At 41.9% G+C, this 144179-nt stretch overlaps 4 protein-coding genes across 10 annotated transcripts in view; all 4 read left to right on the forward strand.

Moving 5' to 3' along the window:
• LOC308283279 (pyrroline-5-carboxylate reductase 2-like) overlaps window positions 1–10644 on the forward strand; it is a 12047-nt gene extending 1403 nt beyond the window's left edge. For 2 of the 5 annotated variants that reach the window (XM_080723678.1, XM_080723680.1), the window contains 5 exons: window positions 264–443; window positions 1987–2208; window positions 8106–8198; window positions 9161–9324; window positions 9600–10644. In XM_080723678.1, the coding sequence (XP_080579804.1) occupies window positions 264–443; window positions 1987–2208; window positions 8106–8198; window positions 9161–9324; window positions 9600–9771 (831 nt within the window). In that variant the 3' untranslated portion in view covers window positions 9772–10644. Of the gene's footprint in view, window positions 1–263; window positions 444–1986; window positions 2209–8105; window positions 8199–8583; window positions 9325–9599 lie in introns of those variants that run through there. The other 3 variants (XM_080723681.1, XM_080723679.1, XM_080723682.1) reach the window with 3 other exon arrangements.
• Window positions 10645–29713: 19069 nt separating this feature from the next.
• Window positions 29714–31019, forward strand: LOC308283285 (transcription factor MafK-like; the record flags this gene model as incomplete). Its single annotated transcript, XM_080723689.1, has 2 exons — window positions 29714–29749; window positions 29948–31019. 2 exons carry the CDS (start codon window positions 29714–29716, stop codon window positions 30392–30394), a joined length of 483 nt encoding a protein of 160 aa, XP_080579815.1. The 3' UTR covers window positions 30395–31019.
• A 15824-nt stretch (window positions 31020–46843) lies between these two features.
• LOC308283278 (ethanolamine-phosphate cytidylyltransferase-like) lies at window positions 46844–85110 on the forward strand. 3 transcript variants are annotated; one of them, XM_080723675.1, is made up of 13 exons: window positions 46847–47224; window positions 64019–64107; window positions 70493–70654; window positions 72896–72962; window positions 73671–73755; window positions 74473–74514; window positions 77564–77696; window positions 79705–79787; window positions 79908–79985; window positions 80653–80718; window positions 80830–80895; window positions 81490–81578; window positions 82445–85110. In XM_080723675.1, exons 1-13 carry the CDS (start codon window positions 47088–47090, stop codon window positions 82557–82559), a joined length of 1212 nt encoding a protein of 403 aa, XP_080579801.1. In that variant the 5' UTR covers window positions 46847–47087; the 3' UTR covers window positions 82560–85110. The 3 variants fall into 3 exon arrangements, with proteins under 3 accessions (XP_080579802.1, XP_080579801.1, XP_080579803.1); XM_080723677.1 differs by lacking the exon at window positions 46847–47224 and adding an exon at window positions 57033–57079; XM_080723676.1 differs by lacking the exon at window positions 79705–79787 and having other exon boundaries at window positions 46844–47224; window positions 77564–77671.
• Window positions 85111–87488: 2378 nt separating this feature from the next.
• Window positions 87489–107715, forward strand: LOC308282976 (guanine nucleotide-binding protein G(o) subunit alpha-like; the record flags this gene model as incomplete). Its single annotated transcript, XM_080723363.1, has 9 exons — window positions 87489–87618; window positions 88233–88324; window positions 89273–89365; window positions 91550–91710; window positions 97471–97599; window positions 101853–101994; window positions 102628–102699; window positions 106244–106331; window positions 107516–107715. 9 exons carry the CDS (start codon window positions 87489–87491, stop codon window positions 107713–107715), a joined length of 1107 nt encoding a protein of 368 aa, XP_080579489.1.
• Between the last annotated feature and the right edge of the window lie 36464 nt (window positions 107716–144179).

The following is a 144179-nucleotide window of genomic DNA, read 5'->3' on the forward strand; positions in this document are numbered from 1 at the left end:
GACAAGCACTTTACTTATCCCAATTGCTATTGAATTATTGATTCACCATAATATTTCATAAATAATGTTTAAGGAGGTGTGTGTGTGTGTGTGTGTGTGTGTGTGTGTGTGTGTGTGTGTGTGTGTGTGTGTGTGTGTGTGTGTGTGTGTGTGTGTGTGTGTGTGTGTGTGTGCAAAATTGTATTGGCGCATGTTTGGCTCAGTTTTTGTCCACTGAAGATAAATTAACATAACAACAATTAACATTAAATTACTTCATACAGAAACTGGGTGTCAGCCTCACCACAAGCAACAAGGAGACGGTTTCCAAAAGTGACATTCTCTTCTTGGCCGTGAAGCCCCACATCATTCCTTTTGTCCTGGATGAGATCGGACCAGACATTGAAGATCGTCACCTCATTGTGTCCTGTGCTGCGGGAGTCACCATCAGCTCCATAGAAAAGGTTAGTCCAGTGTTTCTCCCACAGTTTCATGTCAAGGACACCCACATTGATCTGGAGGCTGCAGCCTCTTCTGTTTTCTTTTTCTTTCTTTTTTTTCGTTTTCTTTTTTTGACTGATTCTGAATAGCTGAAGTGTAAAATTGGGTTAAAATAATAACTGGATGGTGGGTGGTGTGAGATTATAAAATCCTACATTTATATTGATAACCACACAAACTCACAACACAATGCATTGTGACACACTTTGAGAGCGTGCACCATAGAGATTCAATGTAGAGGGAGAACTGGATGGGGCCGGGGAAATATACTGTGTGTGTAGACCCCTGGGGGGACTGCAGGAGAAAACATTGCGACACTTAACAAGCTTGTAGAATTTCACAATTTGACATACAGCAACGTATATCGGGTTCAGGTGGTTAACTTGAGTGAACTATTGTATAACACCCCAAAAAGTATATAGGGTTCAAGTGGTTAACTTAAGTGAGCTATTGTATAACACCTAACGTCTAATTTTAGCTGTGCCTTATGCAGAGTGATCACAAGCTGTAACATGAAATAACAGTCTGACGTTCCTCTCTATATCCCCTCTGACATGGAAGGCAGGAACACTCTGTGCTTTTAAGATGGCTGTCTGCTTTTGATTAACCTCGCCTACCAGGCTTTCTGGGGGAAAGCCTGGTGTTTGTTCAGGCCGTTTGGTTTCCGCCTAGAGCGCGGAAACCACTAGAAGAAGCTTTGATTTGGTCCCCCCCGTTTGTTTCCCCAATCCCTATTAAAATGCTCGAGTAGCCTAGTGTATCTTGCCAGTTGCTAAAAGTTGGACTAAAAAATGCATATACCAAACTAATTTTTCAAAAGCAAAACTACTCCGCATCAAGGAGTGTATTAGGTAGGCCCTAAAAGTGTGTCCTTGAGCGCAGGGGAATATTTTGGGTTAAAACTGAATCCGGTTTGATCTTTCCGGCAAATTGTAGTCCTTTGAGTACTACAACATGACGTTTTGTGGTTTCCGCTCCAGACCGGTTACAAACCCGAAAAGTGAAGTGATCCCAGACTAGCTTTTGATTGATTGACTGAATACTTTATTAACAGTTTGCAAAAAGGTACAGGGGTACAATTATACAAATGGTGCTAAACGAATCATACAAAAAGCCCTGAGCCCCTTTTATTGCCATATTGTTGTTCTCTCATAGTTCCCAAATAGTTGTGCCAAACTATGATTGTTTGCACATAAAATATAATGTGATCTCAGCAGCGGTATTTAGCATCCATATTCTGAGAAGGTTCAATGCAATGCCTAGGGAGAGGAGTGAAAAAGTGGAAAGCGGGAGCAGCAAAGTTGAGACATTTCATTTGTGTCGCTGCCACTGTGCAGCGACAAAGTGTCAGGCATCAATTTGTATCTTCATGTCACTGGCTTCCATTGAAAAAGACTTGCAGCCTTGTAGCACTTCATCGCTGCTAATGTGAACTCCAGCCATCTTCGACTGCAATTCCAAGGCTGCTACTGATGCTGTGCATTCATTGTCACCCCCTCCGTGCAGAAGTTGGAACAGTACCGCTCAGCTCCAAAGGTGATGCGTTGCATGACCAACACCCCGGTGGTGGTGCGAGAAGGAGCCACGGTGTACGCCACAGGCACCCATGCTGAGGTGGAGGATGGCAAACTGCTGGAGCAACTGATGGCCAGTGTGGGCTACTGCACCGAGGTGGAGGAGGACCTGATCGATGCTGTTACTGGCTTGAGTGGCAGTGGTCCAGCCTACGTGAGTCAATGCACCCATTAAAACCTGAAGTGATGCGCTGTGAGCTTGTATATCTGCTCAAATCTAAAATGACACGGATGCTTTCCCGGTTTTAATGGGTTCAAGTATTATGAAAAATAATATGCACTCACATACCTGGCCTTTTCAATGATTTGAGGTGTTGCACAGCTGTTCTGCTAAATAAAATGCATAATGCAGGTCTTATTACTACTGCAGTGATGTTAATAGGTTTTTAATGTAATGAGTCCCGGGACCCAAGACGGGTCTTTCGGATGAGTCCCAGGGATATTTTATGGGTCCCACAAAAATTCAACGCATCATGTCATTTTTGACAAAGTGCAGCATTTAACTTGAATTGGTTATTATATGGTTATGTTCATGTTACGTAGAAATGTGTCTGAAAGAAATTAACCACAATTCCAAATCTTACAATTTTAATACTTCCAAATAGTCATGTGATGGTTTGATTTTCTTTTATACCTAACCGGTAATATCGGATGTTGACCACTTGGGGGCGTAGATAGAAGCTTTTACCGAGTCTTCATAATCAACAGCCAGTCAGCCACCTGTTATTTTATATACATCGATAATATATGGATCTTCTAAGTGAGATCATGATGTCTCCTGTTTGTACTGTTACTGCTTCTATGGAATGGGGGAAATGCCGTGCTTGTGTTTGCTCTACTGTACAGAGAACCAGTGGACTGGGTCAAAAGGGATTGCTTGTAGATCGGCTACTTTTGTTTTGAACGGTTGATCATAGAGGGACGTGCCGCCCCTCTATGGATGCGGGAGTGCAAGGCACAGGCGGCCGCGGTGGTCCGCGGCCCCGGCGGACCACCAAATGGACGGCGCCGCCACGAAAACACTATATCAATCAAACAGTTAGGCAGCCTAGGCTACATACATACTGTCTCCGATAGCATACATGCTAGGCTAGCTTGCTTCCTCCGTGTTGTAGTTGAGCCAATAAAGGTTATTTGACCACGTTCACCACAACGTTAATCGTCACTATTGTTGTAAAGACGCAATGAAGACCTGTGTGGCTTCTAACACGTTGTCCAATGTCCACCACATCTATAAACAATAGCGCGTGTATCCAGTTGTTATTGAATGAAGAGGACAGAGGGAGAGGAGGCGGGTCGCTGTGTGAGCAGTGAGCATGTCATGTTTCTGCGCCATACACGTTCTGTGGGGGAACACTTTTTGGTGTATCACCTAACACGCTGTGCCACTATGGTCAGAGAGCGGCCCGGTGCTACGCTAAAACTCAGGCACCCATTGAATTCTGTGACCATCCACGGATACACAATGGCGTTCAAAATAGAGATGCAATTTATGGCTCTTTGAAGTGAGCCAGAGCCATGGCTCTGGCTCACTTAAAAGAGCCGTTCAAAAGACTGGCTCATTTGGCTCTTTTGGCTCAATGCATATTTAAAATATTTTCGTTGAAACATGAATCCACAAGGTGGCATGGTCTGGCACCACATTCCTCTGCTGACAGTTGAGATCACAATTTTGTATTTACCCTTTTTATAAAACATGTGTGTGTAAATTAAGCTACCTTGACTAATGTTATTCATGCAACACCTTAAAAAAACCAAGCAGGCAACAATGAACTCGCTCCTCCCTAGCGGTGTATAGCCAGGATTTACCAACTGGCTAGGCCTGGCACAATGTGAGCTTGTACATCGGCTATTTTAAAATAGCAAACATTTAAATATTTACAGGGACATAATACAGTCATTTGTCATGGAAGTGGACTTCCCAAGCAATATGGAGACGTTTTAATTATAGAAATCGCTTAATAATTGTCTAAGCCATGATAAAATCAAACTGTAGTGTCTTAATTTGCTTCCTAGATAGCTGCACATTGCCGCGCCGCACCGCGCAACGCGGCGCCGGCGTCGCCGCACCGCGTCGCGAGCCAATTCAGCCAAATGAACGGCTCCCTACTCCGCGAACCGGATCCCATCGTTCACTTCAAAGAGCCGTTCAAAAGATTCGATTCGTTCGCGAATGTTGCATCTCTAGTTCAAAACACACTGTCGTTAGTTCTATCGTCTGTTTTAAGACTTTCTACGCGGATTTCATTTGTGTTAACATAGCGTTAAGTAGCATGCCTTCACCCATGAACAATGGTGGCGTCTGGACTTTTTAAAATAATTTTTTTTTCGCAACGTGGTAAATTATTTTAACGTGGACTCCAATGGAGGCGATGCGTCCGTGGGACCCAAGGACACTGACGTGAATGCGTCTTTAGGCAACGTGAATGCGTCAGAGACGCGTGACGCGCACGTAATGACATCACTGCTACTGGTAATGCCTTAACCTGTTTTATATCCTATTTACCTTTTATTACCAGTAAGACTCCCTAATCGGGAGATAAGCGACCGTTGGTCGCTTATCTCCACAAATAGGCCAAAAGTTTGTTTTACCAATTATTACACTCTATGTGAACATTTACATCAACAAATCCCAAGTACTATGCAGAACGACCCATTTCAAGTTTTTAATGTACAACAATATTTAGAAAATAGGTCTACAAGCTCACAATGCTACGCATTGTCCTCGTCCCTTATATTCCCATAGGTTATATGGAGATCTCAGTGTTTGTCAGTCCTTGTTCATTTATGCCCATATATGGACATCTCTATATCTACTGTAACAGTCCTTGTCCCTTTATGCCCTGAGATCTCTTAACTGTAAGTCCTTGTCCCTTTTATGCCCATATATGGATATTCCTGATGTCATCAGTATATGAACATATATGGGCTTTCTGATATGCCCATATATGGAGATCTCTTAACTGTAAGCCCTTGTCCCTTTTATGCCCATATATGGATATCCCTGATGTCATCCGTATATGCCCATATATGGGCTTTCTAATATGCCCATATATGGAGATCTCTGTATCTCCATATATGGGTATAAAAGGATACTTCAGGTCTGACATCAGGTTTGTTTATATTGGGTTGCTAGGTTTGACATCACAAACTCCATGGGCCATCTGACCTAGAAATCTATATTTGGGCATAGATGACTCATCGTGACCTCATCATGATTTCAATCGCTATAAAAGGACTCTCAGTGACATACACTCTCCACAGATAAAGCAGTCAACCAGCCTACCAGTCAACCCATTCTTTGATTACTTTGTACAACTAGATTAACTTTTCAATGGCATCCCCACTGGAATTGACCGAAATGTACGACAGACAATGCCGGTCTTATACCAGGAAAGAAGCATTTCTTCGACTCAGACCTTATCGCCAGGGTTGGCTTATAGCAGCTGTCGGTAGATAATGCCGGTCTTATATAAGGGTCATTTGTGTACGGTGTGATTTGCCATGGTTACTCATTGAAGTTGAATCTCCATATATGGAGATAACCTACGCATCACACTAAGTCTGACCTCACCAGCCCATATTTGGGCATGAGCAACTTATGTCTCCATATCAGACCTGCCAACCTGTACGCATTTTGCGTAGTAAGCACGCATTTTTAGTCTCTGTACGCAGGTACGCAAACTCCTCTAACGGCTACGCATTATCGGGGGATGGTAACACAACACATTCTGCGTTGTATTCGGTTGTGTTGTGGCTTAAAGTGAGGCAAAACATTTTTCTCCCTGCCATGTAGTTCCTCCCAGGCACCACATGAATGGTGTGTGAATGGGGCGCATGGCGCTGGGGAGCACTAGAACGGAAGCGATGCTCGTTTTGTCGTTAGAAGAAGAATTTAACCGATTGGAGGACGGAGTCTGTTTGTTTTGGTCATAGAGTTATAAGAAGGTTTTGGTTTAGTTCAGCATGCACGCATCTCACAGCGACGCCGACGAGTTATCGATCGGATACATAACGGCGATATTAATCAGATTAATGTAAAAGAAGATGATACGGAGAAGGGCCGTGGTGTCGTGCGAGTCGATGCACAGCGACTGTTCCCCCCCTCAGTGCTGCCAACGATCTAACAGGTAATAATAAAGTTTTAAAACCCTCCTCTGAGGTGAATTCACATGTCATAGCAGCCACGATGGTGAGAATTGGTGAAATCTTGTACTATGCCTAACCTAAACCTATCTTGCGACGCTGGTGAAACAAAACGAGCGGCTGCGCTCAGCCTGGAGCTGTTGTGTATGAAGTCCGTGTTATACTTCGTCATACGACGGTGTTGCAGCGAGCAACCAGTCGGAAAAGTCAAAACGTGTGACCCAGTTCTTTCTTAGTACAATGAACTGAAGCATACATTGGCCACGATTGGATAAAATACTGGGCTGCCTGTTCCACTTTAACTCGAGTATGAATGAATGAATTAGGCCGATGTGTATTGTCAAAAACATTAACAGTGAACAAATTATTTATCACCTGTGAATCTATGAAGACATTAATGGTCTATCAACAATGAGTAGCCTGCAGCCTATATGAATGAATATACAGACTAGGCTGTATGTGATCTATACACAATGTAGGCCTATATATTAATTAATGGATGGAATAGAAACCTACATGAGTTGTATACTTTCAACTTCTTGAAAATCATGCACAGAAATGTGGATTTATTTAGGCTGCTCAATTAACAAAGACACATGTTTATGTAAATAGCCTACTTGACAATGAAAAGCTATTTTGCAATTTGAATAACATGATTACATTGATGTATGTTCATTCATAAAGTCACTGGTGATAGACTGTTTTGCTAGTCTATTGTTAACTAACTCTGAGCAAGGGCAGTTAGTATATTTTATTAAAGATTTGTCAACAGAATTGCCAATGCAACATTATTGTATTGCCTGGTAATACTAGCCTACTTTTTCTCAGGACCAAATGGCATTGTTATTTAAAAGGTTGTTCTAACATCTTGCCTCCTCCTATTAGTGTAAGTCAAGACATGCAATGTGCTACATTTCTGGTGTGAAATTTTGTTAACATAACTGTCAAGGTCCTACCCAAAAAGGTGCATGGAACCCCCCAAAATATACGCTGTTTTGTGAGGGAAAACAACAAAAATTGCACCGCGGGCGCTGCGGGGGCGCTGCGGGCGCCGCGCGGGCACTTCGTGCCCGCGCATGAGTACTCAAAAAAATTTGCCAGGGTTGGCAGGTCTGCCATATATGGAGATATGATGACATCACACAGTCCTCAGCCGATGATGTGGCGTGATGTCATACAATACACAAACGAGCCCAGATATGAGCAGGGCAAAGGTGTGACGTGTGACGTGTGACCGACCGACCGACGGACGGCCGGTGGAGGTTTTGATACTAAACTGCGACCTTACGGTCGCAATTACTTGTTGTTGCATAGTCTGGAGTTTGCTGCACCAACATTTCACTTCTCATAAACGTGTGTGTGTGAGTGAGACGTGTGTGTGTCGTGAGATAGTGGTCTATATTGTCTAGGGCTGTCACGATATGACATTTTACATGATGATTAATTGTCATTCAAATAATTGGCGATTAACGATTTAATTGTGTTTTTGTCGTTGACAATTACATTTCTGTTTGGCTTTTATGCTTTAAAGTTGCACATGGCAGATATGACACATAACCTAAATATACAGATATACATATACAAGAAATTACTGACATATTTGACAACTTTATACTTTAAAAAGAACATTGATAGTGGAAATAGCCGATCTACAAGCTCACAACGCGTCGCGAGCTTGTAGATCTGCTATTTCCACTATTTCTGTAAATGTATGAAAACGTATGAACATTTTTCAACATTCACGATTATGACGATTATGACAAAATATTTGCGATTATGTCAAATAGTTGCGATTAGACGATTATGTAATAATTGTGACAGCCCTAATATTGTCATTCTAGTGTTTTTCTGGAGGGTTTTACATTCCTTGTTTGTGTTTGTATTTTTTATGGTCATGTACTGTAGGCTTTCATGGCAGTAGAGGCTCTCGCAGACGGTGGTGTGAAAATGGGCCTGCCCAGGAGATTGGCTGTGAGGCTTGGAGCCCAGGCACTGCTGGTGAGAGCGTTGTCATTAAGTATGTCATTATACAGCGCATTATCCGTGGCCCAGGTGCAAGACGAGCAGAAACATCACAAAAGAAAATAGAGTCTGCACACTACTAGTGATGCTGAAAAAGCTCTGTTGTATTTTTATTGCGCCGTCAACATTTCGATCAATTAGATCTTCATCAGGACATATACAGCTTTCTCTCAAAAAAAACTTGAATATTGTGTAAAAAATCAAACCTCGGTTCGAAGTGGAGCGGTGAATTTGAGCAGCTGTACCCTATGTGAGTGAGTGAGTGAGTGTAAACTGTGCCTGTGAGTGAGTGGTGAGTGTGCCTGGCCTGCACAAAACAGCGCCCCTCCTTTAACTAGTGTTTTGTGTGTGGCCACTCAAGGTATTGCCAGACTACGGACACGGCCAGCCAGCCACCCAGCCACCCAGCCACCCACAGACATACCTGTTCATTGGGAGCGCTTTCACCGCTCCAAAAAAAACTTTGAAAGCAGCAGATGCTATAGCATCCCAAATCATCACTGACTGCAAAAATGTCACACTGGACTTCAAGCAACTCTGACTTCAGATAATGTACCCTGAGGAACACTGTTACAGTCGAAACGTTGGTTGTCTAAATACATTATTTGCATCGTGGCTTAAGAGCTGTGACCTCTCTTTTTTAGACCTTGTAAACCAAAATGGCACAGGGTGGATACGGAAAATAACTTAAATATACAAAAAATTAATGACAGTGACCGGTAGCAATAATCACAAATAAATAATGTATATTGGCCAAAACGGGCCATTTATTTGATAATTGTATATTTTCCAAAATGTTCTACAATAGCGGAAATAGTCGATCCACTAGCTCACAATACATTCACAACAATGTTTTATCTTTCAACATAAATGTAGGAGTTATGTAGCAATTGTGACAGGCCTAGTTCTGACATGACTCCTTGTCTTTGGTCTGTAAGGGAGCAGCTCGGATGCTGCTGGACTCGGATCAGCACCCTGGTCAGCTGAAGGACAATGTGTGTTCACCAGGGGGTGCCACCATCCACGCCTTGCATGTCATGGAGAGCGGTGGCTTCCGCAGCCTTCTGATCAACGCTGTAGAGGCCTCCTGCATTAGGACTAGGTAGGCTCACAAGTTTTATCTGCCCAAAATATCTGCACAAATGATGTCTTATTTTTATTTTGTCTAAAAGGAGTTCAATTATTATATTATGCCACTTAATACACATTTCTATTCACATACCTTATTCAGGCAGCAAGTGGAGCTATACTCAAAGAAATGTATACTGGAATTCTTTTCACTTTCACTGGTAACTGGCAGTTGACTGTTGTGATGAATTGACGAAACCACTGTAAATGACTGAATGCTTTGTGTCCTTCTCCTCGACCTTTGAAAAGGGAACTTCAGTTCTTGGCTGATCAAGAGAAGATCTCAGCGGCTGCCATAAAGAAGACCACTCTGGACCAGGTGCTGCAGCAGCCAGGAGTGACCGTGGCAGATGTGGGGGTCCGCTCCAGTGGGATCAGCCTGTTCAACAGTAACAAGCCAACAAGGACCAAGAAGAACTGAGCATGTCTTCTATCAGTCACTAGGGTTGGGATCCAGAACTGGATCCATTATTGAGGAACCTGAATCGGTTCCATCACGTTTGGAACCGTTTTCCCGGAAATGGTTTTATCACACTATTAGACGCAGATTATGTGGACTTCACGTCTGCTCTTCAATTACAATACTGTTGTTTCTCCAACGTTTCAATTTCAGAAGGATCACCATAAATCTGAGAGTGTACAAATGGAACCAAATGGTTCGATTTGATTCCATTTGTACACTCTTGAGTTACAGACCTGTAAGGGCCCATTTGGAACCCCATAGCAATCGGACATTGAAGACAGAATCATTAACCCATTTATGTCTGACCTAAGTTTTCTGAAAACCATCAAATATTATTCCAAAAATTACAAAAACTAATATGTTGCTACATACTCTACATGTACTACAAAAATGTGTTCCCGGCCTGAAAAGGAACCGGAATCCTTAAAATGCTAAAGGATCTCAACCCTATCAGTCACTGATGGAGGCCAGCAACCTCACAACTCCTGACTTGTCACGCATCAGTGAAAATGCATTTTATTTCCAGGGATTAACTACTAAATGCAGATCACAGTAGTGCTGCTCACTTCAGGATGTCGATACCTGGTAGCAGGAAAACCTTTTTATACAGCTAAGTGTCCTGCCCTCTGTCAGGTTAACATAGAGCTACACTGTCTCTCTTCTTGTAGGTAGGCTACTTATCAACAAATGTTCTCATACTGTACATCACTTTATTTCTGAATTCATAGGTTTTATAAAACAATGTCTCTGTTCCTACGTTCACGGTGAAAGGCAACTGTGATGTTTGCATCAAGGTGAATACCTTGGCACTGTTTCTCGGTGGCGTTCTGTTCACTCCCACTTTCTCTGCAACCTCTGAGAATGTTTTATAATACAAACAATTGAATATTTAAGTCTGTAAACAAACTGTGCTGTACAATAGCATATTTTATAAAGCTCCATAACTGTGAAGATGTGCTGAGTGATTACTTTTTTAAACTGTAGGCCTACTACACAAGATGACAGTACAAAGTGAGTGCAGAGTAGTAGAGCCACTACATGCTGTGTGTGCTCTGTGGATGTTTATTTATTAGATTAGTGGGGACTGGGTAATATTAAGTCTGTAAACAAACTGTACTATGGCTCCAGAACTGTGAAGATGTGCTGACTGCTGAGTGATGACTTTGTGAAAGACAAGTGTGCCTATACACAATACATTGCACTGCACACAGCACAGCCCAGCCCCACATGCAATGTGTGCTATCTGAGGCATACAACTACAATACATGCTATTATTATAACCTACTTTAGATTGCCACATTTATTTTAGACATGTTTTATTTACTTCCGAGGGGGGGTCCATCGTGAATGAAGGCACGTGACCAAACATCATGACGTCTGGTCTGGTGGTGGCAGAAGGGAAAGGAATCAACAAGGAGAGGACGAGCGTGCTTGTTTGTTTCTACTCGTTAGATAGAAATGACAGCTTTTGGGTGCTGTTGACGTCTGTTCGCCTGCCAAGCTGGCTGCCGCTGTGACTGACACAAGGGCTCGCCGATAAGAACTAAACACACAGCTCAAGTTGCGGGAGGTGAGTGAGCCGCGCTCCAAAAGGCACCGAACGTGGTGTTTTCTTGTTGCTTGCCTTGTTTGTGCTGAGTGTGCACGCGTTCGCCGCTGACGGAGCGAGGCGAGACGTCGCTCTGCTGGTGGCGAGCTACTGTTTTTACTGTCTCTGCTTGTGTGTCGCACGAGGGTTGTCGCTTGTCTAAAAAAATATAACAGTTAATACAAGCTAATTAACAGCCATAGCCCATAGCCTATCTGTTCTCTTTAGACTAGAGACACCTTCGTAGGCTACTTCGTGGCGACGAGTCGCGACATCATTTCTCTTTTAATGTATGGCGAGACATACATTACAAGATATATTTTTTTTAATGTAGCCTATACAGCAACTATGTGCGTAATTACTATGTCAGTCATTCAGTTGTGTCTATATGCATGACATACTGTTTCACAATTAGACCGTTACCCCCTCCCTCCCAGTTATCTGACTGTCACTGTACAGATATAGTAAATAATAGCAGAGCTACAAGCTCACAGCGCGTCGCGACGCACAGCTGTTGCGAGCTTGTAGGTCTGCTGCTTTTTCGCCACGCTGGAAACGTACACTAGCAGCGAGAAGCTGAGCACGGGGATTTCCTTGCTTGTTTTGTGGGCGGGGGTGTTTGTGTTTTGTGTCACTTTTTTTCGCGACCAAGGCAGCTTTTTGTGTCATTGTGTGGTGATTGTTGGAAGACGGGGTGTGGAATGTCCACGGTGGGAATGTCCAGGCTGACTCCAGTCCAGACTATTATACGCGTGCATTGACATAAGTTCTTGGTTCTTCTCGCGTCCGTTGTCTTGGTCCTCTCGCCGTCTGTTGTCAACTAAATGCACTTGTTCTGTTCTTCAAACCTGCTGCTTCATCACCCCGCCGTGCGTGCGTAGTGTGCGTGTATAGTAGAGAGAGAGAGAGCAAGGAAAGCAGCAGAGAGAGAGAGAGAGAGTGCCCTGCAAGCAGCGCTGTAGCGACAGATCAGGTTGGTTTCATCATTCTGATTACATTTTAATCAAGGATAAAAACAAAATATATGCATGATCCATTTTATGCAGCATTTATTACTGTATGAAATTGTTTTTGTGACCGTTTTTTTTTAAGAAATGCATGCAATGGTTTTATTTATTGAAGGCAAGGACGTGGTGTAGAAATGACGGTTTCGGCTGCAGTGTCTGCTGTGGAATTTGGTTCACCTGAAGTGAGAATTCATTTAGCCACTGCTGTAACAATGCCAAAGCCAACGCGATACCCCTATAGCAGCCGGCGGTACATCACGTTACTGCTTGGTCATTTTCATTTATTATTATAAACTGCGTTTTAGCATCACACCAAACATAAGTGTGGAGGGGATTTTATTTATTTATTTGTATTTATTTATTTTAACAATGCTGAATCATCACAATCTATTTAGACGTTTATTTAGAATCCACCCGAAGCATGGATGGATATATGGCACCACCACACCGACACTGACTGGACAAAAGGTCTGTTCGGTGAATAAAGATCGATGTGTTATCACAGAGCCGCTGCCTGTCACCGAGAAGATAGATTGTAATCGTGTTGATTTATAGTCATCAAGAAGCCACGGAGCATCAAGTGATGGCCATCGCATCATCACGCATTCATAGCGTGATCTACATCTCCAGGCAGCAGAGGGAGAACGTCTTCTTGTGCGTTTTTATTGCGGCGTTGTCACGTTGTATATCAACAGATAGTCCCCCTAATGTACTCGCAGCATAAATGCTTAGTTGTCAGACAGCAAATGATGTCAACTCTATTAAGAGGGGGAAAATGCACGCTAAGCAGTGTGTGCACTTATATAGTGATAATGGAGTCCTACCATGAATGCCGTTAAATTAGGTCACATATTATTTTTAAAGCATGAGATGAATGAGAAGTTCAAAGGCACAAAGGATATGAAAAATGACACTTCATGAAAAGAGGTGTATTTGAGCAGGGTCTAATGGAATCTGGTATTTATTTATTTCAGCCTAGGTATAAATAATTGGCTCAATACTGTAACACCGTTGCTTGTAATATTATACAGCACATCACTGCACTCATCTTCATATATCTTGGTTGGTTGAGCCAGACATTGCCTTGCACTGAATAGCCAGGCTCAAATTGGTAGCCTATTAGGCTGGGAGCTTGTGCCAGGCAGGCAGGCAGGCAGGCAATGAATTATCCATGTAGAATCTGTGGAATTCAAAAGTCACCTTGGGAAACTGTTGAGTGAAAAGCCCACGGTAAACAGACCCAAGTTACCAATTCTTGCTCGGATATTCAACTCATTGCATCATCTCTGTTCAAGCAACGGGGGCAACCGAAGTGTGTTTTAGACAGACGGACCAGACCAGTCCAGCTCTACATTACAGAGTGTACAGATGTAACCAAATGGACCCGTACGGGTCCATTTGGTTACATCTGTACACTCTGTAATGTACTCGGCAGTGTCTGGATGAAAGTAATGCACTCAAGAGTTAAATTAACTGAAGGTTTTTTTTTTGCCTGTGCAGGATGCCCAGCGTTGCAATAAAGCAGTAATGCCTGTTTGTGGCCCTCCCCTGCAGGTAACGAGAACAGATGAGGGCCCCGTGTAGGAGAGCACAGTGGGGGGCGGTGGCAGGCATGCGGCGTGGGGGCACGGAGACAGAGGGAGTGGAGATCAGCTCTGAGATTTATGGGCACGCGGCGCTGAGGTAGCCCGAGATAAAATAAGGCTAGATGCCGTAGAGGTGATTCAGTATCGGTGCTCAGAATGGGCAGGCAGGCGGGCGGGCGGCGGAGGCAGGGGTGGAAAAACGGAAAGCGTGTGAGGTTGATGAAACACCAGGCAACACACACACACACAGACGGCAGAGCGTGGTATACCATACACCGTGGCCACCAATACCTCTGTATGGCCAAATATGCATCTGGTCTGCCTTGGGAGTAGTTATGCCTATTGAGCACAATTAATAGGTCCCATGAAAGGAAAACAAGTGTGGTGTTTGTGCACAAAACTGCTGCTTAAGCTGCACAGGGAAATGGGGAAGGCCTGGAGGAAAGGGAGGAAAAGATCAATATAGGTTCTTTTTTTTCTCCTTTCTTTTTTCCCATTGAGGAGGGGATGTTGGTGATGAAACCCCTTGCAAGGGCAGTGCGGATTATGATTGCGCAACATTGCAATATGCCTGCCTCACTTCTGAAAGTAATACTTTCATCCAGACACTGTGCAAGGACGATGCGTGTTGAATTTCTGATCGGACTTTGAAAAAAGGTGCGGTATAGGCATCTTTGGAGAAATTAGTACAAGCTAGAGATGTACAAATACCATTTTCTTCTTTCCGCTACCGATTCCGATACCCATAACTTGTGTATTGGTCGATACTGAATTCTGATCTGATACTAGTGTGTAATAAATAAAAAAATCTAGGACAGTGGTTCTCAAAATTGGGTCCAGGGACCCTTGAGGGGATTCCAAATTGACCCTCACAGGTCTGTAACTCTGAGAGTGTACACATGGAACCCAATGGACCCGGTCCATTTGCACACATGGGGACCCTTGAAATTAAAAGGTTTGAGAACCACTGACCTAGGAATAAATACACATTTTAAAATATATAAAAGAGTGCAACATCAACGGAAGCATTCAAAATACAAAATAATTGATTACTGTGAATGACATATCATCATGTGATAAATTATGTGGTATGGGAATAGCACAGACTGCTATACTCACCGATACCAGCATTTTAGGCTGTATCGGCAGGTTTTCCGATATGGTTATCGATATCGGAACAACTCTAGAAATTAGCTACCGTTGCTGCATTCATCAATGTTGTCTGGATACAATCAGCTATAATCACACTTATCTTACTAGCTCCAGGGAGATTACTAGATGTATGATGATGTTAAGATAATATAGCAAAATACTAGGATATAGCAAAATAACACTATTTGGTGAAAATAGAGTAAGCTGGAGGTCAGTCTTCAGATGTTTACAATCTTTCCGCTCACTCATGTACACTACACTACAGTATGCTCACTCTGTTTTAGATATTGTCTTTCCTATACGACTGTTCTATTGTTTGTATTTGTATTTCTTTTTTGTTTGGTAGTTTTCATGAACATACTGTTGTTGACAGACAACAACGGAATAGGACATTTTGGAGGATGCTGGCTTTTCAGCAAAGAGCACCTCAACCACTTCAACCTGTGTCCCTTGATTGGCCAAGAGACAGGCTACTGCGGACAGGAGGGCCCAAATACAGAGGCAAGGAATTACACAGTGCCTGTATTTTCTCTCACACCATTTTAATTACTGATAGCTCTAGTCTAATACTTAAGTCCCCTCCTCTTTCCTTCTACATGGAACTTCTTTGCTGAATATAGCAAATTGAATCTACAAGCTCAGCATGCCATGCAACCCATTGTGAGATGGTAGATCTTCCATTTTTTACAGAATGTTTGCCTATTATGACATGCCCTAAATAGCTACGCTAGCAGGGCTCACGTGGTTAAGATGAGCCTGGTGTATTGATTATTCGTGTCACATTTCCCCATAATTCATATTAACTATCAGCCTAAACAGAACAAGGCTACATAGGAAAGCAGTTCACTGATTTAGATGTAACCTACTTGTAACCTACTTATTAAGCTTTGCTTGACGCAAGAGCCACATTAATGTTAGACTGTCACTGATGATAGACGTGTGCAAGCTTAGCGCTTACTACACACGTAAATGCTAAGCCAAAACGAAAGCTAAATTTAAAGAGTTGGATTCAGCAGGGACCTCAGTTGATATGTAGGTTGGCAACTTGGCATTTCATGGAGTCCTTTTTTTTTATAAACCCAAGAGGCAAACATTTGACCAGTGTCAAAAGTGATTTCTCATGCTGAGGATAGGCCTATATCTCAAACTACAGAGTAAAGACTTCAAACTTCAGTAAGATACCGGTAGAACAGAAATGTTTGCCCTATCCAGTAGTGGCTGATATTTCAGAGTTTCCCTTTTTTATTTTTCTTGGTCTGTGACATTTTTAGAGGTCATGGACCGCTGAGTAAGTGTAAATAGGTGAGGAAATGAAAAGAGAGCAGATATGCTCTTGTAAAAAGGACTTCTCTCAGTGGCATGCGACATGGTTATTTGGGTTAAGGTACTGTATGTAAAGTCTATATCTATAGCTATATTCAATTCAACCTTTAATCATTTTCTCAGGAATACATTGAGCAGTGGACCCTCAACAAGCAGACTCTCTATACATATTGCTAGATAAAGGCATCCTCCTCAACCTTGGGGGTGGGGGGAAGTACTGTTCAGTAAAGTAAACGGCTGGATTTGGCATTGATGTCGTAAAGTTGTATGTACGGTATACTTGGTATTACTGGCTATTCATCACAGATATACACTGCAATTTAATAAATCCTGCCCTGATTCATAATAATATTAGTAAGTATAGCTTAGAAATGGTTTGAGAATGATAGATAATGTTTGATGAACATATCCAGAATAACATAAAAAAGAAGAAAGACAATATGGCTTAACCTTTTGTATTTAAATATCTGAAATTGCTCCAGGCTACGCCATGTGCTTCAACACTCTGCATTGTACCTTGTAGGTCAATCAATGAAATAAGCATTTATTTATTCATTTATTTTGAAATATATTCTTTTTATACTTTATTTTGAGATAGGAAACCAAGGGCAGAGAGAGGAGAAAACAAGATTCAAGGCAAGATGGGAGTTGGATTCGAACTTGCGTCCTTGCGTGCGCACGAGGAGCATATGGTCTGTGTGCGCGCTAACCAGGCTGAGCCACCAGGCACACTGCAATAGGCATTTATGCATGCACGTGGTGTAGTGAAGCTCATGGATATTTTGCCAGTGTGTGTGGGTTGCTTGCAACCCTTGGTCCCTCTGCCAGCGCAAGGCTGATATATCCAGAGATATTCTGCTCCGTTTTAATCAAGTCCTGCAGCCAGATGCAGTGGAAATATTCTCCTATTCTCTAGTTTATATCTACACAGTAAAATCATCAGTGACACTGACTAGTGTACACATGTAACCAAACGGACCTAGGGGTCCAGTTGGTTAAAATCTGTACATTTTAAGGATACGTGAACACTGAGGACTATAGCAGAGTGTAACTGTGCTTGGAGATTGCCTTGTGCCATTGTCAGTTCATTAAAGGTAGGGTTAGTGGTGTTTCTTTGTTAAAATAAGTGTTACATTGCTCTATTCCGATAGTAATCATTGCTATAGAGTGATGTTCAGTAACAGGTCCCTCTAGCTCTTTAAACAAAAAATACATTTTCAGTTCTTGATAACAATTTTATCCAATCAGGGAAGCAAACTCATACAGGAGGATACAGGATAAACAAGTGAAATGGGAAGTAATGAGACAAAGAAGTAGGCAGAACAAATTGGAAGAGCATAAAATTTACACTGATAAATGGGTAGTCTCTCCTGATTGGCTGAAATTGGCAACCCATCTGAAAATGAATTTTCAGTTTTTAAAGAGCTGTTCAAATGCTATGTAATGGTCACTATTATAATATAAAGCTTTAACCATTTAATCGTTTGTTTTGTTTTTTAACCAGAAATTACCCTACCTTTAAGTAGTTGCTCCTTGATGGTGATGAATCTCTCTCTCTTTCTTTGAATCCCTTCCCTTAAACCTGGATGTAGGACAAATGCCTGCACATGTACCCAATGAGGCCAGTTTGAAATGGTCGCTCGTATCAGTTTTTTAAATTATTTATTTGGCGCTAATGGAATATTAATAATACAATTTTATGTTTTAAGTTGTGTGCAAATGCATAGGTACGCAGGACACTTTATGCAAGCTGAAAGCTGCAGAAAGACGAGCCTTCTGCACCGTGCACTGTTTGACTAAATTCAGTTATTGATATATTTATTAATGCAGTACAGTGGTGAGCAAAACCTTGCTCGTACAGTAGTAACTATTCTAAGGCATCCTTCTCAAAAAATGTTGATGAGGTAGCAGCTGTAATGCAGGTTGTAATCTGTAATGATGAGGGCAAGGCACGTCAAAACATTGTGTCACAGATCAGGAAACAACCCTTTAATGCTGTATTAAAACTCTTTAATTAATTAAAAAGAGAATCATTTCCCTCTTTGTTATCACTTTATGTTTTGCCTAAAACTTGTTCTGTTGGATGGACATTTTGTTTTAGGTTTGAGTGGTCTTAAATGGATGCTTTTGACCCAAATGTCAGCCATACTTTGAGTGAACTGCATATTAAGCACTACTGTTGCACAGCATGCCAGTGGATTGCATTACATTTGATTGACTTATTTTCAGAACCGGTATCGATATCAAAACACATCCCATGTCATACTCTTTCTTCAACTTGCAAAGAGTGGACTATATTACTACACAAACTTCAACCTGTGCAGAAATGCAGGCGGATCAATGTGAGAAAATCCTGCTCCTCATGACTCTAGATATTTAATATGCTTGGCTTTCAGCAGCAGTTTTGATGTTTATGCATGTAGAGTTTGCAAGCTTAAACGTATGAATTTAATCTCCTAATAAGAGATGAGTGAGTATAGCCTGCAATGTAGTGTAGTATTCAGCCCAAACTATTTTTACTTGACATTTGATGCAGTCACAAAAAAGGCTAATGTGTAATTTTAAATATTTGATATTATACAATGTAGTCTTTTATTTTTGTCTTCCAGTAAACAAGGCTTGAGATAGACAAAATCAGGACTGTGTGCATAGTGAGATGTCAGTGATGGTGGTTGAGCGTGCCTACTTTTCTACAGGGATTGCACATTTTATGTCAGTTTCCTAAAACATGCCTGGTGTACTAAGGTAAAAAAAGAAAAAGAAAACAAATGGCTGCACTGTAAAATACAGTTTAGAGAGTAGCAGGCTGCCAAAACAATAATGAGCTACATTTAGAAAGTGAGATTGTAGGTTTAAGTTTCTTTGGTTTTTACTTTTTTCCGTACCCTTTCTTATGGCAGGTGGTAATCTCCCAAGACATTTATTTTAAAAAGAAAGGTTTTGGCTCAATAAAATGGGCAGATGGTGCTGGTAATACATACTTTTCACAGTTTCTTTTTTGTTGTTTAGTTTACCTCAAGGAAATTATGTATTTTATTGAAAAAAGTCATAGAAGGGGCGCCCGCTGGCCTACTGGTCCAGGCGCATACCACTTAGGCATTGCCACATAGGCATGGATGCCTGGTGGCGTCGCCGGTTCGATTCCCGATCCGGACAACCTTTGCCGCGTGTCAGTCGCCATCTCTTCCCCATTTCCTGTCAGTCTACTGTCCTATCAATAAAGACATAAAAGCCCCAAAACAAATCTTAAAAAAAAGAAGAAAAAAGTCATAAACGTCCTGGAATGCCACTTTGATCCTTCAATGCGTTATCATTTATCTATCCCTCACAAGTTCATGCAGATTTTTGTTTTGTTGTGTTACTTCAGTAATCAGTCCATCACCTTGCATTGAACTAGTAATCTAATGTAAGATGCCAACATCCACTCATTCCCTCCCAAGGGACGTGGTAGAACTGCCATAGATCAACATTAAAGTGCCTTTATTCCAGCATTCAGTTCTTGCGAGAGACAGACACTTTTTTTCTGCACATGTTTGTCTTTTCATCTTTGCCCTGAACCCTTGAGTTTTGTTTTCTATGAACCCGATTGCCCCTATGCATTTGGACATTCAGCAAAAATAGCATCTACAAGTTCACAATGCATTTTGTTGCAACGTTTTGTGAGCTTGTAGATTGGCTGTTTTTGGCAAAGGTATTTTGTTATAGAGGGGGAACAAAGAAGAGGATAAAATATAGGCCCCTGGGGGACCCCAGTCCGATAAGTATTGGGTTTAAGTGTGGCCAAAGGTGTTGGCTTAGTATTTCCCCACTATTAACAGTGCATCACATTTCCCTTTGAAAAAGCTGCTGAATGCCTTCTCTTCTATCTCGTTTTGTCACTCTTATTTCACGCTCTGAATACTTGGTAGTTAATAGCCTCCCTCCTCTCTGTCTCTCTCACCCTCACTTACCCTCTCTCTCCCTCTCTCTAAGTCTCTCTCTCTCTCCCTCCCTCTCTCTGTGTGTCTCTATCTATCTATCTCTCTGTCTCCTTCCTTCCATTGCCTTGTCTGTACATAATAGTTCACACCCAACTTTTCCCGAGCTATCAGAGGAGTCCGATTTTTAATTTGCAGTTAAATGGCGCCTGACACATGTAGCTTGCTTGATAATTGACTTCACTCAGCTGAAGGGAGAGCTGATTAGATCTGAATATCTAGGCGATCCTTTTCCTGCTCAGAACGGGGAGGGAGGGATTCAAACTATTGGCTCTCATCAAGCATGAAATGTTGATCACAGCTTTTTCCTATGCATGGGTGGGTGTTGGCTGCGTTCGGCATTTCAGCCGTGTTGGCAGTGAGTGCGGTACAGTAGGTATAGGTTAACAATTGTTTAATTTAAAAACGGTGGGTTATGAGAGTAGTGTTAACCTCTCAATCCCCAATAGTACGTACGATGATGAGAATGTGTCCAAAGCGTTTGCCAAGGTTAACGTGGTCCATAAGAGAGTAGCGTTTTGAACATGTGCCCCATCATGGTGATGAGCGTGTAACTGCAGCTCTGAAAAAGAACTGCCCAGCCCTCTTCCACCTGTTGTGTCCTCAAGGTCACTCATTTTGCAAAGAGAGCAAGAGCTGAGATGATAACAGAATAAGATGATAACCTGCCCTAAATGATAGTTCAGGACTTCACGTCACTTCCCAAAACCTGCAGTCTCAGCCAGGGACGTGCAGAGAATGTTAGAGAGGCTGAGGCAGGGGCTGACATTTCTAAAAGGGCCTTTTGGTGGAAATATCGAAAATAGCAGACCTCCAAGCTTGGAGGTCTGCTATTTTCGGTGCTCGATACCACACTGAAACAAGCATAATCAAGTCAATAATGTGGCGTAATGGCATGGATTTCTACATAGAGAGCGCAATTCTTTCAACATAAGATGCTGCATTCAAGTTCAGGAGAGTTTAGAGAAGGCAACTCTCTTGAATGCTGCCTTCAGTCAGGTATGGCATGGAAAGAGGGCATTTGCATTTCTTTCACCATAGTAAAAACTGCATTCATGGTCTGGAGAGGGCACTTTTTAGAGATGGATAAAAGGGAAGGGGCTCAAGCCCCCTTTGATGTCTATGTGTGCACGTGCCTGGTGTCAGCTTCATTGTAGGCCAAGAGGAGGAGGAGACCATGCAAAGACACCCAACTGCATACTGCTGTGGCTCTGCTTTCTAGACATGAATGTAACGAAGCAACTGTTTGCTTCATCGAACTGAATTGTTATTGCATGTGAGTGTGTGTGTGTGTGTGTGTGTGTGCGTGCATGCGTGAGTGAGCGAGTGTGAGCGTGCAACCTGCTAAAAAGGCGCTTTCATCAGCATGCACCTCCACAGCCCAGTTTATCCACTTCATTAGGAACCTGTCGATGCCAAGAGATGGGCCGCTTCCTTTCAGGAATTGGCAGTGACAAGTTAAATTTGCATGGGGGGGCTTGTGCGTGTGTGTGTGTGTTGTGTGTGCATGCATTTGTGTTTATCTAGGAATAATGTGCAGTTCCTAATTCTATTGCCCGATTTAAACTGTATGTGTTCACTCTCATGCCTCAGTAAAGTATAAAACGTAAAAATATACGTGGTCCTCTCTCATGCATCAGTGAAGTCCACATGCCGTGTTTAGTATTCAGATAAGAGGCGCTGCTGTAATCTAGATTCCGAAGCGGGGTTGCTGGGGGTTTTTGTTTGCTCTTATGGCCCTGATAATCTTGTTACACTGCTGTCAAGTGGAGCTGCTGGCTCTCCCACCAGCCCCCCCATCCCAACCCCCCACCCCCCACACACACACACACCACCGCCATTTTGAGACGGCCGATGATGGAGGAGCCTTGCATGTATCCTTGAAGAATTACCTCCTGAGCATCTTTATTCAACTCACCCAGCCTGCTCACCCCACCCCACCCCACCCCACCCCAGCCCTGGTCTCCTACCCCCACCTTGGGCTGGTGAATGACAATGATAAATATTCATCAGGGGACACGGTGTGTGGAGCCATGGCTCCCCCTGAACAAAGGCTCCCCAGGCTAATGGTGTCCATCCCTGGCAGACCCCCCCCCCCCCCCGGAGAGAGAGAGAGAGCCCGGCTGCAAGAGGGGATGAGATCGTTAAGGCGCGACGCGGCACTCGAGTCTTGTCATATCTCCCCTGTTTAAATTCACCTATAGGCCTATCCCACCTTCGCCCACCCACCCACCCACCTTCGCTTATCTCCCGATTAGGGATTCTTACTGGTTTGAGGTAATCGCAATTATTTTTGCCTAATCGTCATAATGGCTTCCATGTTGAGAAATGTTACTATAGTTTCAAACACTTTGAAAAAGTAGTGGAAATAGCAGATCGTTGTGAGCTTGTCGATCGGCTATTTCCACTATCCATGTTCTTTTTTTAAGTATAAAGTTGTCAAATATGTCAGTCATTTCTTTGTATATTTAGGTTATGTGTCGTATCTACCATGTGCAACTTAAAAGCCTAAAAGCCGAACAGAAATGCAATTGTCAACGACAAAAACACAATTAAATCGTTAATCGCAATTATTTGAGTGAGAATTAATCGTCATGTAAAATGTCATAATCGTGACAGCCCTACCTATAGGCCTATCCCACCTTCGCCCACCCACCCTCTTGTGGTCATGTAGAGACAAACCCGGACAACGTTTGAAGGTTGGCTGGGTCGCTTCTCGGCGTGTTAGTTCAACTTCACAACTTCCTAATTGGCGGCTTGGTCGTGCGGTCCTTGCTGAGATCATTTTTTTTTCCTCCGCTCTCAACCCGTTCTTCTCAAGCTCCTCTAAATGTGTCGAGAGAGCATTTTCGCAAGGCCGTTCTCTCTCTCTCTCTCTCTCTCTCTCTCTCTCTCTCACTCTCTCTCCCTCTGTTGTTCTTTCTCTCACTCTCTCCCTCTGAGTGACCACACTCAGCGTTTTCTCGTTTTTTTTCTGTTTCCTGGGTGGTGGGTGTGATGTCTCTTCTCCTCCATGAGCAATCAGCGCTGATTTGTCAGCGTTCTTCCAGGCAATTCATAAAAAGTCAGCGTGTGCGTACAAAAGACATGCATGCCGCCCACACACACACACACACACACACACACACACACACACACACACACACACACACACACACACACACACACACACACTCACTACACAGACACATCTATACCACCCCTGTGTTGCCGATTTTTCACCCCACCGCACCCCACCCTACTTTGGCACATACAAAAGAGCATAACATTATTTAGGGGGAGGTGATACGTTTGTGCGCTGCGCGAGGAGGAGGACATTTGTGGTGCCCATGTGCACCGTCCTCTATTGTGAATGTTAAGAAGGTGAACTTGTCGAATGCAAGGGCACTGCTCTGGCTGCTCCAATCAAAAGCATCGCGGCGAGGCTCTCTCTAAAGGCTTTAACCTACACCATCAATTGCTTCTTCTTCTTCTTCCTCTCCTCAGCAACAGAGATGGAGACATAAGCTGAAATTAAAGCCCCCCCCCCCCCCCCTCCCGCCCTTCCACGTGCGCGTCTGTGTGGCGGTCGTCGTGTGCATTCATTGCAGGGACGTGCAAAGAATGTTAGAGAGGCAGGGGCTGAAAATATTGAAAATAGCAGACCTCCAAGCTCACAACGCGACGGAGGTCGGCTATTTTCGGTACTTGATTGATACCACACTAAACTAAGCATGAAAAAGTCAATACTAGAGAGGTGGCGTACAGCATGAATTTCTACACCGAGAGGGCAATTCTTTCAACATAAGACAGTAAAGACACTGCATTCAAGTTCAGGAGAGTTTAGACAAGGCAGTTCTCTTGAATGCTGCCTTAAGGTATGGCATGGAAAGGGGGGCATTTGCATTTCTTTCACCATAGTAAAAACGGCATTCATGGCCTGGAGAGGGCACTTTTTACAGACCGGGTAAAAGGGCAGGGGCTCGAGCCCCCTTTGACGTCTACAGTATGTGTGCCCATGCCTGATTCATTGCGTATGCGTGTGCGCATCTCTCTTGTCTCCGTGACGTATGATATGTCTGGACGGAACTCGCGAGGAGGAGAGGAGAGCAGCTGCGTGTTGGACCGTGTCTGCGTCTCACACGCTGCCAACATGGCAGTGCCATGCCCCGTCACTGGGAGGCTGCACATGTTGCTGGCTGGCAGCAGCCATGCCCTGCGCTGGAGGCAGGTTGTTGCTATCTGGGAGTCAGTCAGCCTTCCCCCCCCCCCCCGGCCCGACCCACCACACAGTGTCATATCGTCGTTGTCGGGTGAAAACCTTGTATGTCCAAAAAACCATTTGTTTTGCATTTAACATTTAAAAAATTATTTAAACTAGTGAAAACAGCCGATCTACAAGCACACAACGCCTGTGTGCTTGTAGATCTGCTGTTTTCACTACTTTTGTGCCTTGTATGATGAAGCAGGGCTTTACTTTGTGAAAGAACGGACAAATTTGAAGCTTGGGAGATACGAGGTTTCCACCCGGCAACGACGATATCATGGTGAGCTGTTGGCTGGCCTGGGTCAGGGCCATCCTTACTATAGCATGGTACACAGCTGTGGTGGGGCAGAGTATTAGCCCTCTCCCATATATACAACCGCGGTGCAGCGCGCCCCTTCAGGTCTGTTCCCAAGATCCTCTCTTTTTTTTAACCACTTTAATCCTGGCGTCCCTATTTTGGGCATGTCACGTTGACAAAAATCATAATTTTTTTTATGTTTATAGATTTTTCTAACTTTGCAAATAGCATACCTCCAAGCTCAAAACGCCCGTAACACCTTGTGAGCTTGTAGATTTTCATAATTTCCTATTCTACTTTATTGATTTTTTTCCCCCTCCTTCAAATGGGGCTTAAACAATTTTGAGTTTCTCGTGAAAATCACTGGCTCTGTATGAAATGTGCAAGCGCGGTAGTCTTTCTCGCCGCTCTCTCATGCCCGGTGGCTATTAGCGCTTTCCCCAGTCTATTTATCCATTAACCGAGCATCATCAGGCAGAGACCATTATCCCATTATGTTCTGCATCTGTGGTACAAATCCTTACTGGAAATGAGTCACCGGCAGCGGCTGGTGAAAGGAGGAAGGTGCTACTATCAGACAGTAAAGCTATTCATAGCGAAGCCCCGGCGGGCGGGGATGAATATACCACTTTTTTTTTAAAAAGAAACAAATTCTCAGCAGGAACGTGAAAAGGCTTTTAAAGACGGCGGTCCGCGACGCGAAGGATTTCAATGGCGGGTCGGCGGGGGGAGGGCCATTTGACCGGGGTGGGGAGGGAAGCATCTGGAATGCAGCTCACAAATCTGACCCCTGTGTCGCCGCTTCCAGCCTGTGTGATCGTGTCGTATTCAGGTCATTTTTAACAAGCGTCTGTCTCTCTCCGTTTGGCTCAGGTGACCGCTCCCCCCCCCCCCCCCCCCCCACCTGTAGCACCTCCTTTGTTGCTATGGCGATGTCCCGGTCATCTTTGGCTGCATGCGCTTCAGAGCAGCTCCTCGTCTTTTAATACGCTGGTTCTAACCTCAGTAAAACTATGCCTAAACCTAACCCTAACCTCAGTAAAACTATGCCTAAACCTAACCCTAAAACCTAAGTTACCCTAACTAAATTCGGACTAATGAGATGTAGGACTAATGAGATTTCGGACTTATGGGCAGTCCCCGGTTCTCTTGACCAGTGGTTCTCAACCTGTGGGGTCGGGACCCCCAAGGGGGGGGGGAGCAAATTATTTTGGGGGGTCCCCAGATGATTAACTTAAGTTAATGTGCAACAATGTTTTCTCACTCAACAGTTAACAAACCGACATAAAGTTTAAGTGTATCTAGGGTATTTGCACATTTCTAAAGTGACAATTGAAGGACTTTTAGTACCTCTGAGTCTGAATTGACAAATTAAACCTTGGCCAAATTGTCTAATATTAGAGGCAGAAATTGTGAAAATAGCCGATCGTTGTGAGCATGTAGATCTGCTATTTTCACAATAGAACGGTGTTATACAAAATGTTATGCCTCAACTCTTTGTGCTCGTCAGGGTGTGAGGGGGCAGTTAAAATATGATTATTTTGGGGGTCGCGGCCTGAAAAGGTTGGGAAGTGGGAACCACTGCTCTTGACATTGGGTCCTGCGGTCCATTTCCTACTATTCTGTAAGTACCCAGGGGTTTACACAAATGGAACCAAATGGACAACTTGCACCCGCCTTAGAGTTAAATAAACGCTGAGGGTTTTACAGTGTAGATCGGGGACCCAGAGATAAATGTGGTATCAAATGGGCTCCCGATGATTAATGCGTATCAAGGGGTCCTTGAAATTTAAAAGGTTGAGAATCTCTGAACATTATACCGCACACATTATGTGTCCATAATATATATATATGGTCAATGTGTTTTTGCTTTGTGAGCATAATTTACTGTAGCGATGCGGAACGGTATATACTGTACACATGGACTCTGATAGTAGCTCTGTTTATTAGGAGGACACACACACACACACACACACACACACACACACACACACACACACACACACACACACACACACACACACACACACACACACACACACACACACACTCAAAGTTGTAAAAGCCCACATGCGTTTGTTTATGTTCCACACACACACACACACACACACACACACACACACACACACACACACACACACACACACACACACACACACACACACACACACACACACACACACACACACTCTGCCGGGCACAAATCAGCTTAGGGAGGCATTGTGTTGGCTTGGCTGGCTGTGGTGGGCGGCTGACACAGCATTTACAGTGTGTAGAGAGTAATACACCCACATCCACCACTGCTTGCGAGTGTGTTTGTATACGTGCACGTTTGCACACTACTGTGTGTGTGTGTGTGTGTGTGTGTGTGTGTGTGTGTGTGAGTGTGTTGTTTGTTTGTGCTTTTTCTGTTGGAACTGTCTTTTTTTCACAGTCGCACCAGCATTTCTTGCTCACGTTGTTTTCATATTGTATTTATTTTACAGATATTTATGTATTCAACTGCAGCACAGGCGGCGGTGCAATTATATTCTGTCCCTTTTCATTGCTTCATGGGGTTCTAATCACAAATTGGCTCGCTAATTGGGGTACAAAATTACAACCAAGCCATATTGTTTACCCTTTTTGACGACGTTGGTAATTTGGTATTGATGACAAATTATGCAGCCGATGTAACTTCTGATTTTTAACCGCTTTCGACCGTGGGCATGTCAAACATTTCTAAATAGCAAGAGGTGAGCTTATACTGTTAGATCTGCAATTGTTTTTACTTCAATTTGGCGCCAGATTTAGGGCCGCCACAATTATTACATAATCGTCTTATCACAATTATTTGACATAATCACAATTATTTGGTGATAATCATAATAATCGTGTTGAATTCTTATAATATATTAAAATAAATTGGAAAATCTGGAAATAGCAGATCTACAAGCTCACAATGCGACGTGTTGTGAGCTTGTAGTTCCGCTATTTCCACTATCAATGTTCTTTTTAAAGTGTAAAGTTGTCAAATATGTCAGTCACTACTTTGTATATTTAGGTTATTATGTGTCATATCTCTCGTGTGCTTCAAAGCCTACAAGCCAAACAGAAATGTCCACAACAAAAACACAATTATATGGTTAATCGCAATTATTTGAGTGACAATTAATCGTCATGTAAAATGTCATAATCGTGACAGCCCTAGCCATATTAACATATTTAGTCAGGGGACCCCCATGATGGATGGAGCCCTTTCGAGGACCCCATCTTCGAACCACTGTCAAAAGTTATCCCAGGTCATCTGCAGTGGCTGGCTGCCTCCAGAGGCTGTCCTGAGTGGAAGTGTCTCTCCTTGGGAGTTTTGTTTTCCAAGAAATCACTGTGAACCGCTGCCAAGCGGCTAAATGCCACCCTTCTTTCCATTCACAGAAGCCAGCGGGCTGTGCCATCTCCGATGTCTCTGTTGAAAAAACAGTAGGTCCCAGTCTGATGGCTGAAGGCAGGGCAGGGCACCGCATCTTTGAAAGCCCTTCTCTCGTGTAGGGATGGGACGATACGAATAGGGCTGTCACAATTATTACATAATCGTCTAATCGTGATTATTTGACATTATCGCAATTATTTTGTCATAATCGTCATAATCGTGAATGTTGAAAAATGTCAGAAATAGTGGAAATAGCAGATCTACAAGCTCACAACGCGTCGCATTGCGACGCGTTGTGGGCTTGTAGATCGGCTATTACTTGTAGATCGGCTATTTCCACTATAAGTAGTAAGTTGTCAAAATGTATATTTAGGTTATGTGTCATATCTACCATATGCAACTTCAAAGCCTAAAAGCCAAACAGAAATGTAATTATCAACGACAAATACACAATTAAATCGTTAATCGCCAATTATTTGAGTGACAATTAATCGTCATGTAAAATGTCATATCGTGACAGCCCTACATACGAAAATGTCATATCACGATTATTGTGACAAAAGAAATCGCGATTTACAATATTACGCGATAATCAAGATCCATTATCCTGGGGCGGAACATTTGCCCAAAAATAGCCGATCTACAAGCTCACAACAGCTTGTAGATCGGCTATTTTTAGAGAGTGAAAAAATGACTGTATCAAGTACGTATATTATAAGTACGTTTTACCAATAGAGGGTTTAAGTGGTACCGGATATGCAGCTCTGCAAATAGAGGGTGAATTGATCCCAGTGCATGACGGAGGACGATATCACAATATATTAAAAGTGTTTTTTTATCACGATAAACGATAATATCGCTTATCGTCCCATCCCTACTCTTGTGTGATCCAAGTCAACCTGTTTTCGAGGCGCTATGTGTGTGTGTGTGTTTGTGTGTGTGTGTGCGTGTGCGTGTGCGCGCGCGCGCCACACACAGTTTTGTTCTTTTCCACCGATCTGATGCAGCATTTTAATTTATTCTTAATTACAATTGACAAGAATCTGAAGTCATTGACCTACTTGGTGCGCTAGGGCCAGAAGGAACGCTTTCTTGTCAATTTGTTTAATTGTGTCCTAGAGGCCGCCTTCTAAATCCTAACCTAGGTTTTCTGAAAAACCAGCAACATCTATAATAACACAGACGGAGCCTTTCCAGGTCTAAATGGTCTCATCACAGTGAAATGTGTGTAAAGCATGTTGTTGTACAGCAGTATTGACGAGTGTTACCGTCCACAGACCCACCAGCAGTGCAGTTGGAAGCGGCTCCCGGGGCATGACTACCACAAATAAGGGAAACAAAGCCTTGAAGGTAAAGGCACCCTCATTGACACTCTTTTAACAACATTGACCCTGTCTGCAATTTAAAATGATATCCATGAATTCAACACTCCATGGGGTGAGTAATCAATAGGAAAAATAAATAATTTTAGGTGTGAACTATCTATCCCTTTAACACTTAGTGTGTGCTCATGTGTGTTTGCGTGCGTGCGTGCGGTCCGTGGTGCAGGTGAAGAGGGAGCCGGGGGAGAATGGCACCAGTCTGACGGACGATGAGCTGGTGACCATGTCGGTGCGGGAGCTCAACCAGCACCTGCGGGGCCTGACCAAGGAGGAGATCCTGCAGCTGAAGCAGCGGCGCCGCACGCTCAAGAACCGCGGCTACGCCGCCAGCTGCCGCGTGAAGCGCGTCACGCAGAAGGAGGAGCTGGAGCGGCAGAAGGCGCTGCTGCAGCAGGAGGTGGACAAGCTGGCCACGGAGAACGCCAGCATGAAGGTGGAGCTGGACGCGCTGCACTCCAAGTACGAGGCCCTGCAGAGCTTCGCCAGGACTGTGGCCCGCGGCCCCGTCAACGCGGCGGCGGCCCGGGGCCCCGTGGCGTCCGTCATAGGGCCCTTCATCCCGGGCAAGGTGGGCGGCACCAGCGTCATCACCATCGTCAAGTCCAAGTCGTAGTACGAGAGCGGGAGCGCGGAACGGCCACGCGTCGAGCTATATACGCCGAAAGCCCGATTCCATGCTTCTTGCGGACCGTGCGCCGCGGTGGGTTCGGCGAATAGCTGCGGCACCTGTCCCCCGAGGCCTTGTAAACACTCCGTTCTTTGATCCTCTCCGAGCGCAATGACTATGAAGCGACTTGGCGTTCGCGGGGAGCCTGGTGCACGCCGTCTGCACAGCACAGACCGCAAGAAGCAGGAATCGGTCTTAAAGACGGACTTATACTTAGTTGTGCACAGTGTCGCGCACCAAATCTGCTACTTCTGGTGCGCGACACTGGTGCACAACTAAGTATATCAAAGAGTCAGTGCATCACAACGGAGCACAGGATAAAACATTTTTCATGCAGCTCTGTTTCTACTCTTGAGGTGTTACCATTCACTCTAAGCAATTGGTCTGCAGCAGTGGAGGTGTGCAAGTCATCGTAAACGTACAACACACATGGGCTTTTATATTTAATTTTTGTAGCTTTTTCTAAGATTGAAGAAAGATGACACAAGTCCTGCCAGATTGTTGATGCCTAATCCTTAACGCAATTTGGTTAAGGATTCTTTATTTAATTCCTTCTCAATGTCAAACTCCTTGATTGGCACTACAAGTGTTTACTATACATGTACGCAGTGTGTAGTATTTATGCATTTATGGTTGGCATTTGAAATCTTTTTTTTTTTTGGTCATTTGATCCAAACGCTGAATTTGTACACTGAGTGACAATTGACCACCAGCTAGCAGTCCTGTTATAATAATGTCGCTGTTGGGCCGAAAACATGCATCTCCATTGTTGATCTTTTTCCACAAATGAATGCCCTATTTTATACTGAAGCATATTATGTCAGTGTCACACAAAAGTAGCAAAAATTGGCAATCTGTAAGCTAGCTGAGCTTGTAGATCCGCAATTCCAAGGAATCATTTTGATAATTTCTTAACATTGGTTATAATGGAGTTCCCTAAATGGAGTCGTCTGGCTGAAATTGGTTAAGTCAAGTGTGTCTGTGGTTTTCAAATATTTAACCAATGAAAATTATTAACAGCTTGTGACTAAATAATAGCTACATTGGATACACTTTAAGACAGTCGCCCCCCTTTCCTGAAAAGTGACACTTTTGCAAATGCAAGGTTTCTGCCCGAAAGCGACAATCTGTTAACCGATTCTACAGCAAATTCAATACAACCAGCCCTGTGCTTGTTATTATGCACTGACTCTAAATATGACAAGTAACGAATGGTCTCAAACTCTCGATGTTGATGATACTGAGGTCTTTAAAACTGAGGAACCTAAAACTAGTCAATTACCAGACCAATTTGTACATTTTTGTCGCTTGTCTGTTAACTACACAAACATGAAATAATGCTCCCAAGTCCAGCATTAATTTCTGTTTATGCATCTGTGACAGACTTTAATGAACTTGTCATTATCAAATATGACTAGTAGATGCAATAATAATACGTATGCACTGAAAATACAAAGAGGTCTTTCATATTTATGGAAAAGTGGAAATATTTCAAGATGGTGGTGTTCTGGAGCCGAGTGCCATTCCAATATGACAAGATTCTTCTCCAAATCTCTGAGAACCTGAATGTTATTACAGTAATATCCTCCTCTTTTGTGGGGATAGTGTAATCTGCAAACATAATTTTACTCATAGAGAAAAATATGTTCATGTTGTTTTGTTTATATATATATATATATACAGTATATATACTATATAACACCCTCAAAAACTGTTTGGCAATGTGTGTTTCTTTGATCTTCTCTCTTGTATCTAATATCAGATCTAAACTAATATCAGATTGTACTGTACCGGTACAGAGATATGACCAAACACACATTTCCAAACTTTTTTTGTTTGAGGGGTTTATATATATGATCTTTTTTTTTAGTAATGATTGTATGTTGACAGGTCAGTCAAATATTTCCAAAAGAGAATTTACAGAAGCTTTACAGTTTTAATTGTTAAGGTGTGTATCTTAGAAATCTTTGTCTAATGTTGAGTTATTGGTTTTTATTATCGCATAGATTTCCTTCCATTGTTTATAGAAATATAGAAAAAGAAAACAGGAAAAAAAAAAACGTGATATCTTTTTTGCAATTGTACCGAAAGTGGCTTACTATTGAAGTCTGATAGTTTTTTTCTAGTGACTAGGCGCGTACTGTGGGGTAGAGCGCGTGATGTGACGTGTAAGTGACAAGTTGGCAGTGTCGTTCACTGTATAGATGTCAATGCTGTGCTATTTAAACCAATCTGTAGAGCTAATCTAGGTGGTGTAAACAAGGTCAATTGTCTTTGTTCGTATTGGCATTTGTGATATCCTCCTGCTTCCTATGTGTTAGTTATACGAAATCATTTTTTGCCATTAAAACTATTTAGCGTTTCAGATCATCATCCAAGACAGAATTGTATGAAACGACAAGGGTTGGGACCCGGAAATTCGTAAGAACCGGATGCAATATTGAGAAACCGGAATCCAGTTCCGTCACATTTGGAAAACGTTTTGAAACCGGTTTTAGAGCTCTTTGTCTTTATGTCTGCTAAAATATTACAATACCAGTGGCTCTCAAACATTAAACATCTCAAGGACCATCATAACTCTGAGAGAATACAAATGTTGGTTTCATTTGTAAGAGGCGCCGCTTGACACTGCAGTTATATTTGCCGCTCTGTGGATGAGTCTATAGGAATTGCTAGAAGAGAATTATTAAGTATCAGGAATCGTTCCAAGCCTAATGGATCCCAACCCTAGAAACGACATTCGGGTACAGTGCAGTAAGCTGACTTTTCTTGTAATGTCAGGCTATATGTGTATTGTTGTAGCCTACAACTGTTATCTGTTAGCAGAGCACTCTGCACTGGGTTCCCTCTAAGACCCTTTCCAAAATGCACAGTGCAGTATGTCTCAAGATGGTGTCAAGTTTTCATTTTAACCAGTAAGGCTTATTGCTTATAATTGTTGGGTTTGTGTTATTTATTTATTTTAATTCTAGGGGAAGACAATTTTAACAAAATCATTTGTTTTAAGTTATTTACGTGTAGAGTACAAAATTGTTCTACTTAATAATTGGCCATAATTCAGAATCAAGAAATTGGTGGCTGTGAGTTTTTATTTGACTGTTACTTTTTCTTCTTTTTTCTACTGTTATACTTTTAGTCACAGTGTTAAAACCTTTATTGGGGAATCTGTGGAATTTCCAACGGATATGACTCTTAATTCAGATCAAATGAATCAACCTTTTGTGTTTGTGAGTGGATGCAGTTTATACAAAACAACTCTAAGAAAGTAGCTGAAAGGTGCAGCATTACATGTGTACCGCTTGTCTTCAGACCGAGTGTCAGGGTCGTATGCACTATAAGCTCCCACTTGTTTTGCTCAGGACAAAATGGGTCGCTTTCTGACAACAAACAAAACGATTAGAAGCATGTCAGTAGGGACGGCAGCTTTTGTTCACTTTATTCAGTTATTTCCGTTGATCTTTTTGAGTGCGTCATAAAAGGGCTTCGATTCACCCTCGGAAAGAAACACTGGAACGACCACAAATAATTACAATCAGTGGTGGCTGCCAGCAATGCTTTTTCTGAGCCAAGTGTCACATCTTTCTGCTGACCCTCTTAAGAAAAGGAAGGGTGTAACTGTCAAACGTTTTAACACCTCAAGGTGAAAGTCGTTATGTAATTACATCAACACCGTACAGCTCATCCAAATATTTCTCTCCCACCTGTCCACACAATGCAAGGATTTATTTTTTAAGACAGGGAGATGGTTTATGTTTAAGATCAAAAGTGTTTTTAGTTTTTTTCTTTTTTTTGTCTTCTGCAACTGTTCTCTCTGTCTCTCTCAAAGGTACACATGGGTTCAACTGATACTACTGTATGTGTGTGTGGACTGTGGAAGCATCTTTAAGGCCAATTTATGCTTTGAGCGTCACAACGTGTCGAACGACATGTTGCACTGCATGTCTCACAACTGTCTGCGACTTGCCGACAGCGTTGCCAGAACATGTAAATGCGGAAGTGAATGTGCTCTCTGGCATCTCCGTACTTATGGAGCTTGCTTCGTCTTCGTAAACCAAACGCAGCATTTTATGAAGCGTCAGGTATGCAACACTCGGTCTCTGTCTATTCCCGGTGTTTGAGGTTTGGTTTATAGGCATAGTTCCTGTGAGGTTAGGGTTAAGGCTAGGGTTAGGCATAGTGTTTGTGAGGTTAAGGTTAGGTTTAGGCATAGTTTCTGTGAGGTTAGGGTTAAATAAGGTTAGGGCCGTTAGGCAAAGTGCTTGTGAGGTTAAGGTTAGGTTTAGGCATAGTGTTTGTGTTAAAGGTTAGGGTTTATGAAGAGGGGCTCCCATGCAACACTGGCTGCGGATGTCCTCCGCAACACATTTTTGATGCAAAGCATAAATTGGCCTTTAATTTCTCAGCCTGCTTAGCTATTTACACTGACTGGTTAACTGTGGAAAAACAATGTATCTGTATATCTGGCTCTTCTTGACATAGCCCAGTGTTGATGTTGCCGTCCTTATTGCCGTGGCAGTCTTGTGGAGTGAATCTTTCTGTAAAGTGTCTTTAAAGGTGTTCAAGTGGCACCATCAGCAAAATCTCTCAATCTCCACTAGAGATCATTCTCACACACATACACGCGCGCGCGCGCACACACACACACACACACACACACACACACACACACACACACACACACACACACACACACACACACACACACACACACACACACACACACACACACACAAACACACACACAGGTGTATAGTATGTAGCTGCAGTAGGTAATAATGACCATTGTGGAAAAAGTGACCCTTAATATGCAACTCAGTGGAAACGTGAGAACGGTTCAGTGTAGGAGTAATCTATATTGTCAAAGTGACTCTATGGTCTGTTATTTAATAATGATAATTGCTCCGGTGTTGTTTTGTAATTTTCTCGTAACAATCGTGTTTTTCTTTAGTCCCTCGTATTTTACAAACCCCCAAATAGAGAAGCCCAGAAGTTTTTTTTATTTTTTCTCTCAATTTCTTTCCCTGTGTGGCTAATTTGAACATCCATGTTCACAACATTGGTAATTTCTGTCTGAAAGGACTCAACATACATGCCATTAAGTTGTTACACACACCATAAAGGAGTAGTTAACCTAAAAAAGGTGCTTATTTTCCATCAATTACACAGCCCTTGAAGCCCTGGAATTCATGGATATGTTTTTTACCATTCCTGAGCCAATCATTTAATGACCAATGGAGTCATTGAATTATTGGCTCTGGAATGCAGCAAAAACAAAAGAAAATCCATGAATTTAAGTCTTCCTGGGGTGTGTAATTGATAGAAAAGAAGTAATTTTTGGGGTGACTTATCATTTTTTACTCCTTTAAACCTAATGGTAATTTAGTCACTCGCCATCTGAAGTGATGATGTCCAAGCTGAAAACACAGGCTTGTAATTTCGTTTAGGCTTGTATTAGATTATTATCTGGTATTTAATTATTAGCTATATTACCCTATATAGATTTTTAGATAGGACTTTGTGGTCCTATAGAGTTAATGCTGTATTATAGTCTGTTAGGCCATAGGGCAGTGGTGAGGTTGAGTTTTGGTGCATTGAGTGATGAGGGGGCTACAGTCGTTTTCCAACACAAGGGCCACTTGCAATAGCTTCTTTTTTTAACCTGTGTCTTTCGGAATATCGGGGTTCCTCGGCTGCTATAGCAGTCAATGTTGTATGTCGAAACGACATCCATTGCATTAGCTGATGTTTCATTGTGTGAATATTACATGTTGGAAAATTGATCTTATCAACACTGTTATTTGTTCTGCAGACTTGACTCCTTTTTGTCTCTTCATTTTTGAGCGGTGGTCACAACGCTCCTATACGTGGCCGTGTGTGTGGGTCTGTCTGTCTGTCTGTCTGTCTGTCTGTCTGTATGCGTGTCTGTCTGTATGGTGTATGTAGCCTGTATGTAGTACCTTTTGTGACCACACATGTTAAGGGAGGGGCGCTGTTGTTCAGGCCAGGCCAGGCCAGACACCCACCCACCCACACACACACACACACACACACACACACACACACACACACACACACACACACACACACACAATATATATATATTTGTTTTGCTGTTGCGCAGCCTCCACGACCACCGCTCAGTTCACACGGGTGTGATTTTTTTTGATCAGTGTCTCTTTTGTTATTGTTTAACCCATTCAGAACGGGTACATTATATTGTGTATCATTATTTTATGCTTTAACTATTGAAAAATAGCAGATATACAAGCTCACGGTGCCGCACTGCGAGCTTGTAGATCTGCTATTTTTGAGAAATCATGAAAATTAGAAATTTGACCCGATTCTATAAGTGTCTTTTGAATACTTCTAAGATGTTTTGAAAAACCTATGTTTCTATGTCAGCAATCTGGCCAGCCATCGTCAAAGAAAAGTTCTTTTTCACTTAACTGGAGCTCAGTTAGTTTGTTCTTGAGAGACTACTATGTCAGTGGTTCTCAAACCTTTTCATGTGAAGGACCCCCAAAATGATATGTATCCCCATCTCAAAATATTTAGTTCCAGGGACCACCCAGAAGCAAAATTTGAGTTACAAACATTCGCTTTGAAAATACATATATTCAAAGAATGCACACATTTTCACAACTTTTTCCAAAAATAGCAGATCTACAAGCTCGCAGCGCGCCACTCGGTGCCGCGCTGTGAGCTTGTATATCTGCTATTTTTCACTGGTTAAAGCATTCAATAATTCTAGGCCTAAATGGGTCAAAGGCAATGCATTAGAGAGAGGATAAGTAAAACGGCACTTGTGTGGCAGTTGAATTGACTAGCTCTAAAGACATGCAGTACTGTAGGCTTTTTTCATGGAAGGATGCTTGGTAAAGCGCTGACTGCAGCTTTTTTTGTTTTGTTTTCTCTTTACTCCATGGAGTGGGTCTGTGCTGCGAGGGTATACAAATCTGATTATAAATGAAGTAAAAACAAAGTTATCATTTTTTGTTATTTTTCTGTATGGGTTGTAATAAAATATTGCAGTACTTTGTATGAAAACAGACAATAGTTAATTGTAACTATTTATAAATTTAATTATTGTACTTTTTTGCAATCTGTAGATAAGTCCTATGTATGAATACAGTAACAGCTGTGGGTTTAACCGTGATTCTCTGAGGTGTCTAAGTTATTGATGTATATATTGTATGTTTGTTGATACAGCTTACTTTATTTTCTATAAGACCAATAAACATGTTTTGAAAAGGACCGCAATAAGCTCTTTGCTGTCTTTGGATGCTTTTAAGCACTGTTTAAATTGGGTTTTTGTCATATTCTGTGCCGTCATTGACCCAGTTTGATACTTGTAAAAATAAACTGGCGGGGAAGGCTTTTTGCCATCCAGGGTGGGTTTTTAGGAGACGGCGATCATTTAGATGGCACGATTTCTTTTTCTGTGATCCAAAAAAAGCCGTCGGGCGACCCACTTTGGCTAACCTCAGTGGACGTATTTTGGGCCCCGACACGAGTAAAACATTAGAGTCATGAAGGATGTCTAGGTGTGCCTGTCCTAGATTGGTGGAGAGTAGTGAGTTAGTCATCTCCGGTCCCTCCGGGGTTCCGAGCCCCCTCTGTCTCAACACACCTCATCAAACATCACCCACCTCAGGAATGTTTCTACCCCAGCACACATTCAAAACACATCTCATGAGAGCGCACTGGAAGAGACAAAGAGACAGATGGTTTAAGACAAACAACATCTTACCTCTCTGTCCTACTGGGCTCGTGCATTGCAGATACAGACCAGTTCTCCAGAACCGTATAACTGCCTGTATTCCACTTGGGTCTACCCTTCTTCTTTTGTTGTCTGCTGGCCAGCAGGCCCAGCACATCATCGCTCCCTGTGAAGATGCTCCTACAGGTCTTCGTCTGACCTGTGATGGTGCTTTGCCTCCTCGGATGCTTGCCCCAGACGACTGGATGGCCTCTGAAGAGTTGATTAATTTGGCGACTTAGGTTAAGGTGAGCTGGTGGGCAATCTAGGACAGCATTCTTCATCTTCACCCACTTCTGCAGCAGGTGCCTGCCCCAGTTCTCAGACCATGAGCCCACTGCACAATTAATGTTGCCATCCCCATCAGCCAAGGGCCAGCCTTTCATTTGCCATGCCTACTCTGCCAAACGCCTGGCACGGTGCTCCACTCTGCAAATGTCACAGTGGCAGAGGGCATGTCTATTTATGTGAGGTGCACGAGGATATTGCATTGAGTCTGAGATATATTCCTCTGTTCCACTTAAGCTCTGTTTGAATGCCTCATTCCCTCTACCCTGCTATTGTGCATACAAAGCAGATGGCATATTAGCTAATGCAAATGTTTGCAGTATACCAGCCATCATATTCATACTGATGGCAGACACGATGACATCTTGGTTGCAAAGTTGATGTTTATTGATAACATTTTGTACCAGCATGTGGGACAACGAAGATAATATTGTAGTTAATCATCCAAGATACATTTCTGCTATTGAGCAGTTTAGCTTTGGATGCCAGCTCTGCAATATGTGGAGATGGGCTTCCCTCTGCTGGAAAGTACCTGTAAAGACATCTACCATGGTCACTTGTGATTTAACAGGGTTTTTCCACAAGATGACGCACAATGTGACAGAATGAAAGCTATAGGAATCCCCTATCACCAAATTCTTAGCCACTGTATGAAGAGTTTCCTGTAACAAAGTTCATAGTTTATAGTTTGGATGGCAGCATGCGGGGGGCCTTGGGTAACTCCCAGGGGCCCTAAGCGGCCGCATTGTTTGCATGTAGGGCGGACCAGCACTGATTCCAGATATGTAGAGTGCGTAGTGCATAAACCTGTTTATTAATGGCAATGGAATGGTACAGTAGCCTATACAGTATAACATGCAGTACATGAACATGCACAACATGCACCCATGTCACATGTGGCATATACAGTAGCCTACAATACAGCACAGCACTACGTTAAAATCCTAGACAAAATCCTGCCATGGGCACTGAATTGCTCACTACCCTATATGCTGTGATGGCAGTCCTGGTGTGCCACAGAATGCTTTGATAATATTTGGAATTGACAATATCCTTATAGGCTACAATTATTTTATAGTCAGAATGAAAGAGAGAGGGAATGTGCTGTGCTTGGCTTTTTCAGAGCACAACTCCATCGTAAGCTGAATTGGGCTATATCTACCTGGATCACCTGCAGTAGACTCTGACACTCTGCTACACACTGTATAGCTGAATGTTGGAAAGATGAGATACATTGACATATAGGAGGATGAATGCCGGGATGAGAAAGGGGATGCTGCAGCTAAGTTCTGAAATAATAAATGTTTTATTAAAGGACCACTTAACGTTCACCCATTTTCAAACTATCTTCATTATAACTGGTCTTCACAGCTTATTGGCACCTTTTCTGACTATTCGCTTTGTGTCTCAGAGGAGGCTATGGGCAGTTCCAGAAGCCTTCCTTCCAATGAAATCATCAGTAGGCAGGTTTGGTAATTTCAAACCAGATTAGTTTTCAACAATGGCCTCTACTAGCATGGTCTTCTTCTTCTGTTGTGTATCATCGTCCTTATTGATTAGTTGGCGACATTTTATTTCACAAGATTTCTTGTTACTTAGGGCAGTGGTTCTCAACCTGTGGGTCGGGACCCCCAGGGGGGTCCCCAAATTATTTTTGGGGGTCCCAAGATGATTAACTTAATGTGCAACATTGCTTTCTCCCTCAACACAGAAAACAAACCAACATAAAGTTTAAGTGTATAGAGGGTATCTGCACATTTCTAAAGTGACAATTTAAGGACTTTTTAATACCTCTAAAATGACAAATTAAACATTGGCCAAATTGTCAAACAAATTGTCAAACATAGAGGCAGAAATTGTGAAAATAGCCGATTTACATGCTCGTTTGCGAGGCGTTGTGAGCATGTAGATCTGCTATTTTCACAATAGAACCACTACACCAACGTCACACCCAAGATGGTAACTTTCCAGGAAGAGAAAGGTTGTAGTTTCTTTCTATTATCTTGGAATCCCCCTATATATGTTGTCATTGCTAGGTAAAGGTTTCTGAACTGTCTAGCCCACTAGTGCCATTTTATGAAGAGCATTAGAGAGGACCAATTATATGAAATGAAGGTTTAAAATAGATTAAGTACTCCTTTAAGTTAAGTTTAATTTAGCAAATTTAAAAATGTATGTTTATAGCTTTTGGTATTTCAAATGTCTACATGAAACCTATACATTCAGAACTTAAGATAATGCAACACATATCCTACCGACTCATTTATCCCAAGACTCAATAGATAGTAATAGATATGTTAATTCTGCAAAGATGGAGTGGAAATACAAAATTAAATAAAATACTTAATTTGTTCAACAGTTGTTTACATAGCATTTTGAAGAGAAAGGGAAAGGGATTGTACCTCAAATATCACACATGATCAGAATAGAATCTAAGATCATTACCCTACTTTGAGAATAACCCTTTGAAGTTCACACCAAGAAAGAAGCTGTCAAAAAATCATTTCTTTGCATTTTCTAGTCCCTTTAGGCATTAATAACAACAATCAATTGTTTTTTTTTTACAATATACCCCCCAGTTATTAAAATATAAGCCTCTACCAAATGGTAGACATGTCGTTAATGTTAAAGGTGCATTTAATAGGGTAACATTTTTAACTGATAGCTATAGAAATGAAACTTCTCCAGTTGATTACTTACATTAAAACAAACAAAAGTTTTCTGAAACTTTATTTTTAAATATGCAAAGGATGCATTATATGCGCAAAAATGCCTAATTTTCATGTATTTTGGGGACATATATCTGAAGATTGGATAATGGCAAATTAAAAAATATTGTTTCATTTTCAGGACACATTAGTGACAAAACAAATATCAGATGATGAACTTTAGATAATATGTTGAACTTTGATAATTAGGGTTGAATAGGTGAACAGGTGTACTGTGTATGTTGATTGGACACACTCTTTTACCACTGACAGATATCTCAACCGTTTGGTAGAGCATATTTTTTAAACAAGAATAAAATCTTACTTTTAGAACTATTTCAGCATATATTATAATGCCAAAACATTCAATGTATCATAATAACAACAATGAATGAGTAGAAGTTGTAATTATTCATAGTAAATAGTATGTTTTAATACTTTAGTTTTACTTGCACTACCTTTACCATCACCGGACACATCTACCGTTTGGTAAAGCATGTTTTCAAAAAGATATTTGACCATTATTAGATTTATTTTTATTGCATTTTGTTACATATGCATGTTCAGTAACATCTCTGAGATGATAATATGTAAAAAGAATCCTCCTAGCTTTGAAATTCCTGCAGGAGAGAGCCAAGCTGTCAGGAGTGTTTTTCTTGTGTCAGATTTCCTCTGTGTCACATGACTTGGAAAGCATGGTGTGTGAAGTCACTGCACCCTCAGGTGGATATTATTGGCCATCAAACACCTCAACCTAATGGTAAAGATGGCTGAATGAGGTTGAGTTAATTTCAGCATTGTTTTCAATGAGAAATAGGGACTTAAAATGTGCTCTACCATTTGGTTGAGAGAACCATCAAAGGGATAAGGATAAGATAAGATGATAATAAGATTTTGGTATGCAGCCAGGTTCAGGCCTGGCTCAGGGAAGAGGACGCCCCTGCCACATGCATAGTCCACCATGGGCACCATGGTCGTTGTGACAGGCCCAAGGCCCAGCAGAAAGACCTTTCCTCTATATGAAATAAAGATATGTTATGATATATGATGTGATAAGATAAGATGTGATATTTGATATTTGATAAGATACGATACGAAAGTAGGGCTGTCACGATTAGAAATTTAAGCTGACGATTAAATGTCACACTATTGCGATTAGCGATTTAATTGTGTTTTTGGAATTGAACAATTGGAACATATATGAATAAAAAACTACTTTTCTGTTTGCCTTTTAGGCTTCGTAATCAAAAATTGCACAGGGATGATATGTGAAATAACTGAAATGTACAAAGACGTTACTGACAAAGAAAAAGGTAAAAATAGCAGAAATAGCTGATCTACAAGCTTACAAGGCATCACTTGTAAGCTTGTAGACCAGCTATTTCCGCTTTATTATGTACGTAATTTGTTCAACATGGAAACAATTATGACACAAATAATTGCGATTATCTCAAATAATTGCGATTAGATGATTGCATAATTGTAACAGGCCTAATGATAAGATAGGAGGCTTGAGAAGAGGCTCATTTGATGAATTGAGTACTGGACCCTAATGGAAACAAGTCATAGGCTTTCTTGGAAAAAACATTTAGCAGTCCTTGTATTGTGCTGTGCTTCCTGTACCTGTCTCTACAAACTATTAATTAAGTATTCAATCAATGGAAAACAGAGGGTCTATGTATTCGTTCCAGGTTCAATCCCAGCTCCCCCTGAGTTATATTGGAAGTGTCCTTGAGCAAGCCACTGAACCCCTAACTAACAGCTCCTGATGAGCAGGTTGGTGCATGGTATCCTCCACTGTCAGTGTGTGAATGGAGGCACTATATCTTAAATAGCTTTTGATCATGTTTGAGTCTATGACTTCTATTTTATTTCATACCGTATGTTTCTATTTATGTATGCACTGTGACTACATGTATGTGGTTGCACATGCTTGTTTCTATGTTGTGTTTCTATCAAATATATATCATATCTTATCTCAAGAATTAAATAATGTCATTTTAAGGCAGAAACAACCTTTCTGTAAGCAGGTACTGTAGGAGCTGCAATCACCTTTTGGCAGGAGTGCTGCTTTTTATGGCATATGGCCTTTTGCAGTTAAGCTTTCTGATAAATTGATCTGATTGGGCTATAATGTTTGAAATACAATCCCTGAGATTGAAACCTGAGAATGAAACCAAGCCATTCTGAAGCAGAAAATACAGTACCTTCCAGTCACCTTGCAGGTAGGAGCTGCAATCACTTTCTGGCAGATTAGATTAGATTTCTATGGCCTTTTACAGGTATAACCACTGGTGTATTCGTCTTATTTGGCTATAATGTTTGAAATATAACCCTCAAGAATGTAATCATGTAATTTTGAGGTAGAAACAAGCATTCAGTCTGCAGGTATAGGAGCTGCAATCACTTTTTATAATATGGCCTTACAGTTATGTCAGGCCACAGTTAAATTGATCTGATTGGGCTATAATGTTTGAAATTACAACCCCCCTAGAATAAAACCAAGCCATTCTGATGCAGACAATATGTAGACATTTTTTTGAGCGGTGGTAAACCGCTCCATAGAGTGGCTGTGCGTGTGTCTGTAGCCACCTTTTCCTCAGCGTGTTGCCATAGCAGCCACCTTTTCCTCAGCGTTTTGCCATAGCAATGTGTGTGTGTGTAGCCTGTATTACATCACTAATTACACCCTAGATCTATCCTAGTCTGAAGACGTTATGCATGCACAACCACCGCTCACTACTTTTTTCTTTCTTTTTTTTTTCTTTATGGCATATATGACCTTTTAGGTATAACCACTGGTATGGTGTGATTTGGCTCTACTGTTTGGAATACCCTCAAGAATGAAATCATGTCATTTTGAGTCAGAAACAAGCTTTCAGTTAACAGGTATGGAGCTGCAATCAGTTCTTGGCGTGAGGAAAACTGCTTTTTAGCTGTATGGCTGTAATGTTTAAATATAATCACAAAGAATTATGATTCCAATGCCAAAGTGGAAGGAGTTGCAATCACCTTTTGGCAGGAAATCTTATATCTCAAGAATAAAATCATGTCATTTTGAGAGTCGGATAATGTATGTTTTGCTAAAGCTAAACTAAAAAGGTAGCTAACTTATATCCCTTTGCATGTGTTTATTTTGTTATCATCCTGTACATGCTGTAGGCTAGTAGGCTTTAGGCATAATTGAAGATGTAAATATATAATATAGCTATATTTACTATATGTTGACTAGACCAGAGCACTTCTCATGCTGAGATAAGAATCAGGGAGAAGAAGTGGCATGCTCTGGTCTGGTCAGCGCACGCACGCACGCACGCACGCACGCACGCACGCACACACACACACACACACACACACACACACACACACACACACACACACACACACACACACACACACACACACACACACACACACACACACACACACACACACACACACACACACACACACACACACACACATGCCCACCTCTCCAAGTGCCCACATGTCCCTATAGTGCCCAGTGGTCCAGGTGCCCACCTCTTCAGGTGCCCACATGTCCCTAGTGGCCAGTTGTCCAGGTGCCCACCTCTCCAAGTGCCCACATGTCCCTAGTGCCCAGATAGTTTTGGTGGCCATGCAGTTGTCTAGGTGGCCACTACTCCAACTGCCCACATGTGCTATAGTGCCCAGATGGTTTTGGTGGCCAGTTGTCCAGGTGCCCACCTCTCTCTCTCTCTCTCACACACAGTGCCCACATGTCCCTAGTGGCCAGTTGTCCAGGTGCCCACATGTCCCTAGTGCCCAGATGGTTTTGGTGGCCATGCAGTTGTCTAGGTGGCCACTACTCCAACTGCCCACATGTGCCTAGTGCCCAGATGGTTTTGATGGCCAGTTGTCCAGGTGCCCACCTCTCCAAGTGCCCCGCCCTTTAATGCAATCCCCATTATACCTGTTGTCATAGGACCCGTGTTGACCATCTGTTTGACTGTGTCCATGTATGCCCATATATGGAGATATCTGTCTGACTGCGTCCAAGTTATGCCCATATATGGAGATCTCTGTATCTGCCTGACAGTCGGCCGAGCGTCTAGTCGAGGACCAGCCTACTCGGGAACGATGTAAATAGGGAATGAATGCCCCACCCTTTAATGCAAACTCCATTATACCTGTTGTCATAACCTGTTTTGCCCATATATGTAGATATCTGTATCTGTCTGCCTGCGTCCATTTATGCCCATATGGGGATCTCTGCAGACACAGTGCCGGTTCTGGAAAACACTAATGTCAGACATTAGCTCCGCATACGGAGATTCCGGACCTTTCGCGCTGGTTCCGGATAACCGCATATCAGGTCAGGTCGAGGCCGGGCACTGCACTCCCTGCTGCGGCGGGGAATGCATGTGCCGAATTCTGTGTAATGCAAACCCCATTATACCTGTTGTCATATAGGATCCATTTTGACCATCTGTTTGCCTGAGTCCATTTATGCCCATATATGGAGATATCTGTATTTGTCTGTCTGCGTCCATTTTATGCCCATATATGGAGATCTCTGCAGACACAGTGCCGATTCCGGAAGACTCTGATGTCAGACAACAGCTCTGCATACAGAGAATCCAAACTTTTTGCGCTGGGTTCCGAAAGATCGCGTATCGGGTCGGGTCGAGGCCGGGCACTGCACTACCTGCTGCGGCAGGGAACACGCGCGCTGAATTTGAAGCTGGTCGGACGAACGGTTCTCAAGATACGCGGATTACATACATACATACATATACAGTATATACATACATACATACACACTCACAGAGATTTTTTGTTGACTCATGTGGCGTATGTGATGTCAGAGCCTTTTATGAACTGATGTCACAATGAGTCAGCGCTTGCTCCGGAACGGCCCGATGTGTATCGGGTCGGGTCGAGGCCTAGCTAAGAACGTAGGCAAAGGTCTGAGCTATCTGCGTGCGAAATTTGGAGTCTGTAGCACCAACCATGTGCTGTCAGGGCTCTTTCATGCGATTCGGGCCAATTCGAATTTGTGTCCATTGACTTCAATTAGTAGTCAGGACTCCGCATATGGAGATTCCGAACCTTTCGCGTTGGTTCCGGAAAACCACATATCGGGTCGGGTCGAGGCCTAGCTAAAAACGTAGGCAAAGGTCTGAGCTATCTGCGTGCAAAATTTGGAGTCTGTAGAACCAACCATGTGCTGTCAGGGCTCTTTCGTGCAATTCGGCCTCGGCTTCAATTAGTAGTCACGATATATATATATATATATATATATATATATATATATATATATATATATATATATGTCTATATATAAAAAAATATATATAATGCTACACACACACGCACGCACACGCGCGTGCGTGCGTGCGTGTGTGTGTTATTATAATGTTATTAGCAGGCTATTCAGCCTATTTAATGTTACAGTGGTGAGGATATGTGCCTCACATCACATTCAAAAGGCAAACAAATATCCATCCTATAGGTTTTCTCTCCCTGTGGGAATTCACAAGGTGTCACATGACAGTGGAAAAATGGCACTGTTATGTAACAACATGTCGGCAGTGCACTAGCAGTCATCTCATCGTACGATTCCACGCCGTGGTGTGACGCTGCGTGTACCGGCGGTGGAGGAGGCGTTGGCCCCGGTTGGCCCAAACGCTGCTTCTGCTGCGAAGCGTCACTTACTTGCACACAAACCGGCTGCCCTGCACGCACGGACGGGGGCATACACATACACATACATATAATACATACATACCACCAGGCTTGACACATACCGTATCCTTTCCATCTAAAAACACGCGAGTAATCCCGCTGCTGTTGTTTTTTGTGTGTAATAGGGTTGCACCAAATAGCTAGCTTTTTTTAAAGCCGTTTTGCACGCACAAAAATGATCAAGAACGGACACCACCACCAAGGGAACGGTAACACACCGGCCGGGGGGAAAGACGCAGGGACTGCCCCCGGCTCTGCAGCCTGCAGCCCGGAGAAGAGGCGGCGGAGCATCCGGGTGTGGTGCGATGGCTGGTGAGTTGGTGGCATTCTAATATTAACCGTTATCTGTGATGATGATGATGATGATGATGATGATGGTGCTGCTGCTGCACTGTCATTTATAAACCTGTCCTCATCACATTATTAGCGAGCATCATATTTGATTCGATGACTCAAGAAGGCAAGCCCACATTCTGTATAGGCCTAATACAGAACACTATATAGCTTGGGCTATTTTAGAGCCAACTGATTGACAATGATGACAGCCCTGTTTCGTGTGTATGTCTGCAATACTGCAATATGTATGCGTTGCACACAAACACACGCAAGCAGCAGAGAGGAAAACCGAATACATGCATTATGTAATAGCACCAGCACCAGCACGGCTGCCAGAAAGTTTCAATGGGCTGATAGGCTAGGATGCAGAGCACATGAAGTAATAGTAGCGTAGACATGACAACTTGTCCCTTGCCATGGGAAGTGCTTGGAGTCGTGACACACTAATCGTCGCACGACGCACAAGGAGTCCTTTTTCAATATGATTCACTGCCAAGTGCCACCATATGGAGTCTAGACACCTGTCAATGGCTCAATTTCAGCCAGGTTACCTTGTGCACAGGCTACAGCACGTGACTCATGCACTTAAACCGAATATGGTAGACTGGAGTCCCTCAGGGATCTATACTGGGGTCTGTTCTGTTTAATGTTATTGTGGGGACAAAGCTTTCGCAGGAAATAGCTGGGGTTTTAGTGGGTTTCAAAGGCAATAAGTTAGATTTTGGAGTTAAGTTAAGGCAGGAGAATATCTTTGGTCAAATTATCAACATGCCATCTGACATTAGTAAGCAATTGCTAGTCTATAATTTATTTGTTTATTTATTTTTTAAGTTCAATTTGAATTTGTCATTTAGGTTCTGGCAGTAGTTATTGTATTGGTGTAGTGGTGTATAACACATACCAATTATGGCCTATATAACAGGTTATACATTGATGGTTTATGGTGGAGTTCTGTTTGTCTAATAGCTACACTCGCATGCCATCCATCTATGTCTGTTGCTGGGTGGAATGAACCTGTAGTGCTTTATGGTAAATAAACAATGTACATAAGACTGACAAGATTGTGAATTTGAACTGCTGGGCGATATGGACAAAATCAAATATTACAACATTTTTGACCCAACACATTCATAACAATTTGTCATGATATCAGTTTTCTTGTAAATATATTAGGCTACCGTATATATATATATATATATATATATATATTATATATATATACAAAAATAGACATCTAGCAGATCTATAAGCTTTTTTAATTGCCAATTTCTGAAAGTATAAAATAAGTCGTAAGTGGTTAAAACCAGGACAAGACAACAGACCATATCACAATATCCAAAATCCCAGATGGTATCTATTCTCACAATCTTGATATCATATCTACAGTAGCCTATATATTGCCCAGCCCAAATGTGAACTGATATGAACTGATTTTGAGTACGTCATGTACAGTATGAAACCATGTACTGATCTCCTGACGCTAAACATATGCCAACATGATATAGCCTAACATAAAACATATGGCAACGTGATATAACATTGCAAAGCGATGGAGAAGACATTTTCACTGACACTGCATAAACGGTACACTCAGTGCCTTTGGAGCCAGTAATGGTTATTCAAGGCACAGAACGAACATGCGTGCGTGCCAACATTCCTTGGTCCTCAGACCCAGTACGTGCACTGCACTGTGATCATGATGATGTTACTATAATAATATGTTCCAGCACTCACACATTGCACATGGTCAGGCAAGTTCACATGTAGTGTGTACTAGAACATTGGTTCTCAAATGTTTTAATTTAAAGGGCCTTCATAACTGTTATAGTGTAAAAAAGAAAAGGATTTGGTTCCATCTGTACTCAGAGTTACAGATCTGTTAGGGTCCAGTTGGATCCAACTCAAGGAACCCTGAGGATCCCTGGAGGACCCCACTTTCTCTAAATATCCAACTATCCTGGCCAAGTGAAGCAACTGAACCTCTTGAGAGAATATGGACCATAACATTTGATCATTATACTGTATGATTTAAGTTATGAAGGACAGCATCAATGAAATACCGGTACATTTGAAACATCTACTACTACTCCAGTGACTTTTGCACTTGCGCGTGTGCATGCGTGTATGTACAGTATATACATACATGCTGTACGTATGCGTATACCACGGTTATCATCTATATTGCTCTGTTGAAGCTTGCCCAGTGACTCAGGTGATGGATTGTCAACACCAAAAGGCTACACTGAACTATGTGAGTGGCTTTGTGTCTCTGTGCCAACTCACACAATGGCAACAACAACAACAACATCAGCAGCAGCAGCAGCAAAGTGAGAATGAGTGAGAACACATAAGGGATTCTTTAGCTGTATTCCTACAAACTGAGGAGAAGCGTAGTCTGTACGTTTCATGTCCATAATTAATCTTAAATTAAAGGTAGGGTAAGTGAGGAAGGCCCCCACTCTATCCTGATGGGAGGAAAGCCGTCACCTAAAGGGAAAATTGAAACTGCTTTTTTCTCCTCACAGGGGATAGGGCGGAAGTCCTTATATGGACCAAACACTCTATAGTACTATAAGAACATTATTTGAAATCACTTACCCTACCTTTAACACACTGGAAGAAAAAAAGACATAGTAAAAACTCAGGTCAAGCCTTTCAGAAACACAGAACTTCCAGACGCAAAAAAGGAAGAGGCTCACAGGATTACAGAATTAGTTGCAGTCTTGCTTTGCAAATTGAAATTACACAAGTAAAGTCATGGAGATGGTAATCACATTTGATACATTATAGCATCGATATTATGCAGGTTCTGGGGTCGAGTAGGTTCATAGATTATGTCATTCAACCACACATGGGAAGATGTTGTACATTTACCTATTTATTTTTGCTCAAGAAGTATGTATAGGTGAACACGTAAAGTTGTTATTTTTTTGTTAAAAGGTTAAAGTTCTACCGGTATATTCTGATGTTGTGAGTGTTTGTTCTTTAACAGGGGTTTCTCTCCCCATCTCTCCAGCTCTTACTGTACATAAACTGAAAATACATATTCTGGTGGGTCACCAACCAGGAGAGAAAAAACCCTTAGATTTTATAGTGTTCCAATTCCAATTTGTGTCTGATCATTGTTGTTTTGTTTCATAATTTCTTAGATCACTTATTTATCCTGTATCCTGTGTGAATTCTCTGTCTTGATTGATTGGATGGCATTGGTATCCCAAACTGAAAATGTATGTTTTGTTTACTAAAGGGCTTGACGCTGGAGAGATGGGCAGACCCCTGTTACTGGACCTCTAGCACAATGAGCACTATTGGAATATAGAGCTATTTAAGACATATGGTAATGTTTAAAAAAAGAAATGTCATTTACACCACCTTTCATTTTGGGCCATTGTTGTTGTTTGTGTTGTTGGGCTTGTAGATCTGCTATTTTCTGCTTCTTTCTTGTCAATTTGACAATTTGGCCGATGTTTGACCAGTTTTTATAGTATAGTTTGACTTTTGATGCAGTAATGGTCTTAGAATTAGTCTTAGAATTACTTAAATTGTCACTTCACTGCCAGCCCGACCCACAGGTTGAGAACCGCTGATCTCAGAGACCATGTTAAAGTGGGACATCTGCTTTGAGTGCACATGACTCCTGCTGTGTGTAATGTTGTAATCCACTTGGAAGAGATGCTGTGTGTGGGCACGAGATGTAATGTAACCATAACAAATGTTAACGGCACGGACCGTCTTTTACACAGTCAAATCCTCAAGTGTTCATTCATCCATCTAATATACAATGAGCCTACTCCATCAGAATGAACCCAAGTATTAAGGAAACGTAATACTTGGGTCCCCCTGAGTTCCCCCTGAATCCCCCTGAGTTGGTGTCGAAGTGTCCTTGAGCAAGACACTGAACCCATAATTGCTCCTGATGAGCAGGTTGGTTCCTTGCATTAGCCTGGCGTAGCCGGTCCCATCCTCTTTTACAGTACACTTTAAGACATAATAAGACATAATAAGACAGAATAAAGCCATAATAAGAAATAATGTGTTGGTAATTAGAGCTAATATATTTTATTAGACAGAAACAAAGACAGAATTGTAGAAAGAGCGAATACATTCTCTGGCACCGTCACCTGCCGCGGAACTGCAGCGGCAGACACTGCCGCACGACCGCTAGTTCGACCAGCAGTCACACTGCATCGCCGGCGATAGGACCAGCAGTCCCGCCAGTAGGACCGGCGGCCGCCGCACGGACCGGCAGGTCCCGTAGCAGTAAACTGCCCGTCCGTGCGGTGGTGGCTGCCGTGGCAGTTACCAGCGATGCCGGTGCCAGATAATGTATTCGCTTTCTGCTATTCTGTCTCAGCCACCAGCGCACGGACAGGCAGTTTACCGCTACGGGACCTGCCGGTCCGTGCGGCGGCCGCCGGTCCTACTGGCGGGACTGCTGGTCCTATCGCCGGCGATGCAGTGCGACTGCTGGTCGAACTAGCGGTCGTGCGGCAGTGTCTGCCGCTGCAGTTCCGCGGCAGGTGACGGTGCCAGAGAATGTATTCGCTCTTTCTACTATTCTGTCTTTGTTTCTGTCTAATAAAATATATTAGCTCTAATTACCAACACATTATTTCTTATTATGGCTTTATTCTGTCTTATTATGTCTTATTATGTCTTAAAGTGTACTGTAAAAGAGGATGGGACCGCGTAGCTATCTTATATATACAATTGAGCAAAAGCCGCATCCCACAACTCAACGGTAGGGAGGAGAACGTAGGGAGTAGGGCATCAAACCCTAACCCTAACCCAAGGCCTTTTGGTGCCTGACTCACAACTGGTTGTTGGTGCATGTTGTGCTGTTTAATTGTAACAGCAACATAAACTGCCCAATTGCAATGGAATCTGATCAAAGCCACCCTGTACCTCAGGGGTTTGTTTTCGACGAATATCTACTCCTATAGATGCAACACGGCGACCTAGAGGGGAGGCCGGCGTAGCCGGCCGACCTTCTAGTATCACACACTGCAGTTAACTGCCACCCTTGTGTTAACATGGGTGGATAGTTTAGCTGTGCTAGGCTAGCCTTGCATCATGGTTTCTTCCGCCTTCATGTGAATGGATGAATGTGAAGTACATTGTAAGGCGCTTTGAAGAAAAACGATAAATGCAGTCCATTTACCACTTGGTACCTTAACATTATCCATACTAATTATTTTGTCTCAGAAGATCTCACATTTTCAGAAGAAGAAAAAAAAAAAAAAAAAATATATATATATATATATATAATAAAATGGTCTTCAAAAATCAGTGCATGATTTCTTATATAGATCCCCTCCTTTTTTCCTTCAACACCAAATCTCTTTGCTGAAAATAGCAGATCTACAAGCTCATATCACATTGTCATATTGTGGTGCGTTGTTCGCTTGTAGATCTATTTAGCAGAATGTTCACCCATTATTTATGACAAGCCCAGAATAGGGATGCAGCTGCGTTAGACAGTGACAAATGAGGCAATCATGAACAAACGCTCATGAACAAACATCTCTGCTCTTGCTCAGCAGCATCAGGTTTATTCAAATCGACGTGACGTTTCGGTCCCTCTGGACCTTCGTCAACTGCAGTGGTGTAAAGTAACTACTGTAAGTACATTTACTCAATACTGTACAATGTACATAGTAGGGGTGGGCGATATGGAAAAATACAATATCACAATATTTTCCCAAGCTGTATCACGATACACGATTTTATCACGATTCTGTTTCATGTTGGTTTTTATGGTTATTTTTCAACGGGTCCATTTGGTTTCATTTGTATACTGTCAGAGTTAAGTGGCGACCTTGACATTTTAAAGTTTGAGAACTACTGATTTAGACCAAAATGCAGGTTTAAATTGAATTCTGCAATGAATCTCTGTATTAACGATTAAACAAGATGTTTTACAAGGCTCCCTCAATTGTATCACAATATATACGATATCTCTGAAAATGCATATCGTGGAGACATTGTATCGTCTCAACGATAATTATCACCATATCGCCCACCCCTAGTACATAGGTACCATTTTGAGGTATTTGTACTTTATTTGAGTATTTCCAGGCACATTTTGTACTTTTACTCCACTATTTGAAAACTTTTGTTACTAGTTACTTTGTAGATTTAGATTATAATTACAAAACATGCATTAACCACTTTAGCCCTATAGATTTCCTCCATATGAAAATAATGCATTGGGAGCTTGTAGATCTGCTATTTTCAAAACGTTTTTGCTTTACATTTGAAAACTTGAATTGGGACATTCTGCATTTGGTACTTTACTTAAATTTTGATAACAATACTTTTGCACTTTTATTCAAATTTTGAATTCCGGACTTTTACTTATTTTTACATTGCAGTATTGATACTTTATCTGAAGAAAAACATTTGAGTCCTTTTTCCATCACTGTTTGCCAACAGGGTACATGTGGTCAAATCAGCAGTGAGGATTTTTACTGTGTGTACTGTAGATCTACACTACAGTAAGTCTGTCATGATGAGAAACGGCAAACTCTCCTGGGCCGAGTCTGCGGGCTCATAGGCGAGAGAGAGAGAGAGAGAGAGAGAGAGAGAGAGAGAGAGAGAAAGAAGGAATTCTCTGAATCTGCGTGGCTCGAAGACCGGGATTACGGGGGCTTTCTCTGGGAGAATTCCAGCCATTTAGGTGTGGCCCGGCCTCACTGTGGTTTAATGGAATGTTGCAGGATATTTGGGATGCCACGATATTAACCGGTGGGCTGAGCTCGCAAAGACCCCCAGTGTCAACACAGCTCATGTCATTAACCTCTCTAACCCCCGCTGGGCCACACCTGCCAGCAGTGGTGGAAAAAATACCCTAATTATTTTAGTAAAAGCATCAAATATCGCATGTAGAAATACTCTGATCACAAAGCAAAAGTCCGGAATTCAAAATTAACTTAAGTACAAAGTACAAAAGTATTGACATCAAAATGTACTTACCAAAAGTAAAAAGAAATCTTCCACTTTGTGTTTTCAAAATGTATAAAATCATTTTGAAAATGTCAGATCTACAAGGCTATTTTAAAATAGTCTAAGTCTGTACAGGGCTGAAGTGGTTAATGTATGTTTTGTAATAATATTTTAAATCTACAAAGTATCTAGTAACGTGAAGTTACAATAATGTGTAGTGGAGTAAAAGTACTAATATTTGTCTCGAGATGTAATGGAAGTACTGTACAAGTAAAATACATACACCCATCCTACTCCAGTGAGGTAAAAGAATACCTCAAAAGTGTCCAGTACTTGAGTACATGTCAGTGTTGTTTTTGACAGCAAATTTTGATTTAGATTTAGTCATAGTCTTATGAATCAAATGTCATTTCATTTTAGTCATAATTTAGTCACTCGAAAAGTTTTAGTTTTAGTCTAATTTTAGTCGACTAAATATCGTACGTTTTTAGGCGACTAAATCTACAGTTGATTTAGTCAACTAAAATGTATTTTGGCAGGCCTTGATGGCATCGTAATGACTGATTTTACACTTGGTTGTGTGCTGAAAATAGCAGATCTACAAGCTCACAACGTGTCGCGCTGCGACGCGTTGTGAGCTTGTAGATCGGCTATTTTCAGCACGCAACACCCGAGAGCAAGCAAATGTAAAATGACTCTCTTCTCCTCTAGTCCCTCCCTAACGTTTTAGTCTAGTTTTTATTTTGTTGATGAAATTGTCAATATATTTAGTCATAGTTTTAGTCATCACAGCTTAGTTTTTATTTAGTTTTTATTTAGTTTTCGTCAGTGAAAAAAACGCTGTCGATAAAATCAACACTGGTACATGTACTTTGTTACTTTCCGCCACTGATCCAGTGGCTCTTCAGTGAACACATTGTACTGGACCATACATACTCACCATGTTCTTATTGACATTCTGCAGCGTCAGCACAATGAGATAAAGGCCTAATTGTCCAAGGAGACACGCCCTCGTCTTTCTGGCCCCGCCGGTAACACCACGTTGTCTGTATGGGTGGGACACTTACTCAAACTAACAAATTATACAAATATATATAGCGATAATCGATTTTAATACCAGTAAGACTCTCTAATCGGGAGATAAGCGGCAGCCAGGTCGCATAGACAAACTTTAGAAGGCAATCAGGAGGGGATATGGGAAATGGGACAGATCCATGTTGATGACATGACTTTAGAGATACTGTGTACAGCTTTGTGTGATTTTAGGCCAAAATCTGTAGGAGCAGTGTCCAAAAATGTGTTTTGCTAAAATCGGCCTGATGATGGCGCTAGGAGAGGGCCATGTGAGAAATGAGGGGTAGGGGTTGTGATTTGCAAAGTTTGGCATTGATAGGACCAACGGTGGCGGAGATATGAGTAGGGCAAAAGCGTGACGTGACGTGACGTGACGTGCAGACAGACTGACGGCCGTGCTTTTCATAGTAACTGCGACCTGACGGTCACAATTAAATTAAATCACTTACCCTACCTTTACCTTTAATAAAAAAAAAAAAAAAGGTTATGGACATGAAACGTACAGACTACGCATCTCCTCAGTTTGTAGGAATACAGCTAAAGAATCCCTTATGTGTTCTCACTCATTCTCCCTTTGCTGCTGCTGCTGCTGATGTTGTTGTTGTTGTTGTTGCCATTGTGTGAGTTGGCACAGAGACACAAAGCCACTCACAGTTCAGTGTAGCCTTTTCGTGTTGACAATCCATCACCTGAGTTACTGGGCAAGCTTCAACAGCGCAATATAGATGATAACCGTGGTACCAGTAAGACTCCCTAATCGTGAGATAAGCGACCGTCAGTCCTGGTTTCTATACCGCCTCCCCCTGGCCAGCCTGGGCTCCCAAGGTGTGGCAGAGGGAGAGCAGAAACCAGGACTACAGCATAGGCAATTGGCACTGGGTGAAAAATGGGTTACAAAATCGTGGGATAAAGAAGTAAAAATAATAAACATGCTGCTCGCATTTAGTATGAAAACCTGCAGATCCTGTCCACACTCCTGAGCCAATAATTCAATGACCGGGTTGCTGCCCAGTAGGAGACTCCTACCGGAAACCTCCGCCGGTCATCAAATTATTTATTGATTTAGGGATGCAAAAAAGAAAGAAAAAAGGAAAAAAAGAAAGAAAAACATCTCCATGAATGGGGTGTGTAATTGCAGTTTACAGTTTAGGCATTTAGCAGAAGCTTTTAATCCAAAGTGACTTACAATAAGCAGGTAATACATCAATATAATAAGCAAGATAATATGTCAGTACATCAACAACAATACAACAAATGCATAGGAATATCAATCTGGAAAAAAATAATAACATAGGTAGACCATGCACCTAATCAGTAAAAAAAAACTCATGTGTGGTCATCGAGGGAAGGGGAGTGTTACAGTAGTGGTTTAGGTTTAGGTGGAGTCTGAAGAGGTGAGTCTTCAGTCCACGGCGGAAGCTAGGGAGTGAGTCTGTAGTTCTAAGTGCGACAGGGAGTTTATTCCACAGTTAGGGGGCCAGGAGGGAAATCAAAGGAGAACAAGTCTTTCTTTTGGTGAACATCTCCTTTTAGTTTTAAGTTATCAATAATCTAAAGTATATCTGCAGCCCTAGTTGTTTGTGTATTCATCCCTGCACCCCGACGAGAGGCACTCGGCTCATGTTGCTTCTACTTGTGTGACTCAGCTGGGTGACAGGGTTAAAGTTCGCCTGCCATCATCATCCGGGCCGAGAGTAAAGTCCACTTCCAGTTCATGTAACAGCAGTTAGAGATAATGTGTTCAGCCATGCACTTGTCCCGTCCTCTATTGACTCATTCTGGGGTCACCTGAGACGATAAACAACACATGCTGTGAGTTAACCAAGTCGATATTAGATACAAACACAATTAGATAATAATTATTTCGATTTAAATATGTATTGACCGACATGGCGTGGATTCAAGTGTACGACTTCACAGCAGCACTAGACAGACATTGAATCTCTTTGAATTTCCATTCAAATCTTGAATAATTGCAAACGGCGTGGTTCTTTACTTTGTTACAGTGTCTTAAGTGGATCCATACATTATTACTTAAGCCATTAGGGTGTCACAAGGGGGGGGGGGGGGGGGGGGGGGGACTGGGACTGGGTTACCAGGGCCCAAGGTGGAGGGGCCTTAATTATTTTATACTTTAGCCATTGAAAAATAGCAGATATACATGCTCACAGCGCGGCACGAGTGCCACGCTGCAAGCTTGTAGATCTGCTATTTGTTGAAAAGTCATGAAAATGTGTGCAAATCTTTGAATGTGTGTATTTTTTAAGCAAACATTTGTAACTCAAATTTTGCTTCTGGGGGGGGGGGGGGTCCCTGGAACTAAATATTTTGAGCCCACTCTGACATAGAAACATACATTTTCTTTCTTCAAAAATTCTTAGAAGGATTTGAAATTCAAAGACTTGCACACATTTTCAGGATTTTTCAAAAATAGCAGATCTACAAGCTCACAGCACGGCACCGACTATTGAAAAACACTGTTTTTCAATAGTTAAAAGCACAAAATAATGCGTAATAATGCGTTCCCAGTTCCCCCTATGAAGAACATTCATGGGGGCCCGCAGTGTACCCAGGGCCCACAATTTGTTGCCACACCCCTGTGTCTCCGCCCTGTACTCTCTGGCCGTCAAACCGCAGGCCTCTTTGCAGGTATTATTGTCAAGGAGCCCTGGCTCTGTGTGGGTGTCTGTTAACAAACTAGTTAATTTTTTATCAGTCACCTGCAGATCTGGGTGTGATGATCCATCCCTGCACACAAAAAAAAGAGAAAAAAAAAGACGACAACAGAAATACAATCACTTCAACCTCAGTGCTCCTGGGTTACTCAAGGGCAGATGGCGCTGACTGCCTCCTCCCTCCCAAGTCTTATGTAACGGGGGCTCTCAAAGTGGGGCCCCATGGGGACACCAAGGGGTCCTTGAGGGGGTTTCCAGGTGGTCCCCTGCAAAATGAGCTTTAAAAAAAATGAGTTTAAAAAACACGTACAGGTGCCGTACAGTATAGCCGCCGATCTACAAGCTCACAATGCGTTGCGATGTGTGAGCTTGGCTGTTTTCGATCTTGTATTTTCAAGCTTGCCGATCGGCTATTTTCGTTCTACAGTGCGCCACAACAACGCACTGTGAGCTTGTAGATCGGCTATTTTCAAAACATTTGGACAAATATATAAAAGAGGTCTCTCATGCCCATTGCTCGAGGTCTTTTCAAATGAGTGTCCGCTGCTTGACATGAAAATGTTTGAGAACCACTGTTATGTAATGAAGTCTTTGGACTCTTCATCACCTCTAACTGGAGTCTAGACCAGTGGTTTTCAACCTCTTTCACATCAAGGTCCATTATTTATTGGGCATTTGAGCCAAGGACCACTATTTGATTTGTGGGGCGGCATAGCTCAGGGGTAGAGAAACCGTTATTAGAGCACGAAGGGTTCCCGAAGGGTTCCCAGTTCGAATCCGGGCTCCCCCTGAGTTAATGTCGAAGGGTCCTTGGGCAAGACTCTGAACCCCACATTGCTCCCGGTGAGCTGGTTGGTGCCTTGCATGGTTTCCTCCGCCACCGGTGTATGAATGTGTGCGTGAATGGGTGAATGTAATGCACAATCTCTGTAAAGCGCTTTGGATAAAAGCGCTATATAAATTTACCATTTATTTGATGAGATCAGACGCAAAACTTTGAATATTTTGTTGTTGTTGGATAAGATTTTGTCCGCAATTCCATTCTGTATTGATGTGGTGCCATAGGAGACATAACAGGCAAACATTGATAAAAAAAAAAGAATAATACAAAAATCTTCTACATACTCTAATTGAGTAGACTTCTTGTAAGTTTGGTTTTATTTTACGCTTTCAAGAGTTAAAGATGGCTGGGGACCACCTGGAACCCCCTCAAGGACCACAGGTGGTCCCCGGACCACTGTTTGAGAACCACTGCTCTAGACTTCGTAAACTGGACCTGAGTTGTCTCTGCACTTTTTTCTGTCTACACAAAATGTTGTTGCCAAAAACAGACGATCTACAAGCTCAGTAGATGCAGTGGCGTCAGTTCAGAAAAAGCTAAGTTATGGCAACATGACTGGTGTCTTGCACGCGCGCCTTTGCCCGCGTGCAAGACACCAGTCATGTTGCCATACCTTAAGAACTACATTCTTCCCCCCCCCCCCGTTTCTACGGTTTCTTGGGCTGGATATGGCAGCCTGGAACGGTTGTTCAAGTGCAGCTAAACTTGGCATGTTAGTAAACGTGCCACAATACCTTGTTAAAGTGACCATTTTGTTAAATTGTGTAGTTATTTTACTGTAATTTAACAACATAATACAGATAGACAAAGAGACATTAATGGATTTATATTTAAAAGTAACTTTTATTTTCCCCCCTGGACCCAGGGTATGGCAGCTGCATACCCCTGCCATACCCAATTGACGCCCCTTAGTAGATGTGCTATTTTTGGCCAACGTTCCCTCCACAATATGGATGCCGGGGTTCAAGTTGTTAAAGTTTAAATGGTCAACTATTACAACTAAGCACCTACTTTCTGTCGCTCTGTTCACCCGTTTGAATATTGTCACCATGTCACGGTTTTGGACAGAAAACCTTAACTTTACAGGGAATGGGAAAAAGAACCTTGTTCCAATGGATCCAATTGTGGTTATTATTTAGTCACAAGCTCATATTGTTAATACTTTTAATTGGTTACATCAGGGGTCTTCAACAGGGGGTCCGGGCCACCTAGGGGGTCCTCAGAGTTACTACAGGGGGTCCTCCAAATCTTTGTGTGATAGAAACTCGTTTTTCCCCCTTTTCTATATGTAAGCAATTTACCCCGAGTGAGAGGACATTATGCTCTGATAATGTCCTGTGTTAGGGTGTTATCGGACGAGGCGAAGCCGAGTCCGATAACACCCTAACACAGGACATTATCAGAGCATAATGTCCGACCCCGAGTGGTAAATAGCTTTTCTACCACTTTTTCCCTTATACATGAAAGAAAACACATAGTTGTAACTTGCAAGGATCTTAAGTTACAATCATTATTGCCTATAAAACTTCCGCGAGACAGCAGATAGTTCCACCAACAACATCTTCTACTCACCAACAGATGGCGCCAACTCCATACTAATCCATGCGTCTAGCTTACAGCTAAGCTAACGTCAGTTAGAAGTACCGTTCCGGCCGTAAATAGAGGCTGTTCGCTTCCAGAAAGGCATAGGTTCAGAGAAAAGGGGCTTTAAAGTTGGCGGATTGCATTGGATCCAAATAAATCGGCGACTATAGCATGCACGTTAGTGAACATAGGACCGTTGCCACGGTCATTTGTTGGTTGGGGGAAAGGTGTTCCGACTACCTCCTGAAGTCCCCGGATGTACACTGAGGCTCATTGATCTCGGACAAGTCCTCACACAACTTTGCGGCAGTAGTTCTCTCATAACCTCCGGAATTTAGCCAATCAGAATCCAGTATTTGAACACGTGACTCGAAAAAGTGGTAGAATAACCACTTGAACCCTATTTAGCGGCTAGCGTCCATATTCGGAGAACTTTACCCAAAAATAGCAGATCTACAAGCTCACAACACCTTGCAGCGCGAGGCGTTGTGAGCTTGTAGATCTGCTATTTTTGGCAAAGGTCAAGTTTATTAAGTATTGACGGTTCAAGTGGTTAAATATCTGAAAACCCACATTAACATGAATCCAAAATATACTGATGATTGTGCTGTCAAACAATGAAACTATATGGAATCAATGAGAAGGTTGTGGGGGTCCCTGCTTCATCTCTCTCTCAACTAAGGGGTCTTTGGCCTGAAAACGTTGAAGACCCCTGGGTTACATATTTATTAAACCCACACTATTTTTTGGCAGGCCGTTATAGCCTCAAAGTGTTTTGGAAATAGCACATCGCTTGACTTGCGTGACACACATACGATGAAGTAGGGCGTTCATTTATGAAATAACATAGTATTATATTATAGCGATACAAGGTTTATGCCAGTCCAGACGGCGAGGATATCCTTCGTTGCAGAAGATACAGTATGGTTGATAACATGGAATCCCATAAAAAATAATAATGATAATAATAATAATAATGAGAGTGGTCTTTTAGGAATCTTGGTTCAGTGATGGGCAAGATATCTTTTTGTGTAAGTGGTATGGAATCAAATACAAATAGATTAGACTCATACTACATTTATTAATGCTAATGGTTTATCACATCTTTTAGTACATATCGTCTCTCTCGGGCAGAAACCTTGTATCTCTACGTTTCTTTTTCGCAAAGCAAAGCCCCTACTTCATCATACAAGGCCATCGCACAAAAGTAGTGAAAACAGCAGATCTAAAAGCACACAACGCCTCGCGGTGCGAGGCATTGTGTGCTTGTAGATCTGCTGTTTTCACTTGTTTAAATCATTTTTAAAATGACAAACACAAAACAAACGGTTTTGGACATACAAGGTTTCCACCCGACAATGACCATATACTGGAAGGAATCTTGGTTCACTCAAGGGCGGTTGGGTCCGCTGTGTGTACAGTGATGCCACAGCAAGGCACACAGATGCACAGATATGATTAACATGCCCCAGGGCTACAGCATCAGTGGATTATCATACCGTTCTGGCCGTGCACGTGGCTGTGGTGGCAATCTGGTTCTTATCTGTTCCTTATTGATTCGTAGAGGATGCTTTGCTTATTCTGCACACTACTCGTGTGAATCCCGGGTAGTTTTAGTTGGAGTAAAAGTACCATATTTGCCTCTGAAATGTAATGGAGTAGAAATCGGAAAGCCATTTTTGTATACACTTTTTTTCAATTACGTTTATTTACCCTGGGAAGGTATGCTGAGCACGCCATGAATGCTCGTTCAGCAACACCCTTCACAATGGCACACGCACGCACACACACACACGCACGCACGCACGCACGCACGCACGCACGCACGCACGCACACACACACACACACACACACACACACACACGCACACAATAGAAGCTGGGAACTGCCCAGTACAAACACATACCACACTGAGGAGCTCCACTGAGGCAGTCAGTTGGAGGTTCTGTGCCTTGCTCAAGGGAACTTGAAGTTCAACAATGTTGAGGGGGGTGAGTGGTGAGCACTAGTAGTCATTCACTTCCCCACCCGGATTGTTTTTGCCCATCCGGTGGATCGAGCCGGTAACCTTTCGTGCGCTCATGTAATCATTAGGCCAATGATGCCCCCCGATTTTAGTTGGACACGAGGAGGCAATTGTTAATGGTCTTGTTTTCCAGGTTGACAGGATAAATTGATCTACTGTGACATGAAATCACCTGAGGCATCAATAAAGGCCCATTGATCTATCACTAACGTTTCCAAAACACTAATGCCGTAGTAATAACCGAGTTAGACTTGGTGGTGGTGGTGGTGGTGTGCATCCTGATCTGGTGCTATCTTGCCTCTACATCAGGGGTGGGCAACTTTGATGATGGTGAGGGCCACTATATTTCCACCTTCACTCCAGAGGGCCACATTGCATATTGCTACATCCTACTTTGTCATTCTAGTATCGCATACGATAGAAGCAAAAATAGCAGATCTACAAGCTCAAAACGCATCGCGCTTCGATGCGTTTTGAGCTTGTAGATCGGCTATTTTTGCTTCTTTTGAATTGGAATCCTGAATATTCTTTTGTTATTTTTTAATTGGAATCCTGAAATATTACATTTTGATTTAATTTCAAACGCATTTAGTTATATACTCATGTTAACTTTATGAACATAAATACCAGATACATTAGACATAAAAAAATACATTTTAATACTACTATACCAGTCATTAAGCTACTAATATAGACTGACGGAATTAAAGCAGGTCATGTTTGGAATTGTAATAGCTGAAATCAATAATATATTCAGTGTTCCGGTATTAACCTGCGGGCCGCATTAAGTGAAGGTGGGGGCCGCATGTGGCCCCCGGGCCGCCAGTTGCCCATGTATACTCTACATTATTAGACATCACAGTGAGCAGACACCACTATTACCAGATTAATAAGTAGCCTGCAGCCTGTGATCGTAGTAGGAGGCTAATGACCATCTGTCTGCTATCGCTATGCTACAGGACCACGTTAATGTCAATCCATTGTGTGCTATGGACTCGGAGTGCAAGACACTTCTGGGATCTTTAGGTGACAGTGAAAGCATTTGTCTCTCCTCAGTTGAAATTGTGAAAATACGTTCATTCTTTATTATGCAGCACATACTTTATTTCTTAGCGACTATTCTATCAATTACTTTTTTAATAAATCAAATAACCAAGAAGCACATTTGTGTTGTTGTTTTATGTTTTATATCAACAAATCAATGCAACAAAAAAAAATCAATGCACAGCAAAAATAGCTGATGATGTGATCTACAAGGTTGTAGATCTGCTAATTCACTTTATTTAACCCATTTAGGCCTAGAATTAATGCTTTTTAACCAGTGAAAAATAGCAGATATACAAGCTCACAGCGCGGCTCCGAGTGCCACGCTGCGAGCTTGTAGATCTGCTATTTTTGAAAAAGTCGTGAAAATGTGTGCAAATCTTTGAATACCTGTATTTTCAAAGCGAACGTTTGTAACTCAAATTTCGCTTCTGGGGGGGGGTCCCTGGAACTAAATATTTTGAAATGGGGGTCCGTGGCCAAATAAATATCAGTTCGGAGGTCCTTCACATGAAAAGGTTTGAGAACCACTGACATAGTAGTAAGTTAACCTTGTATCTTCTCCCTGTCTCTTCCCCAGCTATGACATGGTCCATTATGGCCACTCCAACCAGCTGCGGCAGGCCAAGGCCATGGGAGATTACCTCATCGTTGGAGTACACACAGACAGTAAGGTTCCAACCAGTGCCTTTTACCACTGAGCCAATGAATAGAGCTGTGGACCTTTGGTGTGCCCCTGAGAAGGGTCAAGTGTGCCCCTTGAAACTGCTCGCGGTGCGAGGCGTTGTGTGCTTGTAGATCTGCTGATTTCACTACTGTTGTGCGACAGCCTTGTATGATGAAGCAGCTTTGCGAAGAAACGTACAAATACAAGGTTTCTTCCCGACAGTGACAATATTTACACCCCCGTATTATGTTGGTGTGCCCATGGATTCTTGGGACATGAAAAGTGTGCCCTATAGGGCCTAGGGGGTCCTCAGAGGTACGGCATAGCTCAGGGGTAGAGAAACTGGTATTAGAGCACGAAGGGTATAAATCCCGAAGGGTTCCCAGTTCGAATCCGGGCTCCCCCTGAGTTAATGTCGAAGGGTCCTTGGGCAAGACTCTGAACCCCTAATTGCCTCCGGTGAGTAGGTTGGTGCCTTGCATGGCTTCCTCCGCCACCGGTGTATGAATGTGTGTGTGAATGGGTGAATGTAATGCACAATCTATGTAAAGCGCTTTGGATTAAAAGCGCTATATAAATGCACCATTTACCATTTACCATTTACAGAGGGTTGCCAAATCTTTGTGTGATAGGATATACTGTACCGGTATATATTTTTACATTAACCACTTGAACCGAAAATAGCAGATCTACAAGCACACAACGCCTCGCAGCAAGAGGCATTGTGTGCTCGTAGATCTGCTATTTTCTAATTATATTATTTCTAAGTAATATGGATAAGGCCGGGGTAAGGCATGGACAAAAATAGAGACCCAAATCTCTTTCACGTCACTCAGCTTGATGTGAGCTTACTATTTTATGCACATGTTTGCCTGTCTTTGCCAAATGTTTGTCTATTATTATGACATGCCCAGAGTAAGAATGCTAGGGTCTAAGTTGTTAAATCAAACCTCTTTCCTGGGTTTTTGGTTTTGCTCATAAAAATCACAAAACATGCTAAATTAATACATTCCTTGTTCCTAGTACTGTGTGACCGTTGAAACATCTTTAATATCATTTGATAAACATCGGTATGCAACTATTAGTTGGTAGTGGTTTAACAAGGACGAACGTTAGAGAGTGCTGCAGTTTGCTTATCCGCAGAAAATGCCTAGGAACTTGTGTATGTTTAACCCATTTAGAACGGGTACACATTATTGTGTATCATTATTTTATGCTTTAACTATTGAAAAATAGCAGATATACAAGCTCACAGTGCGAGCTTGTATATCTGCTATTTTTGAAAAATCGTGAAAATTTGAATTTTGACCCGATTCTATAAGTGTCTTTTGAATCCCTCTAAGGTTTTTGGGAAAAAAAACCTATGTTTTTATGTCAGCAATCTGGCTATAGCCATCGTCAAAGAAAAGGTCCTTTTCACTTAAATGGAGCTCAGTTAGTCTTTTCTTGAGAGACTACTACGTTAGTGGTTCTCAAACTTTTTCATGTAAAGGACCCCCAAAATTATATTTATTTGGCCACGGACCCCCATCTCAAAATATTTAGTTCCAGGGACCCCCAGAAGCAAAATTTGAGTTACAAACGTTCGCTTTGGAAATACATATATTCAAAGATTTGCACACATTTTTACGACATTTTCCAAAATAGCAGATCTACAAGCTCGCAGCGCGGCACTCGGTGCCGCGCTGTGAGCTTGTATATCTGCTATTTTTCACTGGTTAAAGCATTCAATAATTCTAGGCCTAAATGGGTGGCTTCTGGAATAGCAGCCAAATTTAGCAGTGGGGAAACAAAGTGCGTGCGTACCTCTCCACATTTGGAATTGCGCCCTACTTCAAATGGCATGTTGTTATCGTAGGTGACCAGGCGGGCTGGCTGGTTGTGGAATGATGTTCAATGAAAGCCTGCACAAAGCCCTCCAACTCAAACAAAACAAATGGTTCTGCGTGTCTGAATTTGGGATGTGGGGCAGGTGAATGTAATGTAGGTATGTAGGCTCTGAGTTCCTGGGTTCACACAAGTTACAACTACCCAGCACATTGTCTGGCCAGGCATGTGCAGAGAATGTTAGGGGGCAGGGGCTGAAATTTGCTAAAGGGGCTTTTTGGTGAAAATATTGAAAATAGCAGACCTCAAAGTAGGGGTGGCTCGGTACATTTTGTTATCGCGGTAACCGTCTTCCCATTTACCGCCGGTATTGCGGTAATTACCGCACCCCCGTATCTATTAATTAAGGTTCGGCGATAAGCCAAAATATTCCAATCATCTGCCCAGAATTTGCCGCTCCACAGCCCGAGTTATACAACCCCGAACAGCACAGCGGGTCTGGCTTTGAAAGGAGCAGATCTACAAGCTCACAACACGTCGCATCCGCGACGCGTTCTGAGCTTGTAGATCTGTGCGCTGTCGGGTTACTATAGTAACGTAGGCTACGGGGGCTTTTCAGACAGTACGCTGTGTGTGTGAACATTAACAACCACTGTCAACCAGATGAGAGACGGCCCGTGCAGATCGTGTACATTGATTTTGTAAACTCACGTCTCAAATCGCATTGATTGAGTGACAGGTTTGGTTACACACCTCTATTCAGAAAAGCCCCCGACAGGTTTTAGTTACAAGACTTGACACAAAAGGTTGTAAAATGCTGCCTTCAGGTATGGCATGGGCGCATTAGCGTTTTCTTTCACCATAGTGAAAACAGCATTCTGGAGAGGGCACTTTTTACAGAAGGGTAAAAGGGCAGGGGCTCAAGCCCCCTTTGATGTCTATGTGTGCACGTGCCTGCGTATAGCACATGCAAAACAGAAGAACCGTGTGCAGCTATCAATGGACGGGCCTAATGTAAATTGTACAGTGTTCAATTTACTTCATTCCGAACTTGTACATCTCTCATGGATTAGAAATCTCAGGCGTCACGACTGATTTCAGTCATTTGGATTATAGAAGCCAGCGTGTCTTCTGTGGAGCATGTTGCGTCTGTGACATATTCAGTACTTGTTGATTGACTATCTCCCCTAAGTAACAAGAAATCTTATGTGAAATAAATGTCAATCATCAAGGACGATGATACACAAAAGAAGAAGACTATTTTCAGTTATCTAACTATTAATTTACGGACTGGAATGTCTCTCTGTATGTCTGACCGCCGCCTGTCTAAAGTACTCTGATGTCATAGTACTGACGTCACATACTGGCCTGGACACGGAACACCATATATGGGCATAGGACATGGAACACCATATATGGGCATATATAGGACATGGAACACCATATATGGGCATAAACAGCCCAAATCTCTTCTCGTGCAGACTGCGTAGTGCGCACTGTCCATAATGCATTTCGGGATGGCATGAGGATGGGAAGTGGACGATACTCTTTCCATACTGTATTGGCATTTTAAAAACAGTCCCTGGACACTGAGAAAACTTTATAAAGCATGCAACACATCCATGCTTAAACTCTGACTCTGGGTAAAAATGTGAACTTTTTTGAGAGAGGACTGATTCTGTGGCCTCATGAGATCAACTACGTCATGGAGTCTCGAGTAGCATTACCAAAGGTCTTTCCAGGAGGCCAAGAAAACGACTTTTTTTAAATCTACTTTTCCAGTGGGACCATCAACATTCCCCTTTCTTGATGAGCCAAAACTATACAGTACCATTCATAAGTGAGGACATGTACAGTATAAGCTCATCACACATTTAGTCTTTCTTTATTCTATCTGCAGTTAACATGGATTGTTTAATCAAAGAGAGGACATTGAAAGAAACTCCCTCTTATAGTGCTTTTCGATCAAGCGAGTGAACACAATAATGCTTCTAAAGGGTGTTTTATACTTAGTTGTGCACCGGTGTTTTGTGCACTGAGAATAGAAGTTGTACAAGTTCATGCACTGTGAGTTTTTAGAAATGTATTTTTGGGGCACAACACAGGCGTGCAGCTAATATGAATCAGGCCTCCGGTGGATATTGGTTTTGTAGCAGAGGCAGCAGCACTCGGCAAACGGGGAATAGTCAGATGATGATCTCAAAAAGGCACCTGTGCTTGAGATAAAACTGGATTGTAACGCTTTCCTCGTCTCACTCCCGCTCAAGACACCTGTGCAATAACCTTTTCTTAGAAGCAGGCGATGCCTAGATCAGAGACAAAGAGCAGCGTGTGCAGAAACTGAAGAATGCAATGCAGTACAGTGTGTGATGATGTCTTGAAGAGAGAGTACAGGGCGTTGTGTGGTTTCTCCCAGGTCATTCAGGGCAGTGGTTCACAAACGCTGTGCTGAGGCTGTGACAACCACACATAATGTTGGCAATATACTGTATACCTCCTCACGCTGTACAAAAGGTTATATGAATCATCTTTTAATTTACTACTACTTAGTGCACACTCATTTCCCTACACAAAGGCAAATTCTATACCCAAAAAAAGAAAGAAAGATAATAATTCATATGTTCTTCCCTCCTCAAGGGAATCAACTTGTACATATTAATCAAACAAACCCCCCAAAAATAAAAGCAACTGTAACTTAAAACATCTATGCATCATTACTTTTACATTGATAAATGGGGGAAATGCTAACATTTACTTCAGTCAATGCAAGATTTGTAAAAGAAAAAATAAATACAATGAAATGGTCGACATAATGAGCCTCTTAGGATGGATGGATGGATGGTGTAAAGATGTTGCACGGAAACATGGAATGAAAGTCTTCTGTAGCCTATTATGTATAGATACAAATTAATTATATCCCATATTCCATGTTACATTTTTGCTAAACCCTCTCACCGTCTTGGTAAGAGGGTTTAGCTCTCTGGAGTAAGAGCCTCACTAAGGCAACCTGTGATCGCTATAGGCCTTATTATTTTAAACTACCGCTATTTAAATAAAGTGCTGGAAATGAGGGGTAAAAATATAATGGAAAACTTTATAAAATGTCGTGGGAACCCTGTCTTTTACCTCAAAAGCCCTTCGATTGACCTTTGGATCCCCTAGCCCTTTGCCTCCATCATACCATCCCAGATTCCTCTGTCCTCATCCACGTGTGTTCCAACCTTAAACTCCCCATCACACCAGCCCTTGTTTGTTCCGTTTCGGTCCAATAATCAGCCAGGCACCAGCTGCGTGCTGTGAGCTCCAGAGAATTGCTCTTGTGACGGTGGCACATGGAGCCAGGGATGTTGGCCCACCGATCTGTCTCACTCTGCCATGAATCATGGCACACTGGGGCATTCGGACAAATATGGTGCACCAAAGTGGACAAAAAGTATAAAGCACTGGAGCTTCACGGACGAATGAATGCCTTTTTATTTCCACGGTGCTACTGTAAGTAAACAAGTGACTGACGTTTTGATGCCAAAGTGCATCTTCATCGGATTCATGGTTGCACTCGGCATTGAACGGTTAGTCACTTCTTCACTTCAATGTAAATAAAAAAGTAATTTATTTGTCCGTGATGCTCCAGTGCTTTAATATTTTTGTCTGCTGATGAATTCGGTATGCTCGGTTCTGTGATGCACCGGACCTGCCTGTTAACCGTTTGATGTGCAGTGGTACTCCCTTTCTTAGTGGTACACCAAAGTGTTTAAAGCCTGAGTTATACTTGGTTGCACGCCAGTCGCGCGGTGTAATCCTGCTGATCGACTATTTTCAAGTAGAAATCAGTTAAGGAAGAGCAACTGTGGCTGTGGCTCACAACAAACAATGGGAGCTTCACACTGAACAAAGAACAACAGCAACCTTTCCTTCGCTGACATGAGCAAGACTACTGTATATTCATTATGCCGTTTGTCCTGAATCTATAAAGACAGCAGCGAGGCATTGTGTTATCCCTCTATTCTGTGTGATTAATGAACAATGTGCAAACCTTGTCGTCCTCTGATGTTTTCACGGATATAAATTCTCTCATTCGCCACAACGTGCTGCGGTAATCTTTATAAGATTGAAGAGTATTTAAAGAATCAGTCAAACTAGCAACAGAAATACATGATGATAAGAAGCATCTTGCATGAAACCATAATGGTCTCAGATATTTCATGAAAGGAAAGGTTTCCTCAATCGGCAGTTTCTTCAACTGGTTGATTGTGTAGAACAGCAAGAACACAGGTTAGAGAATAATAGCTAAACATCATCATCATATTATAATTATACATATTGTGCTAATCTGTCAAAAATGGATATACAAGCTCACTGCACGTTACTATGTGCCGCAAGCTTGTACATCTACTATTTTTGACATTTTGTGAAAAATCTAGTGTTTGAAAAGTTTTGAATAATTTTGACTTATGAAAAAGTTTTAGTTTTAGAACTACTGATTTAGAAGGCTCAAGTAGAATAGGCCTCAGGTCTTAATGGGTTGTTAATGGGTTGAATCCCTGCGCTTTGCTCCCGCAGGTGAAATCGCAGAGCACAAGGGCCCGCCGGTCTTCACTCAGGAAGAGCGCTACAAGATGGTGCGCGCCATCAAGTGGGTGGACGAGATCGTGGAGGGGGCCCCTTACGTCACCACCCTGGAGACCCTGGACAAGTACAACAGTGACTTCTGTGTGCACGGAGGTACAGTACCACATATTCCAGTGTTTCTCAAACCTTTACATTTCAAGGTCTCCTCTTAACTCTGACAGGGTACATTCGTACACTGTCAAAGTTACAGACTTGTATGGGTCAATTTAGACCCCCATAAAGGAACCCACAAAGTCCCTGGAATCCACTTTGAGAACCACTAACATATTCCAGCAAGAGAAAATGAAAATCGCTTTTTGATTTTTTTTTACAAGCATTAGAAATATTCATCAAAAAATGTAGAAATCACATGTTTGTGCCCTGAATCTGTGAATTACCACATCCCAAAATAGATGCAGATTCAGTGGAGATGTGTCAGAAATGCCCCTCTTTTCCATTCTTCCTACCCCTCCCACAGTTAGAATGGGAGTTTGTTGCTTCTCGCTAATTCCAGTATTTTTGTAGCTCCAAACTAAATGTTTGTTTTTCACGTATCGCTTTACAATAGTGTTCTGGAACACACCCGATGCACTGTGCAGTATGTCCCTCTCGAGCCCCCGTTGGTAGTGAACGCGGCCGCTGCCTCTAGGCGAGATTGTCGTGTCTCGCGAGACCTCCAGCTGGTGCGCTCCCCCCCCCCCCCCCTGTGTTTACATTCGACCGGATCGCGTCTCTCTGCTGCTCATTCATTCTAGAGGCCTTTTCAACCTTGCATTCTGAGGTCACGTGGTTAGAATGTGGTAGTAGGGCTGTCACGATTATGACATTTTACATGACCCATTAATTGTGTTTTTGTCGTTGACAATTACATTTCTGTTTGGCTTTTAGGCTTTGAAGTTGCACATGGTAGATATGACACATAACCTAAATATACAATGAAATTACTGACATATTTGACAACTTTATACTTAAAAAAGAACATTGATAGTGGAAATAGCCGATCTACAAGCTCACAACGCGTTGCAATGCTACGCGTTGTGAGCTTGTAGATCTGCCATTTTTCAACATGGAAACATTTATGAATCCTAGAGTTCGCACGCTTCGCGTGCTCACATGCACACACGCACAACTGCTCCAAGCCATGTTGCCCACAAAAAGCACTGTTTCTTCATGTATTTTGAGTGTGTGTGTGTGTGTGTGTGTGTGTGTGTGTTGTGTGTGTGTGTGTGTGTGTGTGTGTGTGTGTGTGTGTGTGTGTGTGTGTGTGTGTGTGTGTGTGTGTGTGTGTGTGTGTGTGTGTGTGTGTGTGTGTGCCCCCTGTGCAGCTGACCCCCCCCCCTCTCTCTCTCTCCCCCTGTGCAGCTGACCCCCCCCCCCTTCCCTCTTGTAACCTGAGACTCTCTCTCTCTCTCTCTCTCTCTCTCTCTCTCTCTCTCTCTCTCTCTCTCTCTCTCTCTCCCCCTGTGCAGCTGACCCCCCCCCCCTTCCCTCTTGTAACCTGAGACTCTCTCTCTCTCTCTCTCTCTCTCTCTTGCTCTCTAGCGAATGAGCGGACGGCATAGGGTTGTGGGCGGTATTCCGTGAGTTCTACCGACATACATCTGATCTTAGGGGTGTAACGATATAGTAACTGTATCGAAATATCGTTTTTAACTTAAAAAATCGAAGTAGATCGAAATGAAAACAGCTAAAATCGAATCGCATCGTTTTATTTTGTATCGTATCGAATCGGCAGTGCAAAGAATCGATTGTATCGAAACTACCTACTTGTGCATTGTATTTAGCATTTTTAAGAAGAAAAAATAAAAAGGAGCAGTTTAATTACTTTTCCTTTCCATAAAGCTACACTGGTCTATCGATAAATGTGTGTAATCTCTGGGTTCATGTCAAGGTGCAGGTTTGTCAATATACAATGTCCATGTATTTGGCAGATAATCACTGTGTTTACTTATTTATATCCATAATAATACATGTTTCCCTTAAAAACCTGCACTATCCACACCTTTCACACAGATTTAATGTCTTTGCTAAATAGTTACTATATCGATTTTAAATCATTAAATCGAATCGTATCGTATCACCATGAATGAACCAATATCGTCCATGTATCGTATCGTTAACCATGTATCGTGATATGTATCGAATCGCTATTAAAATGTATCGTTACACCCCATCAGATGTAGATCAGACTGATCTACATCTGATCTAGCTATGAGTTGAGGTGGATGTGAAGTAGGCGTGAATGGGCTTGGAAGTGGGATGCGGCTCTTAAAGGATTGTAGAATAGGATTGTGACAGCCCTACGTGGTAGGGTACAGATACAGTGGGATGTCATCATGTGATGTCTTTTTTCAGATGATATAACACTAACTGTGGATGGAAAGGACACATACGAAGAGGTTAAGAAGGCGGGACGATACAGGTGAGCTCCATCTCTGAACGAACGGCGTGTTTCTAAAGATTGCGGATTGTAGTCGCTGCCAAAGTAAAGCACACTGACGTGATCAATCTGATGATGTCATAGCTGACCCCAAAGCGGACCCTGAACACACAATCGCTTATGTCTTCTCAAGAAGTCATTTCTTTGTACTTTGGGTTGGAACATTTAATCAAACTAAGTGACGTAATTTTATTTATTTGTTTATTTCGACGGGACACCGCATATTAATGAACAATACAATCACTGTAATGTAAATAAGACCGGATTTAGCAAAGATGCAAATTTACATCCGCAATCCCCACAAAAAACATAAAAACAAACAGACAAATAGAGTACATTACATTACAGAGGGGAAACAAATCATACATACAAAAACAGAGGTACAAAACAGTTACAAAAGGTTCCAACTAAGTATATCTATTTAAGGCTAAGACTAAAACATTTTTTGTGAAAATAGCAGTGTTTTAGAGGGCAACACATAATACTAAAGTGAGTTGTGCAGTATTGTTTTCAAGCAGTACAGGATACGTTGTCAAATAAAGTGCAGGATTGACTATTTTAATACGTGATTTGAAGAAATCTATTTGGGGGAAATAAAATATTGCTTTTATTTATTTTTTAATAATCAATTGAACCGATTAGATGATTCAGGTGTAATTAATTAGCCCCCCCTGTGTGGTGTTCCTCCAGGGAGTGTAAGAGAACACAGGGCGTGTCCACCACAGACCTGGTGGGCAGGATGCTGCTCATGACCAAAGCTCACCACAGCAACATAGTGAGTAGAACCCAAAAAAAAAAGAAAAAACTTACTTCAGGGGTCTTCAACATTTTCAGGCCAAGGACCCCTTAGTTGAGAGAGAGATGAAGCAACAACCTTTTTTTTCATGGATTCCATATAGTTTGACAACTTTGACAGCACAATTATGTTCGATTCATGTCAATTTGTGTTTTCAGATATGTAACCACTTGAACCGTCAATAGTTGATCAACTTGACCTTTCACTCTATAATCAATCTGTTCTTTTTCAACTCTACACCAAAGCTCTTTGCCAAAAATAGCCGATCTACAAGCTCACAACGCCTCGCGGCGCGAGGCGTTGTGAGCTTGTAGATCTGCTATTTTTGGCTAAAGTTCTGGATGCTAGGGTTCAAATGGTTAATATAACAAAGGAGAAAAAAAAGGTTTCTATCAAACAAAGATTTGGAGGACCCTCTGTAGTACCTCTGAGGACACCCTAGGGGTCCCGGACCCCCTGTTGAAGACCCCTGCCTTGCTTTGTCTCGTTGGATTTCTGCTGATTTAAATTATTTTGATTGTTGTATTTTTATTGTATGTAACGCACTTGTGACTTATGTAAATAAAGTGTACTTACTTACTTACTTACTTACTTACTTACTTTATTTTCACCACACTCCTACTACTGGGGGTCCCCAGACCCCACTTTGAGAACCAATGTCCTCACCTGACTGACACTCTCCTCTCCACTCTTCAGGGAAGCCCGGACTACCAGCAGCACACAGACAACTTCGGGAAGGTAAATATACCTAGCCTGACACTTCAGTCCGCACATCACCACCCCCTGCTGGTGGGTGGTGTGTAGTGTGGACTGAAGCTGCACACATTTTAGTCTATTTCGAAAGCGCCCAAAGAGCGGGCGCATTGAATGGGCCAATCAGGGTTGTATGCTTGGGGCACGTGTGTGGCTGCTCCGGTCCCAGCACCCTCCAAACAGAGCTCTTGAGCTCACGTGAGACTCGCTCGTGGACTCTGATTGGTGTCCTCTGCCCACGTGAGAGTCTAGTGGACTCTGATTGGTCCGTGAAAACTGTCATGGCGGAGTCAGACTCGACTCATATTATTTTAATAAACTATGAAATAGTGCCGTTTCTTCACGTTTTAATACCATTTTGCACTAACGTAAACATGCAGACATATAATATGTTATGAGAAATAACGTATTTTTGCAATGTCACGCCACGTCGCCGTCGCGTGTGTGTGTGTGTGTGTATGTGTGTGTGTGTGTGTGTGTGACGTCAATAGGCTTTAGCCCCCCCCCCTGCCGAAATAGAATGTCTGCCCTCAATTTCAGACTCTCTCCCCCCACGTAGTGTGGTGTGAGATGTCTGGCGCTTGCAGTCAGGCAAAAATATACCTGCCTGTCATTGTCAAACCACTTAAATAAACCCTTTCATACTTCATTGACCAGGGTCCCCTACGGCAGTGGTTCTCAACCTTTTCAGGCTGTGACCCCCCCAAAATGTTTTTTGAACTGGGGACTCCCAAGAATAATCATATTTGAACTGGGGACGCCCCCACCCTGACAGGCACTTGGAATTGTATGCATTACCTTTAGTTTGACTCAGTTTCACAGATAAATATTGGGAAAATAGCCAAACTACATAAGCTCACAAATTTGTAGATCGACTATTTTTAAATTGTGTGCCTCTTTCTTGGGTAATATTTGGCTATTCGGTATTAATAAGTAGAAAACAGAGGGTAAGGAGTGCATCTGTTTGGCTGTAGAGTAAAAATCTTCCACGCAAGGTGCTCTTTGGTAGCCAGGTGACAAAATTGATGCAAAAAAGTTAGACCAAGGCACTCTCGAGGGACAGTTATTTATTTTAGGGCTAATGCATGGCAAGAAATATAAAAAAGCACCTACGCGTTGCGGCACAATGCCTTCTTCAGACTGACTGAACTGTCCCTCAAGACTCAAGAGTGCCTTGGTCTAACTTTTTTTGCATCGGTGTTAATAAGGTCTTAAAAGTCCTTAAAATGTCACTTTAGAAATGCGCAGATACCCTGTATACACTTATACTGTATGTTGGTTTGTTTACTGTCGAGTGTGAGAACAATATTGCATTTACAGTATAGCTCATCTCCTGGGGCTCCCTGTTCCCGACCCCCAGTTTGTGAACCCTTGCACTACGGGGTCTATACCTGATCCTCCTTCCCCCTCCAGATCTCTTAGATAAAAATAGATGACCTACAATATCGCAACGCGTCGCAACACGATGCATTGTGAGCTTGTAGATTGGCTATTTTCGCTGGACGTTTGCCTATTTTTGCCATGCCAAGCCCCGGAGTAAGGACGGACTCTAGGGTTCATGTCAAAGTCATTGTAATTCTGCCCACTTGATGAGATTTACTCCCAAACTGGCAAACTCTAAACTAAGGTCTATTATTTAGGACCAAATCCTTGCCTCTTTACTCAGTCTGTTACCCAAAGTTTCCAAAGTTGTCCTCTGGGCCAGATGCCACCGTTTCCCCAAACAAAGGCCTTTACTGTGGGCCCAGTGCAGAATCATGCCGCGGGGTGCTGGCGAGGGAACAATCAATGCCACCCCTGTTCCCGGATGGGGAAACTTAACACGCCGTGAGTCCTTGTGGTGGCGAAAGAAAAGAGCACTGTGTTTTTCGTTGTCCCTCACTCTTCCGACTGGAAGGGTAATGATGTGAATGTAGACTAAAAGCACAGCAGAAATGCACATCTTTGAATGAATGGGCTCTAAAGCTTCTCATTCATGCCACTTGGGGGTGCTGGTGCAGCATGAGCGTTCAGTGATCCTTAAAGACCAGGCGTCTTCAACGTTTTCAGGCCAAGGACCCCTTAGTTGAGAGAGAGAGACGAAGCAGGGACCCCCATAACCTTTTCATAGATTGCATATAGTTTCATCGTTTGACAGCACAATCATCAGAGTATTTTGGATTCATGTCAATTTGTGTTTTCAGATGTTTAACCACTTGAACCGCCAATACTTTATAAACATGAGCTTTCACTTTGTACTTAGTCTGCTCTTTTTCCCCTCTACACCAAAGCTCTTTGCCAAAAATAGCCGATCTACAAGCTCACAACGCCTCACAACCCGAGGCGTTGTGAGCTTGTAGATCTGCTATTTTTGGCTAAAGTTCACAGAGTATGGATATATAATTATATAACTTAAAAAAGGAGAAAAAACTTTCTATCACTCAAAGATTATTATTTTATACACTCTAAAAACTTTAACAAATTTAAGAAATTCCATAAATATAAAAGAAATATATAATTAAGAAGCAGTGAAAATAGACGATCTACAAGCTTGCAACGCAGCGCGAAGCGACATGTTGTGTGAATGTAGATCTGCTATTTCCACTAATTTGGGTCCTGGGCACTCTCTTTCTGGTCTCGACCTGAAAACTTTGGGAACCACTTGTGTCCAGTATATCGTCGCTGTCGGGTGGAAACCTTGTATGTCCAAAAGCGTTCATTTTGTATTTATCATTTTATACAGGATTTAAACTAGTGAAAACAGCAGATCTACAAGCACACAACGCTTCGCCTCGCGCCACAAGGCATTGTGTGCTCGTAGATGTGCTGTTTTCACTAGTCTTGTGCGACAGTCTTGTGTGACGTAGCAGGGCTTTACTTCACGAAAAAACATTCAAATTTGAAACTTGGAGATACTAGGTTTCTGCCCGACAGTGACGATACATATCTATGGCATTCTCTGTTCAATGCACTACAAGTGTCGAGAGCATACCATGTGTTGACTGCTGCTACAGTAAGCACTGACAGTATTTACTCCTGTTCGTTGCCCTTTCAGAAAGGCCACAGTCCGTGGACAGGGGTGTCCCAGTTCCTGCAGACCTCCCAGAAGATCATCCAGTTCGCCTCGGGCCAGGAGCCTCAGCCTGGAGACACCATCATCTACGTGGGTGGAGCCTTTGACCTCTTCCGTATCCTCTGATGCATTCTGTATCACTGTTTCAACCCTTACCCTAACCCGTCCCTAAAATCCCAGTAAAGTAAAAATTAGGGATGTGAATCGACGCGTCGATCGACTCATGCCCACCGCGACTCAAAAAGTACGAGTCGAAAAGTCGAAAAATATATATATTTTTTTATTTTTCTAAAGTTTTTCCCCCAAAAATGACTGTTTTAATCGTTGTTCAAAAAGGTTATAAGCGTTAATGTTTTCCAAATGTGAGAGGACCGTGGACCGGGTGTGTGTGTCTGTGTCGGAGACTGTTGTGTGCATGCGGCGCTAGTCAGGTCCGCGGACTACTGGTTGAGAAACACTGCTGGACCGGGATGATGCACACGTCATAGCAGTGCGACTCTATGGACTGGATGCGTTTTGTTTACCTCCTGCCTCTGCATGCATGCTTGACACGAAAGCTCGCTTGTTAATGGCAGCGTCGCCGTTGTGTGCGATGATCACAAACCACACTACTCGTCGTTAACGTTAATGCGACACACCGGGGATATATGAGAGCGAGCGGTCAGCGCTCCCGCACGTTCCATGGACTTATTGTCACTCCGCTTCTAGTCTCTAGAGAACAGACTCCATGCTAACAAGGAAGAGCAATTATGTATTATCATTATTATTAGGGCTTTGATGCAAGTTCTGATGGGTGCAGCATACGTTGTGTTGTTTAAAGTAATGCGCCGTTGTGCTGCTCTCCTCTCAGCTGCTGCTTAGCGGAAAAAAAAGTGAAAAAGGTCGATCGACGCGCCGATTTTCGGCCACGACGCGTCGATTCGCAAATAATGCGTCGATTAACATCCCTAGTAAAAATCCTATTTTCTCTTCCTACATTTTGTGTCCGATTGACTGTGATGCAGATTTTGGAGAGTCTATACAGTATAATAAAGTATATATCGTTGCTGTCGGGCAGAAACCTCTCCATATTATTTCGTAAATGAATGCCCAACTTCATCATACTTCATACTACAGCTTTGAATATTTAAATCCCGAAAAGTAACAGTTTTGGACATATGAGGTTTCTACCTGACAGACGATATATACATTTCAGTCTGTTATTGACGGGACGCAAGGTTGAAAGTGGTTAAACATCGGCAGCATAATTGCAGATACAGAGATGTTGTCCAAAGAAGTCAGGTCGAGCTTGTAGATCTGCTATTTTTGAAAAATCTTGAAAATTTGTGCAAGTCTTTGAATATTTTGACCCGATTCTATAAATGTCTTCTAAATCCTTCTAAGGTTTTTGAAAAACACATGTTTCTATGTGAGTGGTTCTCAAACCTTTTCATGTCGAGGACCCCTTGAACAGTGGTCCTCAACCTTTTCAGGCCGCGACCCCCCAAATAATGATATTTTAACTGGGGACCCCCAACCCTGACGAGCACTAAGAGTTTAGGCATTACATTTTGTATAACACGGTTGTGAAAATAGCAGATCTACATGCTCACAATGCCTCGCGTTGCGAGGCGTTGTGAGCATTTACAATTTCTTTTATTTACAATTTCTGCCTCTAAATTTGGCATTTGGAAAATTAATTAAAAAGTCCTTAAATTGTCACCTTAGAAATGTGCATATACCCACTATACACTAAACTTTATGTTGGTTTGTTCACTGTTGAGTGAGAAAACAATGTTTCACATTAAGTTAATCATCTGGGGACCCCCCAAAATAATCTGGAGACCCCCCTGGGGGTCCTGACCCACATGTTGAGAACCACTGCCCTAGAATAAGGCTATATGTATTTGGGCGCCAACCCCCAAATACCCTCTAGAAGCTGATATTTGAGTTACAAATGTTCACTTTACAAAAGATATATTCAAAGATTTGCAAAAAATGTCATGATTTCTTTTATGCAGATCTACAAGCTATTTCCTAATATCTAAAGCATAAAATAATGGTTGAAATGGAGCGACACGGATGCGTTCCAGGGTCTAAGCGCCGGGTTACACTGTAATGAACCTTGACCAGTCTCCTTGCAGACATTGGCCATGTGGACTTCCTGGAGGCAGTATATAAGCTGTCGGATAAGCCATATATTATTGTGGGGTTGCACTTTGATCAGGTACAGTTCTACTCTCTTTTTTATGGTTCCAAATGTATGAGATACAGCTATGTGTACTGTACATTAACGTTGAGGCAGTGTGTGGTTTCATAAATGAGATTTGATGTTACTTTATTTCAGGAGGTGAATCGCTACAAAGGGAAGAATTACCCCATCATGAATGTCCACGAGAGGACGCTCAGTGTGCTGGCTTGTCGAGTGAGTTAATTCCTACAGTATGTAGGGCCATAGCTGCCATATTAAAAGTTATATGCTGTAAATCAGGGGTCTTCAACGTTTTCAGGCCAAGGACCCCTTAGCTGAGAGAGGGATAAAGCAGGGGGTCCGCTACGTATTGTATACAATTGTGTTGTAGATTAAAAATGTTCATGGATTTCTTTTACAGTGTAGACTTGTTTGACTGCACTATCATCAGTGTAGGTTGTTGGTGTATTTTTAGACATTGAACCACTTGAACCGTCAATACCGTCTGCTCTTCTTTTTCCTCTACACCAAACCCCTTTGCCAAGAATAGCAGTCTACAAGCTCACAACGTGAGCATGTAGATCGGCTATTCCTGGCTAATGTTCCACACAGAATAGGGATACTAGGGTTCAAGAGGCTAGTGTAGAAAAAATAAAGTTCTTATCACACAAAGATTTGGAGGACCCCCTGTAGTAACTCTGAGGACCCCCTAGGGGCCCGTACCCCCTGTTGAAGACCCCTGCTGTAAATCGATGAATATTTGAAGTCATAAAGAACACATTTCCTCTTTGCAAATGTTTAGCAATGCACTGTAGTAAAAAAAAAAAAAACTGTAAACCCAAAACAAAACACCAATAGCAAACATGTTCTTACATGTGTTTATTTTTTCTTTCATTCTCAGTATGTGTCTGAAGTGGTGATCGGGGCACCCTTTTCAGTCACAAAAGATTTGCTGGACCATTTCAAGGTAAGGTAAATATACCACGGCTACAGTTTCCACCTTAAACACGAGAACAAGAACAGAACAGAACAATCCCAAATTTCACTAAAATAAAAACGGCCTATTTCTATTTAACAGGTAGATCTGGTGTGCCATGGGAAGACATCTATATATCCTGACAAGGATGGGTCTGACCCCTATGATGTAAGATCTTTTATTTCATTGTTTCACCTTTTCTTTGAGCATTTTTACCTGCGTCATCACAAGTACCAGACAATGATGCAATGGTTAAAGTAAATAAGTACATTTACTTAAGTACTGTACTCTGTACTTTTACTTCTACTCCACTACATCTCAGAGGCAAATATTATACTTTTTTACTCTACTGTAATTATTTGAAAACTTTAGTTAATAGTTGCTTTGTAGATTTTGATTATTATTACAAAACATAGGCTACATTAACCTCTTCAGCCCTATATACATTCAGACATTTGAAAATAGCACATTTACAAGCTCACAATGCAAGGTCTACCGGTACTATTTTCAAACGTTTTTTTTTTTTTTTATAAAATAAATATTGTTTGAAAACTTGTAAAATGGGATATTCTACAGAATGAGTACTTACTAGTTTTGAAACTTTAAGTACATTATGATACCTATACTTTTGTACTTTTACTCAAGTACATTTTTTATTCCGGACTTTTAAATGTATTTAAAGTATTTCTACATTGAAGTATTGAGACTTTTACTTGTGAATACTTTTTTTCCACAACTACATGTTGTTTTCTTCCTAACCAGGAGCCCAGGAGGAGAGGGATCCTAAGTACTGTGGACAGTGGGAACAGTCTCACTACGGATGCCATCGTTCAGAGGATCATCAAAAACAGGTAACAGAAGGAACGCTGAACATAGCCGATTAGCCGATCTTGTGAGCTCGTCGATCTGTAATTTCACTAGTTTGGTTCCCGGGCAAACGTCTAGTTTCTCTTTTTTGTTCTCGAGCTAATAATGTTTGGGAACCACTGCTCTAGTCCATCGGTTCTCAAAGTGGGGGTCTGAGGACACCCAGAGATCCTTGAGGGGGTTCCAGGAGGTCCACAGAAAAATATTATTATAGAACATATTTCTTGTTATTAGAAAATAGATCTGATAATTGTTTTCCATTTTATTGTCAAATATTCTCTTATGGCACAAATGACACAAAACCTTTTCAAACGGGGGTCGGGTCTGCGACTCAATTGACCGAATTCACATTACGCAACTTCCTGGCGCTGACGTGACGTGTAGAAGGGGAAAAACTACTAATATCCCATAGAGTTAACACAGAAATCGCAAATTTAATGCAATTTCCGAATAGTAATGTATAAAATACGGCTAGCATGATCAAGAACACAAGATAGTAAAAGGCACAAAGCGGTATAATTTACTTTACGGTTCGAAATAATGATTTGTTGGCTTTAAGTCCAGCTATTTCTATGTTATTTTACCCTCCAAAGCTGACGTCGGCACCAGGAAGTTGCTGAGGAATTAGCTGAGTACGCATGCGTGGGCGGACTGTGAATAGGGTCTAATAGCTGAGCATCCTTGACATGAAAACGATTGAGAACCACTATTTTAGTCAACATAAAGACCTACAGTAGGGGGCAGCAGTGGACCAAATTACATTACATTCCCTTGTTTTTAACCTGCATCCTAATTTAGAATAGATGACTGCTTGCTTACTGCACCATTGTGTATTTTCCTTACGACTCAGGTTGCTGTTTGAAGAGAGGAACCAGAAGAAGGAGGCCAAAGAGATGGCTGTGATCCAGGCCATGAAGAGACGAGAGGAGGAGAAGATGAAAGAACGAGCCAAGGCCGTGCTGTAGGAGAAAGAGAGAGGCTTATAGCTCCGCAACGCACCATGAACCACTGACCAGCCCGACCCGTGTACATGCAGCCCGACGAACAACACCTCCACACACGCTCTCCAACCCACAGCAGTCCTTAAACCCCCACTTTTGGGACGCTCTGCTGGGGGAGGATCGCAGGATATGGCGGGGATATTCTGTGTGTTTTGTTTTTTTTCTTCAGTACACGCTGCATTATGCAATTTATTTACCTTTCATTTCAATGAAGAGTCACTCAACAGATCAAAAACTAATAGATTACTGGGTTGGAAAGTATCATGAATAAAAAATACTAAACTTGCACACACTCATCTCCTCCAAAGTATTAGGACACAGTTTCGAGCCAAAACTCTTCATCGGGTCAAAAGTTTTGACCCAGTGAATAGTCTTGGCTCGAAAACTTTGTCCTTAAATTACATTGGAGCAGATGAGTGTGCATGTTTATTTATTTTTTATTCAACAGATCACCCATGCATACACATACCGTACATACATCCCACTGGCTGCCCTCCCTGCTAGGTTACAGACATGCCGATAGAAAGCCAAGAACAGAAGATATCATCATCATGTCAGTAACTTAACTTTGTTTTGCCTTCGAAACGATGGAATTAATATTATGGCGGGCATTTATTCTTTATTATTATTACTATCGTGGAATTTGGGATATACGATGGGCAATCAGATGTGATGTTTGGTCACAGCTTGGTATTATTGTTCCATTTGTGAATGGAGAGGAGATTGTTAAAATACAAGTGAAATGTGAAACATGACTGACTGTCATGGGATGATAGCTGAACCATCAAACCTTTCCCAGGGGGCTGTTGCTGCTTTTATGCCCGACAATGGGCTCAGTCCCCTCAACACTCACTGTCAATCTGACCTTTGTATATACTGTATGTACTTGTTTGTATCTAAATATTAAATTAATAACAGGCTCTGTGGACGACGCTGAAGCCAATGGAGAACTGGGAGAGCGAGGACATCCCCTTCTTCCCTTGGGACGCATTCCAATCGGCTGATTTGCTTTTGGGAGAAGCAGTGGGCATTAATTGCATTTTAAATCCGATATATCATTTTTTGATACATGGTCGTGTCTCTAATTAAGCTCTGTTATTTCTGAGGGTGCTCAACTCAAAGAGCGCACGGCACGCGCTGCCTCGGTTACTGCCCTCTGTATTCAAATGGTGAACCTCAGCCTTTGGAAGTGGAAGAAAGAAAAAAAAGTATTGGATATTTTGGTGTGCTAACTTATGGGACCTCATGAACTGTATGTACCAGAACCTAAAGCCTGATTTATACCTAGATGCGTGATGGTGTCACACACTGAAAATAGACGATCTTTAACCCATTTAGGCCTGAACACATTATGACGCTAATATTTTATGCTTTAAATATAAAAAATAGCAGATATACAAGCTCACAGCGCGAGCTTGTAGATCTGCTATTTTTGAAAAAATCGTGAAAATTAGAATTTTGACCCGATTCTATAAGTGTCTTTTGAATCCTTCTAAGGTTTTTGGAAAAACCCTATGTTTCTATGTCAGCAATCTGGCCAACCATCGTCAAAGAAACGGTCCTTTTCACTTAACTGGAGCTCAGTTAGTCTGTTCTCGAGAGACTACTATGTCAGTGGTTCTCAAACGTTTTCATGTGAAGGACCCCCAAAATGACATGTATTTGGCCACGGACACCCATCTCAAAATATTTAGTTCCAGGGACCAGCCAGAAGCAAAATTTGAGTTACAAACGTTCGCTTTGAAAATACATATATTCAAAGATTTGCACACATTTTCACGACTTTTTCAAAAATAGCAGATCTACAAGCTCGCAGCGCGGCACTCGGTGCCACGCTGTGAGCTTGTATATCTGCTATTTTTCACTAGTCAAAGCATTCAATTAAAGCTCACGACTGCGTCGCAACACGAGTTTGCATGTTGTCAGCTAGTTTTGTGGTGTGCAACACTGGCTCAGCTAAGTATAAACCATGCTTAACTCCAGAATGCACTGACTGTAAGCTGTTCAGAACCATCAGAACTGTTCCGTTTTATAGATAGAACAGTTTTTTAACTCAAAAATGCACACTATCAAGATCTGCACATCTGGCCTTCTGAGTGCAATTGTTTCTTCTTCTTTTTTAAGACACACTCCTTATTCTTATTCTAGCATAGAAGCACTTATAGAGTTTTAACAGAATGCTTTTAATGTTAAATTATCTTAAAGTAGAGGATTATGAAAGACGCTCTTGGTGTTGTCGCCTTGATTATAGACCTCTTACTGTCATTGTCGAAAGCCCTGATGAAGTTAACCTCGATCCCAAAATGAAATGGGATTAAAATATTATATTTTTTGTAGATGTATATTTTGCTGACCACCTCTACATTAACTCTGGTTGGTTTCATATTGTTTAAAAACCATAGTATGTCTATATGTCATGTTGGAATGTATTCAGTGTAGGCTGTAAAATCTGTATGTTAAACACATCTCTAATTGACAAACACTGTAGATATTGGTTGGCCTACAGTAAGTATGTTATCACTGACAATAATAACAACTTGATCTGAAAGAGCTGTGTCATCTTGTGTTTATAAATGGTAAATGGTGCATTTATATAGCGCTTTTTCCAAATATAGATTGTGCATTACATTCACCCATTCACGCACACATTCATACACCAGTGGCAGAGGAAACCATGCAAGGCACCAACCTACTCACCAGGAGCAATTAGGGGTTCAGAGTCTTGCCCAAGGACTCTTTGACATTAACTCAGGGGGAGCCCGGATTCGAACTGGGAGCCCGGATCGAACTGGGAACCCTTCGTGCTCTAATAACGGTTTCTCTACCCCTGAGCTATGCTGCCGTTTATGAACTTTATCTGTTGCCTTGGTGTTAAAGGAGTAGTTTCCCCCCAAAGAAGTACTTATGTTCTATCAATTACAGACCCCATGAGGCGGAATTCATGGAGACTGTTTTGTTTTTGTCACATTCCTAAGCCAATAATGGTCATCGTCTGTAAGGGACTCGGTAGGAGACTCAAAGAGTCAGCAGGACACTCAGTAGGAGAGGTAGGCAGTGGTGTAAAGCAACTATAGTACATTTACACAAGTACTGTACTTTTTACTGTACATTTTAGAGGTACTTTAACTTCACTGGAGTATTTACAATTTTCAGTGCTTTTACTTCTGCTCCACTACAAATATTGTACTTTTACACTACAATTATTTGAAACCTTTAGTTACTACTTTACTTTGTAGATTTTGATTATTATTACAAAACATACTACTTCCGTCTTATACATTTCAGCCTTTTGAAAATGGCCGATCTACAAGCTCACAATGCGTCGCGATGCATTGCATTGTGAGATTGTGAGAGTTTTTATAGATTTGAAAATACGATTGAAACAGGGGTCTGTAACGGGTCTGGGGGTCCTTGAAATTAAAATGCTTGAGAATCACTGCTAGAGCCGTAAAAATCTCTAATGGGGGTCCCTGACTCCCTGGCATATCTTTTCAATTGGGGACTAATACGTGTTAATTTGGGGGTCCTTAACATCATGAAACGGTTTGATTCACTCCATGAATTCAATTAAGGCTTCATGGGGTCTGTAATTTATAGAAAATAAGTATTTTTTTGATCAACTACTCCTTTAAAGGAGGTCTATTTTACTGTACGCGCAACTGAGGTAATTGTGAAGGTTACTTATTATAGGGTTACATTTATAGTTACATTTAGGGTAAGGCCTTGGACAAGGTAATTGTGAAGGTTATTATGTTAGTTACATTTACAAGGGTAGGCCTTGGACACAATTCCATACATCATCATCAGTAAACACATGAACTACATGGTAATTTCCACTTGAAGGTCAATGGCTTCCCATTACCAGGGCATTTATGCAGAGCAAACCTGGCTGCTCTCCAACACATTAGGCATGGCTTAAACCACTTAAAGTTTTAACCCTACATTGTCTCTGTCGGGTGGAAAAAACATTATAGCCTATGTCCAAAACTCGTACTTTTCAGGATACAAAAAGCATTAAGAAATAAGGGGAAATGTGGAGATAAGTTAGCAACAGCAACAATATACTTCAATATACTTCTATACCCCAGGGGTCTATTCCTGCCCCCCCCCCCTCTCTCTCTCTCTCTCTCTCTCTCTCTCTCTCTCTCTTTGCACAGGTGAGTTACATTATCCAATTAGTTACATCATTGGCTCTGACAAAATAGAAGAACAAAACACACCCCTTCTTCCTCTGGGTTTGCATTCAAATCAAGGATAGGGAACTTCTACAGGTTGCTGTGAGCCTACTAATACAAACAAGCAGGCTAAAAGTCGTGATGTTTTGCTGTCTCACATTTCTGCCATCCCCTTTGCAGGTAGGCTAATAATTTAATGCAGTGGTTCCCAAACATTTTGATTTCAAGGACCCATCATAGACCTACATTGTACTAACCCTAACCCTTAATTTGGAACCCCCTTAAAGAAACATGAGGGTCCCTGCACCCCACTTTGAGAACCACTGATGTTACAAACATGATGTTACAAACATTCTTATGTTGGAAAAATGCAACTGACATTAATTTTATCAACATCAAATTGTATGCCTTCAATTGTAAGGTTGTTGTTGTATAAATATTTTTATTGGAGTGGCATATTGAAATTAAAACCGAGAAAGCATCTGTCATTTTAGATTTTTAGCAGTATAAAAATATCAGATATGCTATGCAAGCTCACTTTGTGCCGCACTGCGAGCTTATCTATCCATCTATCTATCCATCCATCCATGATCCATCCATCCAAGTACTACTGATTTAGGCATTTGTAGAATCGGCCTCAGGTCTTATACCCAGAGGTAGCCCTTTCTTTCTAAAAGCTGTCCCACCTCCTCACCTGCCCTTATAGATGTGCATGTACATGGGCCTGTGCCCTAACCAAGAAGTGACCGAGGAGGGTAAGAAGGCAAAGCTGCAAAACTCCATCATAGAACACGACATCTGTGAACATGCCAAGAGTGAGCTCAATGTGACGAAGGTCCTGATGCTGGGTGAGTTCTCTTCAGATATTTCTGCTGCAAAGAAATTAGTCATCAGGGACGTGCTGGGCCTCTGATTCAGCCTGGGAAAAAGAGTATGAGAGGCCCCTCATTAGATAGATACATTTATTATCCCAAGGGGGAAATTCAGTATTGCGCACTATAGAGCGAGATCTCTCTCTCTATAGCGCTGCTGCTACTCAAAGATTTGCCATTTCAGATCATGACAAGTGACAAGCCAGTGGGCCAATTACTGTACATGAGTTATATTTCGTCGCTGTCGGGTGGAAACCTTGTATGTCCAAAACCGTTTGTTTTGTATTTATCATTTTAAAAATGATTTAAACTTGTGAAAACAGCCGATCTACAAGCACATAACGCCTCGCACCGCGAGGCGTTGTGTGCTTGTAGATATGCTGTTTTCACTACTTTTGTGCAACAGCCTTATATGATGTAGCAGGGCTTTGCTTTGCGACAAAATGTATAAATTTGAAACTTGGAGATACAAGGTTTCTGCCCGACAGTGACGATTTACTTTGTTGGCCGCCCAGCCCCCAAAATGGAACGAAGGCCGACATTTTGAAGAGTTGTGTCTATGAGTTCTGTGACGTGGTTTGCATCATCAGGTGCTGCAGAGAGTGGGAAGAGCACCTTGGTGAAACAGATCAAGATCATCCACAGCCATGGCTTCTCCAAGCAGGAGCTCATTAGCTTTAAGGTAGGGTACAGTGTGCACTTAACTATTTATTTCACTTTGTTTATATTATAATTTTCCATTTGTTTATCATTAGACTTATTATATAAATGGCAGGATAAACATGCACTTGAAAGGCATTATGATGATTTCTTTCTTCTAACATTACAAAGTGAACGTTCTGGCTACTCCTTCAGTTTTGAGTAGGACCTTTGGGGCTCTGTTATTCCTCAGCACCTGAGCTGATCTAGAGTAAGACAAAAATGCAAATGTTTTGTTTTAGAGTGGAATGCAATAATACAAAATACAAAGTCATTTTGGGCCATTTTGCATAGGCCCAAGTTATTCTAAAGCCCTAAAAGAGCAACTTGTCTGTGATCCAATCTTAGCACTGACCAAGATTCCAGGACCGAAACGTTTGCTACTTCTTTGCATCCCTCACTTCAGCACGGACCACATCATGAGCATGTTAAAATAAATACAAATGTCTTGGTGATCTGTCTAAGGAGAGAGTTAATGCAGCGAGCAAGTCTTTTTTTTTTCTGCCAGTTTTGTTTTTGAGACTACCACACTGCAGTCAACCCAGAACCAAGGTCAAAGGTCAAATTGAATATTGTATTAGACAAAAATGGAGAACACTACAAGTATAGTCAATACAATAAAAATGTAGTACAGTACGAGCACAGTTAACACATGCCTAAAAGGAGCATCCCAAATAAGTCCTTTTACAGTCTTGTTTACGTCGGAAGTCCTGCAACAGTGTAACAGTTTACCCTGTATTTTGGGGCTCAGTTGACATGAATGAGCCCTTTTTGACAAGAAAAGCAAAGTTAATGATAACGGAAACAATTCATGCAAAGGCTCCTCTGACTGCATCGGGGTCCCGTGGGCCAGGGCATCCCATGCAGTAACCCACTCCTGGGCTCATCAATTGAAGCCATAGTGTTGACAGTGGTTGTCATCCTTCCACAGCCTGCAGTGTACAACAACCTCCTGACCTCTATGAAGTTTGTGTTGCATGGTATGGGAAAGCTCAGGATCAACCTCACCAACAAGAAACACAAGGTGAGGACGTCATAGGCCTCTTCAATGGACATTTGGATGCAGGTTGTTTAATGATAAGCTTGAATTTAAATGGCACCTTTCAAAAACCCAACAATGCTTAATAATAAAAAAAAAATAACCAAACTAATTGCCAAAATCCTGAGTAATCGAGTGACTCTTAAAGATCACAGTTCACGAAGTACAGGTCTCTTTTTATGTGCAGTACCTCATTGTCACACAAGGTGTCAGTATTTATCCACTGAACTGCATCATTTGTGAGGAAATGAAGGCTTTGTTTTGACCAACTGAAGAAATGCACTGTGAGATGGGTGTTTTTTATTTGGTTTTGTAAAAAGGATGAAACATTGGTAGCATTAAGCCATTTTGCAATTCATATCTAAAATGTTTAATCTTTGGTTTAAGGCAGGCCTACAGCTCATGAACATCCATATCTCAAAATAAGACCACTCAAAATACAGAAATGTCTTTAAAGTATTTATGCGTTTAATACTTGGTCTGGGCTACTTTTAAACAAAATACTTCATCAATGGTGTGTGGCATAGAGGTGATCAGCCTATGGCACTGCTCAAGTGTTATGGAAGCCCAGGGTTGCTTTGGTTGCAAGCTGCAGCCATAAGCTGTCATCTGTATAATTGTTGAGTCTAGTGTCTCACACCTTCCTCTTGGACAATACAACATTCTCTGTGGGGTTCAGGTCGGGCCAGTAGGCTGGTATGTTGAGCACCAAAATACCATGGTGAGTACCATAGTAGTTTTGACACTGTGGGCAGGTGCCTAGCCCTGCTGGAAATGGAAAAGGAAATTGGCATCTCCATGTCAACATACGGAATCACAAAAGTGCTCTAAAATCCCCTGGTAGATGGCTGATTCTGGATTTGATAAAACACAGCGGACCAACACCAGCAGATGACATGGCACCCATGACACCTGCTGACTTCTGGTTTCCTTTCCGAGCTAGCCTGATTTCAGACTCGGCTCACAGTCCACTCTGAGAGTGGGCGGGGTCTATGGTCTGGAACCAGGCAATTTCCGAGCTGCACTTGGCACCTGCCCACAGTGCCAAATAAAACTACTAGTAACTGGTGTACAGACCTGACCATGGTATTGCTGTGCAGGACTTATTGACCGTGACCAGCCAACTCCTGGACCCCACAGATAATTTACACAGCTGTTACAATTCCAACCATGCACACATGACTCGCTTTAATTACTTCTGTCTATTAGTAGCTTAATGACGTTTTAATGTCTTTATGTCCACTGTGTTTGTATTGTAATTCATAAAGTTGGCATAAGCACCTATACATGCTTTTGAAATTAAGTAAAGATTTTACTCTTCAAGATTCCAATTGAAAAAAATACCTAAAATAATAGCAGAAATTGCAGAAAATTGTAGATCTACAAGCTCAAAAACGATGCGTTTTCAGCTTTTTACTGTATATACATTATATGCATTGCAAACCTGCGGGCTTTCTTAACACCTCAGCAGTGCCACAGACCTCCCTTTGGGACAGGGCAGCAGAGTGGTGCTGTGTCTGTTTGGGTAGGGAGGTAGAGCAATGTCCTCTGCTGTTGTCTTCTACACACAGTAACACGAAGAAGAGAGAGTGCAGAGGAGACATTCAAAAAGCAGTGCCACAGGCTGATCACCTCCATGCCACGCCCCATTGATGAAGGAATTAGTTTAAAAGAATCCCTGACCAAGAATTGTGTGTAACACACTTTTCAGTATTGAGTATTATTATAAATCATTTTATATATCTTATGCAATATTCTAATATTTTGAGATGGATTTTTTTGCTGTGTCATAATCATTACTATTAAAACAAAAACATTTCAAATGTTTCACTTTATGTGCAGTTAATCTAGGATATATGTTTTTGAATTGTATTGCAGTGTTGAAATGACCATTTCAACACTATTGAATTTATTTTAGAGTGATCTGTAATCTGCTTCACTGTACGTGTCATCCTTTCAACACACAAACCTAACCCTTACCCTAACCTCCGTGGGGTGAGTCGCTAACCCTCCCAACACTCTGTTGTCGAAGTGACGGTCATTCGAAAGAGCGAGATTTCACTATAGGGTACATACTCCAGTGTATTCAATGAGGGTATCTGAAAAGCCTGTTTTTTTACCGTATATTGTCATGCTTTAAAAAAAATATTTAACTGTGTTGACCCTTAGGTCCATGCCCGTGCCATCCTCTCCTGCATGCAGTGCTATGGGGAGGACCAGGAGCTGCTTCCCTTCGTAGCGCATGCTTTCTATGCTCTGTGGGCCGACCAGGGCGTACGGAGCGCCGCGGCCCGAGGCTGTGAGTTTGAGCTGAACGACTCTGCTCTCTAGTGAGTAAATAACAACTCTATGGCGTTCCTTTGTCATTTCAAGGACACCCAGTTTGATATGCATTGGATCACGGAACCCCATATATAATACATTTTTTAATCTCTAGGACCAGGCATTGACACTAAGGCTTGCCCACCTGCTCTGTGCATGTCATTTAAAACTTTCGGGCAGGTAGAGTTTGCTTTCAGGTTGCCCGACCGGCAATTGCTCATTTGCACAACACAAGATATCTGTCTAAACACCTTAGCGTGGCCAGAGCGCTGTCTTCTGGTCTGTGGAATGTAAAATAAGAGCACTTTTTGCCTATAATGTGCTGTTTACTGTTGCTACACTTACAAATATAAAACCATAGACATATTCAAGCCATGTAGGTATTTGGATTTGGAGGGATTAAGTTATGAATTTCTTATCACACAGACCCAGAAAGTAAAGAAATAAGTGTTAAACTGAGCGGTAATTAAAATCTTACCTTTTTCTTACTTTTCGGGCAAGTGGGCATGATCTTTGGGCAGGAAGAACATGACCTGTACTTGGCCGATAGGCAAGTGCTTCTGAGACCTTAGTGTCAACCCCTGTCTCTAGGACCCTAAACTGCTGTAGACAGTATAATCGTCATTGTTAAGTTAATTTCTCATAAAAAAAGAAGAAAAAAAAAATCTGAGCTAGTACAGGGGAAACAAGTAAGAGTAGGGAAGTGATGCATCTGATTGAACCCGGGATTCACTGTCAGCCATTTGAGCCCATGTGGTTTCTGGAGTAGGCCTATGTGCCCTAACCACTTGGCTATCAGGTCGGCGGGTTCGCCATTAAAGGTGTATTCAGTGCTAATGAAAGTGGCCGGGGGTCATCTTGTCCCTTACTGGCCTTACAGTGTGGAAATGTTTAGTTTTTTATAGATTTTTTTACACCATTATAATGTTCTCGTTTTGATCATTAGACCCAATCACTGAATATCGGTAGGCCTACGTCTCCATCTTCAGGATATGTATGATACTGATTTACTACGAGACTCAGAGTTCAGTAGTTTACAATCTAGGCATTTAGCAGACGTTCTTAATTCAGAGCGCCTGCTGTGGTTCTCAAAACTTTTATTTTGACCATCATAACTAAACATCATAACATAACTACGGCCATACTCTACCCTGATTGGTCGAGGACTGGCTGGCCACCTCTGAAAACCGAATCTAGCTATGCTCGCAACACGGGCCATGGTGGAAGTCCTTATATGGTCAGCACACATTCTAGTGAGGAGAATGAATGGAAAATGTACCAATTATATTTTTATTTGAATGAAATACAATCACTGAATATACCTTTAATTAAGTTAATTTTGAGAGGGTAAAACCTGAATGGTTCCTCCTACAACTTATTTAGAAGGCCTAAGAAGGGGACCCCCTGGAACTCCTTCAAGGGCCCCTGGGGGGCCCAAACCACATCTTGAGAAGCAGTGGTGTACAGTGTCACCTACTCTTGACTAGAATTCAGACGCGTCATGGCTTTTCATCGTCACTGACACTATGACATAAGATTAAATTGGCTCCAGGAAATGGGTGTTTGAGTCTTGACATTTACAAAATGTGTGTGTGGAGGCATAATTGCAGTCACATCATGATGGCACTGTTTGGGGGTGGCTGTTCGCTCAGGAGGTAGAGCAGGTTGGCCAATGATCCATGGGTCTGTGGTTCCCGGCTCCTCCTGTCTACATGTCGAAGTGTCCTTGGCAAGACACTGACTGAACCCCTATTTGCTCCTGTTGAGCTGGTTGTTGCCTTAACTGTCATCTTTGTATGAATGGGTGAATGTAATGCACATTGTAAAGCGCCTTGGATAAAGGCTATATAAATGCACCATTTACCATTTACTGTTTGCAGTGATTGGGTGCCAGATTAGGGTTCTATTGAGGAGTACATTTATTTACTCAACTGTACTTGAGATACTTTGAACTTCTACTCCACCATGTATTCGTTTTAGTTACTGTTACTTTGCAGATCATTAGACATGCCCCATTTTATAATTTGGCTATTGGAAAATGACCGATCAAAGTGATTTTCCTGATGTCTCCTCCTACATCCTTGTATTAAAGGCCAAATTTGATCAGATGGGAATCCGATTGGTTCTGAAAATCTGATTTGAGACACATTCTTAGGTGGTTTGATACGAATTTGCATGTAGTCTGAACACAACCAAAGACATGTAATCATCCTCATGTGGGCTGAAGAGCCTTTTCAATTATTCACCTGCTGCACGTTGGCTGCATCATTGAGTGGAGAGCAGTTCAGTAAATGGCACAAACACTTTTCACCACTATTTGTCAGGCGTATGTGGGACTCTGGGCTTTTTCCCCCCTCTAAAGCAGTGTATGAAAGAAACTTGTCTGTGAGGAAACGGGCTGAACACTGCCAAGTTGAGATGGGAACATGACGGCTTCATCATGGGAATTCAATAAGTGAGTGTGGTTGTGAACTGCAGGCTAATGGGACACTTTACTAACTCTCTCCTCCTGTTCTCCGCTCTCTTTGATAGACCTCACGCTTAACATCTGTCGTCCTCTGAACAGCAGGCACGTGCACACATAATAGACATCAAAGGGGGCTTGAGCCCCTGCCCTTTTATCTGTCTGTAAAAACGGCCCTTTCCAGACCATAAATGCCATTTTTACTATGGTGAAAGAAATGCAAATGTCCTCTTTCCATGGCATACCTGAAGGCAGCATTCAAGAGAATTGCATTGTCCAAACTCTCCTGAACTTGAATGCAGCATCTTATGTTGAAAGAATTGCCCTCTCCGTGTAGAAATCCATGCCATTAAGCTGCATCTCCAGTATTGACTTGATTATGCTTGGTTAACTGTGGTTTCACACTCCGAAAATAGCTGACCTCCAAGCTCACAATGCGTCGCAGCGTGACTCGTTGTGAGCTTGGAGGTCTGCTATGTTCAGTGCTTCCACCAAATGGCCCTTTTGGAAATTTCAGCCCCTGCCTCTCTAACATTCTCTGCACGTCCCTGCTGAACAGTTTGCTGTCGTGACATACTTTTAGGGTTTTTCTTTTAGTGAAATCTTAAGGACGATGGGCACCACCTCGGGCTGTGAGCAAACTTTCATTATAATCTGTCATCTAATGTCATCTTTTTTCTAATGTCATAGAACTGTCTTGCCATCCCAGAAAATGTTACATTAATATAGCACACTGCATAATGGATGTATTATGTGGCAGCCTAACGATAAGTAGTCCCGCCGCTTTTGTAGAAATGGAAATGTGAGCGCCTTTGACAGTAATGCGTTGCTTGGTATAGGCACCTGTCCTGTAACGGCGTGGAGAATTACAGGGACGTGGGGATTGTGCTAGCCTTCATGAATTTGACCCACCCACTAATTACACCTCTAAACCTGATGATGTGACGATATTAGGGGTGGGCGATATGGTGATAATTATCGTTGAGACGATACAATGTTTCCACGATATGCCTTTTCAGAGATATCGTATGTATCGTGATACAATTGAGGGAGCCTTGTAAAAAATCCTGTTTAATCGTTAATACAGAGATTCATTGCAGAGTTCAATTTAAACCTGCATTTTGGTCTAAATCACTAGTTCTCAAACTTTAAAATGTCAAGGTCTCCACTTAAAACTGACAGTATACAAATGAAACCAAATGGACCTGTCCATTTGGTTTCATTTGTATACTGTCAGAAAGTTAAATTTGGACCTCCCAAAAGGAACCCAGAGAGTCTAGTTTTTGTCAAAAATAACCATAAAAACCAACGTGAAAAAGAATCGTGATAAAATCGTGTATCGTGATACAGCTTGGGAAAATATTGTGATATTGTATTTTTCCATATCGCCCACCCCTAGACGATATAACGCTGATTCCGATGAACAGATACAATAAGTACAGTATCACTTGTATACCCATTTGCAGTGGTGTAACGTAACTTAAGTATATTTAGTCAAGTACTGTACTTAAATACATTATTGAGGAATTGGTACTTGAGTATTTCCAATACTACTACACTACATCTCGGATCCAAATATTGTACTTTTACTCCACTGCATTTATTTGAGAACTTTAGTTGCTTACTTTGTATATTGATTATTATTGCAAAACATTTGTATTTAATTTCAAATGCATTTATGTTCTTATGTTAACCTTATGAACTTAATACAAATAGTATCAATACTGCAATATATAAGTTAAAAGTATAAGTCTGGAATTCAAAATGCACTAAAAGTAATGGCATCAAAATGTCCCATTTCAAATCTACAAGCTCACAATGTGTCGCGACGCATTGCGAGCTTATAGATCGGCTATTTTCAAACATTCAAAATGTATATTTTCATGTCCACTGTATTTGTATTAAGTTTTTGATTGCATGGTTACTACACTTTGGCTTTGTAAGGCAGTAAAATGGCATACTGTAGGTACCTGCCAGTATGTCAGATCATCTCACCTCCAGCCCATCCAAACCCCAAGTGCTTTTGAGACTGCCTAATGTCCCCAGTCCTATTAGTCTGTCACCTGAGCCTCGCTGAATTACAATTGCAAGGCCGACACCGTGACTTGCTCTGGGTTTCCTGCATGTATTGGGGCACGGACAACGCACCCTGGAGTGTGTCGTGATTAGAATGAACCTAAGTGGAATGTCGCCTGTCTGCTCCAGGCTATACGTCGGATAATGGGAGTTGGTGTGCAATGCTTGTCGTTGAGGGGCTGACTGAACCCTGTAGCTGTGTGTTATGGTGTTAACCCAGTGGTTCTCAAAGTGGGGTCTGGGGACCCCCAGTGGTCGTTGAGGCTGTTCCAGGGGGTCCCCAGCTAAATGATGGTTGGGAACCAAATGGACCCTTATGGGTATGTAACTCGGGAGAGTGTACAAATGGATCCTAACGTGTCCATTTGGTTCCATTTGTACCCTCAGAGTATTAAGTTAACATTGATTTTGCAATATAAATTGGGCTGCCAGAGATAGAAATGCCATTAAATGGGTGTCCGTAGCCTAATGCATGTCAAACTGGGGGTCCTTGAAATTAAAATAGTTGAGAATCACTATAGTATAGAGCTGTAAAATCTTTTCTTATAGGGGTCTCTGACATATCTTTTCAAATCTGGTCCGCGGGCTGATGAGTGTCAATTTGGGGGTCCTTCACATGAAAAAGTTTGATAACCAATGCGTTAACCCATTAAGACTGAGGATCTGCGATTTCTACAAATGTCTTCTAAAATCCTTACCGTTTCTAAAAGAATGTACGTTGCTTTATCAGTGGTGTTCAAACTGTCATGTCAAGGACCCCCCAAATGATATGTATATTTGTCCCCCCAAAATTATATGTATTTGAAACTTTAGTTACTTTGTAGATTTGTATTATTACAAACTATGCATTAATTAACCACTTCAGCACTATGTAAAGTTTGGCCATTTGAAAATGGCAGATCTACAAGCTCGCAATGTATTTTTATACATTTTGGACATTCTGCATAATCAGTTCTTTCTATTTTGATAGTGTACAAAATACTTTTGTACTTTTACTCAAGTGAACTTTGAATTCCGGAATTTGTTTGTAACAGTATTTCTACATTACAGTATTGATTAGTTCTTATTTAAGTACAAAAAAGAAAAAAGGAAAAATCCACCTCTGTCGGTCACTGTCTTTTGTAAAGGATGGAATCTTAACCACTAAACATTGTTTAGCAGGTGACTTGAGCATGTCAACAAACACTGGTGTTTTAATGTTCCTTACTTCGGTGTCCTTCTTTTCAAGCTTCTTTGAGAACATCAGTCGGATCATTGCCCCGAACTTCATTCCTACAGAGATGGATGTATTGAGAGTGAGAGTGAGGACCTGTGGAATCATCGAAACCCAGTTCCAAGTTGATGAAATGATCCTTCGGTAAGAACTTATAAAGCATGGGGATATTTATACATTTTTTATTTATTTTTTTGATGGCCATTAACACACATTGTTTTTGATTGAATACTTTACTAGTAAGTCGCCTCAGGGCGACATGTGACCAAGGTCGCGCCAATTCTTGGCCATCTGGCCAGTGATGTATATCAGACCAGTTACCCATATATGGAGACCCCTGTACCCATATATTAAGATCATGTACTGTATGGAGATATGCTGTCCCCATGCTTACTCAGTTATTAGTTATGTGAAAGTCCTATGATGTCTATGACATCTGACATCATACCCTATTATGCCCATACATGGAGATCCCTGTCTGTAGAACCAGCCGTTGGCGTGGTATGTGGCTGATGTGGCCGCCATATATGGGCATTCCCATATGAAGTCCTGTTAGATATGGGCTTAATATTGATGACATCAGGGAACTCCATATATGGGCATAAAAGGGATTCTGTTAGTGTGACATCACAGTGAAGCCAGAGCGTGATGTCAGAGCGGCAAACCCATTCTGTTAAGAGTGGTTCCCCTGACATCACAGTGATGTCAGAGCATGATGTCAGAGCGACAAACCCATAGAATCACAGTGTCAGGCGTGACCTACAGAGGTACGTGGAATTAAAAGTTTGCATAGGAATATAACGCATCTCTTAGTGACGTGTCCTGATGACATGACATATGGCCAAAGTGTGTGCCGGTAAACTGGGAGGAGGAGGAGTAGCACGGCAAAATAAAGTTTATCTGAAAAGATGGAAGGAATAAGGTCTAGAGATATAGTCTGGTTGCCCTGTTGTGAAATATCCCTTAAAAATAACACATTTTCAAAGAATTGTAAAGAATCTTTGAGAATAGCTGATGTACTTTATATTAGGGGCCCTGGGGTCCCCAGACCCCACTTTGAGAACCACTGCATAAGACCACGGACCATCATAATCCGAGTGTACAAATGGAACGGGTCCATTATGACAACATAAGGGTCCATTTGGTTTCCAGTTTCGACCTATCATTTATCTGGGGAACCCCTGGAACGCCCTCAAGGACCTCTGGGGGTCCCAGGACCCCACTTTGAGAAACACAGACATACAGAATGTCTGTCAGTTCATACTTGGATTAGTCACTTCTCCCCTCCCGTTTTCTTGCGAGACGTTCTAAAGGCCTGTCCATACTTTGACCGAAACCGCCGTTTTCGGTCAAAAGGTCCTTTTCAACTATAAAATGTAATTCCTCGAAAGTTCTGGAATGCTTTTTCTCCGAACAATAGTTCTGAAATTTGCACAACGAGATGTCACTCGCCAAAATCAGGTTCGGTGAAACGGCAAACGTGATTGGTCCGACCCCCCCCCCCCCCCCCCCCCCCCCCGCTACTGTACATCGCCTGGTGACGTGAGGCTACTGTACATTGCTTTTGTTTTTGCTTTGCGACCCGCGAAAACTACTATAGGCCTACTGTGTGTCGGTGAATGCTCAATGAGCGGCGCGACACGACGCAGAAGGTCGTCAAAACGACTGGCAGACATTCTCATTATTTCAAAATGTTTCTCCTCGTCCATGCCCCTCAAACGAGAGTCTGATACAGGCCATCCCGGGGCGGACATACCACCGACGGCTAGATGTGCTCGCCAGCCTCGCCGCCTCCTCAGCCGCACAAAGCCACAAAGCAGGGCAAAATCCTCCTCCTCTGCCTCCTCTAACATTTCCTCCTTGTCTTCCTCCTCCTCCATAATAACCTCCACAATACGTGCCACCGCTTCCAACTTCCAACGTGCCAACCCTCCGAACAGGAGCGAAGTATGAACATCCGACGCTTTTTTTTCGGAAAAGATAAAAAATAAAAAAGTTTATTTTTCAACCGAAAAGTTCGGTTCTGTCGAAGTCTGGAGAGGCCTTTAGTCACTTGATATCTTTAGTCACCTTATCGCTGTCACTTAAACCTCACTTAACCACTTTTAAAGTGCCTTCCCAATTTGGAGCATGTCATTATAGGCAGAAATGTTCAAAACCTATGAAACATTTAGGGTGTTTTATTTATTTATTACTATATATTTCTGTTCTCTTGTCTTTAAGTAAGCATAATAGGGTCAGTATCGCACTTAACCCATTTAGGCCTAACCTATAGAATAGGGCTAAATCAGAAATTAGCCTACAAAACAAATATGTTGCTACATACTGTACATGTACTGTAAGCCCCTCCCAAACAGCAAAATGTGTTCCCGGCCTGAATGGGTTGTTGTTTCACCCCAACCCAAATCAGACTTGGTTTTAAGATTTTGTAGATTTGCACTTTGCATGAGTCACCCCCAAGTAATGATTTTCCAGGCTAGTGCTACTTCAAACACCTCAGTTATGGGTTACTGTCCTCCAGCTTTTGAAAGATGAATTTACTCTTGAGTGAATAAATGTTTGATTTCCGTAGACATGGAGTAGAGCAATCATGCACTTGGTTGACTGTCTCTGGTCTATTGCCTGTGTCACCTAGACCCACAGCTACACTTTGACACAGAATCTCTGATACTTTGAATCTCTGATATTGCAAGTAAAAGGTCTGTTGGATACTTTTTAGTTCAGAAATTGGTGACGGTACTGAAAAAAAACAACTCCTTTGCCTGCTGGCAGCGTCCACAAGACATTTTGCGGTGATCGGTTCAGCGGTTTGTGAGATTATCCCCAGAAAGGATGACACTCGCTCACTCACTCACTTGGTCACTCACTCACTAGCCCCTGAATATAGGGGCTATATTATTATAGGAATATCGCAGTAATAACGGATCGCTCAAAAGGTTGTGTACCCAAATCCCTAGTATAGCGGAGACAATAGCCTATTTGAAATGTAATTCTATTTTCAAATGGTTTGTTGTGGCTCCTTAAAGGGCAAGACCACCCATTTTCAATATTGAACTATGTCATTAATATACCTTAGAGGAGTTGTGTGGGAATAAAAAAAAAGTTCCCCTCTTCTGTGTTGCCCAGAACTGGAGGATTGATTTTGGGGTTTGTATTGTAAAGTACAACGGTGTGATGTCATCACATTGTGATTTGCAATACAAACCCCAAAATCAATCCTCCAGTTCTAGGCAACACCGAAGAGGGGGAACTTTTTTTTTAATTTCCACACAACTCCTCTAAGGTATATTAATGACATAGTTCAATATTGAAAATGGGTGGTCTTCCCCTTTAAAGGGATATTTCACTTTCAAATGAAATAAACATTAAACATATATTTTATATTATTTTAAGTGATTAATCAATCACAGCCCTCTTGCACATTTAGAATGTCTAATGTGTGAGGCGGCCATGTTATTTTTACATTACTTATGTACTTATTTGAAAGTGAAATATCCCTTAGTTTAAACAAAAATTGCATGTTTTTTTTCCCCACCTCATACCAAATTTGTAGCCTATATACAACGTAATGCCAACTATGAAGCCAATAATTGAAGTAGCTATTCTAAATAATGATCAATTTGTGTGTGAAAAGTGAAAACCTGTAGTTGATAGCAGTGACGGACATTAGTTCTCAAATTCTGCCTGTACCCGACCCGATATTTAAGGCCGGGTATAGGGCCTAAAATGTTGTCAAATTAGTCAGGCCGGGTCAGGCCTTGGGCTCTATGACAAAAGAGAAAATAATCTTTTATTTTATTACTTTTACGCTGAGTTCTCAAATTCTTCCCAAACCCGACCATACTCGACCCAACCCGCCGTTTTCGGGCCGGGTAGGGCCTAAAATGTATACTAATTACGTAATTAGTCGGCCCAGCCCAGTTTGGGCCCAGTTAGGGCCGGGCCTTCATTTTCTGGCCCGTTGAGAACTCTAACTGAGATAACGGGCTGTAAAACAAAGCCAAGTAACAGCTGTGTAAATGAAAGTGTGCGTGTATATGCGTCTGCACATAAGTTGCTGTAACTACACTGAACATGGATGCTGTTTTTTCAAATGTTATAATTTGGCAAATATAGTGAAAACAAGCTTGCAATGTTTTGCATCCCTTTTTAGCTCTTTTTGAAAATGTGTGCTTATGACAAGCCCAAAGTGGGGGATGTCATGTTCTGTGAAATGTATAAATGAAATGTATTTAACTAATGAAAAGTAACAAGGGCTAAAATAATGACATTGGTAAGATTTCTACATTACAATTCTTGGAATAGTAACTGTTTTGGACTTGCGTTTTCACCTGACATATGCTTTATACGTGTGTCATCACTGGTCCATTGACCTCATGGTCTTCCTGCGTTGACAGCTTGTATGACGTTGGTGCCCAGCAGAGCCTGAAGAGGAAGTGGCTCGGCTGCTTTGACTGCGTCCAGGCCGTGCTGTTTGTGGTGGATCTGAGCGGCTATGATGTGAACATGATGGATGACCCCTTACCTGGGACGCAAAGAGTAATGTAGTGTTCTCCCTCTCTCTCTAAAATGTTTTAATCTCTTTAATGCAGGGGTCTTCAACGTTTTCAGGCCAAGGACCCCTTAGTTGAGAGAGAGATGAAGCAGGGACCCCCACAACCTTCTCATAGATTCCATATAGTTACATTGTTTGACAGCATAATCATCAGTGTATTTTGGATTCATGTCAATTTGTGTTTTCAGATATTTAACCACTTGAACAGTCAATTGATAAACTTGATCTTTCACTCTGTGCTTGGTCTGCTCTTTTTCCCCCTCTACACAAAACCTCTTGGCCGAAAATAGCAGAGCTCACAACGCCTCGCAGTGCGAGGCGTGAGCTTGTAGATCTGCTATTTTTGGCCAAAGTTCTCAGAATATGGACACTAGGGTGGGTGGTTAATGTAAAAAAGGTTTCTATGACACAAAGATTTGGAGGACCCCCTGCTGTAATTCTGAGGACCCCTAGGGGTCCCGGACCCCCTGTTGAAAACCCCTGCTTTAATGCATTTATGCCTTTTCATCAGAACCTGAAGAAAGTATGACTTGCTTAATATTGGATGATTTGATTTAAGGACTGTCTGTTTGTTAGAATTCCTCTCCTGTCTTTCCCCACATATCTTTCTGCATCAGAGCCGGCTGCAGGGAAGCCTTGATCTGTTTACCTCCATCTACATGAACAACGTTTTTAAGGACACTCCGTGGGTAGGTTTTACACCCTTTTTTGTACTTGATAAGAAAACATCTAAAAATACAAATAAGCCAGCGGCTTATTTCCATTGCGGTCCTTTAAATGGCCTAATACAAACGCACGTTATCCACTATACAGGGCTGTACATGCCCCCCTCCTCTTCTTTTTATCTTCTACACCAGTGGTTCTCAACCTGTGCATGTTACATGTACCGCTGGTGGTACTTGAGACCCCCTCTGGTGGTACGTAGAGGACTCTCCCAAAAAATGTATCACATTAAAAATATCATCAGTTGCTTTAGCTGATTAGACACTAACATAGTCTTTCCAGCAGGGCTGTTGAATGGAGTAGGCTAAGCGACTATGCTAGTGCAGTTTGCACAGGAGGTTCACTGATGTAGTAGCTAAAGAAATCTGGCTGATGATGACCCGGTCATCAAATTATTGGCTTAGGAATGCAAAAAAAACAGCAACAACAAAGAATACATTTGCCCTTTGTTTTAACTGTATAGCTGAATAGGATGGGGAAGGTCTAAGTTATACTTCAGTTATTCTGGTGGTACTTGGAGAGACAGATATTTTCTGAGGTGGTACTTGGTGTAAAAAGGTTGAGAACCACTGCTCTACACAGTACACCAAATCTCTTCCCCCGGAAATGGTCAATCTACAAGCTCACAATACATTGAAAAAAGTAATGCAATTTTCATTGAATGTTAGTTAGCCCTATTAAATTATGACATGCCCAGTATAGGGATGCTAGGGTTCAAGTGGTTCAAACGTGTACCAGTATGTTGGACACATGTCGCAGACACTGTGTTTGATGTCTGTATACACCCAGTTAACTCTGGGTGTGAGAGGAATACTGAGTGCCCGTTGGTATCATAATCCCCTTGCCAAGCAGAAGGGGCATAGCCAGGCTGTGATTGCTTCTGACCAGGGATGGATTACCCAACGGGCACAATGGGCCCAGGCCCAGGGGCCCCTGAGCTAGGGGGGCCCCTCAGCTTGAGCCACCGTGTGACCGCGTCCCTGTTATTAACGTTGCGCTATTTGCCAGACACTATTTTATTCGTTCATGTCAATAAAATAACCCCAAATATTCCTAAAACACCATGATACATGTTATACTGTAAGTGTTAAGCTCATAAAAAGCCCTATCAAATGTATAGGGGCCAAACTCTTGCAAGAAGTATAATGAATAATGTATTATTAATAATATATCTAAAATAAATAAGTCAGCACCCAATTTTATATAAAGCATTGTTAGATGTTCTTATTTATGTTGGCTTTAGTAGCTAACATAAGCATGATGAAGAATGTTATTACACAGCATAGAATAACTGGCACCACTGTTTTTAGGGCAGAGGAGAGGGAAAATAAACCCATCCAAAATGTTTTCAAGAATTGTGTGTTATAGTTACGGTATAACTATTCTATACATTTCAGGGGCTCTTTTTTGGGACTTAAAAACGTTTTCTGGCGCGGCTGTGCCGCGCACACGGAACACACACCATCGCTATGTCGCTGTGCGGTCGTAAGAAGGGGGGCCTTTTGCATTTTGGGGCCCAGGGGCCCATTTTTTCATAGTCCGTCAATGCTTCTGACACGCATAATTGGTGCTGGAGCTGTAATGGAGGTCTAAAGGCAGGTGATTTGTGTTTGGCATGTTTTTTAAAACCTTGTGTAATGAGTTTGTTTGATTTCCTTTCTGTTTTAGAATGTGATATTTAAAGAGCCATGTACAGTACAGTGTGAGTCACTGGATGTTGGTCACAGTGATAGTTTTTTCTTTTTTTTTCCCTTTTTTAGCACTGAGCAGCTGGGTTTGATTTGAATGTTGCTCTTGCATGATTCCCCCCCAGGCAGATAATTATACCTATTTAATTATTTCCACCTATTTCCTACACAGCAGAGTGGTTTAAAAGGGGAGGTGGGGCGTCGATATAAATGTTTTCATACGTCACTCGCTCATAATGTCGAGGGGATGGTTTGGGATTGAGTCATCACAATACATAATTTATGTTTTTATTAATTAAACGGATGAAACAGAAGAAAAAGAAGACTGGAGAAAAGTAAATTACCTTGTGTTTTTTTTGTTTGTTTTTTTCAGCACAAAAGATTAGGGGCAATAATTAATTTGATAATTTCCTGTGGGGTTTCTATCATTTCATGTGGGGCTTCTGTCATAATTGAAGGGGGGGCACACATACTTGTTATATATACCCAGACACAGCAAGATGGAGACCCTTTCAAGGCTTTACCACCACCTTCACGTGACTAGTACAATTTACATGGAAATGCAGCTTTGAATATGAGGCCATCCTCCAGTGTTCAGTGTATACTATTCACTCATTTAATCAAACCAATCATATATATCATCTGTCTGGTATTAAATCAGTTTGCTTCAAATAGGTTAGCTTATTCATGTGGTCAACCTTTAGGAAGTGTCCTATCCGACACCAGTGTCTTCTAGACCACTGGTTCCCAACACTGGGTCAGAGTCCATTTGTGGGTCGTGGACACATTTTTATGCGTTCCTTAATTATTCTTTTTTTGTTTCCTACATTATGTTAATTATTTCAAAACATTTTCATTCTGCAAAAAAGATTTTCATGAATAAAAAGAAATACAATTATTTTTCTATAGATAATTTCATTAATTAATAAAAGAAAATTGAAGAAATTCCATGAATTTGAAAATGAAGAATAGTAGTAGCGAAAAAATAATAATCTATAAGTTCACAACGTGGCGTGAGCTTGTAGATCTGCTGTTGCACTAGTTTTGGTCCCGGGCAAACATCTAATATCTCTCTTTTTCGTCACGAGCTAAAACGTCACAAGCTAAAAGGTTCGGGAACCACTGTTCTAGACCACCTCCAACCACTGCAGTAGATACATTTTCTGACAAAAGTGTCAAGTCCCTTGAAGCTTTTAAGTTGTACTTGTAGAATTTCACTCAACCATGGTGACGGTAGGGACGGTGCATGCTTCTTTAGTGCCAAGTGTCTTTCTTTTAATGGACTTGAAGCATCTGCCAGGGGCTAGCCATGATACGCATGCAATGAAGATCTTTGGGGATGTTCAGTCTGTCTCTTGGCTCAGGCTGAATGGAGTGTTCCTTTTGTAGTAGGCACAAGACAGTCCATGGTTGGTGACACTCGGCAGAGACGGTGACTTCCTGTATCTTTCCGTTTCGGAATGGATGACACCAGATGGTGAAGGGTGTCAGGGAGTTCTTAAGTACAGCAGAGGCGCACTAACTTCAGCTTCTCATATGTAGTTGAAAGAGGCACATTATGTTCATGTTGATGATTCCAGTTTGAATTCCCTCTCATTCTGTGCTTAGAGTGGGCAGCATCACTGTTTGCACGTATCAATCATTCAATATCATGTCATTGTATATGTGTTTCATACCAAAGACAATTTGTTTTGTGCACATCCAATTATTTCAACATGAATGTTTGCATCCTGTTGAAAATGTACGACTGACAAATTTCATTGATGTGCCATATATAACCATATACCCATAACAATTTTTATTGTAAATCTATTTTCTATAGATTCTGTTCATGAACAAAACTGATCTTTTCCGGCAGAAGATCCTATACTCGGGAAGACACTTAAGATTGTACGTCCCATCTTATAAAGGTATGCCACAAACTCTTGAATGTTGTGAATGGGTTGGAAATGAGTGTTGAGTTCTCTTAAACTCTTCTCCCTTCAGGTCATCCTGATTCTTCTTGATCTGAGAAGTTGCAGTACAAAATGGGGCATTCATTTATGAAAATATTAACCCATAGCAACATGCATTTTTCAGAAAACTCTTAGGATTTAGAACGGTGGTTCGCACAAAGATATAAAAGCTCACGGTGTGTCGCTTCATGCAGCAAGATTGTACATCTGCTAGTTTTGAAAATGTTTGAAGAATATTTAAAACGTATTCAGTGTTTTTGAATTGTATATTTATTTAGATCCTTGGCTGAAGTTAAGCTCACGGTGTGTCGCTTCATGCAGCAAGATTGTACATCTGCTAGTTTTGAAAATGTTTGAAAAATATTTAAAACATATTCAGTGTTTTTGAATTGTATATTTATTTATTTAGATCCTTGGCTGAAGTTGGCTCATGTTTTGAGGACTACTGATTTAGAAGGCGTTTGTAGAATCTGCCTCCCTCAGGTCATAATGGCTTAAATGGGCATATAAGGTTTCTGCTCAACACCTGAGTAAGCAGGCACTGACTTAAGTGACTTCTCACTCCACACAGTTGATGTATTTTCAATGGGGCGTCACATCATGTGACTTATCCATGCGATGACTTTAATGGTGCCCAGGGGCGTCACAAGGGGGTGGAAAGTGGGACTGAGTTACTAGGGCCCAAGGTGGAGGGGCCCTAGTAACTTTAGCTATTGAAAAATAGCAGATATACAAGCTCACAGCTGCGAGCTTGTAGATCTGCTATTTTTAAAAAGAAAATGTGTGCAAATCTTTGAATATATATATTTTATTTATTTTGCTTCTGGGGGGAACCCTGGAACTAAATATTTTGAGATGGGGCTCCGTGGCCAAATACATATCATCTTGGGGGTCCTTGACATGAAAAAGTTTGAGCACCACTGACATGGAAACATATAGGTTTCTTGCACACATTATCACCATTTTTCAAAAATAGCAGATCTACAAGCTCGCAGCGCGGCACTCGGTGCCGCGCTGTGAGCTTGTATATCTGCTATTTTTCAATAGTTAACATTCATGGGGGGCCCGCAGTGAATCCTTGTACCCAGGGCCCAGAATTTGGTGTGACGCCCCTGATGGTGCCATTTGTCTCCCTGTAGGAGCTGATGGGGACGTGGACGCTGCAGCGTACCACATCGCCACCATGTTTCTGGAGTGTAACGACAGGCCCAACAAGCCCATCTACCACCACTTCACCATCGCCACAGACACCTCTAACATACGGGTGGTGTTCGAGGTGCTGATGGAGCAGATCGTCCAGGAAACCGGCGAGCGTGTATCTGCTGTGACGCTGCTCTAAAGATGCTATGATCTATGATGCTGCGTTATTACTTAACTGTAAAGAGTGACTTATACTTTGTTGCGTGTCGCTGTCGCGTACCAAAAATGGCAGTTAGGGCATCTTAGGTTAAGACATTTATTGTATCTCCACTGGCAGAAAATTATCTTTCATGTGGAATTTTCTGGCTTCACCATCTTTGTGACATGCATTTCATAACACTGTAGGAGAGGCTGATTACTGGCAGTCCTCAGACCACGAGAAGATGTTTAATTTCTGTCTCTAAGGAATCTCTGTCCTAAACTATTGATTCATTATGCCAAAGTGCTCGGTCTTGCTATAGCCCAGCCATTTGGTGTTGATGATGGGCATGCTCCTGTCTCCGGGAATCCCTGTCACCAGGGGAATCAATAGATCTGTTTTTCTTTCTTTCTTTTTTTTTTTTCGTAGCGTGACACGGTGCACGACCAAATCACCCGTACGCTGTGAGCAAAGCCATGAATCGTGGCTTATATAAAGTACAGAGCTATGTGCCATGGCTTTGCTCAAAAAGTATAAAATGTTGAATTCACAACGCACAACACACACACATTTTTGAGTCATAGTAAATGCACTTTTTGGAGTACATCAATCTGTAATGTGTTTTACAGATTATTTTAAGATTTTTAAGCACTTTGTTTTTAATAAATATTTATTTGATAAAACTACTTTTACTTTTTTCTTCATTCGTCTTAAGGGAGGCATTGGTGCAGGTGGCGAAGGGTTGTGGCGGTGGTTTGTTTTATTGATTTGGGGTCTACCTATATTTTGTGCTGTCCTTGCCAATTGAAAGTCAATCTGGATTAAATGTCAAAATTGCATAATTAAATTTGACCCCTAATTCAGACGTGTTTGTTTGCTGTTGTCAAATCTTGTAGTTTTAAAAAAGGCTTAACTTTTAATTGTCATCTGTGACGCCATTGTCTTCAGTGCAGTTTGAGGGCACTTTCAGAGGACTGGTGTTATTTCGGGAGAAAAGCAATAGTCACATTTTTATGGTCTGGAAAAAATATAAAATATTGGACTTGATAAAATATCACTTTGTTGTGATTTCACTTGATGCCAACAAACGATTGCTGTCTTGAGGTAAGGGTGATCGGAGTATCTTGACCATCCTGTAGACAAAAGTAAATCTGGAGGTGTACACTTAATCTAGTATTGACAACTCTCATTATCGCATGTACATTTATTGCAGTGCATTACCTAAAATATTGTGAATACACATCAGACTGCAAGAACGTTGCAGGGGCATTGGCGAAATGGCAAATAGCCTACATTTCAGATTTTTTTCAGAAAGCGTAACAAATAAATCTTCAGTTTTCACCACAAACGAGGCATAAAATCCTGCCCCATGATATAATACTGATCATCATCAAAATTCTTCACAGTCCGTGGCGTCCAATGACAGGAAGACGTCGGCTTTACACTTGAACAACCCCTTGATGCCTCGGCCCAGTTCGCAGCTCTGCAGGTTGGGTGTAATGTCTTTGATGCATATAGGCTGTTGGAGGAAAAACACAATGGGCTTTATTATTGAGGGATTCCTCGCCAGCATTTAGTCTACAACATTGGTTCTCAAAGTGGGACCCCAAGGGATCCTTGAGGGGGTTCCAGAGGGTCTCCAGCAAAAATATAATTGGTTCATCTTTAAATAATCACAATCTGTATAATTAACCACTTTAACTGTATTTTATATTTTGAACCTGTACACATTGTGAGCCTGTAGATCTGCTGTTTTAGGAAATGTTTGAGAACCACTGGTCTAAAAGACTATTACAACTGTAAAGTGACTCGACTTCTAGCTGTCTTGGTGCTCTGACAGTTTCCCAAACAGTGGGTAGGACTTGGGACACATTTAGTAATCCAGGTTCATTTTCCTACATTTAAAAGTAGGCCTATATATATATTTTTAAATGTAATTTTAAAAATGATCTTATAGGCTTCATTTAAAAACTAGAAATACTGTTCCTTCGAAACAGTGTGGGCTCGATTCCAACCCAACAAATAGGATACTTTAAGGTACTGTAAGGTACAGTACCTTACAGTATTGTACTGTACCTTACTGTACTGCACCTTACTGTACTGAACTGTACTGTACTGTACTGTACTGTACTGTACTGTAACTTACTGTACTTTACTGTACTCTACTGTACTGTACTTTACTGTATTCTACTGTAACTTACTGTACTTTACTGTACTCTACTGTACCTTACTGTACTGTACTCTACTGTACCTTACTGTACTGTACTGTACCTTACTGTACTATACTATACTGTACTCTACTGTACCGTACTGTACCTTACTGTACTGTACTCTACTGTACCTTACTATACTGTACTTTACTGTTCTCTACTGTACTTTACTGTACTCCACTGTACCTTACTGTACTTTATTCTACTTTACTGTACTTTATTGTACTTTACTGTACTCTACTGTACCTTACTGTACTGTATTGTACTTTACTGTACCTTACTGTACTGTACTCTACTGTACCTTTCTGTACTGTACCTTTCTGTACCTTACTGTACTTTACTGTACTCTACTGAACCTTACTGTACTTTTACTGTACTCTACTGAACCTTACTGTACTGTACATATTCTATGTGTTCTAGATCTACATTTTTGATTCTGTGTTTGGGAACCAGCAACTGTCAAATGGACTCCAACTGTAGTGGAGTATATTGAGTGCAAATACTGTAGGCTAACAATCCCAGATCACATCTGTCCTCCACTATGTCTATAACCAAGGCGTTCTTCTATGTGGCCACTCCAGACTGAGGAGTGGAGCATGGCTTTTATTGTGTTTGTGGATCTGACTTGGAAATGCATTGGTTTTGATATCTCCCTGACAACCAACAACAACCACTAATATGGCTGACTGTCCCTGCGGGCTCTAGGATATATGGCTATGGGATTTACATCCCATCGCCCGGACTTGATTCTTGATCACAGCTGTGTAATCAGTAGAGTGGAGAGGGACATTTATTTATAGTTTTAACTATAACTATAGTTTTATACATCACACAGCTTAGACATTTGGATCAAATCAGAGAGCAGACCTGTGTGAACGCAATGATATAGATAGCATATCTGAAGTGTGAACACTGCAGCCACAGCGCCTTAACATAAACATGGGTCTATTATCCTTCTCTCCACTCACTAAACCCATTGGAAATGCATTGGGTGCTTAAAGTTAAACATTTTTATTTTTTTATATTTATACTACAAAACATTTCAAAACCAAAAGTACAAGCACACGTGTCCTCAGTAAGCTGAACACATAAAAATTTGAATGGTGTTGAAAGGTGTAAGCGTTTAAGAGATGAATCGCGCCAAAGTTTTGAGGAGATACTGACTATAAATAATGAAGATAACATACGTGTGCTCGCCTTCCAGGCGAGCCCACAACTAACAAACGCATCTAAGAATTCTATAATAGGCCTACAATTAGTGAAAATAGACGATCTTCAAGCTCACAATGCAAGCGCAAAGTGGCAGTTGTAGATCTGCTGTTTTTACTATACAGTAGTTTAGGTCCTGGTCCTGGGCAAACGTTGGGTCGCGAGTCGAGACTCGACCATCCCCTCAACCTGAAAGGTTTGGGAACACTGTCTGCACGCTCTGGACATCGCGGTGCTGAAGGGACAGCTCCCCCGTTCGAAATACGGTGGATATAGTCTACTGATTGATTGATTGAAGACTTTATTAGAAGTTTGCATAGGAAAAGGTACAGTTTCATGACGGTACAGTTCACTGGTACAAGGTCTACTAAAAGGAGATCCATGAAAAGACTAAGCTTATTTCCACTGGAAACCATTGAAGTATCTCATATAACATTGAATGACAGACAAATAGAACACAGTACTATGCAGTAGATATGTAAAGAAAAACAAAATAGAAGACAGTAAGTCAAAACAAACAGTATATACAAAGAAGGGGCAGGGGAGGGTAGGGTTGGGCTAGATTCTTTTTTACCAGTTGCGAACGGCTGCTGCCTGTAAGTGGTTTTTCAGGGCAATTTTAAAGGATGCTAGTGATCCACACTCCTTTGTGGCCTTCGGTAAGGCTTTCCACATTTTGGTGGTATAGCAGAAAAAAGAGTTTGACCCTTTGTTGGTTTTGACTCTGGGTTGAAAGTGATCTGTGGCGCTGCCTCTGGTGTTGTAATTATGGACATCCTTAATGTTTATAAAGTATTTTGACAGGTACTTGGGTATCATAGTGGTGTAGTGTATCTTGTACACCAGGCCCATTGCAAGTTGCTGTACTCTGTCAACTACTCTGAGCCACCCCACTCTTAACTGGTGAGTAGCGGTGAGGTGAGTCTGATAGGGAAGTCTAAGCAGGACCCTAATTAGTTTATTTTGGGCTGTTTGTAGTTTAGTTTTCAGGGCTTGTGGGGCGTCACAATACCATACGTGGACTCCGTAGTCAAAGAGGGGCTGGATTATTGCACCAGCTATGGTCTTCAGTGTGTTGGAATTGACCATCGGGGCGATCCTCTGTAGGAAACGAGTTCGTTGGTTGATTTTATTTATTACTTTAGAAGTCATCTTTTCACTGGAAAGATTAGCTTCAAGGATACATCCTAAGTAAGAGATTTCGTTTTTTCGTGTTATGACCTTGTCACCCACTTTGATTGTGAAGTTATCAACTTTTTTGAGGTTATGATTTGATCCAAAGAGGATGGACTCTGTTTTACCCAGGTGAATTGATAATTTGTTGTCGTTAAGCCATGTGCAGATCTTACTTAGTTCAGAGTTAAGTGTCTTCTCAACCTGCAAGTGGTCCTTGCCCGAGACTAGGAGAGCCGAGTCATCCGCGAACAGGAACAGGTTGCAGTCACAAGCAGATGCCATGTCGTTCACGTATATTAGGAACAACAGAGGTCCCAGTATGCTACCTTGAGGAACACCACAGTTTACCGGGAGGGGGGGGGACAGGGTACCGTTAATCTCCACCACCTGTTCCCTCCCCACCAGGTAAGACTGCATCCACCTCACTGCTGCGCTGTCAAGACCGATGGCTTTTAGTTTCTCAATAAGAATAGAATGATTTACGGTGTCAAATGCCTTCTGGAGGTCCATCATGACCATGCCGCTATATTTGCCGTCATCCGCTTCGCGTTTGATTTGGTCAGTCAAATAGAGAAGGCATGTGTCAGTGGAATGAGATTTTCTGAATCCAGATTGGAACTCGTAAATCAGATTATTCTCATCGAGATATCTTGCTATCTGTTCGTAGACTATTTTCTCCATGACTTTGGATATGGAGCTAAGAATGGAAACGGGACGGTAGTTTCCAGGGTCTAGTTTGCTACCTTTTTTATGCAGGGGGGTTACTTTTGCTAGTTTGAAGTCCTGTGGGACATGACCCTGTTCGATGGAAAGGTTAATTATGTGGGTAATTATTGGAGCAATGGTGGCGGCTGAATCTCTGAGAAATCTAGCTGGAATTTTATCAAGGCCAGTGGCCTTGTGTTGAGGTAGGGCACTCAGTTTTTTAAACACTTCATCAGTTGTCACTGTGGCAAGTTTAAAACTGTCTTTTCTGACGCCCAGTTTATTGTAGAATTTCTTAACAAATTTTACACCATACTGCCCAGATGGGGCGACCAGTTTTTCAACCAGCGAACGGGCCACGGTGGTAAAGGTTTCGTTAAGATGGGTAGCCACTTCACATTTGTCAGAAATGAGAGCGGTGTCCGTTTTGATGTTTATGCTGTGGCCTATGGTTTTAGGTTTTAAGCCTAATGTGTTGTTAAGCAACTTCCATAGGTCTCGTGGTTTGTTTTTGAATTCGTCGATTTTTTCATCAATGTAGTTTTTTTGGGCGGCTCTAATATAGGCAGTTGTCTGGTTTCTAAGCTTCTTGCACTGAGCAGTAAGATGCTTGATTTGATATTGAGGTCAGGGTTGAATTTTTTTTTAAGTTTTTTGCAGCACTTACGTTTTTCATCGTACTTTTTGTCTCTGAGTTTAGCTGATTCAGCAATATCTGAGTTATACCATGGCTCTTGGCGGGCTTTAACCCTGGTGGTATTCAAGGGGGCCACGATGTCTAGAGCATCGGTCAATTTGGTTTTAAAACCACACCATGCTCCTTCGACATTTGTACACTGCAGTTCAGAGGAAAAGTCTGTATTCGCTAGAGTGTTATTTAAAACCTCACTGGAGTAGTTTTTGAGGCTTCTAGCTACAACTGTTTTGTGGCCACTAGCCTTGGGTTTGTGTATTTTACGCGTACAGTAGATCATGTAATGATCACTAAGACCGCATACAATAGCCCCGCTAGCGGTGACTTTTGATTTGTCTGTGGTTACGATGAGATCTATGAGGGTTTGGGAGTGCTCCGTCACCCTAGTGGGCACAGTAACAAGCTGAGTGAGGCCATATTGATTACATAACCCATTAAAGGACTTGAACAGGGGTGCTTCTTTACGTAAAGCATCACAATTAAAGTCGCCCAGAGCGTAGTACTCAATACCGTCCACCTTAGCTAAGCTCTCATCAAACAGCTCAAAGAAATCATTCTGGTCAGGGGGTCTATAGACAGCACATATTAGTATATTTTTAGCATGTTCAAAAATTATCTCGACCCATACAGTTTCAAGAGAGCTGTGGTGTAGGTCTGGGCGAATGATAAAATTTAAATCATTGTGAATATACATGCAAACACCACCTCCTTTCCTGTTCCTATCATTCCTAATGACAGTGTAATTGGCTATTTCAATTCTAGCATCTGAGAATGAGTCATCGAGTTTAGTTTCTGAGAAGGTTAAAATTTGGACCTTACCATCAAAAAACATAGCTTTGATTTGTTCCAGTTTGGGTTCCAAACTGTTGACGTTGAGATGGATCATTTTCAGTCCTCTTTTTACAAATGTTTCTTTCATATTTGAGGTGATCAAATAGCCATTATCAGGGCTGGGGGTTTCTGCTGTGTGTGAGTCCACATCCGTCTGTAGTGGTAGTGGGGGTGGGGGTAGGGGGGGGAGGTCATGTCCCTTTGTTGTCTGTGAACCTAGACACCAGGATATCCAGCTTCTCTCCACGGCACGAGGGGGGGAGGTGTCGGCGCAGATTGTATCAAAGCCGAGACGTGTCAACAGCCACGACTGGTTATGATCCCTGGGGGGTGACGGGGCCAGCGGGGGGGCATCCTGCTCGATGGTAATCTCCGCGAACTGGGCACCAGCAGCCTCGATGTCTGGTGGTGCGGGGTTGGACATGCCGTCGTCCGAGTCGCTCCGTGGGTCGGGTGGTCCCTGGGTGTTTAGTGGGGAAGTCGGCGGGGGGTCGTCTGTGACTTGGACACCGTCGGGAACCGGGGGTTTGCCGCCAGGCGCCTCGGCGCTGCTGTTGTCAGGCGGCTCAACGACCGAAACCTCGCCGATGCGTGCAGGGTTCATGCAGGGATCCTCTCTCGCGTCGTCGTATGTAGCCACGGCAACCGCTGGGCGATCGTATTGCAGAGAGCCGGCTGGAGAGCCATTGTTTTTAGCATAGGACTCACCAGCTGACCTCGTAGCGGCCGGGAGGTCTTCTGTCTCAGCTACGGATTCACTCTTGGTCAGGGAAAACATCTGTTCTCTCGCCAGACGAGCGGTTGTTTGTCGAGTGATCGCTGGGCCTGGGTGAACGTGAATATCACCCGAGAGTAGTAGAAAAAAGTAAATAAAGGACCGTCTGTCCATTCTACCAACCGGGGGTCTGTTTTTTGGTGTTATCAGCGAGCCTAGGATAGCCAGTTTGTAGAGGTGTTTCAGTTCCGATCCATCGTGGAGGTAAAAATCACAGTGAGATTCCTCTCTGTTCTGCACATAATCCACTGTATCCATTTTCTCTGCATGCCATGGTGAGCTGAGGCACGAGTCGGTGTAATACACGAGAAATATCAGAAAAGTGAAAAATATCCTTCCCTTTGTTCCTGGAGTGTAGTCGGAACAATGGGTCGCGGAGCGGAAAAAAATGCGGCCGTCCTTCATGACTGCTGACTGTGGAGTCCATACTATTGTATTGTTTATTCTCTTTGACACTCTATAATCAGCGTTGATTCGGATAAAGACTTTAATAAAGTTTAAGTTGTTAATGTTATAGCTGCCACTATAGAGTCCTGCTCTACTTACAGTGTTAAAGAAGAAATTCAGAGAACCGAATTCTTGCGCTGCTCGCGGGGGTTCCCTGCGCTCTTCAGTGGATGAATCCCGCTCGGCTCTCCTCCGGGCGTGAATCTGCGGAACCCGGACAGCAAGCCAGACGCTCTGCCCACGGAGTAGTAGCTCGGATCGGCGGTCACCTGCTTGTACCATGCCTCCGATGGACTGCACCGCAACAGCAGCAGCATGGAGATGCCGGCGAAAAAGAAAGTGAGTTTAATTGACCTCTCCATGATATTAAAAACGGCAAGTTGATCTGCGGACGATGGCTTTGTTGTTCCTGTCTGTTCAATCCAACTTAAAGCAACTGACTGCCCTTCTCTCACTACCACTACTGGCTACTTGTAGGTCTGAGCTTGTTTCGGATTGTCTCTTCCTCTTAGTCCAGGGGTCTTCAACAGGGGGTCCGCGAACCCTGGGGCCTCCGCGGGGATACTACAGGGGGTCGCCGAAATTGTTGCTGTTAAAACATGATTCTGTCTCTGTTGACTAGCTTGTAGGCCTACATGATTATTGTGCAATTGACCGATAGTGATAGATTGATATCCTCATTGGTTCTCACTTCTCAGTTAATAAGATATGTTTATAAATGCAGTGGTGCCACTTTATTTGAATGTTTACAATAAAGGCATGAATTTAATATTAATGCACAATAACGTTTATAGGCTACAAATATACAATGTAGCCCCACCCCCACCCTAGCTAGGTAGGGAGTCCCTGCTCCATCAAAAAAAAGAAAAAAAAAACCCCCACAAAAAACACAAAGTGAACCTTATCACTTGGAATGTGATAATGTGAGTTCAGGCTTTACATTTTGTTTGGCTTTGTTGCACAGATACTTATTACATACAAGCTTGTAGATCTGCTATTTTCACACTTTCTGCCTCTTTCTTATAATAATTTGTCAATTTGGTCAATGTTTGATGAGTTTTATTTTGTTGATTTATGTTGGTATTAAAAAGATTGTCACTTCACTCACTGTCATCAGGGCGACCCAGGGGGTCCTCACAGGTTGATAAACCACACTATGGGCATAAAAGGGACAAGGAGGGAATTCTTTTTTAAGTGTGATTCGTGTTGTGTCAACCACACTGGTTAGACTGGGCATTCCCAGATATGGGCTTAATATTGATGGGCATAAAAGGGATTCTATTTTGTGTTTGGCCTAACAGGGCATCATCTGGGAATCAGATGTTGGGGTTCAGTTCCATATGTGGAGATCTAAGTGATGATCCAGTCTCTCCATGTATCCAGGGTTTGATGAGTTTAGTGGGGTGATCTTCATATATGGATATCCAGGTGGTGATAGTCAGCAGTGTTGATTTGCAAGTGAATTCTGTCTTGGGCCAAGACTCTTGGCCATATAGAGCGTCCATATATGGGCATTGCCAAATATGGGCTTAATATTGATGACATCAGGGATCTCCATAGTCCATAATATGGTTGCCAGAAAAGACCGTCTTGGTCATTTAGTCAACAATGTGATTTCACAACAGGTCAGTGACATTGAGGCCTTACTTACTCACTGAGGGGGTCCCAGTTCAAATATGATTATTTAAGATATATCCCAGAAATATGCTGTGTCATTGGCATTGTTGTTGGCTTTCTTCTGTCTCGCACGTGAATACAGGAACACTAGGAACACAATTGTTTACGTCAATTGTCCCTTGAGTGACAACTTACTTTTATTATAGAAAACAACATACCGGTACTCTAATAGACTGTTTTGTGTCATGTCATCAATGTTCTACTTCTTTTTTGCTGTTTAGACAGACACATAGCTGATGTACTTCCTGTTGAATGTCAAGATGTATAGGCTGTGTTGGCTTCACCATGCAAACCACAAACACCAAGGGTAAAGGCCTGAATAATCTTTTACTAAGAAGGAAAGAAAAGCTGTTAGGGTGTTTGCATGTCATGTTTGTCCTCAACTGCAAAACGCAAATAAATGAGTTTGACATTTTGAATAGGCTACGTAATATAAATACAGTGGGAAACCTAACACATGTAAGTTGGTGCATTTGTGCATCACAATGTGTCATTGTAGCAGAATTTGTATAGCTGTTGTAGTTTAGGAAACTGCTTGATAGTTATTTTCCTGATTAACCCTGGCGTTTCATCCACGTTAATCTAGAGACGGGGAAAAAGTCAATATTCATAATTTGTTTGGTCTGACTGCTGTATTTTTTACCCATAGTGTTGATTGCTTCTTATTGTCAGTAAGAAGGAAGTCACACTGTTCATGATGTGACATAAGTCTGTTGCTTAAGTAAACACACTTTAGATGAGCAGAGCATTTCTTCCTAGTTCAGTCTTCAACTGGAGACTGACAGAGAAGACTATCAGTCTCTCCATCATGGGACTCGTAATATGGAGAAAAATGCTGTATTTGAACATGAGTGAGTGCCTGTTTTTTTAATATAATTTGACATTTCCTGAATATATTGAAAATATTTCCCCCAGTTTACAGATCCTTGAATAATTTAGAATTTGAATATTAGTGAAGTCAAAGGTTTTAAGTAACATTCATGCTCAATGTATGATAGTAGTGGTATTGAGTTGAGATCATCATTGTATGTATGAATATTTACTAAAATAAAACATACAAAAATCTAAATAAAAACACTGAACGCTGGGTAAAATGCATAGGCATTATTATCTTGGACAAATATTGTCCCATATTGCTATCTGCCATGTGTTTACCTATAATAATTTGCAATGTCAATGAGTCCAGCACATGTTTAATATAACTCTACAATACAGTGTATGACATATTAAGTTCCAATACTGTATTTTACGAGAGACAACTTAATTTTCTATTCATTATAGAGTAAAATAACATAATAGAGCTCCTTTTGTGCCATGTCATCAATGTTAAACTTATTTATTTCTGTTTAGACAGACACATAGCTCATGTTGGCCTACTTCCTCATTAGTTGAATAATAAATAGGGCTTTGCTGCAAACCACAACCACAAAGGGCAAAGGCTGAATTATATTTTTACTAAGATGGACACAAACAAGATACAGGAATACACATTCCAAAACTCTCAGAAGGTCCTGTTTTACTTTATTGTCCCTTTACAATCATGGTGAAAGTAATTTTTGAAATGAGTCTATACAGCTTGTTTCAAAGTGAAATGCCACAGGTGATATGTGATATGCTGACACATTAGAAAAACATGAAAGTAACGCAGCTTGCTCTGTTTTCCCCTGCAGTGTCTCTTTTCCTGTATATGCCTTCACATACTGGTAAGAATGTTCTCTGGAGATAAAGGAAAATAAAGAAAAGACAATGAAATAATGATTTTAATGTGGATGTTTTGTGTTTGTTTTTTTACTGATAGAAGGTGCCCAGATCAGATTAGCAGGGGGGTCTCGGTGCTCTGGAAGAGTGGAGATCTACTACAACTACGTCTGGGGAACAGTCTGTGATGACAGCTGGGACCTGCAAGACACTAAAGTGGTTTGCAGACAGCTGGGTTGTGGGACAGCTTCAAGCTTCAGCACAAATGGGGCTGGCAGTGGTAACATCTGGTTGGATGATGTTGCTTGTTCTGGTAGTGAATGCTCTCTGACTCAATGCTCACATCCAGGATTTGGGAACCATAACTGCGGTCATGGTGAAGATGTTGGTGTTGTTTGCTCTGGTAATATTAGTTTTATATCTTATTTTAGAATTGATCTTGTTAGGATAACATTACCATTGATAGACCTTTGGTTTGTGATGTTTTCTTATGCAGGACAAACATCTGGACCATCTGCTAGATTGTCTGCACCCAGTTCAGCTCTTTCCCCAGGAGAGGCGTTGATCCTCACTTGCTCCGTTTCAACCCTGTTCTGTGCACCTCTTGATGTGAATTTTTACAAGGATGGATCTTACATTGGACATGCTATATTATCCAGTCAGACCAGTGGGATATTACCACTGTCCAATGTTGACTCTTCCCGCCAGGGAAGTTATACTTGTCGATACTCATCCACAAGCTCCTACAGCAGCCAAGTAAACATCATGATTGGTGAGTAGGATTCTTTTATGAACTTAACCATGGTACTGAGGATCAAAGTGTGCATGTGTAGACTCTAAATTAAAGGAGCTATAGTCACCTTTTTCTTGAAAAACGGATGCTAAAATAAAGATAATGTTTCGAAAATATTTTATAAAGAAATATGCTTCATATATGTGTTTCTGTTCAAAAATGTCCACAAAAAGCGTAAAATAATGATAAAATAATCATTTTGGCCATTGTCAGGCTGACACTTTGTTTATATCCTAGTCTATTCTTTTATATTGATTGATAGGATGTAAACAAAGTGTCGGTCCGACAATGGCGAAAATGATTATTTTAACATTATTTTACGCTTTTTTGTGGAAATTTTTAAACAAACACATATTTGAAGCATATTTTTTTTATAAAATATTTTCAAACATTTTTAATTTAGCATCCGTTTCTCAAGAAAAAGTTGTCTATAGCTCCTTTAACTGGACTCCAGGATTAATGGCACAAGAAGAAACATTGGAGATATGTTTGGAGATTTGAGGAAAACTGCTATACTATGCCATTTTCTTTTTAAATACATTTTTCTTTTGTTCCCACTAATATCCTACCATTTTCAGTGAATCTCCCAAAGCCCAGCATCACAGTGAATCCTGTCAGTGATGTTACCTGGGGTAACACAGTTGAAATCACCTGTTCCATTTCAACTCAGCATTTGGGCGGAACCTTCACTTTGCTGAAGCCCTCCGGTTCAAGAAATACCCAAACCACCAGTGACAGATCCTATACCTTTAACATCCCTAATGTGGACTTTGTTCATGAAGGGTCGTACCGATGTCAGTATGAAACAACAGTTTCAAGCAGACGCTTCAACTCTCCTCAAAGTGACCCTGTTAATATCTCTGTTACAGGTGAGGAAATACAGTAACTGTTGCATTAATTATCATTATTTTACATAACAATGTAGTGACAAGGCAGTGTGAGGACTGGTCGGAACTTACAGTATGTGCTTTGTGATGAGCTTTGTTGTATACTACTCATATACTTGGTAAGAGTTGGGAATGCATGATATCGAACCCAGAACCTTGTGACTCAAAGTGGAGCGCTCTAACAACCAAGTTATCCACACACACCATGTTGGTTATTGGTAGAGTAAAAGTACAAAACTATTGGCCTCAAAATGTACTTACAAAAAAGTAAAAGTACTCAATATAAAGAATGCCCTGTTTCACAAATTAGCATAAGTCTAACATTAATTAATCTTTTCAAAATAGCAGATGTACAAGCTCACAATGGGTTGGATCGCAACGCGTTGTGAGCTTGTAGATGATAATAGATAATAATAATAATAATCAAAAGCTATAAAGTAACTAGTAACTAAAGCTTTCAATTAATTATAGTTGAGTAAAAGTACAATAGTCTCTGAGATCATGTAATGGAGTAGAAGGAAAAGCAATTCGAAATACTCCAGTAAAGTAAAAGTACCTAAACGTTTTACTTAAGTACATTACTTGTTTAATGTACTTAGTTACTTTACACCACTGGTTACTGTTCAGTACATAGATTTTGTGAGAAATATAAAGCAGAAGTATGTTATTTAAGGGAATCTTTTGCAGAATTGTTCTTCCACTTCTGCTTATAGTCTCTTGCTTTACTCAAGCCTGTAACCACAGGACAACTCATCTACGCACTCCGTTGACACGATCAATTGCTCTGCTCAGTATCTACCAAGTAGGCCTCATATCAGATACTTCAGTCTTTAGTATGAAGATGTTGTGTAGCCAGTTTGGTGGCAAAAAGATGAGGGAGGAGAAAGGTTTCATTAATTAAACACGTTTCAAAGTGATGGCATATATGGCTGATTTGAATGCCAGTTTAGGAAGTTTGTAACAGGAATGGGCCACATTTGTGCAAAGTTTTGTTTATTTTCATGCAGATTTCCTTCTTGGAAGAGTAATTAAAACACAATAATAATAATAATAATAAATATATTTTTTTACTTCCCATATCCTACTATCTTCAGTGAATCTCCCAAAGCCCACCATCTCAATGAATCCTGTCAGTGTGGTTACCTGGGGTAACACAGTTGAAATCACCTGTTCCATTTCAACTCAGCATTTGGGCGGAACCTTCACTTTGGTGAAGCCCTCCGGTTCAAGAAATACCCAAACCACCAGTGGCAGATCCTATACCTTTAACATCCCTAAAGTGGACTTTGTTCATGAAGGGTCGTACCGATGTCAGTATGAAACAACAGTTTCAAGCAGACGCTTCAACTCTCCTCAAAGTGACCCTGTTAGACTCTCTGTTACAGGTGAGGAAATACAGTAACTATTGCATTAATTATCATTATTTTACATAACAATGTAGTGACAAGGCAGTTTGAGGACTGGTCTCTGGACCTACAGTATGTGCAGAGTTTTGTTGATGCTACTCATACTTGGATATATTTTCTGACTAGTCCTTCGTGGGTCAGGTTTCACAGGGTTAAGGCTGGACCACACATGGACAAATTACCTTTACATTTATAAGTTGCTATGTAAGTTGGCTTTTCTTTTAATTCAACAACTTTTGGATATTCAAATACAGTTACATAATAATTTAAGACTTAGTAGTAAAATGAACAACAAGGGTAAAGATAATCTTGTTAAATGATGTTGTATAATTTCCTGTTATGTACATTATCCACCAGCCAGTTGAACACTGAAGAATTTAACCGAGAGGCCTAGTAGGGGCTGGGTCATGTTTGAGTGGAAATTGTTTGCTGTTGACAGATTTCAACTCTCACTAAAAACCATCAAACATCAAAACACTGATAATTTCCTGTGTTTGGGTGTGTTGTGAACTTGTGATGGGTAGTGGTTTTTAGTTTTTTCCATTCGTATCACACACTCTCTCACACATCCACTTTGGTGTGCTGGTACAGGGGCTGCACCGCGACTCAGCGTGTCACGTATGCCTTGATATGCTACAAATGTTTGTATATATGTTTTGAATACATGACTGCTGTGTCGTAAGACAAATTTCAGTGTGAACTGACAATAAAGTACTATATCATACACAGGCACGCACGCACACACACACACACACACACACACACACACACACACACACACACACACACACACACACACACACACACACACACACACACACACACACACACACACTACTCAGATTATACTCTTAACAGGAAGTTTGGGCTGAAGTGTGAAGTGAGAAGACTTCCTGTGCGCTTCTTACTCTTGAGTTAGCTTGGGTTTTCACCTATACATAAAACATCAATGACAAAATACATACTAGAAATACATACAGAGGGGGACACAACAATACACAAGTGCACAGATAATAGTTAATCTAATATCACTGTCAATGCTGTTTCAGACTCAGAGCCTCTTTCAACATTTTAGTTGACACAGGGACAAAGGATTTTTTAAACCTGATATAGTGCCATATACAGTAGGTTCACTGTACCTTCTGCCAGAGGACAGAAGTACAAATTCCCCATGTAAAACATGGGTAGCATCATAACAATTTTTTGAGCCTGTCTTGGCAGTGTGGTCTGCTCATAAATAGACTGCAGAGAGGGGAGTTGTCTTAGTCCTATGTTCTACCACTTTTTCGAGTCACGTGTTCAAATACTGGATTCTGATTGGCTAAATTCCGGAGGTTATGAGAGGACAACTGCCGCAAAGTTGTGTGTCCGAGATCAATGCGCCTCAGTGTACATCCGGGGACTTCAGGAGGTGGGGGACTTCCTTTCCCCCAACCAACAAATGACGGTGGCAACGGTCCTATGTTTACTAACGTGCATGCTATAGTCGCCGATTTATTTGGATCCAATGCAATCCGCCAACTTTAAAGCCCCTTTTCTCTGAACCTATGCCTTTCTGGAAGCGAACAGCCTCTATTTACGGCCGGAACGGTACTTCTAACTGACGTTAGCTTAGCTGTAAGCTAGACGCATGGATTAGTATGGAGTTGGCGCCATCTGTTGGTGAGTAGAAGATGTTGTTTGTGGAACTATCTGCTGTCTCGCGGAAGTTTTATAGGCAATAATGATTGTAACTTAAGATCCTTGCAAGTTACAACTATGTGTTTTCTTTCATGTATACGGGAAAAAGTGGTAGAAAAGCTATTTACCACTCGGGGTCGGACATTATGCTCTCATAATGTCCTGAGTGATGGTGTTATCGGACGAGGCGCACCCTCACTGCGGACATTATGAGAGCATAATGTCCTCTCACTCGGGGTAAATTGCTTACATCTTCCCTGCAGTCTGCACCAATCTTAACAATTTGGACGAGAGATTACCAAACCAAACTGTGATGCCAAATCTGACCAGGCTTTCCAAGACCGCTCGGTAGAACAACATAAACTTTTGGTCAACACTGTGAACCCTCAGACGGCGGAGAAAGTGCTTTGCTGTAGTTTACTACAGAGACTGTCCACATGTGTATTCCAAGTTAGTGAGTTCTCAATACAAATGCCCAGGTATTTATACAGTATGAGGTGACCTGTGAGATGGTTGAGTCATGAATGACCACAGGCCTGTGGTCAGCTGGCTGAGAGGTTGACAAACACCACCCCGGTTACCATTCCTTCCATTCCTTCCTACCGTCTTCGATGTACTGGTTGAGGTTGAGTACTTGGTTAGTTGTCGACTTTGCAGGCAGAAACCTACTTGATTCAGGGATGAGGTGTTCGTCAACAAAGGTACCAATTCTGTTGAGGATCAGAGGTTCAAAGAGCTTGTAGGTGTGACTCAAAATTGAGATTGGTCTAAAACTCTTGAGAGCGGATGGATCTTTCACAGGTTTCAGCAGTGCTATAATGTGGGCTTTCTTCCAGATGTTAGAATTTGTGTGTTGTTAAGCACTCATTGAATAGCTGTAGAAGCCACGTCTTTGCCTTGTGAACGAAGTGCTTGATCTATTTGGTAGAGGTTTTATCCAGTCCAATTGCCTTTCCTGGTTCAAGCCCTTCCATAGTGAGTGGCCTTGTAAAAGTCAGTAGTCCTGAAGTACTCTCAAGACGGCTATGGTGGTGGCTTTGACAGTGACATTCTTGCTCTCTCAGTGAGTTCGGAACGTGCTCGATGATGAGGCGAGGGTGGTTCTGAAACTGAACCCTGCGTTTGTACTAGATACCTGTAAGCCCGTCGGGACCCGACCAGGGCCTGGTCCGGCTTGGCCCCTTTCTGTATCTCTGTACCTAGGGCTGGGCCAGGCTCAGACCCATGCTCAGAACATTTTGCGCTGTGAATATATCATCCTAGCCTAGAGCATGACGTCTCAGTGCGTAGCTAGAATGGAGTGGAAGGAAGCACTCTAGTCTAGACTATGGGTTCTCTCACGGATGCTTTATGTGCTTTATGTGCTGAAGCACAGGGCACCGTGCTTGGGGGGCACCAAATGGTGGGGAGAAAGTGAAAGAAGACAGAACTATCGGCGCAAAAGCGCCAAAATCTATAGCAAAGGCTGCTGAAGGAGTGCTAAGACGGTGAAACATGTCTGCGAAGCATCTATTTTCCGTGCTGCCGAAATAAAAAATTTAACCACGGTAAGCCGTCAATTATCGTCACATTTTCTTCTGTGAGGATATACAGTAACTTCATAACAAACGGTGGCTGGAGAAAGATTTCTTACTTGCGTTGTGATGTGTGTGTTGCTGCTGTGCTGTTGACTTCTGGCCTGTTTTTTTTTTATTTTTTTAAACACTTTATTTTCATTTTCCATTTTCAACAAATAATCATACACGTACATAGTTTTGAATTCAGCATCCCCCCCCCCCCCCCCCCAAGGTCATATCAGAACAAAAAAAAAAAATCAAAAATTGGACGAGACAACAGAGACAAATTGGTCAGAAAATAAAAAGTCAATAAATAAATAAAAAGACAAACAAGCCAATAGATCCATACAATATCAAATGGCAGATGACGTACAAGTTGTGGTTATAAGAAATTATTTCACAATTCAGTTAGTTATTCAGTTCAGAGACGTTGGCACGAACCACCTTACAGTGGAAAATCTCAAACCTATCCTACAGTAGTACACTCATGTTTAATATTGGAAAAACTAAAATAAAGCATTAAGCATGAAACACGTAAGAAAAAGACCTCGGTTCCCTAAGCTGACCTGTTCTGACCTTCCAGATCGCTCTAATAGACTCGATCTCTACAAGACTAAATCCCTCAACAAACATAGGAATAAGAACTCAACCTATCCACTATGGCTATCTTTCAGAACTTGACTTAAACAAATTACAGGCAAATCCAGTGAAAAAACAAAACAACACAATGTCGGTAGTAGTATCCAAATATAAGCATCGATAATAGGAAAAGAGATGCAAGAAGAGGTAGTTTGAATCCCCATGTAAATATATAAATACAGCGCACCATTATAGACCCCCCCCCCCCACCCCCAATGGCGCGCACGCCTGCACGCACCCCCAGCCCGCCCCCGCACGCACCCGGCCACGCACGCAGACCGGCCCCGCGCGCTGACCACCCAAACGCGCGACCGAGCGCACACAGGGACGCGCAGGCAACACACAAACGCGCACACATCTAGATACACACACATGGTATTTGCACTGAAAAGAGGGGGAGAGGGAGGGAGAAAGAGAGGAAAATATTGCTGGGTGGGCGCTGTTACGTTTACTCAATACTCACATCCCGCATTCATGGGTCTGAAACATTTCACAGGGTAGTGTAATCAGAACTCAGTCAGTGTTTAAGTTATAGTCTCTGTCCCTGTAGTGACAACCACCGCCACCGCGGGAGCCGAACCTGCCTCCGCGGCGGCAGCAGCTGCCCCTGTGGAAGTAGTAGAGGCAGGCTGGTCGCTGCCTGGTGTAGGGATGTTGCTGGAGATGAACCTACCTCCGCCGGTGTAGAGAAGAACCGCTCCTGGTTGTTGTATGTCAATCTGAACCGAGACGGGAAGATGACGCCGTAACTTGCTCCTTCCACGGAACGTAATTGTTGCTTCACCCCAGAATAGGCCGCGCGAGACTTTGCCACTTGAGCTGAAAAGTCTGGGAACACCGAAATGGTCATCCTGTCCACTTTGATTCGTTGCTTTTCTCTGGCTTGGCGGAGAATTTCCACACATTCCTGATAGTATACAGACGGGCGATGATGACGCGCGGCCCATTTCTCGGGGCCTGGCTATTTGCTGGTTGCAACGTCCAGTGCGATCGGTCAATAGTCGGGGCCCGTGGTAGATTAAGGGCTTTCTTTAGGAGCGCCGCCACGGCGAGTGGAGAGGTAGAATGGTTAGGACCAGCCCCAAGTATGCAGACGTTATTTCTTCTGGATCTACATTCCAAAGATTCACATTTATTCCGTAGTTGCACCATCAGATTCTTGAGCTGTGCCACTTCATTTTTCAGGGTAGTGATATCATTGGAGCACGTAGTTATGCCTCCCTCCATCTCCGCTGTGATGCTTTTCAGCGTGGTTAGCTCGGTGGTGATTGAGCTCCGGAGAGACCGTAGTTCTGTGTCCACGGCGGCGACATTTGTTTTGAGCACCGACAGATCTTCCTCCAACACACTTCTGATCTCAGATTTGACAATGTTACCGATGTCCCCGCGCAGCGATTCAAGCAGCTCCCGCCTGAAGTCGTCGGAGGCCAGGGCTGCAGCCGCATCCTCCCCGTTAGAATCATTAACGCTGCTGGGGGATCCACCTGGTGTGTCAGGCCTCGGCGTGGCGTCTCCAGCCTTGTAGTACAAGCTGGTTCTGGGTCCCTTCCCTTTCGGCATCATGTAGGCTATATTCACCAGGCTAGTTCTTCTCAAACGAATAATGATACTTATAACATCAATTTAGAGTGGAATTAGACGGATTTGCCTTATTTAGGAACGTTTTTGTCGTCAAGTTCTGGGAGCTCAGCTAATGTGCGTCTATCCCGTATCCTGCTCACCGGAGGAGAGGAGAGCGCAAGTCCACAGCTAAAGGGCTGTACCGGTTCATACTGTCTCCGACCACTGAATTTTGCTTTCCGAACTCAAATTAGGAGTAATCCTTTTCGGAATTTGCAAGGGATGTCATTTTGTAGTTGAACCGGACCTATATGCACATTTTGGTGGTCGGTGGCAGTATGAACTGCCCTTGAGAGTGTAGCTGATGCGCGCACCAGTGAAAGCCACCCAAGAAAATAATGAATTAAATAAATAAGGTGCCGGGCTTTGAGCCGGGCTCGGGCTGTAAATAGCGGTACCAAACGGGGCAGGGGCCGGGCTAGGGCTGAATTCCATGGGCCAGGGCCGGGCCGGGCCCCACATTTCAGAGTTCTTACCTAAGAACCTTCTCTCAGTGGAAAGCCATCTTGGCAACCCGTGAACGCGCCCAGGACAACATGTTGTGGTGACCGAGAAATGTGTTGACACCCTGCGGTGGTTCTATTGGGAGAATCTTCCAGAGGTGAAAAACAACAACCAAAAACAGTCTGTGCAGTGATATAGTCTGGCCATGCCTGGCTAGATAGGGCATCCCTCTGTCAGAGAGTTGTGCACCTTTCTGGTTTCAAATTAAATGTTCCACAGAATATTATGATGAATCATCATGATGTTTATTTTAATTTTTATGGCACCCTCCAGGCCCGCAGGTGACATTACACCTTCCGAAGTGGTAGAGGGACAGAAGGTGACAGTGACCTGTAAGAGCTTCTATTCTATTCTATACCCCACCTACATCTGGTACCACAACGGACAGTCTCTAAACCACACAGAGAGCCAACAGAACTATATGGTTCTAGACCCAGTCAGCAGTCAGCATGCAGGAGAATACTCCTGTGCTGTCAAAGATGATGCCAGAGGTCCAGGTCCCACAGAAACTCTCACCGTCAGATGTGATAGAATTGCATGTGGTCTGTAATTACAATTAACCCAGGTGTAAACCTTGTGTGTCCACAACCGTAAAGTAAACTTTCAGGAATTGGAAAAAATAATGGATTCAATGTAGTTATTTACAAGCTTGTATTAATAGTTTTCATTGGTTAAACATTTATAAAGTAGACACAACTTTCACTTTCAAACATTTTCAAAAATAGCAAAAATGGCTTATTGTGCGCTTGTAGATCAGCTATTTTCACTACTTTTGTACACTTTTTTGGACACTTTTGTATTAAAGCGCCTCTCAGACGGGAGGCAGTTGATGTGCCCAGTAATTAATTTTCAATGAGAGGCACACACATGCTCTTGTGAGCTTGTATATCTACTATTATCTATCTTGTTATCTTGTCTACTATTTTCAAAGGAGTTTTGTACATTTGATACAATTGAAAACTTGTGACATTCCACATAAATGAGTACTTTTTACTTTTACTTTAAATACATTTTATACCAATACTTTTGTACTTTTACTCAGGTACATTTTACATTTCTGTATTTTACTTGTAACAGAATACTTCTACATTGCAGTATTGATACTTGAGTATGTGCACATGTGAGTAACCTTTCCACCAATGGTGTGGTGACCAGGAAATACACAAAATGTATTTTATTACTAAATCTGTGTATAAAAAATGATACTACCCCTCAAATATCTTAGTTATAGCAACATTGTTCATGTCAAGTAGTTTGTTTATTCTCATCTCGTTCGCTCTACTCATTTATCGCTCTGGGTCTCCATGTATGAATATCCAGGGTTTGATGAGGTCAATGTCGTAATCTTCATATGGATATAGGTGATGATAGTCAGCAGTCTTGATATGCAAATGAATTCTGCCTTGGCCGTATGGAGAGTCCATATATAGGCATAGCCAAATATAACATCAGGGATCTCCATAAATGATTGTCAACAATGTGACGTCACAACAGGTCAGCTATAGATATTGAGGCGGACATACGGACATACGGACAGGATCTGCCGGGTTTCATAGTAAACTGCGACATATGGTTGCAATTATGTTTTAGGTGACTCAAAGTTAATCTATGTTAGTATGATGTTTTGCAGGTGGTCCAAAGAATGTTTCGCTATCAGTGAAACCCTCTGCTGTGATAAAGGAGGGTAGTCCAGTGACTCTGACTTGTGAAAGTGATGCCAACCCAAAAGAATTGTACATCTGGTACAAGGAGAATGCAACACTGCCGGGACAAAAAGAAACATATCACTTCTTCTCCATCAGCTCCAATGACAGTGGGACTTACCATTGTCTATCTTCAAATGAATATGGAAACTTGAACTCATCGTTTATCATTATTAACGTCCAATGTAAGTACATAAAACTCTTTCACTTTACCCAATGGCAACAAGTATAAGCCATTAAATTCTAAGTTGATACACTGTTATGAACAAATTTGGTAAGACGGTTCTATAATGAATTATAAGCATATTGATAATGCATTATAACAGACATTACAGACATAACATTTGTTATAAATGTTTATAATCAGCCCCAACAACTTATATCATGGTTTATGAAGTAAGAATAAGAATAAAAGTGCTGCTTATAATTATCCATTATAAGCTCAGCACATTATAATTACCAGGTAAAACTTTGCTTAAAGGTCTGCATTATAATCACCTGTATAATGTATTATAATGCAGTCATAAGGCTTCATAACACTTGTTATAAACTTGTATGATTATGATAACATCTTATAGCAAAGACACTTTATAACTGACTAAGTTATGGTAGTGGTATGGTATGGTATAATGTGCTGTTCCACTGAGCTGATAATGCATAATGACCAACACTTATAATACTTCATAAACCTTGTTATAAGTCGCTATGCATAATTATGAAGATTTATAGTGAGGCTTAGAATGTTGTATTTCTACATACTTTGTTCTCCAGATGCCCCGAAGAACGTCTCAGTGTCAGTGAGTGTGTCTGGTGTAATAGAGCAGGGCAGTTCAGTGACTCTGACTTGCAGCAGTGAAGCCAACCCACCAGAGGTCAATTATACCTGGTACCGCAAAAATGAAGACACACCTACAGTTCTGTCCAGATACACTGGACAAAACTTCACCATCACTGATATTCAACCTGACCACAGTGGAAAATATCATTGCTTAGTCCAAAATGCAATAGGTGGCAGGAATTCCACCTTCCTATTGGTTGTTGTAGCAGGTAAGAAATAACCAACATTTGGTTAATACGCTTACATCCACTAGAACCAGAATTTCATTGGCAAATAAAGGCTTTTGCAAATACTGTAGGGTCTGATTTTCCATGTGGAAAAAACTGGCAATAGATTAATACATGGTGTCTGTACATGACCTCATGCACACCAGGTCAGAATTTGTCCACAATATTGTTCTGACCCTATGTGCAAAGGCCTTGATATTGAAAGGAAGTTTTCATTGTTGTTAACAGATCCATAAAGTCTTGTATAAGTCAGGCTCTCATTTACTGTCAGTGTTTTAATTTGAGCACCTGATCCCCAGCACCATGGGCCTCAATATCAATAACTGGAATCCTCTTTGCTGTCAGCGAGATCATCATATCCATCTTATTCTTCCTCTGGATCAGGTAACACATTGTCTTCCCACACTACTTTAATCCAAATTAAACACAAACTCACCCTAAACCGAGTCTTTCATTCACAGACGAAAGATGGCCTCCAAGCAGCCATCTGAGACTGAACGACCAGAGCAAATCACAGTCCAGGTAGATTATAGCCCCGGAGAAACAAACTGTGTTTGAAACATTTCCTAACTTTGCTTTTGTTTCTTGGAGTGAGCCAAGAATCTTCACTCTAGCTTTTAGCTGATTTTCTGTGCTGTTATTGATGTCTGCTCTGTTTTGCCCGTTTCACTGCTTTTTTTTGTAGCTCCCTATAGGTTTATGGGTTGTTTTGCCTGATTCACTGCCTTTTTTATGTTTTCATTTTGTTTTATGTTTTTACTTTTCATTTCTGTTTTATTGTTAATCATTTGTATTTTTCTTTAAAGCACAATTGTGCTTATTTGTTGTGCTGTAAAGCATATTGAGCTGCATTTCATGTCAAGAAAGGAGTTATACAAACATATTTATTATTATTATTATTATTATTATTAACAGGAACCAATGGAACAGAAAGATGATGTTGACTACACCACCGTCCACTTTATTCCCTATAAGAAGAACCAGGAAGAGTCCCACTCTTCCACCGTCAAACCATATGGTCCAACCACCACAGCCTGAGACAGAAGGATGTCCAAATAATGGTGTGGTCAAATTTAAAAGGTCCATTACTGCCCCCTGGTGAGATATCTGAGACATTACAACTGAATACATCAGAGACTGATTACCAAGGCATACCATTTCCACCATTATCAGAGTCTTGGATGTGTATATTGTATAATTAGAATTTTTACACATATGTTTAGATCCGTCAATATTCTGCATTAAGCATTCTGTGTGAGGGGAACTTTCATTTTCTATTTAAAGTCATGAATTTGGTCCATGCATACAAAGCTAACAAGTGGATCTCAACACAAGGACTACTTAACAGCTTTGATGTGTGGGTCCAGTCAAACAAAATGTTAAATGAAATGCAAGGTCCACTCTATAATCTTGCAAGGGAACCAGCCTGTGCCCCGTTCCCTTCTGATTAAGGGACAGCTGTTGTGACACTTCTTGACAATTCTGGGGATTATGGCACAAAAGGACACTTCTTGGGTGAGATTATGATGGCTACTAAAAAGGCCTTTTATGCCAAATTCATGGTCCTATGTTTCTGAATTGCTACAAAGCTGTGTTCACCCTCGATTAATTTCTGCATCAGTGTTCCCATTCCAATGCATTTCCCAGTTCTTGATTGTGTTATTATTGGTGTTATTAGTTGAATATGAATGAGTTGGGATAGGATTATGTTGTAGGATATTATGTGTGGTATTATTTCTTGTTTATGTTCATGTGCTTTATGTCAAAGTTTCAATATTAAAAGAGTTGTTCATGCTAAGTTGTTGTCATACTCCTTACAAGCTAGTCGTCAATATGAATCAAAGAATGCATATGAAATAATTCACATTAGAACAACTACTTTACACTTTGAAGAAATGTGCAAGATTATGAACCATTGGGACTCATTGAGGAGTAGGCTACATGGATATAATGCAAAGATTATGAATTCATTTTACTGCATAAAAAAACAGGACATTGGCTACAGTATAGGAAAGGCAGACTAAACTGCAGAGAACCTACATACGGTAACTAAAAAAATGTGTCTGAGACTCTGACCATAGCACAATATTACATAGTATTACTACAATACATACATTAAGCTACTACAAGACAAGGCTTAAAATACTCCATGGTCTGTCACTAATAAACAGAAAATATAGTATTTTAATGCAGAGTGGAAACTGTTTTCATGCTCTCACTAAAAACCCTCAAACATCAACACGATGATGATTTCCTGTGTTTGCGGTTTGTCTTGTCATCTAAGTATAGGTGATGGCATTTACTTATTTTTTTTCCCGTATGTGTTACAGATATAGCTCTAGCCCTCTCTCTCTCTATACACACACACACACACACACACACACACACACACACACACACACACACACACACACACACACACACACACAGGCACGCAATGCACGCACACATACACAGGCACGCACGCACGCTCGCTCGCTCTCACTCACTCACTCACTCACTCACTCACTCACTCATAAAACGTGTGCAAGTCTATGAATATCTTTGACCCGATCTTTGACCCGACTTCTAAATCCTTCCTCTAAATCAGTGGTTCTCAAACTTTTTCATGTCAAGGACCCCCAAAATTACAGGTATTTAGCCACGGACCTCCATCTCAAAATATGTTGTTCCAGGGACCCCCCCAGAAGCAAATATTTGATTTACAAAATGTTCGCTTTTAAATAGATATATTCAAAGACTTGCATAGCAGATCTACAAGCTCGCAGCGCGGCACTCGGTGCCGCGCTGTGAGCTTGTATATCTGCTATTTTTCAATAGTTAACATTCATGGGGGGCCCGCAGTGAATCCTTGTACACAGGGCCCAGAATTTGGTGTGACGCCCCTGATGGTGCCATTTGTCTCCCTCCCTGTAGGAGCTGATGGGGACGTGGATGCTGCAGCGTACCACATCGCCACCATGTTCCTGGAGTGTAACGACAGGCCCAACAAGCCCATCTACCACCACTTCACCATCGCCACAGACACCTCCAACATACGGGTGGTGTTCGAGGTGCTGATGGAGCAGATCGTCCAGGAAACCGGCGAGCGTGTCTCTGCTGTGACGCTGCTCTAAAGATGCTATGATCTTCTATGATGATGCGTTATTACTTAACTGTAAAGAGTGAATTATACTTTGTTGCGTGTCGCTGTCGCGTACCAAAAATGGCAGTTAGGGCATCTTAGGTTAAGACATTTATTGTATCTCCACTACCCGAAATGTCTTTCAGGAGGACTGGCAGAAAATTATCTTTCATGTGGAATTTTCTGGCTTCACCATCTTTGTGACATGCATTTCATAACACTGTAGGAGAGGCTGATTACTGGCAGTCCTCAGATCACGAGAAGATGTTTAATTTCTGTCTCTAAGGAATCTCTGTCCTAAACTATTGATTCATCACGCCAAAGTGCTCGGTTTTGCTATAGTCCAGCCATTTGGTGTTGATGATGGGCATGCTCCTGTCTCCGGGAATCCCTGTCACCAGGGGAATCAATAGATCTGTTTTTCTTTCTTTTTTTTCGGAGCGTGACACGGTGCACAACCAAATCACCCGTACGCTGTGAGCAAAGCCATGAATCGTGGCTTATATAAAGTACAGAGCTATGTGACATGGCTTTGCTCAGAAAGTAGCTATAAATTGTTGAATTCACAACGCACAACACACACATTTTTGAGTCATAGTAAATGCACTTTTTGGAGTACATCAATCTGTAATGTGTTTTACAGATTATTTTAAGATTTTTAAGCACTTTGTTTTTAATAAATATTTATTTGATAAACCTACTTTTACTTTTTTCTTCATTCGTCTTAAGGGAGGCATTGGTGCAGGTGGCGAAGGGTTGTGGCGGTGGTTTGTTTTATTGATTTGGGGTCTCCTACAGAGGATCGCCCCGATGGTCAATTCCAACACACTGAAGACCATAGCTGGTGCAATAATCCAGCCCCTCTTTGACTACGGAGTCCACGTATGGTATTGTGACGCCCCACAAGCCCTGAAAACTAAACTACAAACAGCCCAAAATAAACTAATTAGGGTCCTGCTTAGACTTCCCTATCAGACTCACCTCACCGCTACTCACCAGTTAAGAGTGGGGTGGCTCAGAGTAGTTGACAGAGTACAGCAACTTGCAATGGGCCTGGTGTACAAGATACACTACACCACTATGATACCCAAGTACCTGTCAAAATACTTTATAAACATTAAGGATGTCCATAATTACAACACCAGAGGCAGCGCCACAGATCACTTTCAACCCAGAGTCAAAACCAACAAAGGGTCAAACTCTTTTTTCTGCTATACCACCAAAATGTGGAAAGCCTTACCGAAGGCCACAAAGGAGTGTGGATCACTAGCATCCTTTAAAATTGCCCTGAAAAACCACTTACAGGCAGCAGCCGTTCGCAACTGGTAAAAAAGAATCTAGCCCAACCCTACCCTCCCCTGCCCCTTCTTTGTATATACTGTTTGTTTTGACTTACTGTCTTCTATTTTGTTTTTCTTTACATATCTACTGCATAGTACTGTGTTCTATTTGTCTGTCATTCAATGTTATATGAGATACTTCAATGGTTTCCAGTGGAAATAAGCTTAGTCTTTTCATGGATCTCCTTTTAGTAGACCTTGTACCAGTGAACTGTACCGTCATGAAACTGTACCTTTTCCTATGCAAACTTCTAATAAAGTCTTCAATCAATCAATCAAGTCTACCTATATTTTGTGCTGTACTTGCCAATTGAAAGTCAATCTGGATTAAATGTCAAAATTGCATAATTAAATTTGACCCCTAATTCAGACGTGTTTGTTTGCTGTTGTCAAATCTTGTAGTTTTAAAAAAGGCTTAACTTTTAATTGTCATCTGTGACGCCATTGTCTTCAGTGCAGTTTGAGGGCACTTTCAGAGGACTGGTGTTATTTCGGGAGAAAAGCAATAGTCACATTTTTATGGTCTGGAAAAAATATAAAATATTGGACTTGATAAAATATCACTTTGTTGTGATTTCACTTGATGCCAACAAACGATTGCTGTCTTGAGGTAAGGGTGATCGGAGTATCTTGACCATCCTGTAGACAAAAGTAAACCTGGAGGTGCACACTTAATCTAGTATTGACAACTCTCATTATCGCATGTACATTTATTACAGTGCATTACCTAAAATATTGTGAATACACATCAGCCTGCAAGAACGTTGCAGAGGCATTGGCGAAATGGCAAATAAAGTACTTTCATTCAATGGAACAAATGAGACAAAGCGTAACAAATAAATATTCCGTTGTCACCACAAACGAGGCATAAAATCTGGCCCCATGATATAATACTGATCAAAATTCTTCACAGTCCGTGGCGTCCAATGACAGGAAGACGTCGGCTTTACACTTGAACAACCCCTTGATGCCTCGGTCCAGTTCACAGCTCTGCAGGTTGGGTGTAATGTCTTTGATGCATATAGGCTGTTGGAGGAAAACACAATGGGCTTTATTATTGAGGGATTCCTCGCCAGCATTTAGTCTACAACATTGGTTCTCAAAGTGGGACCCCAAGGGATCCTTGAGGGGGTTCCAGAGGGTCCCCAGCAAAAATATAATTGGTTCATCTTTAGATGATCACAATCAGTATAATTAACCACATTAACTGTATTTTGTATTTCGAGCCTGTACACATGTGTGAGAAATGTTTGAGAACCACTGGTCTAAAAGACTGAGCCTACATTACAACTGTAAAGTGACTGGACTTCTAGCTGTCTTGGTGCTCTGACAAACTTGGTCCTCAGAGATATTAACCGAGGGCCACCAAAACTTTCTTTTTTTTAAACATTAACCAAGTTGAACTTGAAGTAAACTGCTGATTATTATTCAGCTATATCCATATGGCCTCCCAGCAGGTCAGCCATTCCCAAATATGGGGGTTCCTGATGTCATACATAGATGTGACCTCATCGCTATGACACCAGCATTCTAATAAAGAACACTGCAGTCTCACTGATGGAATCAGTGCTGCCAGGAATCTACTAACCTCAGAGAGGCCAGAACAAATCAACGTTCCTGCAATCCCACTTCTCCAAGAATCAACTCTTAAACACAGATCTCTTCAAGGCTGTTATCTTCAAGACCGTTTTGACCAAGATTCTACAAGCTAGAAACACATTGCTTCAGCCCTTGAGCTCTTCATTCTTCTACAGAGCAGGAAACCAACAGTTTTTCTTTTACTTCCATTCACCATTAACTGTTGAGTTAAAATGTTTTCCTGGACGTTGCATCAGAAAGGATCACTAAAGGTAGATCATCGTGCTGCTGTAGCCGTGAGACACAAGCTGTACTGCTTTGGAAGGAACACTGATGAGAACAAGGATCAGATGGATGTCCATGTCTTCAACACAGTGTCTTTGCTCTGGAAGAAGGTGACCCCAGAGACATCTGGAAGAGGACAACGCCACTGTGAGGTTCCCTCCAGTCGTCAGGACCACACAGCTGTGCTGATTGAAGATACTGTCTACCTCTGGGGAGGGTTTCCTTACTGCAATGTGCTTTATGCATTTGATGTTGATGCCCACATGTGGTTCAAACCACAGGTTTCAGGGACTGTTCCAGAGGGGAGGCACGAGCACTCTGCCTGTGTCTTGGGGAAGGTCATGATTATTCATGGAGGTCGGACCCGAAATAAGAAGAACCAGAATGGCTGCAGGTACACTAATGACACGTACAAGTTGGACACCACCACTATGGTCTGGACTTTAATTAAAACAAGAGGACCTCTACCTCCTACTTCAGATGGTCGCTCTGCCACCATCATCGGGACAAAGATGTTTGTATTTGGGGGCTTGAGGTATGGGTATCAGTGCCTCAACACCATCACAGTGTTTGACACAGAGACCAACTGCTGGATGAACACATCTTCTGCACAGCCTCTTCCAGAAGGACGTGAGGATCATTCAGTCTTTACCTACAATGGAGAGCTGTATGTATTTGGTGGCCACACATGGAAGGAGGACATGTCTGGTCGCACCAGCCAAAAATACTTCAATGATCTGTGGAAATTGAGTCCAGAGACCTTCTGCTGGAAGAAGGTTAAGAGAGCCAAGGGGAAAGGACCGTCTCTGGCATCTAAGCAGTGCTGTTGCATGGTGGGAGATCATACCTTCCTCTTTGGAGGATACAACACACCTGCTGACCTGTATGTCTTAGACTTGAGTCCTAGCCTGAAGACGTTATGTAAGCTAGCAGTTATTCAGTACGGTCTGGAGCAGTCTGGACTCCCACACAACATCAGGTGGGAACTGGCAGCCATGCCGACAGCAACTGAAAATAAGACACAGGGGAAAGACAAAAAGAAAGAAAAGCAGCAAACTCCTCCTCCCAAAATACAAACAAACAAAAGAAAAGTGTGAGCTGGCAGTAACGACTACTAGTAAGACACCTCAGGGTGACATGCAATAAGAACAAGGCTGTAAGAACCAGACTGTAAGACCCAGACTGTAAGAACCAGGCTCTAAAAACCAGGCTGTAAGAACCAGGCTGTAAGAACCAGGCTGTAAGAACCAGGCTGTAAGAACCAGGCTGTAAGAACCAGACTGAACCAGACTGTAAGAACCAGACTGTAAGAACCAGAACCAGACTGTAAGAACCAGACGGTAAGAACCAGGCTGTAAGAACCAGACCTATCGACCGGCAGACATCAATCTGACTGAGCTGAAGGGGAAATATAGCTGTGTGTGTGTGTGTGTGTGTGTGTGTGTGTGTGTGTGTGTGTGTGTGTGTGTGTGTGTGTGTGTGTGTGTGTGTGTGTGTGTGTGTGTGTGTGTGTTCTCTCTCTCTCAGTCTCAGAGTCACTGCCGCACAACCCTTATCACGCTGATGTATCACTAGCTCTCTCTCTCTCTCTCAGGGTAACAGATGTCTGCTTCTGATACACACTTCTGCACACACACACACACACACACACACACACATTAGCGTAAAAAAAAATATTTATGTGGAGTCTGTCTTTAAATCAAAACATCACTTACAAGGCTTTCTCAAAGCATGCACGCACACGTATGCACACACACACACACACACACACACACACACACACACACACACACACACACACACACACACACACACACACACAATCCCAAAATAAGCCTTCGCTTTTGTTGTCCAAACATTATTAATATTGTTTTAGAGTCCAGTTCATGTGTAACCTGACTACCGCCAGATAGGTGGCAGCAGTGCGTACTGCCCTGCCACCTATCTGGCGGTAGTCAGGTTAGTTCATGTGCAACACCAGTGATATAACTCCCATGCGTGATTCAAAATAACGGCGTAGTACGGTTACGCTTGCTTCTGATTGGCCCGTGGCGGCACCCGGGTGGGGACGCTGCCATCATCTCTATCAGGCACTTAGCGCGTTACTTTAACAATAACCCGACACGTTATACGTTATCTTGAGTATGACAGTAGTTCGGGTTGAAGTGTTAAAGTAAAGGCGAATTCGAATAAGCTTTAAGGAAATGCTGAGTATGAACGTTAATTCACATTTTATGGTTTCCTTAATTGTTTCCTTAATTGTTTCCTACTGCCCATGTTTTACAACTGTATAACATTTTTGGCTGTTGTAAATAAACAGTTATGTCTTCTAAGTTATGTCTGCATTTTCTAGTAGTGAACAAAACAAGACAAGACAGTATATTTTTATCTTTTCAAAGTGTGTTGTGAGCCGTTTTCAGTCTTTTCACTAATTCTAATTTCTCTTTACGTACCATGCCAACCCATTAAAAAAACACCCAGGCCAGCACAGAAGATAAATAAAATGAGAGGCCTTTCAAAGTACAAGTGTCAAGTTTATTTTGAGCACAGCACAAAAGTGTCAAGTCAAGTGCAGGCTTTAACAGTTAATGCGTGTGTGTTGTTAAGAGGGGCGTCTCTATAGAGTATAGGGGCGTCTCCACTCGCCGAACTGCGCCGTTATTTTGAATCACGCAACTCCCAAGGGTGAGTTGGATGCAGTCTTACCTGGTGGGGATGGAACAGGTGGTGGAGGTGAACGGTACCCTGCCGATACACATTTTTAAGTGTGCCTGCCATGCAATGGCAAAACACTTATTGTAATCCCCCATACTTAATGATAATAATAATAATGATCCCACAAATTTGGTGCGCTAATAACTGCCGCACAATTTACGCCACCGCCGCAATATATACATCAAAACGTGCGGCTCGGCCGGGAATGGTGTGCTATTACTTTTCTAAGAGAAAAGTTGTATCGTTTAATTGATATTAATTTATTAGTGAATTAATTTTACCCATTGACTTATAATGGGAATCGCAAAAACTCACATTCAATATTTTTTTTCTCGCAAACCATAGGGGCTACAGTTTCAAAACTTGGAGAGGAGATTTATAATGATATCAAGGATTAAAAAAAAAATAATTTCGTCAGTTGGCCTCATGGTGGCGCTATAACAGTCCACTTTACCTTTCGGCCTGTAACTCTTGAACCGTGGGTCGGAAAATTAAAATTCCTTTTTCCCTGGATTCCTTGGGTCATGACGCATCTCCTCATATAGGCCACGCCCATTTGCGTCAGGATAGATCTTCCGCCATTTTGAATTTTCTTCAAAACACACTTTTTGCTCCTTTTCCTACATATTTTCTCCAAATGTCACACAAATCGATACACACGATCTATGGACTCATGCGATAAACATATTTAAACGATATTTTGATAGTCCATACCGTTCTTCCGTAACAGGGTTCCAAAGTTTGCGGGAGGAGCCCGTTTTGTAAGAAGTAGCCATAAATCACAAACGAAACATCCAGTCAACACGAAATTTTAACCACAAGTGGGGGGCGCTATACTGAACATATACCCAAAAGCATTTCCACTTCGACCCATAGGGGGCACCACAAACGCGCAAAACGTAACCGCTAATGCTAATGCTAACAAATGCTAATGTTAACAAATGCTAATGCTAACACATGCTAATGCTAATGCTAACAAATATGCTAATGTTAACACATACAAGGTTGCACACACTTAGCGAGCTGCAGGCACACTTAAAATTTCTTAGAAATTTTCTTTTCTAGTTACAGTCTATTGTTTGGTTGGTAACTGGTAGAGTCGCCGAAATGAAGCTCGCCGAGAAACGGGGGGTGCGTTCGGAAATGCACACCGGGTGTGGCAACGGTGCGCTTTTTCAGCCTGAACTCTGAAGGTAAACTTTGTGAAAAGCAGCAGTTGCTAACCTAATGTTGCTATTGATGTTATAAACTAGGGTAAATTATGGTCATAGTCTTAGTTGTTTGGTATTTTTGGAGCTGTGTGCAGCTCCCTATACGTGGCTGTGTGGGTCTGTCTGTCTGTGTGTGTGTCTGTGTGTATGTAGCCTGACTTCGGCGCGTAACTAGTGCCGCACCATTTACGCCACTCGCGCAATATATACATCAAAATGTGCGGCTCGGCCGGGAATGGTGTTCTATTACCTTTCGTTCCGATCCGCCTTACCATGCCGACGTAATCGGCAAAAAACGACGCTTAATTGTCCCCATTGACTTATAATGGGACAATGCAAGAAATCACTTTCAAGTATTTTTCTCTCGTAAACCATAGGAGCTACAGTTTCAAACCTCGGAGAGGAGATTCATAATGATTTTAAGAATGAATCGAAAAATAATTACATCACTCGGCCTCATGATGGCGCTATAACGGCCCACTTTACGTTTTGCCCCGTAACTCTTGAACCGTAGATCGGAAAATTAAAATTCTTTTTTCCCTGGATTCCTTGGGTCAAGACGCATCTCCCCATATAGGCCACGCCCATTTGCGCCAGGATAGATTTTCCGCCATCTTGAATTTTCTCCAAAACACACTTTTTGCTCCTTTTCCTACATATTTTCTTCAAATGTCACAAAAGACGGTACACATGATCTACACACACACACACACACACACACACACACACACACACACACACACACAGCTCCACTTCACACAGGTGTGATTTTTGTTTGGTATTTTACCATTTTTGGTGTTTGAAATGTTGAACTGGACTTTACATCGTGAAAGTGGATTCAATATATTGAGACTAGGGTAAAAAAACATGGTTGCTATGGTAAACAGTTGGTTGCTAGGGTAAACAGTTGGTTGCTAGGGTAAAACCATGGTTGCTAAGGTGGTTGCTAACGTACACTAACAGACCAGCAACAACAGACTCATGTGGTGTGTGATGTCATACTGATGCGGAGATATGAGCAGGGCAAAGGTGTGACGTGTGACCGACCGACCGACCGACCGACCGACCGGCGGCCGGTGGAGGTTTTGATACTAAACTGCGACCTTACGGTCGCAACAAACTCGAGATTAGTCACTTCATAGCTTTAGTCACCTAATCGCTGTCACATACCTTTCTCACTTAACCACTTTTAAAGTGGCCTCCAAATTTGGAGCATGTCATTAAAGGCAGAAATGTTCAAAAAACCTATGAAACATTTAGGGTGCTTTATTTATTTACTATATATTTTTGTTCTCTTTTCTTTAAGTAAGCATAATAGGGTCAGAATCTCACTTAATGTTGTTTCACCCCAACCCAAATCAGACTTGGTTTCAAGATTTTGTAGATTTGCAGGCTAGTGCTGCTTCAACACCTCAGTTATGGGTTACTGTCCTCCAGCTTTTGAACTTTTTACTCTTGAGTGAATAAATGTTTGATTTCCGTAGACATGGAGTAGAGCAATCATGCACTTGGTTGACTGTCTCTGGTCTATTGCCTGTGTCACCTAGACCCACAGCTACACTTTGACACATGACTTTCAATCTCTGATATTGCAAGTAAAAGGTCTGTTGGATACTTTTTAGTTCAGAAATTGGTGAAAAAAACAACTCCTTTGCCTGCTGGCAGCGTCCACAAGACATTTTCGGTGATAGGTTCAGCGGTTTGTGAGATTATCCCCAGAAAGGATGACACTGGCTCAATCACTCACTTGGTCACTCACTCACTAGCCCCTGAATATAGGGGCTATATTTATTATTATAGGAATATCGCAGTAATAACGGATCGCTCGAAAAAGGTTGCGTACCCAAATCCCTAGTATAGCGGAGACAATAGCCTATTTGAAATGTAATTATTCTATTTTCAAATGGTTTATTGTGGCTCCTTAAAGGGATATTTCACTTTCAAATGAAATAAACATTAAAAATATAATTTATATTATTTTAAGTAATGGAACAATCAGCCCTCTTGCGCATTAGAATGTCAATGTGTGAGGCGGCTATGTTTTTTTACATTACTTATGTACTTATTTGAAAGTGAAATCCCTTTAAACAACAATTGCATGTTTTTCTCCCCACCTCATACCAAATTTGTAGCCTATATACAACGTAATACCAACTATGAAGCCAATAATTGAAGTAGCTATTCTAAATAATGATCAATTTGTGTGTGAAAAGTGATTAGTTCTCAAATTCTGCCTGTACCCGACCCGATATTTAAGGCTGGGTATAGGGCCTAAAATGTAGGCCAAATAGTCAGGCCGGGTCAGGCCTTGGGCTCAATGACAAAAGAGAAAATAATCTTTTATTTTATTACTTTTACGCTGAGTTTTCAAATTCTTCCCAAACCTGACCATACCCGACCCAACCCGCCGTTTTCGGGCTGCAGGGCCTAAAATGTATACTAATTGGTCGGCCCAACCCAGTTTGGGCCCAGTCGTTGAGAACTCTAACTGAGATAACGGGCTGTAAAACAAAGCCAAGTAACAGCTGTGTAAATGAATGTGAATGTGTGTATATGTGTCTGCACATAGTTGCTGTAACTACACTGAACATGGATGCTGTTTTTTCAAATGTTATAATTTGGCAAATATAGCAAAAACAAGCTTGCAATGTTTTGCATCCCTTTTTAGCTCTTTCTGAAAATGTGTGCTTATGACAAGCCCAAAGTGGGGGATGTCATGTTCTGTGAAATGTATAGCCTAAATGAAATGTATTTAACTAATGAAAAGTAACAAGGGCTAAAATAATGACATAACCTTAACCCTTAAGCGTGTGGCCCTGGGTAACGCGACTGGCTCATTGCCTGGGTGTTTTTTATGGAGAACTAGTCTGTTGGTGCCGTAGCCATGGAGACGTGTACATGGACCTTGTTTGGCTGCATGCAAACATGGCGGCGGG

This window comes from Nannobrachium achirus, assembly GCF_963921795.1.
Source record: "Nannobrachium achirus genome assembly, chromosome: 4".
Classification (NCBI taxonomy): domain Eukaryota; kingdom Metazoa; phylum Chordata; class Actinopteri; order Myctophiformes; family Myctophidae; genus Nannobrachium; species Nannobrachium achirus.

Coding starts and splice junctions, on each gene's coding strand:
- LOC308283278 (XM_080723675.1), top strand. CDS start 47,088: ATGATCAAGAACGGACACCACCACCAAGGGAACGGTAACACACCGGCC. Junction 47,225..64,018: donor CGGGTGTGGTGCGATGGCTG/GTGAGTTGGTGG, acceptor TCTCTTCCCCAG/CTATGACATGGTCCATTATG. Junction 79,986..80,652: donor TCAGTGTGCTGGCTTGTCGA/GTGAGTTAATTC, acceptor TTTCATTCTCAG/TATGTGTCTGAAGTGGTGAT.